At 38.3% G+C, this 116,785-nt stretch overlaps 3 protein-coding genes across 7 annotated transcripts; 2 read left to right on the top strand and 1 right to left on the bottom strand.

Moving 5' to 3' along the window:
- The first annotated feature begins 8,110 nt into the window (after window positions 1-8,110).
- On the top strand, window positions 8,111-22,895 carry ACAT1 (acetyl-CoA acetyltransferase 1). 2 transcript variants are annotated; one of them, XM_032190111.1, is made up of 12 exons: window positions 8,111-8,193; window positions 9,928-9,975; window positions 12,082-12,199; window positions 13,025-13,120; window positions 14,130-14,230; window positions 16,628-16,771; window positions 18,584-18,734; window positions 19,293-19,388; window positions 19,897-20,010; window positions 20,410-20,474; window positions 21,047-21,204; window positions 22,529-22,895. In XM_032190111.1, the coding sequence occupies exons 1-12, from the start codon at window positions 8,137-8,139 to the stop codon at window positions 22,647-22,649; spliced, it is 1,269 nt and encodes a 422-aa protein (XP_032046002.1). In that variant the 5' UTR covers window positions 8,111-8,136; the 3' UTR covers window positions 22,650-22,895. The 2 variants fall into 2 exon arrangements, with proteins under 2 accessions (XP_032046002.1, XP_032045993.1); XM_032190102.1 differs by lacking the exon at window positions 8,111-8,193 and adding an exon at window positions 8,422-8,615.
- Window positions 22,896-23,224: 329 nt separating this feature from the next.
- Window positions 23,225-44,512, bottom strand: LOC116490681 (protein NPAT). Of its 2 annotated transcripts, none has more exons than XM_032190079.1 (18): window positions 44,367-44,512; window positions 41,487-41,605; window positions 39,836-39,896; window positions 38,533-38,605; window positions 38,020-38,060; window positions 36,688-36,918; window positions 36,105-36,189; window positions 34,821-34,953; window positions 34,137-34,228; window positions 33,966-34,053; window positions 33,580-33,676; window positions 33,093-33,218; window positions 30,646-32,340; window positions 28,727-28,842; window positions 28,529-28,637; window positions 27,405-27,462; window positions 25,541-26,690; window positions 23,225-24,754 (listed from the first exon to the last, which is right to left on the bottom strand). In XM_032190079.1, exons 1-18 carry the CDS (start codon window positions 44,401-44,403, stop codon window positions 24,677-24,679), a joined length of 4,389 nt encoding a protein of 1,462 aa, XP_032045970.1. In that variant the 5' UTR covers window positions 44,404-44,512; the 3' UTR covers window positions 23,225-24,676. The 2 variants fall into 2 exon arrangements, with proteins under 2 accessions (XP_032045970.1, XP_032045979.1); XM_032190088.1 differs by having other exon boundaries at window positions 36,105-36,186.
- Window positions 44,513-44,593: 81 nt separating this feature from the next.
- Window positions 44,594-113,903, top strand: ATM (ATM serine/threonine kinase). 3 transcript variants are annotated; one of them, XM_032190547.1, is made up of 63 exons: window positions 44,594-44,655; window positions 45,738-45,830; window positions 45,913-46,025; window positions 47,180-47,325; window positions 47,725-47,889; window positions 53,421-53,586; window positions 53,881-54,119; window positions 54,937-55,100; window positions 55,478-55,641; window positions 56,991-57,362; window positions 57,915-58,109; window positions 58,447-58,542; window positions 59,537-59,762; window positions 61,572-61,703; window positions 62,409-62,534; window positions 62,654-62,743; window positions 64,339-64,510; window positions 65,678-65,877; window positions 66,422-66,504; window positions 66,615-66,770; window positions 67,238-67,313; window positions 67,466-67,596; window positions 69,032-69,152; window positions 70,611-70,787; window positions 71,563-71,732; window positions 72,043-72,289; window positions 72,892-73,007; window positions 73,898-74,024; window positions 74,871-75,070; window positions 75,397-75,568; window positions 77,615-77,779; window positions 78,055-78,187; window positions 79,219-79,314; window positions 80,584-80,755; window positions 81,415-81,556; window positions 82,209-82,385; window positions 82,831-83,005; window positions 84,136-84,223; window positions 84,573-84,728; window positions 85,726-85,828; window positions 86,509-86,597; window positions 86,692-86,794; window positions 87,764-87,912; window positions 88,893-88,997; window positions 89,534-89,653; window positions 90,533-90,767; window positions 92,688-92,855; window positions 97,578-97,697; window positions 98,680-98,894; window positions 99,420-99,627; window positions 100,549-100,662; window positions 101,055-101,213; window positions 102,556-102,694; window positions 103,069-103,151; window positions 104,474-104,614; window positions 105,557-105,673; window positions 106,424-106,573; window positions 107,669-107,834; window positions 109,086-109,172; window positions 109,259-109,373; window positions 111,448-111,511; window positions 112,186-112,322; window positions 112,446-113,903. In XM_032190547.1, the coding sequence occupies exons 2-63, from the start codon at window positions 45,759-45,761 to the stop codon at window positions 112,624-112,626; spliced, it is 9,186 nt and encodes a 3,061-aa protein (XP_032046438.1). In that variant the 5' UTR covers window positions 44,594-44,655; window positions 45,738-45,758; the 3' UTR covers window positions 112,627-113,903. The 3 variants fall into 3 exon arrangements, with proteins under 3 accessions (XP_032046438.1, XP_032046429.1, XP_032046446.1); XM_032190538.1 differs by having other exon boundaries at window positions 112,443-113,903; XM_032190555.1 differs by lacking the exons at window positions 44,594-44,655; window positions 45,738-45,830; window positions 45,913-46,025; ... (3 more) ...; window positions 53,881-54,119; window positions 54,937-55,100 and having other exon boundaries at window positions 55,526-55,588; window positions 112,443-113,902.
- Window positions 113,904-116,785: the final 2,882 nt, after the last annotated feature.

The raw sequence follows: 116,785 nt of genomic DNA, 5'->3' as shown, positions 1-116,785 counted from the left end.
TTGACTGGTTTTGTTCCTTGAAAGTCAAGGCCTTTATATAAAAAACAAACCCTCTGCTTTTTATTTTGAAACTGGCAGGATGGGAAATACAATTCTAGTGAAAATGGCAAAAAAATAAGGAAAAATACCTTGTTTCGCGTATGCAGAGAGAGTGCCAAATACACATCAGGATCTTCAACTTTGTAATGTTACCTCTTCTATTTTCAATCATCTTAAGTAGTTGTTTGGCAATGCCTGCCTCTCTGCTACTCTGAAATGTCCCAGCATGTACTGGACTTGTAATTTATAAGAATCACTGGAGCAGAGTGCCTGTCTTGGGACAAAAGGTAAGTTGAGCTTTACTCAGTTATGTATGAATATTCTTATACAAATTGCAAGTGTGCAATTTATTTTTTTTTACCAGTTCAAGTACAACATCTAAAGGTCTTGTCTTCTCTGATGGTTGAAAGGGGGTAGAGGATATAATTTAGTCAAAAAGGAAAGCCTTCTAATAAGATAGAGGAAGAGATTTATTTAACATGGTTGCAGTAAAGGATAAAATAAGAGTGGTTTGAAAGTGAACTCACTACAAGAATGGCTGTTTGCCCCCTTAAAGAGGCTGCGTGCTGTTAGTAGTGGAAATGCCAATGGGACTGCCTGAGAACAGTGTGTACTTGGACATCTGTTTGCCTAAGAAGTTTGCAGTAGTGAGGGTTTCATGAACAAGAAGAGATGGGGAGAAATCAAGACCTGGTAAATTGCAATTGATTGAAATGCCACCGCTTATGTTACATGTTTTTACCGATACTCCCAAGTAGATGCTGTTTAAAAATACTGCATCTCTTATGTTCCCCTGTGGTGTTGCTATTGAGAATCAGAAGCAAGTGGTGCTCTGTGTAGTTAACCACTTAAACTCTTGGAATATTAGAAAACGAAATTCTAATAAAAACCTTGTGCTGCAAGACTTTCAGTATTTGTAACTTAAATTACAAGTAATAAACGCTCACTTGGGATTGTTGGAGGGAAACTGGCAACCCAGAGCCCTAAAGCATGACAGTCTGAGCACGTTCTTTTCAACATAAGGAACTCCAGCCCTTAACCGTTGAAGAACAGGTATGAAATTGTCACACAGAAGGAGCTGCAAAGGGGATAATGCTAAATCAGAAGCCATTGATTAAGATTTGGTAGGCTCCATCTCAGATACAACTGTTCAGGAAGGCAGAGAGTATGCAGAAAGCAACAGGTTGCTGAAAGCTAATGAGCTACATCTTCCCTCAACTAATAAATACGGAATAGTATAACCTAAATGCTATCTATATACTTCTCAACTCCTGGAATGTGGAAATACAATTGGTAATGTGCCTATGACATGGTCATTTTTCTTCAAATATATACCGAAGATGGATGTCGGGTTTTTTTTATTAAATCTGAGAATCACACCAGCAAATTTGTTAAAGATGCAGAATCTCATTTAGCATCCTTCATCAGGTCACGTTCACCAATATGCACTTAAAACTAGGATCACCTGGGGCACAGGGAGATACCTGGGGTAAACTGTTCTTTGGGGAGGGCAGAGTTCAGATCTCAATGAAAATGAACTATTCTTCACTTGCAATATGGCAACAACGCACTTTTAAGGCTGCAGTTTTTAGCTATGAATATACATGTCCAAAGACCTTGCTTAAAGAGGTGCTGCATCTGAAAAACATGTTGCCACACACACTGCCACGGTGAATAGCTACGGGAAAAAAAAATCTGTTGTAGGAGAGGGGGGAAAAATCACTCTTAATGGGTTTAATTAAAAAATACTGTTAACACTTTCTCTGTCCCAACAACGTGATGAGTATCTCAGTTTCAATTCTGAAGTCTTCCATTTTCCTCTTTCCACAGTTGGTGTCCCTAGCTCCTATTTTTGTTCATCTTTCATTTGTTCTGACTGTAATGCAATTACATTTCCAAGAGAAAATGTGACTTTCTTGTTTTCACCTTTTTAAACTTGATATAAGTGTTCTGAATGTTCACATGTTGCATTGATTTGCATTGGGATGCCATTGTCCTGTAAAGTGCAAATTTTAAAAATACAATTGGCAAAAAGATTTGATAGTTTTACAGAAAGATTTGCTATCTTAAACTCAAACTGTTTTCTATTTTCATCTAAATGACTGGGATGCTATCTTTGTAATTCTTTGAGGTCATATTTGTGAAATAAACAATACATGAAAGCTTTCCTGTCATATACACTATATGTAGTCTGGAGTGTTGAGCAAACTTGAGTTCCTGAGTTGTAATATCTATCTACGTATGGTATTTACAATTTTGAATGTGTGCCACTACCAAGATAATAATGCTGTACAATTTTGAATGGTGGTAGTTTCTGTATGGCAGTCCAGCTGAACTATTTTGATGTACTGCTTAATTTTTGAATTTTATTTTTTAAGTTGTATAATTTATTTTCTTGCAAAATAAAAAATGTAATATAAAAGACTACTCCTTTTAGCAAGATATTTTGGTCTCTTTCCCCTGCAAAATTTTTTAAGTCTAGTTCGGATACTGCTCCTGAAAAATAGCGTTGTATGAAATGAATCAGATTGCAAGTCCCAAAGTCTTGATCGGAGTAAAATTAAAATTTAAAACAACAAAAAATGGGGGGGGGGAGGGGCTAAAGACTTGGTTCCTTTCTTGTTGTGATTTTCAAGTACTTGAGGATATGCATAGAGTTATTTCAGTTTTCCAAATTCTATTTCGAGGTGAGCTGTAAGTCTTGCAATTCACATTTATCAACACCTGCCCTGCCAAAAGGGGCTTGGGGTGCCTGACTTTAGGGCATTTTTAAAACTGGTTATGTCTCTGTGTAAGTTGCTGGGATGTAATTGGATTGCCGAATATTTTGGTTCTTGGGTCTCTGCAGTTACTTTCTGAGATGCTCATTTTAAGTTACTGCTGTCGTTGCCAGATCTGTGGGACCAGCAGGTGCCCGATTCTGCACGAAGCAAACAGGTGGGGGAACCGCTGGTTGCCCACGGGAGTGCTTTTACTGCAATGGCTTTTCTTCTCCAATCGTCTTTGTCTTCTAATGGGAATTTTTTTTCTTACGTTTCAACTCCTTTTTTCTTTAAGTGAACCAGTTAAACGTAATGTTTTGTGCTTTCTGGTGTATGCAAATACCAGAATTATTTGTATGGAGTAAGTAGTAGTTCTGAGTGACCAAGCGCACAGGGTAATTTTCCGGCTGGCAGTTTGTGTAGGTAGAGCTTTCATAGCATGTTGCCATTATTCCTAAATTTTTTTTTTTCTTCACTCTTAGGGCAAAATGTCGCCTTTCACAACAGTGGTCTTCCAGGTGAAGTCATTCTCTAGAAATAAGCCAATTATCACAGCAGTTGCTTGGCTGAATCAGCTCCTACCAGTTTACATTGATCACAGCGTAGCCAGAATCAGAGGCTTAACTATGAAAGGTTTTAAACCTGCTTCATTCTCCTACTGAACTAAGAGTGGGGCTTTCTTTCTGTCTTTGCTTTACCTGTAAACATCACTTTGAACAATACACAGGTGTGGTCTCTGCATTTCATTTTCAGTTGTTTTAGTGATGGAGATCCACTGTGTAACTTCAGCTGGATACCGTGCACCGCATCCCACGAGTGATCTGAAACCTGTAAGAGAGAAGGGCTGGTGGCGTGTTGTCTGCTGGTCTGGGGCATTGTCACAGCAAATCTCACCTCCCAAGCGAAGGGAAAGGGCACATTGGTCATTTTCGGTCATCTAGAAGACTGAAAAGTGACAAAGAGCAGCTGTAAAATCAGTGTATTGTAGATGCTATTGGTGAGAAGTGATGGTAAAAGAATTAAAGAAGGGAATGCACTATTGTTTTTTCTGTACGCTTTTCCCATTTTTAAGTCTGTGGTTTAACGTGATGTGTGTACAGCTCAGGCTTTGCTATCTGTTGGTTTCTACCACTAAAGACATGAAGGAAATAGGCACACCTGCAGGTTTTGTAGCAAGTAGTGGGAGGAACTTGGATCAAGGTAGGTACTGTGTGGGAGTTATTGCACCAAGCAGGTGCTAGATGCCTGTAAGCCCCTCTGGCCCCGATGCTGTTCAGCCAGAATTTTGGGGGGCACTAGGGCGTGGAAGAGCCGCTGTCCATGGCATGTCACCAGTCACTGCAGCCAGACTCATGCCAGGGGCCTTGCACGCTGCCAGAAGCTTTTGACAGGCTTCCACACCAAGCAGGAGCAAGGAAGGCTGATAGTCATGGAAATGGGGAAGCGAGGACTTGGGAAGAACTCAGGTGTGGATGTGACTGAGGTTTCCAAAAGCAGAGTGGCAGAGAGTAGGGCAAAACTATTTTCAGAGTCCTGTAGCATCAGCACTGTCAGCTATCTGATAAAAATCAGCATGCTTTAAAACGCTACACCAGGACTTGCTGCCTACATCCCCAGCTCGCCCTGGAAACAGGCTGGGTAAATTCATGTGTAAGAAGTCCATAAACAAAGCTCTTCTCGATTTTTTTTTTTTTTTTTGAAATATGAATTATCCTAAAAAAAAAAAATAAATCTGAGGAAGCAACAGCTGCAAGGGGGAGGGAGGAGAACAATGAAGAGGGAGATCCCAGGACCAAAACTGTAAAATGCTGGGGAGCAGCCTTGTCAGTGCCCACCATCCCCTGAAGGCATCTCTGTGGCTTCTGCCTTGTGGAAAGAGATGTGCCACAGCCAAAAGCATTTCTTCCCTCCTCCCCCTGCGGCGTCCTCCTCTGCTGCTGTGTGCGGCCACCATCCCATAACTTGGCATGAGGTCAGGGTGCAGCTGCTGTAAATAAACTCTCCGTTTATTTACCTTCCCACTTCCTAGGGGAAAGTGCACCCTGCTGCATCCCCAGGTACACGTGTGCATGAGGGAATGCTGGCTTAGATGCATTTTCGGTTTGCCTCATTAAAAGAGTTCTTGCTGTATTTTTTGATGCTTGAGTAGGAGCTTTGTATCCTGGAATATGTACTCTGGAGATGAGAGGTTTCTTTTTCCTTTACTGAGCTTCTCTATCTGCTAGTTCTTCTGCAGCTTAAGGATAACCTGAATAAATATTACTTCAAGAACACCTGTCCTCTTGTTGGAAACTTAAAAATGCAAAGCAATAAATTAATTTCAATACAGTGCTACGTTGTATGTTCCAAATACCCATAGAGCTAACACTTATATCACTGAAAAGTGATAAACTACCCTGTGGGCCAGGGATGTGATACTTTGTATGTTTGATTGTCACATTCCAGCCATGTCCTAAGCAGAATACCATGGTGCATCAAAGAGGTGCTTGTCCACGTCTCAGTTAATCTGGGAAGCTGCAGGCCTGTGTTGTGCTGTGCCTCGGGTGCAGCTTGGCCTCCTGGCCTGGCCTGTGCTGCACATTCCCCTTGGCTATAGGATAAGTTCATCTGCCTGATTGTGATGAAGGAACCTGTAGGAGCTCCCACACGGACTGGCAATTACACCACCTCATGTTCTTGTTATCTTAAAGGGAAGCAGCATGCTCTCCTGAGAATCCTTTTGTTTGACTGGAGAAGTGGTGTCTAGAACAGTTTTATTCTTTGACAATCCTGTAAGAGCTCTGAAGACTTGGGGGACCCTCTCCATGATGGGATCTGGTACCTGCCCCACCTCCCTGGTGTCCCATCCCAGTGCCTAACCACCCCTCCCATGAAGAAATCCTTCCTGGCTTCTAATCTAAGCCTCCTCTGGTGCGGTTTGAGCCTTTTCGCTTGTGTCCTACTGCTTTAATCAATATGTTTGGGAGTCCAAACACCTTTCCAGCTGGGGTGATGTGAACACTGGCCCCAGTGCATGACGTTTGGCACAGTTGGCAGGATCCCAGTGAGCTCTGGCAAAGGGAGAGTGAGGAACAGACTGGGTGGCCGGCTGGCACACAGCCACAGCACTCGGCCAGGGTGACCTCCCTGTGGAGTTGGGAAAATGAGATGGAATTACCAGGATGCCTCACCTCAGCTGAAATAGTCTCAAAAAAAACAACAGGGAAAAAAACTCAGCAAGATTTGCATTGTGCTTGGTTGTTACCAAGATGCTTGAAATGAATATGCCACTGTTTTACTGTGAGGCAAGAAGTGTGAGAGCTGCAAATACAGCAGCTCAGAGGCAGCCGGGGCTGGTGTGCCTGGTGTTGAGGTGTGCAGGGCAGGAGGGAAATCTGAGACACCAGGGGGTGTGTGGTGGGAGGGAGGTCTGCAGGACTTCACGCTCAGGAGTAGGCAGAGGAGTCAGATGGTGGGATGTGGTGACAGCATTGTTAATCCTTTCGGGATTAACGAAGCATACATGTAGAGGACCCCAGGGGCATCACAGCACACTGTCAATGTGCTCAGTTACATGGAGTCACAAAACTCTACAGAAATAAACCAGCAAAGGCTGTGAGAGCAGTTATAGTGAGCATGGGAGCTTGGAGGAAACAGCACCCATTCGAATCCTCCTGAATTAGTGTGTTTGGGTGCTGTCTTGCAAAACCCTGTGGCTGCCCAGGGGCTGAGAGCACTGGATCTTCTGTGGAAATACCTCTCCCTGTGAACGGGGCTGCAGGAAGCCTTAAAACTAGAGGATCCCTTGCCCTTTCATTAGGACAGTGATGCGGTATATTGAAAAGCATAGCTGAGGCTGGTTTGTATTTACTGGAACTACGCACACAGTGAAGCATGTGTTCTCCAAATTTTGTAAGCACTGACAGGGAAGCTGTCACCCAGGGCATGCAAACCCATGTGTAAGGCAAGTGTCCCCCTTGCTTTGAAAGGACCACAAACATCCCTGCAAAGAGCTGCACTTGGAAAAGAGGGCAGAGGTATTACTATACTAGTGGGGCAGCATTGTTGGGCTGGAAAGGAGGCCTAAAGCACGTGCGCTGCAGGGAAAGGCTCCTCAGAAAGAGCAGTTCCTGGCACACCCAGGGAAGAGATGGATGGCAACCTAGCCCCTTACTTGCAGGGTTTGTATAAAGAAGCAAAGGGTTAAAGGCCAAGGGATGCTGAAGCTGTGCCTCTTTTACTTGCCCCCCAGGCTGCCTGGCTGGCAGCAGGGCTTGGGAAGGTGTCATCCCTCTCTGTTGTAATAACAGGAGACAATTTCTGGGGCTGTTGCCCCTGTGTCTGCTTTGTAACGCACTGCAGCTGCTGTAATAAGCAACAGGGTATAGCATTTTAGATGACAAGTCAGAGGTAACCCTAATTTGTGGAAACCTGTCCTGGTTCCTCCAGAATAAATTAATAAATATTCAAATGGGGAAGGGGAGGCAGTTTGGTTCGTAAAGAAACTATATGTGTCCTGGTGTGCAAAAATAGGTTAACAGCTATTGTATGCAGGTGTCCTTCCTCAGGCTGCAGGAGCTTCTGTCACCCCGTCAGGCCAGGCAGAGGCAAGCACCAGGCAAGGTGCTGTCACCCTGCTGCGTGCCTTCTTTGCTGCAGCTGTTGGTAAGTCATAGGATCAGTGCTCCTTTTCCTGGGAAGCCCTTCAAGTTCAAGGGTACCCACACAGGCACATGATTTCTCACGGGATTGTGCCTCGGTGCTTGGAGGACTGCAGTTTATGCCCAAGGTGCAAAGCTGTCCCGCTGCATGGGTGCCATCCTGCTGCCTGGGCTTACTGAGTGAGGGAGGTGGGGGCACAGGGTGTCATGGGAGATAAAGCACAGTGGAAAATATGACAATCCAGCATTCTAAAATTGACATGGTCAGGTGATGAATTTAACGGGTTGCCCAGGGAGGTGGTGGCGTCACCGTCCCTGGGGGTGCTCAAGGAGAGGTTGGATGTGGTGCCTGGGGACATGGTTTGGTGGGTGATGGTGGTGGTAGGGGGATGGTTGGACCAGATGATCTTGGAGGGCTTTTCCGACCTTAACGACTCTGTGATTTATTTCTATGGGGGCAAAGCCAGGTCCCCACAGCATCAGAGCCTCATGGGGACGGGCGGTGCCCACAGCGCCTCCCCCCTCAGCAGACCCCCTCAGCCCCCTGAGGCGGGGCGAGGGCAGGGCTGACATGGCACCGCGCCCAGCCAATAGCAGGGCCGATCGCGGTCCCGCCTCCGCCGCGCGGACCAATGGGGAGGCGGGAGGGGGAGCGGGGCGGTGCTGTCCGTGAAGGTGACGGGGCCGGCGGCAAAATGGCGGGCGCGGCGGGGCTGGGCCGGCGGCGCGCGGCGGTGGCCGGGCTGCTGAGGGTGAGGCGCGGGGCGGGGGGGCGGCGGGAGGGGAGGGGGGGTGCGCTGCGCGGCTCCGTCCTGTCACAGCTCCAGCACCGCTGTGTGGCCCCGGGGGCTCAGCCAAGGTCATGGCTGTGCCTGAGGAGGAGGAGGAGAAAGAGGAGAAATAGAAGGAGGAGGAGAAAAAGGGAGGAGGAGGGAGGGAGGAGGTGAGGTAGGGGCAGGGGGAGGCAGCCGGGTGTGGCCGCGCTGTGAGGGGCGCTGTGAGGAGCTGTGAGGCAGCTCCCCGCCGCCCGGGAAGTCTGGTTTTGTTCTTATTATTATTTTAAATAACAAGCCTTTTGTTGGCACGGAGTATGGCCGCGGCTGGCAGGAGGCGGCTGCAGCGCTGTCTCCTTCCCTTGCAGTGCGCCGCAAAGGCGGGGGCCGGGCGGGATCTGGTGAGCGCCGGGATCCAGTGCGGGGCCGTGCAGGGGGGATCCTGCCGGCACACGCGGTGATCTGGTGGGGGGGTCCAGGAGGGATCGTGGGAGCGCGGGTGAACGTGGTGCTGTGAGGGGTTTGGTGCCAGCGAAGCCTTCACAGCCCGTGCTGGAGCCCGCTGCGGATGGAGGGGGCTTTGGGAGGAATTTTGTTCAAAATTCTGTATTGGAAACCCCAGCCTGAGCTGGGAGGGGGGAAAATAATGTAAAAACAATTGGAAAAAGGGCTTTTGTTAGTTGGAGCTTGTCAGGTGGAGAGAGAAACAGGCCGTGCTTTGAGCTGTCAGCGCAGTACAGCGGGCGTTGCTTGCTCGTGGATGGTGCCTCTGTGGTGTCTGGGGGTGGCTTTTACTTTTAATTAGCAGTCCTTCAGCTCTCATCCAGCGGTCAGAGTGCCTTCGGTGTGCTGGAATATCATCTGAGTAAATGGCTCGACCTCTTTGCGTTTTAAACGTCTGGTTTCGGCTGGAAGATGGCTCCCAGCATTTGCAGTAACACCTGCGGGTGTATCTCTGCCCATAGCACTGCTGCTCACATGGAGCTCCCTGCCCGTGGGTCATTATGTCCAGCTGTGGTTTCTGTCCTTTCCTTGGTTTCATTGGCATCTCTTGTAGCATTTTGAGCTTGTTATTCCCATTTTGCGCATGAAATGCCAATGAAACGATGCTGTAGGTGTAAACTGCCACCATTTAAAAAGCAGTGAATTTAATGAAAGCAGTGGATGAACTGAAGTCCAGAGAAGCAGACAGACTGTTGCTGTATTGCTGTAGACAGACTAATGCTTCTCAAGATGGGTAGCTCCCTGGCTGTCGGACTGCTTGTAAGTGTACATAGCCAGGCACTGGGACGGGTTGCCCAGGGAGGTGGTGGAGTCACCGTCCCTGGGGGTGTTCAAGGAGAGGTTGGACGTGGTGCTTGGGGACATGGTTTGGTGGGTGACATTGGTGGTAGGTTGGTGGCTGGACCAGATGATCTTGGAGGTCTCTTCCAACCTTAATGAGTCTATAACAGATTTGCCAAAAATAAAATGCTTTTTGTTTTTGAAAGAGTATCTGATTATTTTTTTCAGAAGATATTTTTATCATAGATGTTATGGTGAGACTTTGTATTAGATGATATATAAAAAAGGCTTTTTTTTTTTTTTTTTGTGTGTTTTAATAGTCTTTGCTTCTAAGAGTACTTTTTGGGGAAAAATACTTCTGTGGAAATGGTACTTTACTGAAATGTGTTGGCTTTGTTCATATGAAATTACGAGGTCTTTATTTTTCAGGCTTTGAAGTATACAAGCCGTGGCTATGCATCACAGCGTACTTTAAATGTAAGTATAAAGTACCATCTGAGCACAGTAAATCCCTGCTATATTTGCTTCTTAACCTCTGAAGTTCAGAAAGTTATCACAAGAAACCTGCATTGTTGACAGTGTGTCTCTTGCCCAAGTCACGTTACTGCAAAAATTGGAATAAAGGTCAAATTTCCCAGTTTTTTTTTTGCTTTGCTGACTGTTAGTGTGGGACAGAACTGGTTAGAATTGCATCAGGTAACTTAAATTTAATGTAGCTTTCTACCATTTGTTGGAGAATACAGATGATGTCAATACAGATGATGCTTTTTGAAATGATTTGTATGCTATTCCCCCTCCTTTGCTGTTGTAATGTGAACGATTAATACATTAACAATTAACATTATTATCACTTAAGTCAGTCATGGCTCCAAAGAAGGAGATACAGAAACAGACCAAATATAACTTGTCCTTTTTTTTTCTGGTTTAAATATTTTCTAGTGTTTTGTTTCTTTGCTTGTCCCTGAATAAAGAAGTCAAGGTGAGACCCTGTGAAGTTTGACCAAACTTCCATTTAAACCAGCACAGTTGGAGTTTTTGCTGATTCTTGTCAGTAGCTGTCCAGGATAACCAGAGATCAGAAACGTGCATCTTTGTGGTGCCAGGTCATCGTGCTGCCCTCCCAGGGTTAGCAGGTAGTCACGCTGATGTAACATCAAAGCCAAGAGGCAAAATAAAATAAATCTGTTTCAAGAGACTACGAAGCATGGACTGAATGTCATACCATGTCTTAAACCACTGATTACACATAAGCAGATCTTTAATCTGATGGAGTTTTAGCAAAGCCTGGTAGGTTTCTTGCTCTTCCAAGGCCCAAGGTGTTACTTCACTAAGCGTGGGGTTAATGTTCATATAACTGCAGTGGAATCGGGAGGGAAGCTCCAGTTATGACAATACTGTCTGTGGGGTACAGACCCTGTCAGTACACTGCTGTTAAATCCCTGGCATTTGGTAGGACACTTTTGTGCATCCGTGCAGTGAGTTGACCAAAGGAGGATTGCAGTGAGGAGTTGACCAAATGGAGGTTGCTTAAGCAGGGTCACCTAGAGCGTGTTTCCCAGGACAGTTTCCAGGTGGCTTCTGAGGATCCCCAAGGAGGAGACCCCACAGCCTCTCTGGGCAGCCTGCGCCAGGGCTCCGTCACCCGCCCAGCACAGCAGTGCTGCCTGGTGCTCAGAGGGAGCCTCCTGGGTGCCCGGCTGTGCCCATGGCCTCCTGTCCTGGCACTGGGTACCACTGAGCAGAGCCTGGCTCCGGCCTCTCTGCACCCTCCCGTCAGGGATTTAGGGACACGGATGAGATCCCCCTGAGGCTCCTCTTCTCCAGGCTGAGCAGCCCCAGCTCTCCCAGCCTCCCCTCACAGCTCCATTGCCTTCATCGTCCTGGTGGCCCTGCCTTGGGCTCTCTCCAGGTCCCTCTGGTACTGGGGAGCCCAGAACTGGACCCAGCACTCCAGGTGCGGCCCCACCAGTGCTGAATAAAGGGGATGAATCACTTCCCTTGACCTGCTGGCAACACTTTAGTTTATGCAGCCCAGGTTGTCCTCAGCCTTCTTAGCAGCAAGGGCACATTGTTGCCTCAAGTTCAAGCTGGTGTCCACCAGGATCCCCAGGCCCTTCTGTGCTGGGATGCATCACTCCTGAGCTGGGAGGAGGGGATCCTGGAATATTACCCAGCTCTCTTGGCCCCCTCTTCCCTCCAGGGCCCTGGGACTCTTTTGGGTATCGCCCACCCCAGGGCAGAGCTCAGTGCATTCCAGCTGTCCTCCCGTATAAAGGATAACCCCACACCTCAGCCTCCCATCCTGTGTCCCTTCACTGCAGTGCTCCAGCCATCAGAGCCACCCTGCCCCAACTCTGTCCTCCCACAACACTGTGGCCCTGCAGCTGTGCCCAGATCCACAGTTCCTTGTACATTTGTTATTCCTCGTGCTGCATGCATTCAGAAAGATAATTCTGGTGCTGTGAGCTACTTGCAGGATAAAAGGGAAGCTGTGACACGAATAAAGTGAACAAATTTAAAACGTTGATGTGTGTGTGCACGTGTAACGATGCTCTGACTTGTACTCTGTGCTTTTCCTCTTAGGAAGTGGTGATAGCGAGCGCTGCAAGGACACCAATTGGCTCTTTCCAAGGATCTCTCTCATCACTGCCAGCCACCAAACTGGGATCCATTGCAATTAAAGGAGCAATTGACAGAGCTGGTAAATATAATTTATATTTTTTTTTCATGAGAAAACATCAGACAGCTCTGAATGTTGTCAGTCTGGGTCTTTTGGTTTTAAGTTGCTTTTTAAACAGGTGGCTCTGGTGTCTTGTTTTGTTTTGTTTTTACTTCTAGCACTTTTATGTCTTTATCCACAAATGGTATTTAAATAAACCTGCTTCAGTCTGAATTAAATGCTGTTTCTAAGAGCAGAATATGATTTAGGAATATCTGTGCTAATCCAAATCCCACTGAACAAGCTAGTTGTCTGGCTGTAGTTCTGTGACACCCCTAAGCTACTTGCTGCTGAAACCAGGGCTCCGTCCTTGTCCTCTCCATTTCTTGACATGGGTACTCACACTTGTCTGACACCCCTTTGAGCCTTTTCATAGACTTTTAAATCAGGCAAAAAGTCACTTTGGAGAAGAGGAGGGTTAATTTTCTACAGATTTGGCTTCTTGAAATAGCAAATTACAAGAACTTTACACCAGGGCTGTTGCAAGAGAAGCAGTGGAAGAGCAGGCCCCTCCTGTCTGGTGGCAGCTGGCTGTTAGCTTGGCTTGCAGGCGTTATACCAACAAACCCATTTATTTGGACATAATTCTGGGAGGTAGAAAGCTTTGTGGGTCTGGGATCCCCAGTTCCTCACGTCCCATGAATGTGGGGATCCAGATCTGGAAGGCACCAGACCTGGAGTGCTTTCAGCACACAGGTTGGACGCGGCATGGGAAACTTTACTATGGGAAACTGTAATGGGAAGGCTCACAAAAGGGAATCACAGCTTTTGTGAGAAGAATCTCAAATCAGGAGTTTTGTTTTATAGGTATCCCCGTGGAAGAAGTGAAAGAAGTGTACATGGGGAATGTCTTGCAGGCTGGGCAAGGACAAGCTCCGGCAAGACAAGCAGTCCTGGGCGCAGGTACGCAGTGTCCTGACGGGGCTCAGGGTGGTCTCACCTCTCTGCAGAGAGCTGCTGGCGAACTGGAGGGGTTGGAGCCCTCAGCTAAGGCGGGGTCTGGATCTGAGCCCAGCCCTTCAGCAAGACAGGCTGCACGTGCTGCTCTTCCCATGGGGGGAAAGGCTCTGTGTTGTAGCCATGTAAGTGAGCTGAAAGTGCCAGTGCTCAGGAATCAGTTTTTGCATGACTACATTGACTACAGCACAAATTTCTTCTCCCTTTTGCTGTAGGGCTGGCTTTCCATGCCTTAGTATGGTTCTAAAAAAAAATGTATGGGTCCAGGCAGAACTGGGTGCTTCCTTGTCTCTGTCCCTGTACGTGTTTGAAAGAGAAGGAACCCCCCCCTACCAGGGGCAAAGGGATGGATATGGCTCTTTTCTCTCCCCTGGCCAGTTTCCCCACCTCATCGCTGGCATGGAGGTGACGTGCTGGTAGCGGAGCTGTAGGACAGAGGCAGCCATGCAGGGCTTTGGAGCCCAGCTGCACGAAAGAGAATGCAAGGCTGTTGTCCTGAACACTCAGTAGCAGTAATAACAGCTCAGTAACTGTGGGTGACACCTAATAAATTTGGTCGTGTTCAGTACTGCATAGGTTGAGAGTTCCTGTACTGCTGGGATAATTTCTTGTAGGATTTAGCAACTGGCAGCAGCTTGTTCGTGGCTTCTTAGTTGTGTGCTTCTTAGAGTCAGGGGTCAGGCTGTGAGGAGGAGGAATAGTGCTGTTCTCTGATCTGCTGCTGCCTGAATCCTCACTTGCTTCCTCTCATCACCTGAGTCTGTTGCCTGAAGGAGAGAAGTGACAGAAGTCTCCAAGGACAGTAATCAGGGGTGAAGGTGGGCAGGCCAAATAATGCCAGCTGGATACCCTGGGGTTACATAAAAACTAGTCCCATATGAAATCTTGTTGAAACACCAACACAGAGGTAGTCTACCCTTAAATAATAGCTGTTTGTGTAACTTACTTGACTTAGGTCTGCCCATCTGCACTCCTACTACAACTGTCAATAAGGTCTGTGCTTCAGGAATGAAATCAATCATGATGGCAGCACAAAGCCTGATGTGTGGGAGTCAGGTATGTGAATTTTGGTGCTGTTTTATGGAAAAAACACACAACTGATGTTGTAGATCCCGTCCTGCTGATGGCTGGGGTCCTTGATTTGGGGCTGTGTTTTGACTTGCAATAATGGAGCTAATGAGCGAGGTTTTATTTAGGTCATGCAACCTTAATGTTATAGTTAGTCAAATATGTTTTGGTTTAAGTCAGGGAAAAAAAAAAAGTTTTGTAGTTAGGGAACTGTCAGATTAATTTTTAGAGCTGAGCAAGTAGGGTAGATTTTGGTTTATGGTATTTACACTTCTTCCCTATTGTACCTCCCCTCCAAAATAAATAAATAAATAAAGGAGTTTCAAGCTTTCTGATTTGAAAATTCAAGATTTTTTTCCCTAAATTTAGATTTTGTTGAAAGAGATTTCATCTTGCGTTTCAGATCCCTTTACCACTTAAATGAATTAAATATATATATTAAAACAGTGTTGTTTTGAAGTACATTAAAGATGTTTCAGGCTTTTTATTGCTACCAGAGAAGCTGAAACTACTGTTGCTGAACAGCATTTTCATTGAAGAGCTTGTTGGAGGGGAATTACTCATCTCTGCCAATTGTATTCTAAGATTTTCTGTATGAATAGGAAAAATTCTATCCTTGAATGGAAGGATGAGACAATGCACCATTTTCACCAAGCTGCTAAATGCTCGGCAGCAAAGAATAATTCAGAAGTGTGAATTAGAAACAGTTTTGCTTTTAATTCCATATCTAAAACATTTGACAACATCCTTTCTCTAAAGTGCAGATACTGTGAGTTCAACATGTATTTTTGGCTTACAAAATAAATGGCTCATAAGTGAGAAATATACTTTCCTCTGTATACACTATCCCCCACGTGAAAATAGCATTTTTTAAGCTGGGCAGCTGCATGCTGCTTTGGGCTCGCTGTGCAGGGAGCGGCACTTCACCCAGTGCCTGCTGAACTCGGTGGAAGTCCTCCCGCTGGACTTTGAATCGGGTCCAGCTGTGGAAACAGCCACGTTTTGGATTTAGTAACGTGCCTCCAGCGAGTTCACTGCAGTGGGCACGGATGTGGTTGGTTTGACAGCCGCAGGCCGTGCGCTCTGAAGGGAGCTGGGCTTGGAGCTGAGCTAGGCACTGCTCTGCCGCCAGCCCAAGCAAAAGCAGACCCGCTGCCCAGTTAGTGCTCTCAGAGCTATAAATAATGCCTTTTTTTTTTTTTTTTGGGGGGGGGGGTTGTTTTTCTTGGCTGCAGACTGCAAGGTATCTGTGGTGGGAACCAGGGATAGATCCCAGAGGCTTGAGTCAGCGCGCATTTAGCATTGTACAAACAACTGCTTTAACGCCAAGTCTTTCACGTGATGGAGTGAAGTGCACACGACTCCCGTTCCTCTGCTCTATTGCTGCTCCCGTACCTCAGCTGCCTTTCCCACTTCCCTGCCTTTCCATTTGTCTGCAGCCTCCTTTGTTTTCTTTATTACTCCATGCTGCTGTTCTGTATAGAGTTTATAATCTGTGCTGAACCAAACCATTATTTTTGTCTCAATTGTGAGACCTAATTATTACTCTTTTGATATAAAATATCTTTTCTAGTTATATTAACAGCAATACTGAATTCTCAAAGACTAATGCTACATTTTTTGGGTGTATTTCTTGCAATTATTTGTATCTTAAAAGTGCCATTAATCACAGCTGAGAGTCTGTTCTTCACATGCTGAGGTGCCAGGGCTTTTACGGGTTGTAGCCTGATGGAGAGCAGATATGCGTATGGCCCTCATAGCTGTTTGTATTTGTTCTGTCTCAGTTCAGCTTGGAAAATAAACTGATTTATCAACACCCACAATGATTCAGCTTAATTCAAGTTCAGTGATCTTTATTTTTTAAAGTCACTTTTTTTTTTTTCTGGAATTTCAGATGAAAAAACCTGAAGTCATCTCTTTTTAGGTAGTGAGGTGTAACAATATTACGTAAAACTGCAGGTACTTCTAAACTTCTCTTGATTGATCTCTTAGATTCTGGCTGCTGCTTGTTCCATAGGGAGCTGCTAACGAAGAGCAAAAATGAGAAATTTAGAGGAGAAAGAAACTGTTTAAAGTAAAGCTTACAATCTGATCTTGGAAGCTTTTGGAGTAAAAGTGCAAGAGACCAACGTGGCTCTTGCAGCTTTCCAAAATTACATTCCAGGTAAAAGTCCAGCTGCTCTGTCAGCACAGATTAGCTCTCTTCAGCTGTTGTCCCTGCTGTTTGCCTTCAAAATGCATAAGGTTTTTTTTTCCCTTTTTCTCTAAGACTCCTCAGAAATACAAAGTGTCCACTCTTAAGCTTTTCTTAGTATCTGTTCCCAGAAGAAGTCGTGTAGAACACGCTGCATTATTAATAATTTGATTTGTGTTTTGTTTGAGCAGGATGTAATGGTTGCTGGTGGAATGGAGAGCATGTCTAACGTTCCCTATACGATGAGCAGAGGAGCAACACCGTACGGAGGAGTAAAGCTGGAAGATCTGATAGTAAAAGATGGACTCACAGATGTCTATAACCATATCCATATGGTAAATATTCCTGCAGAATTCTGAATTATCCACCATACACCTCATGCTGCTTTGAAGACGTTTATTATTAGGCTGCTTCATGTAGCAGACCTAGAAATGAGGAACACTGAGGGAGGAAAATGTTTTCCATTTCCAGGCTTCCTGCAGTAACTGTGATGGAGAGACTACACAGAAGGTCAAAACAGAGTAGAAAATTGTGTTAATGTTTATTTGTCTCTCACTGAAGCCTGAACAGCCTAGAACAGGGATTGAAAAAACCAACCACCCCACAATTTCTGCCACTGCTTTCTCTCTTGGTGTAGGAGAGAGCAGACGAGTTACTTGTGTTTGGGGGTAACCACTTCTTATGGCTTGGTGGGCTCTCATGTTTGCTTTCCCTCCCCCCATGTACATACCTCCTATCTTCTGTTAGAAGCTTGGAGTCAGCTGATGCACTTGGCTCATCGGCACGATAACTTACATCAGACAAACAGCTGCAAACTGGGGATGGGTGTGGAAAAAATCTGATGTGAAGATAGCGAAGAGCAAGCATCAGGAAAGAACATTTTGAAAGGAGAGGAACTATTTTCAGTGTACCAACATTTCTGAACCTTGCCTCTAATAATTCAGTTGTAGGGTGTTATTTACTGCCAAGTTAGTGTTCTTGCTACTATCCCTGAAAACATCTCATGAAGAATGTTCTGCAGTCTTTAGCTGTTCCATGTCCTTGGTACAGACCTCACTGCTTTTGCTTTGTTGGTTTTGCAGTAACGTGCATGCTGCTTAGGCTATTGGTTGAAAACCAGTCATGAATTTCAGCTAAAATGGTTTTTGACCATGAGGATTTTTTTCTATAGGAATGCAAACACTGACTTCGCTAGTTCCTGGTGGGCAGGGGGAAACCTCTGGGAGCTTGGTGTAATACACAAAGTTTTAATAGATTGGGACACTATTTCAGGAATGTGTGTTTTTATTATAGGAGCTGTAGGTTGCTTGGAGAATCTTAACGGTCTGTGAGAGAATATACAGGAGGGACCATCCGATGGCTTTAGGAACTCACCCGTGTCTGTGTTCTGGCAGTACGCCAAGTTGCTGGTGCTGTGAACACTTCACGTGTGTAAACTGTGCAGAAGTGAACTTGCTTGCTTAAGGAACTGGGGAGCTAGTACTAGAGGGTTTTGTGGTGATTCTCTGAGTTTTCTACAGAAATGAGAGGCAGAACAAAATCTCATTCAGAAGAAATCTTTCAGGTTGACTGAATGAGTATCCTTTTTATTTATTTATTTTTAAATTTTGTTCCCAGGTATTGGGACAATGTTGATAACAAATAAGGATTACATAATTTTGATGGATTAATCTATATATGATTTGATTATTTCATTCTAATTATTTCATTCCAGTTATTAGACAAAAAGTATTCAGGCAGGTATTTGTTGACCCATTCCTGTAACCTTTGGAATAGACCAGCCAGCAGTGGCATGGAAATGCTAGGAAGATGATGCAAACACACTGCTCTGTGGCTGAGTAGTGTTCTTCAGTCTCTGAAGAAGTCTGCCTAAGCACTTTAAAACTTGCTCTACATGCAGTTCTTTAATTTACTCAAAAGCCTTGTAAGGAATGTTCCTTCCCAGCTGGATAATCTGGATCCAGAGAACAGGTGCTAAATCTGAAGTTCACACTTCAAAGGCAGAAGCTTCTGGTTGATCATGATTGTAGAAATGAACACCAAATATTAGCCATGTTCAATTCTGAAAAACTGCTGTCTTTTTTATTTAAGTTTCTAGTTCACTTCTCCAGAAATACCAAACGTAACATGTCTGATTTTTCTCCAAGGGCAACTGTGCTGAGAATACTGCGAAGAAGTTCACCATTTCACGAGAGGAACAAGACACTTATGCCATAGGCTCTTACACAAGGAGCAAAACAGCCTGGGATTCGGGAATACTCAAAAATGAAATAGTTCCTGTCACTGTTTCAAAAAAAGGTATTATGGAAAGGTGTGATAAAATGAGTTGTTTCTTATTGAAAGCCGTAATGTCCGTATTTAGTACAAATGATGCTGCTTAAATATGCAGATCTCAGGATCGTACAAACCCCTACAAGTGTATCTATATCTGTACTTTTGCTTCAGAATAGCTAAGAGTTTTCTGCTATGCAGACTGTCTGGTGACCAGCAGTCAATCACCTGTAATGTGTTTTTATTTTACTTTTTTCTCTGTTACCATAATTTTTTTCATATCTTGGATGACTATGTATTGAATTTAGCTAGAACAGCTTGATGACACGTACTAATTTCCCTGTAAATCACCTTAAAAATATGTTTTGTCCCTTTCATTCACCCATCAAGGAGTATAAATGGATTTGCTGTGAATAAATGGGATTGAGAAATATATATTTTTTTCATTTTCAAACACTTTTGAGATGCATAAATTAGTTACATTTTTTCAACTAAAATGAATTGTTTAAATAAGGCAGCATTTAATTGAAGAATGTGTTAAAAATGGACTGTATTACAAAAAACTCCACTGAATTTGAATTTCAGGAAAGCCGGATACAGAAGTGACAGAAGACGAAGAATATAAACGTGTGGATTTTAGTAAAGTTCCAAAGCTGAAAGCTGTTTTCCAAAAAGAGAATGGTAAATATTGTTAAATCAACTGCTTAATTGTTTACCAGGTACACAGATTCTTTGTTAGAGTGAAGGGTACTGCTCACAAGAGCTCGATTGCACTTACAGCGAGCCATTAACTTTTAAATGCCTGCGAAGGAAATATCCTACCAAGAAATTCAAACCTTGTTTTCACACCAGTATAAGCTGGCCTGAGTGAAAAGAAGTGGTCCAAGAGCCTGTAGAACAGTGAGAACCTGAAGTTGATGTTCACTCGCAGCCATGTCCGAACTGGAATCCTGCATTAATGCTGGCAGTGCTGCTGGTGTGGAAGGCATGACGTGAACTGCCATTTAGATAAACCCTATGAATACATGGGGCTGTATTTGTTCAATCAAACTCATCTGAAAAAAACAAAACCAAGACTAACGAAAAATTGGTAGTTAACTCAGTGCAGTAGCTATTACCAAGGGCCTGGGCGATGTACCTGGGCTGTGCCATTTTCCCCTGTGTTTAAACAACACGTTACCTTTTCTAGGAACGGTTACAGCTGCTAACGCCAGCACTCTGAATGACGGAGCAGCTGCCCTGGTTCTGATGACTACAGAGGCAGCCAAGAGACTGAAAGTTAAACCTCTGGCACGGATAGTTGGTGAGTTTTTTCTTATCTTTTGACTACAGCACTGGAAAATATCCTTCTAGCATATTTATACTTTGACTGAGAATCCTGTTTGTCCTGTCACAGGACAGAAAAGATGAGGCCTCAGGCATATGGCTCTATCTTCTTAATACAGTCCTTGATATCTTAAGTGTCATACCAGCAAGCTGTTAGTCCTAAACAGTTTTCTATGTGGAATAACATCAAACATCTGCAAAAAAATGTTACTAAGCAACTCATTTGAGACATTACACTTCAGGTATATCTATTTTCAGGGACCATCATATTCAGAATTCTGCCTTGACTGGGATTGCTGTTTGCACAAATGAAAATTGTATATGCTAAAAATAAAAGGTGTTTAAACATCTTTTTTGACTTTTTTTTTGTGTACAGCTTTTGCAGATGCTGCTGTTGATCCTATTGACTTTCCTATTGCACCTGCATATGCTGTTCCAAAGGTAGGAATCAAACTGCTCGTTTTCTGAAAGACAGCAGAATTCCTCAGTGCTGGATGGTTGGTTGAAACCTTGGTGTATCTTCCTGTAATTACCACTGAAATTATGATTTCTTCATAAATACAAACTACAGGTGTTTTTCAGAGGATCAAGGATGTACATCTTTAAAGTCACAAACTTAGAATTTATCTTGGAAAAGAATATTGCTTTCTACTGCTTTCACCAACTTTGGCCTTGTTTACACTTCTGCAATTAAGCAGCTGGTGTGGCTAAAAGGCAAAATAAATATGGTTATACAGGTATAGACTAGTTCAGAACAAAACTATTGGCAGCTGTATGGCAGTACTGTCTGACTTTAAATGTACTTCGTGTATCAGTGGTCTTTGTATAAATGTGAGGAAAACATGTTCCTGCCATAGAATACTCTCCATTTCTTCCTTTGCAAAAACTAAACTTGTGCTCCAGTACCTCAGTTTTGCTTTTTTCCATCTGAAAATAGACCTAATTAGTTCTGTAAAGTACTTTTAGCTTCCTATTTTTTTCACAGAAATAATTATTCTGATAAATATTTCTAGATTCTAAGTGAGACAGGCCTGAAAAAAGAAGACATTGCAATGTGGGAAATCAATGAAGCCTTCAGTGTCGTGGTGCTGGCCAACATTAAAATGCTGGGCATCGATCCACAAAAAGTAAACATTAATGGAGGTGCTGTCTCTCTCGGGCATCCAATAGGGTATGTAAAAGAAGCATTGGTTTTTGTTTTGCATTGTTTTTTATTCTTCACGGAGGCACTGCCTTCTACATGCTGCTAACATACTCGATTTTATTCTCAAATTTAATGCAAGTAGGAAGAGCTATAAGAAATTTAACAGCAAGTGCATGTGTACTTGCATTAATACAGGTGTTAGGTGTCAGGGTACTTTGAAAAGAGTATGATCACAGTTTTGTTTTCACAAGTAGCTACCACCTTTTATAAAAGCTTGCTTGTTACCACAGCTATCCAGGTTTACGAAGCTTTGAAAAAAATCACTGCTAACATGAGAAAATAAACAGTAATACTTAATCAACCAGTTAAGCTAGTGAAATGTACAGATAAAGTTATGAAAATAGCCTAAGGACTTTTAAGTACAGGGACTTGAATTTCCTTGTATCAGCAAAGTGAAATTCCTAGTCTTGTCCCAAGTATTCCCTGCAGGGAAGCCAAACGTTGTCCATCACCTAATGCAGCAGATGGGGATAGCCTGAGGGATGTCCGTGGGGCTTTTGTGTGCTCTGAAGTTCCTTCACCTGCCCGAATTCCCTGCTGGGTTCTCCAGGAGCTGTAATTTACTCAGGACGCAAGTATATCTCATTAGGCCTCCTTAAGGGTGGTGAGGCTGCAAGCTCCAGGGCTGTGAGGACAAATCCATGTCAGATCTGCTCGCTACACGTAGGTGAGAAGGAGCCACGCTGTACAGCTGGAAGCAGTTGGAGTACTTCATGGTTCAGAAGTTTGCCTTCACTAGATCTTTGCCAGCATAATCTGTCAAGATATGCTGATGTCTCCTGTAGAATAGCAGCTTCCTCTGATAAGGGAATAGGAATTTTTGTCTTAAAACACAATTTCTACAGCCTGATGACAGCATTTACATGTCTTAACTTGGTATGAGCTGGATGACTGTACTGTACTGCATTATAGCAAGTTGTAACCAAAGAAACTGAAATGAATCATTAGTATTGTGTTTTTTTTATAGTAGAGACTTAACTTTACTTTCTTCGAAAGATCTTTTACTGGCAGAGATGCTATGTAATACATGGAACACCTAGAGGCGACTTCCTTTTTCAGAAGAAACGTGGAGGTTCTGTTTGTGCACATGCAGAAATCTTTCTGCTCGTTAATACTGTAGCTAAAGAAAAACAGCCCACACTGCTTCTAGATGTAGGTTTGTTCTTTTTGTTGGTTTTATGTTCTTAGTTTTGTTTCTTTCCAATGAATCAGTTCTATATATTCTGCCAATGATCTTGTTTGAGCCAAATTTCCTTCAACCTAAGGTGTGTATATTCTTTCTTTTAATCAGAATGTCCGGAGCGAGAATTGTTGTTCACATGGCCCACGCCTTGAAACAAGGACAGTATGGGCTGGCAGGAATCTGCAACGGCGGAGGTGGTGCTTCTGCCATACTCATTGAGAAGTTGTAGGCCCACACAGCTGCTGGAAACAAAGCCTTAACCATGCTGACGTGAGTGATGAGCAGCACCTGTTACATCCCACCTCTGAGTGGTGGAATTCCTTAATGGCTGTTGTAAAATTTCTAAAACATCACCAATACAGACAATGGGGCTTTTGTAACTTTGACTTAATGCAAGTTTTTATACAGTACAAGAAAAAAAATAAGAAATCATGACGATGTATCAAGACCTGACAATAAAGAATGTCTATGTCAACTGTGCTCCTGTCACTTCCTTCTCAAATGCCACTGAAACTGACTTCTCTGGGTAGGTCATGTAATGCTGCTAGTAGAACAACTACCTTCTTAGAGTCCAGTTGCTTAATTTGCTATTTTAAAGTTATTAATTCAAGCCTGCTTAGCACACAGCTTTTACAAGAGATAAACGCTTAGACACTTCAAAGTTCTTTCAGCTGGGGTTTAAGATACCTGCTTTCTTATTTTGCCATTAATTTCATCAGGAAGTCCTCTTTATCAGATGCTTGAAGAGGTAGCAAATGAGCAATGGTGTTTAAATGCTACAAATTAATAAAAATCAACCTTCATCCACTTTTTTTTAATCTATTCTTAAAAAAAACATTCACCCAAATTACAGCAGCTTGGGTGCTGAAAAAGCTTTTTTTTTGCTTGCTTGCTCTAGCCCCTGCCAATTGCTGCTGTTACAGCTGAGTGTTTAATACTGATGCCCTTGTTTTCAGAAATGACTGGGTTATGGCAACACAACACTTCTATACAGTATCCCCAAAGTTGCTTAGCTGATGTAAAACCATTAAACAAGACACACTTTTTATTAAAACAAAAATATTTATTCAAGCTGTAAATGCTATGCAGTATTCAGTTATTGGATGGGTTTAATATAAACATCTACTGCATAATACTGGTTCCTTAGGAATCCTTGTATACTGTCTGAAACATTGCCCTGTTGCTGTACAGAACTCTTGTAAGAGAACTTGCGTTGTTTAAGAACTCGACAACTGGAGAACAATGGAAGAAACACCAGTAAAGGAAATTCTGCAGTACTGGAGCAAGGCTTAGTGGGATTGTTTTCTCCCATGCTAATTCATACTGAAAATGTAGCTCGAACATCTCTTTATTTGAACAATCTGTATAATAGCTATCAGGAGGTCTATGTTCAACAGAAGGATGCAAGTTTTACTGTGATTAAAAGCATAATAACAAATGCTTTCTTAACAACAGAAGTGACGGATGAAAGAACTTGTGTTTGCAGTAGAACACTTTGAAATCCTTGTCCAGCTGCAGCTGAACTGTGCATACTGGAAGTACTTTGAAAATAGCTTTTGCATTCAAAATACATCCTACAAATACTTTAAACATGTGGACTATACAAATGAAAATCTTATCTCAAAGACTGGTTGGGAAAAGCTTGATGAGATTAGAAATGCTTTTGGGTGGCTTTTTTTTGGCCTCACATTTAGCTACTGGTGTTTTTGTTAACTCATTTTGTTAACTCATTCAAAGCCTTACAACCGGGGTTTGACAGTTCCAAGAACGGAGTTTTAGTACCAGCCAGTTTTAGCTGAAAAGTAAGTTACTGTAGGATTCAACAAGACAATGGAAATTGGCCAAGTCAACTGTCAGGTCTCAGAACAGCAAATTCCAAACAGCGCCTTCAAATCCACAGCCTTTTTGTAAATTGACCGAGCAATTCATGTGGTGAACAGAGAACGCAGCAGAACACAGACAACACGGTGTAACAGGAAACATACAACCTTTCTTACATTACATTTATACAAATTTACAACTTTGCAAGTTAAATGGCTCTGTAATTATGCAAGTGCTTTTTCAAAAATAAACATATACCAACGCAATATTTACACTTAGCAACCTGCTTCAGAAAGAGCATGATTTTGCTATAAAGTGAAACTTCAGTGCACTGGAAGTGCAACTCACCCTTTAGAATTACATGTAAGTTCTCATGCAAATCCTCAGCATAACAATACCTAGCTTTATCTGGTCACAGTTCACCTTGCCTTTTTTTCATTCATCGTAATGCAAAGATAACAAGAACTTGTCCACATCCATTCCTGCTGGGAAAGAATTCGGTAGCTTCTTTTTCTGTAGGAGAGGAAAAGAAGAGCTGTGTTAAATGCTAAGAACCTGGGCACACTGAACCCATCTGTGAGCCTTCCTTTTTCCTCATCCTTCCACGTACTTTGTAGAAATAACCATACAAAGCTCACTCAGAAACCAGGCGGTGAGCTGTGTAAACACTCGTGTGCCCCTGGTGTAACAAGTGCCTGACTGCGGGCCAGGAGTGACTGCAGTTCTCAGCTTGGGCAGCAACCCACCCCGGCTTCTGACAGGCCTGCCTCCTCTGGCTCTTGTAATGCACACAGCACGGGTGAGCGAACATTCTGCATTTGTTACTTCCATATGTAACCTTCTCTTGTCTCACTGCACCTCTGCTATTTACCACTCAATCAAATCCCCGAGACAAAGGCAAGGTTCCGTGCTACGAGGACTGGGAACACACAAAATGCGGGTTCACAGTCCTGGTGGGGAGTGAGGATGCAAGAACAGCCTGGAGTTTAGTAAGGCCTAGGTTGAGTTTGGTCTGATTTCCAACTTCAATCTAGAAACTTTGAATTTCTAAACTCTAACTTCAATCTTTTATGAGAATTCATTTAATTTTCATAGACGTGCAATGCGAGTTAGTTACATGTATCTGCAGGTACACTAAGCTTAAGAAAACTGTTAGTTCAGAACGGGCTTGAGGCAAAGTTAGTAACTGACAAGCATAAACAGGGTATCAGGGACTAGGACTAGCACCTCTGAACCACTATAAATTAGATATATGTCTAACATATTTAAAACTTTAAATCAGATAATGCCTGTACTTGCCTTTATTTTCTTCTTCTTTGACGGTGTGGGAGAGCTTTGAAGGTCTTTTCTGTTTGCAGAACGAGAATTCCTCTCGCCCTCACTCAAGTCCTCCAGTTTCCTCTTCTTGACCGTGCTCCTTAAGGACCTGAACTGCTGCGTGTTGTCCTTCAGAGGGGTGGCGGCGCTAGTCCTTGCGATGGCAGCCCGCGACAGGATCATCAGCGTGTGCGCAGCCATGCTGACGCTGTTCTCGCTGCCCGTTTCGCTGGCGGGGCTGCAGGCGGGCAGGTCCGGCGTGGCGGGAGGGACCATGATCCGAGGGGTCGCGCTGTCCTCGTTGAAGCGCCGACAGGTCGGCGTCCTCACGCTGTCTGCAGGGTCATCCGCGTGCCTGTCCCCAACTCCGGACGGCGTACGGGGCACTGGCAACTCTCCGTTTTCAACCGCCTTACTCGTAGGGCTGTGCCACTGGATGTCCTGCAACATCTCCACGCACTGCTTAGTGAACGGGCTTGGCAGGCAGAGGCCCTGGCTGGCAGCTTTAGCTGCTTCTCGCTTCGGCTCCTTCGAGGACAGAGCAGCGGGCGCCGCAGGTTTGCTGTTCCCGTTTGAGAGCGACCCTTGCTTTTTGTTCAGGTCCTGCACCGCAGCGACCGTCTTCTCGTTCCACAGGCTGACGCTCTGCTGACCGTTCGAGAGTTTGGCCGGGTCCTGGTTCTTCTGCTTCTCATCAGCATCTCTCCGCAGTTCGTTTTCTTTATTTGCTGTGGTCTTATGGAAGGGATCTAAGGGGAGCCCCGCAGCTACCACCTTCCGCTCGGGCTGCGGATCCTTTGCGGACGTGCTTCTGTTGCTTACTTCTGGCTTACACAGAATTCTCGGCAGCGTCTTATCCTTCTCTCGCTTTGCAGCCTGTGCTTTAGCCGAGGACGGTGCAGAGTCAACAGCAAGCAGGGTGTTTTCACTTCGTTCTTTTTGGGGCAAACTTTTAGCAGTCTGAACCTGGGTGTTCCCTCCTGGAGTCGGTGGGACGGTATCAAAGCAAAGCACTCTCCTGTGACTTTCTTGTCTTGAATTGGAGCTTGTGCTCTCTACCGGTACCGCAAGCAAGTTCTCCTCCACCTTCCTTCCTAGTTCTGCGGGGATAAGCTTGTCTGGGTTTCCCGTCCTGAAAGTGAGATGAAAATACCTCAGCAACACACTTGTTCCTACTGCACGAGCTCATTTCAGCTGGCTAGAAGTTGACCCCAAAATCTGTTTAAAGCCCTCCCCATTCTGTAAATAAACATAAATACAGGGCTTGGTCTCCACCTGACAACAGCCCCAGTAGAGTGGAAAAGTCACCAGATGTCAAAAGGAAGATTCTTCTGCTGTGCCAGCTCACACCACTGCTGTGTTTGTGCCCTCTTCCTGGCTTATTCTGCATTCCCAAAAAAGGCTTATGCTTATTTAGGTGTGTGAATAATTCTTTCCCATGAAAACATAAACACTAATAGCTTATAAAAGGAAAAGCCATACTGGGATGGTAACTTTGGGATCTCTGGCATGGTCCAGAAGGTGTGAGTGGTAGTAGTTTGATTTATTTCTATGAAATTTGAGATAGGACAAACGACAGAGCAGAAATGACAAACTACATTTCTTTGCAAGAAACATTTTCCTCCCTCTGCTATGCAAATCATGTCTGGAGATTGGTTACGATTAACAGGAAGCTGAATTATCAAAACATTATGTCAAATCTTTTGCTTTTGTGGCTTTCCTAAAAGCACTAATTTCCATATGCATGCATTTCACGTGTATGCCTGGGTTTGTGTATTTTTAATAAGCTGACTTACTAGTGCACGGCAGGAAAAAGAAGCAGGTTTGAAAACCGAGTGCTACTCACCGCTGCGTTCGAGAACTCGTATGGTTCAAAGTCTCCGATACACTTGCTACCAGTTTTCCTGGAACAGATAAAGCATTAGTAAACTTCAATGTTTGGAGATCATCTCGCAGTTGGTACAATTTACATTTCACCCGACAGAATCAATAAAAACACAGCAACAACACTGCAACTTTGTCATAATTTTAACGTTTACAGATACCTAGCTCAGCAAAGGTATTACCAACTAAGTATAAACGAGAAGCTTGCTGTCTACACCTGGGTAACAGACAGGCCTGGCAAGACAAAAACAGTTAAACTGCACTTACAAATGCAGAGCCAACATTTCCAAGCAGAAGGGAAGTAACTACAGGGAACTCTAAGTTATCCATCAGCGAACCTAAATGCAGCCTCACTACGCCATCCTAGTTTTTTTCTTAATTTGTGACTTCATTCTGTCTTCATTTTTTTATCCCTAAGCCCATCCTTTTTAACAAGAGGTAGATGGGCTAATATGCAGGGTGTCCTTTTAACTCAATTGATTTTTTATTTTAAAGTATTTTTCTTACCCTCCTCCCAATACTAAGAAATAATTTTAACTCTAGTCTTGTTTAAATCTGCTATTAATGAAGGAATGTTTCAATGAAATGAATATGCAGAAGTGTACACCTGAAACCAGAAAGAGAAAACGGGCAGCAGAATGCAGTTTTGGTAACAGATACGCAACACAGCTATTAAATTTTTTTCCTTAATAATTGGTTAAAATTGTTGCTCTTCTAATGAAGTCCATATTTATCTGTGTCTTGGTTTCAATAGCAGCAGTAGGCTTTACTTATAACCCAGGAGATAAAAAAGAATCAGAAATATAAAGAAAACTGTTGGTCTTAAACTGCAATAGAGTCTTTAAACATTAAATTTCCAAAGTAGGCTTGTTCCAGATTTGGGATCAATCTAATATGCTGGGAGTTCTTCTTTGTAAATGCAGCAGATATAACTACTGCTCACAGGAATGGGCCTCTCTTAAAGTCATCCCAGCAGACCCTGGGCAGAGAAGTGTTGGCATTTACAAAAATGTAATCAGTCAGAACAGACACATCTTTGGAAACCTAACTTTTCTTCTGCCCTTCTCAAGAACACAAGGTGAGTACCTGTGTTGGTCTTGTTTCTTGCTCCAGGAATCTTCTGTGATTTGGGAGGGATGGGAAGTTTGGGGATGCTTCTGTTGCACACCGGATTAGCGACAGGCATATGCAGAACCTTAGAAGAATCAAAATATTCCATTATGATTCACCAAAAGGCTTCAGCTTTAATTTTGAAGACACAAAGATTCCTTTATGACACAGTACCTGGCGGGCAGGGGCTGAGAAAGCATTTCCATTTTGTCCTACCACCGAGAGAGGAATCATTCCCACCATGCCTTGCAGAACGGGCTGCACTGGGGATGCAATTATGATGGCAGAACCTAAAAAACATCAAAGTATTAACACCGTACAGAAACTAAAATATTTGTGAAGGTGACAAGAAAGCAAAAAGAAAAGTTTTAAAACAGGATTTCCTAAAAGTTATATGGTTACACCTGTAGCAAGAAAAGCTCTGTCTTTTCAGAAGAAAAATCATTGCTGTTAATGTATATTACTACCAGAAAACAGGTTGTGGACAAGTTATTTCTAGTTTCAACTGAATTCTTCAATTAAACTCTGGTTTTCTTTGTAAGAAATGGTTCAAAATTCAGCTTGAAGTATAACACATCTATGTTAAGGCTTGAACTTTGAATTAAAGTAACTTACAAAAAGCAGAAAAACTAACATTGAATAGTTTGTTTTGCTGCTTAACAAAAGGAAACTATTATTTGCATCCTGTTGCATACAATTACCATGCTCACAAGTTGTTAGCAGCATTTTTTCCCTTCTGTTGTACCCACAACACCTTCCCTGTACGAGCACACACAAGCTGGGGAAGGCTAGTTTGGTCTGCATGTACGTATCTGATGTTTATTCTGCCTGGTAAGAGGTGTTACATGTGGCGCACGAAGACTGGAGTTAATTAGTGGTTTAAGATCATTTAATAAAGCCCAGCAAGACTTATTTGGGCTATTTAACCTCAAGTTCCTATTTAAATCATGATTAAAATAGTTCTTTTAAATCAGTTCTGCTAGTAAGTTGTGTTTCCAGCTGCCAGACATATGGGAATTATAAAAAGTGAAAGAAAAATTTATTCCACGGTTCTTTGCTTGCATGAGCATTACCAGGAAAAAAATAAAGTAAAATGCAGAAGAATTAAAAAACTTATTTCTCTCTATGAAAAACAACAAACAACAACTAAATACAACTAATAGCTGCATTAAGAAGCCCTAATGATTTGAAACGCCAGCAATCTTAAGACCCTGCACACCGATCAACACGTTGAACCGATCTCTGACCACAAGAAGTGACTATGCACAGAAATAACTGGGACAAGTTTTCAGTTTTGGAAAAAAATAATAATGTGAATGTGCTGATTGTAACTAGTTTATGGTTAGCTTAACATTTTTAAAAGCATTTTAAAAACGTTAAGTAATGTAGCAATATAAACGCCCACACCAAGAAAAAAAATTGATTATGGAAAGAAATAATGTTATACTTCTATTTATATTACTTATATTCATAATTTAATCTACTTATATATATACTATATATAATATATATTTATTATACATTATGCTTATAATAATTATTTATTTTATTTTTTTATTTATTTATACTCCCATTTACATTTATTTGTCTAAATACACTTCCAGGGTAAATTAGGCCTTTGGAAAAATGAAACAATATAAAACAAGGCAGTAATTTTAGAAGGACTATCTTCATCTAGCCAGTTACCTAAGGTAAACATGGATATCCCTAACATTCTACTTATAGCAACCATCTTATTAAAACAAATAAAAAGCCTGCTTTATTTAGCAAGTTAAGGCAAAGTTAGCAGAAAAAAAAACCACAAGCATCTTATCTAGTGCAAGCCAAGGTACCCCTCCTAAATTTAGCACTGCTAAATTTACATGATTTAAACTTCTGAAATGTGAGGATGATTTTTTTCAAAGCAGCATAGCCAATGACACTGCCTTATCTTTATTTCGTTTTTAGTAGCAATTAACATACAACATACTAGTTTCAAGGGGCAGATAGAGCAGTCTTTAAAAATTCAGTTTACTTCTAATTCACTTACAAAAAAGAGAACCAAAATGCTACATAGAGAACACGCTTCCAGTTGTTTTTACTAACGAACTTACCTTGTGGGAAATTTGGGGAGACGGTCTGGTTTGCTGCAAAGGTGCTGCTGGATCTGGGAGGAGTCCGTAACTGCTGTACTGCTGCTGGAGCTTGGGCAGCAAGAGGCATGGAATTGCCAGGCAGTACAACCACGTTTGATGGTGTTACAGCTGTGCCCAAGGTAGCTGGATCAGTCACACAGGTGGCAATATAAAGGTTGTTGGAATTGCCAAACGCTGTGCTTGTTGCTGGCATCAACTGTATAAATCCCCCTTCCTTGGAAAGATTACTTGTACCTGCAACTGAAAAAACCGTGCAGTCCTCACTCGGAGTGCTAACGGAGGTGGCCACGGGATCCTTCGGTCTGAGCACGAGAAGATTCTGCTCCGCCAAAGCCGAGTCCACACCTTTTTCTGGGTCCTCTGAAGTGAGGCATTTGGGCAGGCCTGTAGTTTTGGTTGGGGATTTGGCCGGGGAAGACAGTATGATGGTTGGCAAGTTTTCTCCTGTGATGCTGGAAACAGCATTATTTAACTCCGTGTCTGAAGAAATAAAGGGATCATCGCTGATGATGATCTTCAGGGACATGATATTGGAAGGATCAACATCCATTGGTTGGCTACTGGAAGATACACCACTTACACTTTTGGCTTCAGTACCCGACTCATCTGTTGAGGAAGCCGTTTCTGGGAGAGGAGAGTGGCATATTTCTGATGTAGTAAGGTTATTTTCAGTGGATACTACAGGAATTTCTGTACATGCCTCAGCACCAGGAGAGAAATATATATTATCAGCATCTACTTTTGTAGAAGACGAAGGCTCCTGCATTTCCACTTGTGCTCCCTCTGAGCTTGAGGGTCCTGAAGGGAGGTTAAAATCCTTCTTAGGATTATCGAGCGCATGCTGATCACTCGAGTATGGTTTGTTAGAAGTGTCAACAACTTCAAGCTGCAACTCCGTTTTGGCAAGATCTGGAATTTTCACTGCAGATCTTGCAGCACAGTCTGACTGCATACTCTGCTCCTGCTGATTGGCATGGTGGCTGGAGTTCTCCTGTAAAATACCAGGCAGTGGAGCTGTCTCGTTTGTTACAGGCTGTTCTTTTCCTGCATCTGCTGACGGGCCAGAAATTGATGCATTATTTTTTCTCAGCAGTACACTGTGACCAGGGCTTCCATCAGAAGGGCTTTTAGTAAGTGTTTTTTCGGATATTGACGTATCTGGTGATAAGCAACATTTACTTCCAGACTGCATTCTGTTTTCACTGGCTGTAGAACCTTCTTCCAATGAAATCAAAGAAATCTGCGAACTACCAGAATGAACGTATTCTAAATTAGGACTATTTTGTACACTATGACTTAGTGTGCCCTTTCCAATTTCCATAGGTTTTTCACTTTCAGAAACTAGTGCAGGCGACTCTTTTTTATCATAAGCATCTCCACAGTGTTCGTTACACTCACTGTCAGGAATCTGCCTCTTGTCAGGCTCAGTCAAAACAGGCACAGAGTCAAAAGCAATTTCAAGCTCGCCAATATGTTCAGGGGTAACAGTTTTAAGTACATCAGCCTGCTTCCTTGGTCTACAACTTCCATGCAATTGTTCACTGGTTGCATTTTTCTTCGCTGTATCATCATCATTAATGGTGTTCTTCAAGGCACATGACGCTTCTTCTAACTGAAAACCTTTACAGGATAGTGCTTCTCTAGAATTATCACCTGAAAAACAGAGACTATGTTGGTTTCATATTTATTACAACAGATGATCCTTTTACAGGGTTTTAGAATTGATTACTCACTTCAACGGAAAGATGTGTCACACAAAACTAAGTAGGTATAATGCTGCTCAACCTTACTTTTGAGCCAAGTGAAAAATATATGAAACATACAGAAAGATTACACAGATTGGGCAACCTGGTAATTCATTTTGAGCATAAATAATAAGCACATACATAGTAAGTAAATGGCTCAGGTCATTAAATCAGATTTCCAGAAGCTCAAAGAACATCTCAGGATAGAGCCAAAAGGTTTTTATTTCTAAACATACCTTTTGTCCAGAGTATGACTATTTGGGGGATTAATTAACCAACAGATTTCAGAAAAGAGAGAAAATAGTTATATGGCTAGACAAAAAAACATTATCTTTGTATTTATGTGCTCCACAGTGAGAATTGCAATGTCTCTCTTCTGAATGAGAAAACAATTTTACAGATATTCTGATTTCATTTAGGAGCTTAACCACTTGTAAGTACACTGATGGTCTGCTGTTAAATTCAATAGCCTGAAACTTTCTACCAGACCAGGTACACGTGTATGTCCATGCAATGTAAACATTACCACTGAAAATATAAAGATTTTGAAATGTACAATCAGATTGTCTGAAAATACTCTCATAATGAAAAATGAACAGACTAAAAGAGACTGTAGGGGAAACGAGGGGAAAAAACAAGAACAGACAAACCTATACTTACTAGTTTCTTCTGTTCCTAAAGAACTTTCAAGTGTTTCCAGGTTATCCTCATCCACCAGGATTGTATTTTCTACCCCACTCTGACCAGAAATACCAGCAGGTAAATTCTTGTTTACCTTGTTCTTCCCTATTTTAAAAATGATGCATGAAGAATGATTAGGAGTGTCATTTTACACACATGTAATTATTGCATTTTAAATGAAGCACATAGATTTCAAATTCAAGAAATGCCATCCTAAACTCAAAGGAAAACATTTTTCTGAGTTCATTACAAATCCACCAATAGCATAGAAACTTCCTTCAATTTTATGTGAGGATATCCCTGATAAAACAAATAGAAAAAAAATTACAGTAGAATAGAAAAAACAAGTACGGACTATCTACCTTTATACCAGAAGAGTCTAAGTAACAGGAATAACACACTAAGCCAGCACAAAACCAGAATTTCAGCTACATGAAACCGTACGATTGAGAATAATACAGCCTACCATAATCAAACAAGTCAAAGAGTGCCTGAAAAGCTGGATCTGATTCTGTCTGTTCCAGAATGTCCTGTATAGCCTCTTCTGACATATGAATTTCACCCTGAGAAAAGACAAGACAGAGAGAACTGTTAGACAATTAAAAACCAGATACCTCTATTTCATAAACATACAACTGGCTTGAACTCTCCTTAGGCAAGGGAAGTTGTGGGGTAGCCCCTCAGGCAGAATTTATCCTTTAAATGGGCTTAGCTGTGTTTCAAAGTGTGAGAGGGAGAAGAGGAAGGCAATCTGATACTAGACAGTAGGCAGAAGTTCAGCATAGTCCCTGTAACTGTTCATTCTCATATGGCTCGTCTTCAAAAATTGTGAATAGGGCAATCCACACCTACCTGAAGTCCAAGAATTTCATCAATTGACGTCTCTTGTTCTGCTGGGCCACTGTCTGTCTGTTTGGGTGCCTGAGTGACATTGCCATCACTGGAACACAGCCATTGTTAGTTCAGAACTCCAAAATAAATCAAATGAATGTACATATGAAGGTTAGAGGTCCTTTTTATTACCTGCCCAGGATTTTGTTGATGTTCTCAGCTAGCTTCTCCTGAAGAGATTTGTTGCTCAGGATCTTTTCTCTGGCATTTTCAATAACCAGTTGCTGGAACACAGAGTTTTAAAGCTGTCAGGTTTCACTCTTATTATTACCAGAAATTGAATTTCCAACTTACTTGTAAAATCAATCAACTCAACACACAGAACACTCTTTGAAACAGCAGACAGCGATAACAAACTATTTTAACCATTTCTTGTGTTACTAGTACAAACTCCTCCTCTTTCTGAAGGAACTGACTGACTTCTGCCCGTTTCATCTTTACACTCCACCAGGACAGCCGATCTATGACTGCATGACACTTCTATGAGAAGCATCACAAAACATTCCTCTTCTTCTGCTCTCCTCAAGTACAGCAAGTCTTATTGTGGTTTCTGGTTTTCATTTTCTAAATAAATACTGCATTCTGACAGCTTAGAGGTGTCTTAGCAAAGCCAGTAAGTCAAGGAAAAAAAACTCTACCTACCCATGCCACAATCACTAGCTCAGCACACAGAGCTGGTTCAAATATAAAACAATGACTTATTTAACTTCTAAAGTTAACTGCTATAATACTGATGATAAATGACACATAAAAGACTAGTTCTCCTTTCTGAAATCAGTTCTTAAATGTAAATACCTTCCATAAGCATATACTCACTGGGAAGTTACCATCTATAAATTCTTCAAGTGGCTCACTTTCTTTTTCTGTTACTACTTCATCGGGGTCTTGAGAAGTTCTACTTGCTGAAAGAGGCCCAGAGGTCGTGATAGTTTTCCTCTTCTGAGATTCACTGAAACATTCCAAGACATTTATGGCATGTTTTGTGAGAATATAACGAACAACAGAGCTAACAGTCACTAAATCAAGTATCTCTCTTCCTTATTAGCAAATCAAAGATTTTAATCAACATAAAATTAACTACATATTGGAAATACAATAAAGCCCTATGCTTGCTTCAACATGTTGTATGTATATATTGTGTCTGAATTCATAAAGGTTACAAGCAAACACACAAAAATCGTGGATAAACAGCACAATGGCAAATTGCATTTCATGCCCACTGGTCAGTATTTTTTCCCTCCAGTACGCACTACTTTAACTGGTGGCACAAGTTCTAATTTACTGGCACTTAAGAAAAATACTTTGGCGTCACCACTGAAAGTAGTGAGGTACAGCTGTTGTCAAAAAGGCAACCAAATGTTAGTTTGCATAAGCATTTAATGGCAAATATGAAACGTAATTATTTTTTTTTTTATATGAGACCTGTGTGAGTGTATATGAGTGTAGACTATTTCGAAACCATCAATCAACATCAGCACTAAATCACATATAAAGAATTAGAACAGGAATCAAGAGGATACTGAAAAGGTAACAATGAGTAAGGATTTGGAAAACTGATAAGCAACTGACAACCCTGATAAGAGTGGGATTTAGGATAAAGACAACAAAAGGAACAGAACACAAAGCACATTTCTCCCTTCATTAAAAGGACACTTGAATCAAAGAGCAAAAAAAAAAAAAAAAGCACGAACAATGTAAGAACAGTGTTTTACACTGCTTTTAGCATGATTATTAAAAAAATTACTGAACTTTTGTAGCCAATAGTTTTTCTAAGTACAGACCAAACATACATTTACAATATTTAGAATTTTCATAATTGGTAAGGATATTTTGGAGGGAGTACTAAGTCTCAGTCTTCATGTTTATTTGTCTATCTCAGAAACTAAACCAATGTAAAGATCAGCTATACGCAAGGAGCACAGGAAGCCTCGCACCAGTCTAGGATTAAGTTCTTAGACTTGACTTTCCTTGGTGAAACACCAGACACTGGCCACTGTCTTAAATTTGGTCTTAAATCTGAAAGAATTCACCACCTGGAAAAAATTACACTAAGGATTACAACACTGCCTAATCTCTAAGTCATCCAGAAGAGCTGCTTACCTTTTCCGTCTTCCTGGAGAAAGCAAATTTGAATGGAGCTTTCGTTCCTGTGTTGTTGGAACTTGAATGTGTATGAAATCTCCTGCTTTATAAGGGAAGAAAACAACCATGATGCCAGTATTTCTTCCCGCGACATTCTTAAGGCACTAAAGAAATCTACATATAATATATTATGTTCCAGGGAACTCCTGGGAGTTCATCGAAAATGATTTGGTATTATCATGAAAATGAGGCACTACTTTTAAACACATCCTGAGAAGAATCACATCCTCTCTGCTAAAACAAGTGTTTTGGGGGAGAGTGATTACTCATAATACAACAACGACAAATTGATGCACTTTTGATCTCTGAACCTGCATCAGTAAGCAAGGATGCAAGAGCCACTTCTCTTTTGGGCACTTCTTTTATTTTAATCTCTTGAACTATTTTGGAGAGCCAGGAAACAAAGCAGGAATTTTCTAAAACTTTTTTCAGTGGAAGATGATTAGCCTCAGTTCTAGAAAAATTTCACCTACATCCATAGACTTTTCACACAAAAACAAAAACACACATTTTAGAGAAAAAAAAAAAGAGTGCAACTTACTGTTGATTTTGTTTTCTTGGGTTTGTGACTGGTGTACAAGCAACGTATTCAGTCTTGCCTGTGATATATTCTGATTTATTGCTGGCCTGTGAATAACTTGAGGAGGTACAACAGAAGAGGAATTCTGTGGCACTGACTGATGGGCTACGGATAACAATCCTGGATTTGGAGGGGCTGATTGCTGAAGCATCCTCTGTCTTTTCATTTCTACTATTCCACTTCTAGTACGTGCTGGAGAAAGTAAAGACAAGATGAAAACACATGATAAATGATCTTAAAAAGGCTGTTGAATTCCAAGAATTAGTCCTTGAATATAGTAATTTTAGACCTAATTACAGACGCTTCATCGGAACTTTTCTGTGCATCAACAACTAGTTTATGAAACTTAACAAGTAAGCAATATGTGCCTTTGTCTCCTGTGTTACAGGTTTGAGATAAAATAATTCACGAAGTACAGACAAATTACACAAGCATGGTTACAATTTCTGTCACTGCTTAAATATTTAGAAGAGTAAATCATGCCAAAATGACATTTTCCTACATAATATTCAACTCACTTAACTGACCTTAACTGAAATAGTTAAGCCAATAGATGTCTGCATTTATCAGACCAAATCTCACAAGTTTAAATAAGAGCATGCTGCCCAACCCAGTGAACCTCAGATCCAAAAGCAATCACTACCTATATCTCACATTCTCTTTTCCCATACTGGTTACTCAGCCATACTACACAGAGAAAACATATTTTCAAGTTAAATAACTTTGCCCTTTTAACTGTTCATTTGGCAGTTTTTGTATTGAAAGAAACAATTCTAGATAGAGCAAGTATCTTTTTTGTTACAAAGAACACTATATTCATATTTTATTTAGGCATATATTTGTATGTATATAACAAATTTTAAATTTGCCATTCATTTTTATATTCACCTTCTACAGAATTGAAACTGCATCATAAGGCGTTATGGTTGTTTTCAGTTCCTCTGTGAACCACAATTTAAATCAACAGCTGCAGCACTGAAGCAGCAGTTTTCAGACTTTTTAACCGTGTAAATTTCTAAGAAGTTTTCAGCAGAGAAAAGAATGCTATACAGCGAATTTAAGCCCCTTGCAAAAGGCTCGTTTTTTCTGATTTCCCTTTCCTGACCATCACAGTAATCCATGGACTGTACTGGCGACAGCAGACATGTTGAAAAAACACTGCATTAGAGATTGGGCAATATTTTAAGGGTAAAGATGAGTTATTGACTGCTGCAGCATTCCCTCATTCTTCACCAAAACAGATCATTCAAACATAAAGCCTACTAATCCCATGCAATTGGTTCAGTTACTTACTCCTTTGATTAGCAGAAAATCCTGTGGAATTCTGCATGCTCCTATAAAATAAAACAGGCGATATAAATAAAAGAAGCACAATGAAAGCACTCAACTGCATGTTGTGATGGTATCAAGCAGTTAATGTCAGTCTGGTCCCAGTCAAGCATTTTTTCAGAGAGCTTCAATCTACTAGTGTTTATTTTTATTATTTTAAACAATGGTCACAAATTCTTCAAATGACACTTACTGATGTGTTTTTGATCAAGTAACCACAATGGTATCGGATTCTATATGACTCATAGCATATTGCTTTATGGCAGGAAGGCCACGTATAAAACCGTACTAATGCCCTCCTTATCCGCTGTCTTGAAACATACACACAATTACCAACTCTCACATACCTCCTATCTCTCACCATCTTTCAGAGGCAATAAATATCAAAACCATTCTCGTACAATAAGGAGAGTTGATCAACACAGGACCTCAATCTTACAGTACATTTTACTTTTTTTGGTTTCAAAATTTTATTACCTGATCTGAGAAAGTGTGTAATCTAGTTTTTTCCACAAAGATGACATCATCGCTGGAACTTCATTTGTTGTTTCTAAAGCAAAAGATAAAAAACAAAAACAAGCAAGCAACAACAATGAAAAAACACAAACCAAACAAAAAAAAACCAACACACTTTTTAAGTGTCTAAAACAGGTAACACACTCAGAAGTAAAATCACAATCAAAATAATAATAATAATGGTGTGATTCAGACATCATCTAGCTTTAGGTATCTTCTTGCCTTCTCAATATTCTGGTAATTAGAGAGCTCTCCTAATTTAACAAAATTAATTTGACATGATCATACACTCATCATGGATATACTTCTCAGTTTCAGAAGCCTTAATGAAACTGAGGAAAGTGTTTCAAAATGGTAATCCTCAATGGAATCTGCATGTGGTTTTAGTATCTGGACAAACACATGCTAACCTAACTTTCTAACTCAATTCTGAAAATGGGATTTATATTCTGAATTCACTTATGTGATTTTGAAAATTGTAACTTCACACATGGCCCTTTAAAAGTAAAGGTTTCTTTTAAGATGTCACCCAAACGAGTAAAAACACTTGGTACTTCTGACATACATAACGTTGAAGTATAAATGTATGGAAGTAAGCACATTCATTTAAGTGTTTTTCAAGGTGCCAAGTGCAAATGATTGTAAAGAAAGTGTGTTTGTGTCTTAATTGCCATTTCTATTAAACACGGTTTGAAAGGAAAAACACACTTGAAAGAAATGCAAACATGCTACTTCTTAAATTAGTCTTGAATCTAAGCACTGCTAAAATCTAATCACACAACATATCAAAAATTTTAAGATTAGGCAACAGAAGCTCAATAGCCATTTAAAAAAATTGAATAGAAAAAGTTCTCTCTCTTTAATATTCAAATATAAAAAAGTTACTATGAATTCATTTTAATCAGTTTTAAAAACAAGACAAGAAGCATTTAACCCCATAGGATTCTTCCGCATTATTTATCTCATAATAAACTGTTCAACTTTACAAACATAAGCTTCCATATTCTGCATACTTCATTATATTTCTGTGCTTTATTCAAATTTGAAGTGAGAATACTTAGGCTTGAAACTGCAGAGAAAGATAATTTGCTCACACGATGCTGTTCTAATTGGTAATCTGCATAACAGGGAAACCTTGAACTTCAAGCATAGATGGGGGTCGCTCAAAGTCCAAATCTAGGTGGAGATACTACCCTTTTCCTCAAGGACTTTCACAACAAATAAACACAAAGAATTTTAAAAGAATCTCACCCTGAAGACTTACCTTTTGTTTTCATGGCTACATATTCATTCAGAATAGTTGTCAAGTTTTTTCCACACAAGGACTGGAAAAAAAAAAATACAGATCTTAGAATCTGCACCTATACTTGTACTTCAACTGCTGCATCACATTATATTCAGGTAGTTCTTCAGAAGACTATACCATGCTGACCCTCAACACAGGAACTATGCTCTCAGCTGGTACTGAGTTGTCCCAAACTAGGCAGAGAGCAATCTGTGGAGCAAAATGCCATTGCAAACACAAAATTTGCAGCAGATGGTATTATTGCACAACGAAGGTAGAGCAGTCAGACCTGCATACCCTCAGGTCATCCTTGTTATTACAGAATAAAGACACAAGCAGATGATGAAGAAGAGCTCTGACAGATTAATGAGTAGGTACCACACTGGAACACTTCACATTACGACGCAAATGTGAAAAGAACTTCTGCCTCAAGTAAAATTCTTAACAGTCACACTGAAATAACTTTTGTATCGTATTTACTTATTCTGTTACTTTAAGTGAAATTAAGAGAATAAAGATTTTCATGTTATCACTGTCATTTGCTGTACCTTCTTGTCTTGTTTGCTAGAGGAAATTCTATAGTGCAAGAAAAAACCAAATCCCTTTATTGCAAGTATTTTGAGCTCCAGTGAAGCTTTTTTCTTAGACACTATTGTATTACCACTTTCCTATGAAAAACAAGAAAAATCTTTCCACTGACAACAATAATAGTAATAAAACAAACAAACAAACAAAAACACCTGCATAATGTCTTTCTATTTACCAATGTTTTCCTTCCTAACTCTTGCTGGCCATAGGTTTGTCTCCACTCCATCCCACCACAGTACAGTTGACCAAACATTTGTAAATGAAACAGGTTCAGAAGTCTGTTTTGAACAGACACATTAAGACCTCAAACAGCAGAAACAACATTCCACACATTTTGAATATTGCGGATAAAACACCAGACCACAAAATAACTGGTATATTATTAGAATGAAATGGAAAACAGGAAAACATACAACCATTAAAGGCTGATATGCAAAACCCACAATTTGCATGCTATATTAAAAATCTCATTTTATATACATTAAAAATACGAACTATCTAGTCACCCTACAGCTAAATGCACAGATCTACATATATAGCTACCCACTGTATTTAGATTCCTCCCCAAAGTTCCACATTTCACCTGGGACAAAACAGATGATACCGAGCAAAGAGGACCATAAAAAAAAAAACATCCGTCAACAAAATTTGGTGCTCTCAGATAAAACTGAGGTAGCTTGCTTAAATTAGTATTTACATGAAATGGCACATTACTGGCTGCTGTATCTAGGATAAGAAAGCAATCTTCAGTAAATAACAAGAGCAGCCCTGAAATGAGTAAAACCCTCACAACACCCTTATATCAATCAATCCTCAAAGCTGCAAAGAAGATTCGATATAAAATGTCAAACACAATTTGCGTATTTTACACTTAAAAAGGAGAAAACAAGTAACTGCTGATACCGTGGGATGCCAAAAAATAGAATGAACGATCATTATTTTAAATGGCATTCAAGAACCAATTGTCACATTGAAAAATGTCAATATTCTTCTCCACAGATGTAGGATAATTTAAGTTGCTGCTCTGCAAATAAGAACTTACCAGCAAGCAGGCTGGAATAAACCCATCCTCTGTACAGTGCTCTGCGTATTCTTTCAAATCCGAGCTTTCTAAAATAAATTCACGGCAGGTAGCTAGAAGTTTTTCCTGTTGTAAATACCCTGCAACAAATCAGATTAAAAAAAATGTTCTATTTCATTCATTATCTCTGTTCAGTAGGTATCAAAGCATTAAAATAACCAGTTGCGTGCTGAAATAATTTGGTAAGGATCTATATGTTGGACAAGGAAAGTAGAGTTAGTACAGTAGAGTGTGTATCTCATAAAATACTCTTTTAATAGTTATAACAAGAAAGGACAAAAACCATTATTGACACTAAACCATATTGACAAATACTCAAGACTGGAAAGGGGGCACTATTAACAATTTTGGATTCTTGGCTTAACAGGCTGGCAGATTAAACATTCAATGGGCTGAGCACCCACCCCAGTTTCGTAATTAAAAGGAATTATACATTACTTTATTAATAAAATGCAGTGCTATATAAAAATAACTCTGCACCCACCTTCCTATTTCAAAACAGGTAAAATACGCAGTCGTTACAGTTGTATTTCATTTTTTTCAAATAATTGCATTGTATGAAAATTAACCAAAAAAAAAAAAAAAAAAAAGGCTTTTACCCCTCAATTACAATAATTTACACTTTGAATAGATGCACTAGCTGCCATTGGAACAGTATACATCCCAGGACTTAATGCTAACAGGAAGAATACTGAAAAAATAATTACTTTTCCAAAATTACAATCCTTGGCAAATATGTTTGGTTTCAATCAAGCTTTTTGAGTCTGCTTTAATCTTCACACACTCTATGCACTAAAAGATAGAAATAGCTTTATCTGAATGATGGATTCTAGAACAAAGACCCACAAAGAAAATGTCTTTTCTTTCTTGTCTGTAGCAGAACTGAACATGAAATGTTCGAAAGAGTTGTTAAAATATGGAACTCGTTATGCAATGCTGAATATGTGTATTTATGTAGAATCCCCAATTGGTCTGCCTCAGTCCAAGAATGCCTACCGAAAAGTGCTGCCTGTAGTTTGTATGAAGACACAGTATCTTTTGGAAGATCCAAGTATAGAAGGAAAAAAACATCCCACTTAAGACATAAAGCTCTTGTCCGCGTTTCCAACAAATAAGCAAACTTTAAAAGCAGTCTGGGAATAACCACCATGAGTTTAATCATGATATGTGAGCTGGCCTACCTGGCAAAAAAAGGTGTTTGGACCTGCAGAAATGGAAGGGCTGTCCAATTTCATTTTTCAAACCCATTTTGCTAGAAAACTCTCAAACTTGCTAAAAGCTGTAAGCACATTTGGGGGAAATACAGTTATCTGCCAGCCTCATTCAAACCCACTAAACCATGAGGACAAGGTATTAGGTCAGAAGGAGCTTTGATCTGTGCTGGTCTGGCTGTTCTTACAATCAAACTCCACTGGACAATTACATAAAAAGTTGCATTTGTTCTTTCTCAAACCTACTGCTACTACACTACACAAGGGATGACAGCCGCATACACCAACATCCTACAAAATAAGGCCTTCCGGACTTTAAAAAATGTCTGTATCAATTTTTTTCTGGGCATCTGAGCTTAAATGCTTACGTGCTTTTACCATTCTGTAACATCACACAGCCTTCAACACTGCCAAAACCAAATTAAAGGCACAAAAGGCTGAGTACATTCTGAACTAGGAATGAGTCAATATTTTGTTCCATCTCAAGAAACATAAACACACGTCTAACCCATAGTACTATTTCTCTCTCAGGTTAATTAGAAAAAAATAGTTTTCTTCTGCATTTTTCTCTGGGTGATCTCTTCTTATCAATTTAGTTTTGTTTCCTAACCCAATATTCACCACCCTTCACAGCAACAGAAAGCCTTGGCTAGAGAAAATCATAACTAAGATGGAAGAACTGTGCTGGAAGTTTGTTTGCGCTCACAACCCAGGGATGCCTCATGGACGAGGAATCCCTGTTAGAGGACAGAAATAACTACGGGGTACGTCCTGTTCTACAACTTCGGCTGCTCAGAAGCTTTCTGGGCACGATGCACGCAGCATGGCACAGCAGGCACGGGATGGGATGGGATGGGATGGACCGTCCCTAAGACGTGACATTGCCCAGATTTGCTACCGAGTATGTTTGTGGGCCTCTGTCAAGCCTGTGAGATAAGGTGTTTGCCCAGGCACCTGTAACTCAACCAATTTGTGATAGGAAAGTTCAGTGACAGATCTTTATTGGGTAATTTGAATTCTTCGTTTACAATGCAGGGAGTTTATAAAAAACCTCTGTGAGTTCACCACCACAAGGCATCTCTTACTAGCCTCAGTTCTCAACACACTGGGCAGCATTTATAATAAACAGAGCCATGGGAACACTGCAGAAAAGACTCAGCTTTAATGGGTTTAGATAGGAAAAACGCTGGACACCTGGATACAAGACGGGACAATGCAGACACTAAGAAATCCTAGCGACCCGTGCCAACAGGTGCTCACAGCTTATCTACCTCATACTACAGTGGTGTAGTTTTTGGATTTATGCCTGTTTGCTCCCACTTTGCCATTACCCAGACACCCCAAGCCATGAGGTCCTTTAAAAAACACCCACGTCCTGACACCCTTACTGTAAGGCTTCCCAAACACCAACCGGGCTGAGCGCTGCCTCCCCAGCCACCAGCACCGTGTGGGGGAGGAATAAACCCCCCCTCAATTCCCTGTTGGTTCCCCAAACCTCCCCCAGCGGGGACACAGCGGGAGCCACCGCCCCCTCCCCAGCCTGAGGGGTACCCGCCCGGTCCCCCCGAGCCCCCCGACGACGCCCCCGGCCCCGGGCGGGCGCCCCCTCCCTCCGCCCTCCCGCACTCACCCAGCACCAGCCGGGCCACGTCGGACGGCAGCAGCATGGCCCGAGGAGGAGGAGGAGGAGGAGGAGGAGGAGGAGAAGGAGGAGGAGAAAGGCTCGGATCCCCTGGGGGGGGGCTCAGTACGGCTCGGAGGAGGGCAAGGCGCCGAAACTCCCCCGTCCCCAGCGCCGCGCCCGGCCCTTTCCGCCGGAACCCGCCGCCCTCCTGCATCCGCTTCCAGCTCCGCCCCGCTCCTCGTTTCGCTCCGGTTTCGCTCCGGATCCGCTCCGCGGCCGTTGCTGCCTGCTGGAGGTGGGCGCCCAGCCCTGGTGGGGGCTGTGAGGGGCAGGGGGGAGCTGCTGGGGGTGAGGGGGGGCAGGTGGCTCGGCCCCCTCAGGGCCCCGCAACGTGCGCGCCCTCAGCCGCCCTGCACCGCGGGGGCACGAACGCGTTGTGAGGCTTTAAAGTCCTGCCTTGGTTTCTGGTGAATGCCCAGGGGGATGGATGCGGGCTAAGGCAGCAGGTCTTCAAAGTTTTAATTGCCTTGTCTGTCTAAATGGGTGTTTCTGTGCTCTCAGCTCAGGAGGCAGTGAGCGGGGTGCCCGTTCCCAGCGGCTGGGGGTGGCTCAGCGGGTCTGCCTGGCGCTTACAGGCAGAGCTTCTCTGTATCTGGCCTCAAGTGGTAAAAAGGAGAAGTATGGAAGCTGTATTCAGTGCCATTTTCGTGATCAGCATAATCTTCCAAAAAAGAGAAATGAAAGATTTAGCTAATTTCTATCTCTGGTGAAGGAAATAAGGCATAGTTTTAATCAGTCCCTGAAGCAGAAAGTCGTTTCCCCAAACATGTTTTTGTGTACTCAAACGTCCTTTGGCAGGGTGAGACCTACAGGACTACCTGATATGGTGGTGTGTACCCATAGAAATAGAGTATATTCAAGAGGAAGAGACTTTTCGCAGTGCTCCTGTCTCTGGGCATCTGGTTAAGAGTGCTTTTGGTAATGGCCAACTGCTGAAAATGAGCAATTTGTCTGATTGTCTTCAGCTGTGTTATTCTATTACCCTTGATAGTTCACTCAGTATTGTCTGACCAGCTCCGCTCTGCTGTCACTCACAGAAACAAAATAGGTCAGAGTGGTGTGAAGGGGGCCTCTGCTCTTATTATCTAGGATGGTTTGCTGTGGGAATAGCCTCCATTCTTGACATCAGATTTTCTACTTCAGTCTCATGACCAGTAGGACTGACCCAGAGATAAATCACATTGTTAGTGAAGTAACACTGTAATTGTGTTTGAACATTGAATTTTCAATAGATCGTGTTCCCACTTTTTGAACTGGTTGGCTTGGCTTTGTATTAAATAAAATAATTACTGTTTTATCCCTTTCTTTTGATTGCAGACACAAATGTTAAGCTGAACCATGAGTTTAGCATTGCATGATCTGCTTAAGTGCTGTCATCGCCTTGAAAATGAGAGAGCTACAGAGCGAAGGGTAACAAGTTTTCTTCTGGTGTGTGTGCCTAAAGCAATGAAGGGAACCATTAATAATTCCTCTTCTTGAAATAAATTTTCAGAATGAAATCGAAAATTTCAAGCGACTCCTCCGTGATCCTGGAACAGTTCTCCAGCTGGACCAGAATTCTGATTCTGGGCAAGGAAACCAACTCAACTGGAATGCTGTGTTTAGGTAGTTTCCTTTTCCTGTCCAGATCAAAGTTCTCTTGCATGGAACATCGTTATTTTGTTCATCAGACTTATATTAATACTTCTGCAGATTGATTCAGATTTCTTTTTGGTTTGTAAACAAGAAATGACTAATGTTAGTCTCTCTCACAAGGAGCTAAAGTTAAATTAGCCAAAAATTCATAAAGTGGTTCAGTGCAACACATACCAGACGCAGACAGTGCTGTAGATCTAACCACTAGGAAACTAATCATTAATTAGGTAGTTGATTTTTCATACAAAAATAGTAGTTACTTTTGTTTACTGAAATTCTCTGTGTCTGATTTTCAGTGTATAGTTTGTGTGTAGATTGGAGATAGCTCATCAGAATTGTTTGTGTTACTTAATTCTTCAAAACACAATGGAAGGGCTGTGGCTTTTCAGTTAAAGAAGTTGTGCTGTGAGGTTTGTAGAGGCCCATGTTGGAAATAGTCTGCTTTAGGTATAATACAAGGAAAGACTGAGTGGGATTGTGGTAAGTTCTTAGAGCAGTTGAGCCCAATGTTAATTTCATGTTAAAAGTACATCTAAAGTATTAGTTTTCATAAGCTGATGTCTAGGCAGCTTTCCAGCGTGTTTTTTAGTTGGACAATATTTGAATAGTTCTCATTTCTTAGATGTTCCACTAATAGTGTGAGAAGTATTTGACAATTTTTTTATGTTGCTTTTGGGATGACCAGTAACATAAGAGAATACAAAACTGGACTTTCAACTAAATACAAGTAGTAGGACAGAAATTCTACAATAATTGGCAGTAACAAAATGAGCGAAAAGTTTATTCATGCTGTATTTTAATTGCAAATGATAGAGAACTAGGACTTGAAGGGACTATTATTATTTTGTGGTATAATTTTGTATCATAAATAAAAACTTGGTATTGCATTTTTTCTAATGAAAAATGTTGTATGTAATATCATGCAAAGATAATAAGAAAGTTTGGTTCCTATTCATGTTGCTTTTGAGTTATCTTAAAAAAATAAGCCAGTTTTTGTTGTTTTTAGTTTTTAATAATTAGAAATGTGAAAAGGTTAAGAGCCAATGTTCTGGCTTAAAACATCTACCTGTTTTATTAGTCATAAATGTGCAGATCTTTCATTGGTATCTCTTATATTTTTGAAGTGTCTTGAAGAAATATTTCAAGAAAGAAATGGAAAATCTCAGACTGACAAAACCAAATGCATCTGCTTCAACCCAAAGTGCCAGACAGAAGAGGATGCAAGAGATTGGCAGCCTGGTCAAATATTTCATCAGACATGCTAATAGAAGTCAGTAATAAATGGTTGTATAAAATTATTGTTTTGTTTTGATGCCTTACCTTAAACTTCAAATTCCTTCCCTGAAATGAGTTGCCAGGGTGAGATCCATATTGGTTGCTTCCAGACATTTATAATTCAAATATCTTCATGTGAGTTAGTCCTTTGTGTCTCTGTCCTTGTTCATGATTAGTGGTACCTTTTTCTGATTATTCAGTGTGCTTATAACTGGTGTATCTTCTCTCATGCATAATTTCATTCTTAGAAGCAGTTTAAGTGGATGTTCTCTAACAGAATGGTTTCTGAACTGTAGTTTTAAGTAAACACAGAAATGTTCATTTTACAAGCAATTCATTCCATGTTTATTTGGCACACTCTGGATTAATTAAAGTCTACCGTTTTTTCCCATAGGAGGACCCAGACTGGAATGCCAGGAACTTCTGAATTATGTCTTTCAAATTATAAAAGATCCAACAAGTTGTGCTGCTTATGGCTCTGACTGTAGTAGTATACTCCTAAAAGACATCCTCTCAGTAAGGAAGTACTGGTGTGAGATACACCAGCATCAGTGGTCAGGTAACATTTTCAAGCCTTCTTAGAAATGTCTTTTACTGGTATGGAAGTATGTTTAGGGGCATTCTAATTGTTTGATGCTTTTCCTGCAATGCCATGTTGTATGAAGTCCTACACAAACCTTTATTAAATTTAGTGTCAGCACTGAAGGCTTGCGGTTGAAATATACAGAGCAGCAAAGGTTAGGAATTGATTTATTTCTGCTTACTGTTTGTGTATTGCTTGCTGAAACATGCACTTATAAAAATGGAGTTATGTGCAAGTTCTCTACAGGGTTTAATATGTATAATGATTTTATTATGTATAAAGAATCCATGGAACATGAGTACAGGAAATAGCCTCTGTAACACTGATGTTGGTGTGCAGTTGTTTACTAGTTACTAGGTACTGGCTAGTATCATTTTGGAATATTTAATGTACTAATGTCAGATTTTATTATTTGAGTTTTGTTGGCTCATGGAAGTCTAAAAAAGCATTGATTCACTGTTGTTAGGGAAAAGAAGGGAGTAGAAATTTTACAGTTTAGTTTGTTGAATGTTGCATGTGTAATTCTGGAGAAAGTGTAGAAGTGAAGCATAGAACTTTGCATTATTTGTATGGTGTAGTGTTTTAGAGGTAGTTGTTTTCTGAAAAGTGTTTTCTGAGAAAATGCTCTGCTCTGTAGCTTAAATAGTTGCTTAACTCCAGGATGGAAATAAATTTGCAGAGGACTCAGAGAGGAGTCTTGTAATAGTGGGAGTCAAAATGGAGGCCAAAAATTTTGTGTAAGGTTGGCAAAGCTACGAGGCTGAACTGTACCAGTATGGTATGGGAGATGCGATAAGAAAATTGGAGAGACTGAGGGTGGGATCAGAGAAGCTAAAGAAGATGGTAGCATTTGGCTGTAGAGGTAGAACTGGAAATTGGAGGTCGGAGTGGAAGCTTGAAATGTTTGCGGGAGCTTCCTGAGGCTAGAAGCCAGTGAGGTGGGGGGAAAAGACAAAGGGGGCTGCCAACCCGCAGGTAAGAACTGGGAGCTTTGGTAAGATTGAGAATAGGCAGATAGGGAATGGGACAAGAAGTCAAGGGTGTTGGAGGCAGATATTGAAGAAGACAAAGAAAGGAAATGGAAGGGTTTGTACAGGTTGCATGAGGAGCCTGTGGAAATTGTTGTGTAGCAGTTAGGTAGCTTAGGAACACGTGAGCTGAGTCTATCGGAATATGGCCAGAAGCTCCTAAGGGAGGGGCACAATGGAATGCAGTCACTGAAGTGAGGCAGGACGGAAGGCCATAAATCTAGGGGAGGTTAAATCTGTTATATGAAGCAAGTTGCTTTATTAGAGGAAGAATATATGAGCTTTATAAAGGTTATTGTAACCTTTGCTAGTGATTCCAACTTAATGCTTGTTTATAAAATCTCGGAGTACAATTGATAAGTTTGTTTTCTGTTGATAAAATCAGTGATGTGGTACAGGAGTTGATGATTTGAATGGAATAGAATAGTTCAGTTGGAAGGGACCATCAGAGACCATCAAGTCCAACTGCTTGGCCACTTCAGGACTAACCAAAAGTTAAAGGGTATTCATGAGGGCATTGTCCATTTGACGCTTGAACATTGACAGGTATGGGGCATCAGCCATCTCTCTAGGAAGCCTGTGTTTGACCACCCTCACCATAATTTTTTTTTTTCCTAGTGCCTAATCTGACCCTCCCCAGCATAGCTTTGTGCTGTTCTCACATGTCCTGTCAGCAGTTACCAGGGAGAAGACGCCAACACCTCCCTCTGTGCTTCCCTCCTCAGGATTAGAACATAGATTCCAGCTGTTGCTCCAAAGCAGTTAGATTTGGCAAGCAAATACCTACTTCATGAGACCTTTATCTTTTGAAAGTTCTGAGCTTCTTGATGTAGATAATCATCTTCTTAAAAATTATGAGGAGCTCTCACATTGGTGTATATTGTCTGCATTGTCAAAGGACTCACCAAACTCCAGTAGAAGCAGTATTTCAGCAGAAGCTGAATGCAGCCTTACTAAAGGAAACCAGAAGACCCACGAGGTGCTCATGGGGCTGTGCACCCCATGCATCTTGGGCACTGGCTTGTTAATGAGTGGATATTTTAGAGACCCATGAGGACATCAATGGGCATTTGATATTATCACTCTAGAAATGACTCTGCAAACTTACTGAGGGTGCACTCAATTCCCTCATCCAAGTTATCAATAAAGATATTAAAAAGGATGGGCCCCAACACTGACCCCTGGGGAGCACCACCGGTGACCGGTCGCCAGCTGGATTTCACTGCGTTTACCACCACTCTCTGGGCTTGGCTATCCAGACAGTTTTTAACCCAGTAAAGCGTGTATCTGTCCAAGCTGTGGGCTGCCAGCTTCTCCAGGAGAATACTATGGGAGACCGTGTCAAAGACCTTGTTGAAATCTAGGTAGACTACGTCAGCAGCCTTTCCCTCATCCACCTAAGGACCTGGCACTGAGGTCAGGCTGACAGGCCTGTAATTCCCCGGGTCCTCCTTACAACCCTTCTTATAGATGGGCATCACATTAGCAAGTCTCCAGTCATGCAGGACCTCTCTGGATGACCATGACTGGTGAGAGATGATGGAAAGCAGCCCAGCAATCACATCTGCCAAGCTCCCTCTGCACCCTTGGGTGGATCCCATCTGGCCCCATGGATTTGATAGTGATAGTCCAGGTGGAGCAGCAGGTCTCTAACTGTTTCCACCTGAACTGTGAGGGGTTCTTCTGCTCCTCATCCCATACTTCCAGGTTGTGAGGATGAGCACCGTGAGGATAAGTGGTGGATAAGAGTGGGAAGAGGAGATGGAGGACAGCATGAAATCTGTGTTTGAAAGGATCATGAAGGGTATTGACTCACTTAGATGAGGCCTGATGGGGGCTTGGGAACATGAAAATCTAGAGAGGTGGCAGAAACAGAAGTTCCATTATGAAAAGACACTAGACAATGCTCTTTAGAAGTGACTCATGTGCAGCCTATTGGACTTGGAGAAAAAAGCTGAGTCAAGCAGTGAGGAGGACTGCAACTCCTCCAATGACTTGTGTGGAGGACTGGTTCACAAAGTGTCTATCCTATAAGTAGAGCTAGAAGGATGGTGCGTGACAGCGGGGTTTAGAGATGATTTTTACAGTTTAGGCTTTTGTCTCTCCATGAATGGAGGTGGTGTGCCTGCTTGTTTAGTTTGGTCATGTTAATAAAATTTTGTTAATGGTAGTTTTCAGTAGACCCTGATGGCCTCCAGAAGACAGATTGTATCACTGGCTGCTATACTTCTCCCTTTCCTATATTCAGATCTTGATTTTTAAAAAATCATATGTGGTATTTGTCTTCTTACCTTTTCATCTCTGTGTACATTATGGCTGTATTTGCTTTCCCAGGGAATCACAGAAGCAGTGAATAGTATTTGTAGTCCAACCTTCTTGAAGCAAGCTCAGCTATGAGATCAGCTGGTGCTGTGGAATCAATTTTTTTTTATGCTTTTTGTTGACTAGCTTGTTTTGCTGCATGTCTTACTCTTCAGATTCTTGGCTTTGTGTAAATCTGTCTGCTTTCCTTCAGTGTGTGTTCTTTGAGGCGAGGTCAGCAGGGAGCACAAAGAGTTGCTATGAATAGAGTTCAACCAGAAAGTGCTCTGTGGGTGTGACAGCAGGAGTGGTTTTCCAACCTGAAGAAGTTCCAGTACAGAAATCCCCCCCGGTTAGGGAGCTTTGGGCTATTGTGGCCTTGAGCTGCCGTGCAATTGGCAATTGTGTAGGACTCCCAGTTTTGAGAGTGTTGGAAATGCTGGCTTCAAGTTTCTTGCTGAGGGTCCATCATCTCGCAGTGAGATCACTGATGCCCATTCCATTTCCACCCTTTATGTAGAAGAGACACAGTTAAATCAGGAGTCAGCACTGTAGTCTCCAGCTTAAAGGTTTGTGACCCAGTAATGTAGGGCTATGAGGCAACCCTGACTCCCATGATGCAGTCACCTGAGCGCTGCAAATGGCCCTATGCCTGCTTGGGAAGAATGTGTTGGTATTCCTTTTGAATAAGAGGCCAGAGTTATGAAAGACCTGGTGAAGGTGGCATTTTGAGCTCCTGGAGGAGACTGCCAAGATGTCCGTAAGTCTACCAAGGCACAACAGTGAAACAGTAGCCCTTGCAATTTATTTGTAGCTGTCCTGAGCTGGCTCATCCACAGTTCAGGAATCTGAGATCAAAACTCTGGATGAAGTCATTGATATCAGCCCTTCACAGAGCATTCAAGAGCATTCATATTTTGAATACCTCAGAGGCCTTGATCTTGACTCTGTCTGTCAAGAGCTCACTCACCTTAAACTGATGAACTACTCACCCGTAGAGTTGAATTTTGTTAGGCTCATCCAGGTGATAGTCAGTCTAGTGAACAGAACTACAGGCTCCTGAAGTTCATTCAAGCATGGTGAAAGTATGGGGCCAGTTCTTGACAGAAGGCCCCAGTGGTTCCCCTTCCATTGGGAAGTTCAGTGGTAACTGGTCATTCTGAATCCCAAGGACTATAAGAACTCAGAGCATGACTGTGAACTAAGTAGTCATAGTGGCTGGGATTCCCAAAAGATCATTCTGCCTATGTATTTTCTTAGAGAAAAGGCCTGAGAGAGGTGGATGTACCTTCATTCAAAGTGTCCTCCCAGCACAGCTGCTAAAGTCGTAGGTCTGAGTCAGTATTTCTTCCTGGTGTGGATGTTTGCATTGGCTACTGTCCATCCAAGGACTGAGGGACAGTATCACGTCACTTGTAGATGGCATAAAGCAAACAGTAATAAGGCTTTTGTATCTGTCACGTTAAACTCATGATGATGGTGGATCAGTAATGTGCTACTCTGATACTCATGATGCTCATGGAAGGATGGTGTGGTAATTCTTAAATGGGCCTTGAGATAAGAAAGCAAAAATCTGTGGAAGGGACCTTTCCTTCAGAAAAAAAAATTAAATGAATGCAAAGTATGGATGTGTGGCTTTGGGGCCTGGAGTAAACTATCTGAACTGCTTCTGAAGGAAATATGGTGAGTCTTGGTACCAATTGCTCTGATCCGTTGACCTGTTCCTGCTGCACCAAATTCTCTGTTAATGTATTTGTAGCTGTAAATTGCTTCTGAGTACTTTTATTGTGTATTCCACAGCAAATGGAGCCCACTGCGCTATAAGCAGTCAATGTAGAGTGGAAGGAGTTGAATCTAGAAGTAGTTGTGAAAGTTGGCCATGTGGCTGTAGCCACTTTGCTCTGTGTAACACAAAACAGATTTTATCCCAGCTCAGAATGAGTATAACTTTACTTCTAGTGCCGACAAGACCCCATATATTTTCTGTCTTTTTTGTCTTGCTGATTAACTTTAGTGGATAATGACATACAGCTGAATTCAGAAAGGTGGTTTATGTATATTTAATGTAATATTTTGCTTCCAGCATTTTTAAAGTAATCTTCTTAAATATATGTCTGTATAATTATGTATTTATAACATCTCTACGCTATTACATATACTTTCAAAATACATTTGCAGATCTGCTGATGCTGTATGGACAATTTTACCTTACGCCTTCTGGGAAGATGAATAGAGTCTTGGTGGCTAGGATAATTCACACACTAATGAGGGGATATTGCTTCCAAACTGATGAGTTGAAATATGATATGTTTAACTTCTTTTCAAGAGCAATGCAGTGTGCAAGGTATGTTGCAAGTGTTCCTTTTTTATGTTAATACCTGCTTTTATAGATAATAACTATTTAAAGTATTCTGGATTAAACTCGTGTAGTAGCAGGTAATCCTCTTTAGGCGTATTTCATCGTTCTGTCTTTGAACGCTTTTAATAAATTCTTTATTAACAACTTCTGCACTTAATATTATATATGCAAATAATATTCAGATTATAGTTACATGCTAGTATTTACTTTTAAATAATTCATGTGAAAAGAAATATGATTATTTGTTCTGGAAGTTTGAGTCTTTGGTTTATATTGCAGGCAAGACAGAAATATTGCGGGCCTGGATCATATTATTGCAGCAATGAATATCTTCTTCAATACATTTGCTGTTAACTGTCGCAAGCGGATTTGTAAAATTGGAGAAGAAATTTTGCCTACAGTGCTTTATATATGGACTCAGTATAGACCAAAAGATTCCTTGAAGGAATCAATAATTGAGTTATTTCGTCTCCAAGTTCATATGCATCATCCAAAGGGTGCAAAATCTCAGGAAAAAGGTACTATTGAAAGCTCCCTGTTTTATTTCTAGCACTGTATAGCTCAAATTATTGTGCTAATTTTCTGAATTTTGTTACCGAGTCTTGGAAATACTGATGGAAATGATGATTACTTGCCAGTAGTTTTATTTTATAGATCTACACGGAAAATAAGTTTGCAAATTGTGTGCATTACAATTTCAATTTGTGTGCACTGTGTGCAAATTGTATGCATTAATTGTATTAAGTCCTGTAAAGTTTGGTTGTTGTTATCCTAAAGTTATTACTAAATCAAAGCACAAAGTCTTTGTCAAAGGGAATAGTAGTTCAGATTGAATTTAGATTGCCATGTGTATCATATAATCATGAGTGTTAGGAAATGATTGCAGTCTGACTTACTGTATAATACTGGCCAGAAAACATCACTCAGTAATTTCTGTTTGCCTGTCATGGCCCGGTTTGGTTATAGCATCATTATTTTTTAAAAAAGATGGCTATTTTTGACTTTGGCTACAAATGGCAAAGAGTTTACAATTAGTCAATACAATGGCTTACCCACAGCATTTCACTGTAGTCTTTTTAGTTAGATAAAGAACTGAATATTTCAAAATTCTTCCCTATGCTTATTATATACTATGATTAAGTTGTCTTTTAAGTTTTTTCACTCTTTTACTTCATTCATTCTCCATTATAAGACTTATTCTGCAGGCCTGCATTTGTTGTTAAGTTTTGTGTGCTCTGCTCTGATTTTTGCTATATTTTGTATTGTCTAAGTTGGTTTATATATTGTATGAAGTGAGTGGCGCGTGTTATCTTTTAATTTTTCTTGCATGTACAGGTGCATATGACTCCAAAAAATGGCAAAGTATCTTACATAACCTATATGATTTGCTGGTGAATGAAATAAATCTCATAGGCAGTAGAGGAAAGTATTCTTCAGGCTCACGAACTATTGCTGTGAAGGAAAATTTGATTGGATTAATGGCTGATATTTGTCATCAGGTAACATTTTTACCTGAATATAAATTTGATGTATATACTTATGGTATAGTACATTTCGCTTTTTAAGCTGATACGGCTTTAACATTTCCTCAAAATCATTTACTGAAGTATTAGTTCCTTTTGTCTGTGTTCTGTTGTTAGTTTTTAGTTTTTGTGCAGGTTAGAATATTTGGACTTCTAAGTTACGCTATTTTTCACTAGTATTCCATATTAGAATGGAAGCATAAGTTCTTTTGTAGTAAGAAATGGTAACTAATGCCACTTACTGGCTCTTAAGAGGCTTTAAACAGTAAAAATGTATCAGTTAAGTTTGACATTTCAGTTTTCCTGTAAATACTTCTCTTTATTTTCTTACTTTCTAATTTCTCTTCATGAAGGTATTTACAGAGGACACAAAAGCTCTGGAAATTACCCAGTCGTATACGGTTTCACAGTCCAGTGATGAACCAGTACCAAGCAAGCGCAGGAGGATTGAACTAGACTGGGAGGTAATTCGGGAAAACCTGCAAAGATCGCAGAAGGATTTTGATGTCATACCTTGGTAATAACATCTTTACATGAACCAAATACCACTACAGACATCTTAATGTGTTAAATTATTTTCCTGAATACACTGTGCTTTCAAATTAGGTGTCTGAAGGTGCTGTAATTACATATCTAAGCAGTAAGCTTAGATTCTCACAGCATTTGGAAAGTAGTGAGTGGTATCTTGCTTTAAAAATTTGATACCTTTGATTTCCTGAGAAATAACAAATGGGGTCTGGTAGATTGTGTTGCAGTGTGTAACATTTTACAGCCTCTTATTTTTTATCTGTCTTTTGTGCTAGATATTACCAGTCGTCATGTAGGTGAATGTGTCATCCAGCTCTTGAGTATTAGGAAATGAAGTTGAGGTTTACTGCTGCCTTAAGCTGGCTGGGTCACGGAACAGCAACTGTTAACAGTTTGGCTGTTCTGAACTAGTTCTCGCAATTTGCCTTAATACCTTGCCTAAAAGCTGTTGAAGTGCAAGGCCTGGCATCTTAGCTTGGACACCAATGAAGGTGAATTTTTGTTGACATTAGGGACTTCTGAACAGGAGGTGCGGGTTCATAATCTTCCACTGGCTGCCCCAGGAGAAGGAATCTGTAACAGAAAGTAGAGAGAGATTTTTCTAGGACTTGCCAACTGTAGGCTCAAGAATGTCGACTTTTAGCTTCAGTAGATTACACTAAATGATTTTGCAGTTACCGTTCCTCCCTTTTTTACTTTTGGAAATTGCTGTACAGGGTACTAGAATAGTGTAGCTGCTAGTGAATTGGGTTGTGAGCAGGGGCACGGTGTGTGTGTTTAATGCTCACTCTTGAGACAAGGTGACTGTTTAGGACCTGACTGAGAAGTTAGCCCACTGTTCTGAGGAGAGGTAGCAGTCTCCAAGAAGTACTATGAGCACTATAGAGTTGCATCCATTGCTATGAGCAAAACCCTTTCAAAATTCACCATTCCCAGCTTAACTTTTTCTTCATTTGATGAATCTTAATTTTCATATCTGTTGAAGTGTTGTCATTTTTATGTAGTTTCTTCCTGGAAGTCACTTCCTGAGTCAGAGTGTGTAACAAGCTAGTCTAGCGAAAGGACAAAAATAATTTTTGTCTGATTTTTTTTTTTTCATGGTCAGAAGCTAATGAAGTCAGCTTGTAAGAAACTTCTAGTGATAGTGAGGCTACACTGGCAGACTTCCCAAGTAAAAAAGTAGAACTAGTGAATCTTTTAACATTTGATAATAAACAAATCAGCTGAATACTAGAAAATATAAGTGAGAAATGGCAATCAGAGAATACAGCGTTTATTAACTTTTGAAGACACATTTATGTATGCTTCATATTGATTGCTTCACGTTGTGTTTTTAAGGTTACAGATTACAACTCGATTAATATCAAAGTATCCCATGAGTCTTCCCAACTGTGAACTACCTCCCTTACTCAACATACTTCACCAGTTACTGCCTCAGCAGCGATGTGGAGAAAGGACCCCTTATGTGCTGAAGTGTCTTAAAGAGGTAGCTTTGTGTCAAAGCCAGAAAACTGATTTGAAAAGCACCTACAAGTTAGAGCTCAAGAGAACCTGGGCAAAAGTTTGGTCTCTTACCATTCGTAGCGTAAGTTTTCAGCAAATTGAAGTGGAGAGCTTTGGGTTACTTGGAGCTATGATTCAAGGAAACCTTGTTGTAACAGATAAAGAACTCTGGAAGATATTTTCAGGACCTCCATTGAAACCTTCAAGGTAAAACGGGAAGCAAAGATATTATTTCATGTCTGATTCACATTGCATTTTACTGTGTAACCAAAACCACTGCATTATTCAAAGTATTATTATTGTTGTTTTTGTGTCTGCATTTCTAGTTAAGAACTAGCCACATCTGTGTTTTAAGCACTTGAAACTGATGTAAATATGTGCCTAAGTGTAAAAGCAGAGGTGGAAGAAGAGAGGCAAGCATCTTCAAATGTTAAATGTGACTAAAAATATAAAATCTGACTGAAAGAGATGTGGTTGATTTTTTTTGAAGTTAAAAAGTAGGATTTCTTCTAAATATATATTTGATTCTGAAATCAGTGTCCGGAAACAGTCTTTAAAATAAACAGGAAACATCTGTATTAGCAAAAATACGGCTTTTAAAAATGCAGGTTCAAGTAAAGGAGTTTTCTAGTATGTATGCTATTAAGTTGTTTGTGCATTTGATGCCCCCCAAGAGTGCAAAAATACTGACTTTGCTCTTTCAAATACCCATTTGTTTTTTTCTCATAAATGTCCTCTGTTCCTTTTTTTTTATCATAGTTCTGCAGTATATTGTTTAGCATTACTGATGTCTGCCTATTCAGTGCCAGAAAATTTGGACATAGGAATGGATCAGAGTAATTGTGAAAGAAATCTGGTTTCTGCATTAAAGGAGGCAATAATGAAATGGGTACTGTCCTGCTGTTTGGAGGAAGAAATGGAAGAATGTGTGAAGTTGCCTCCTGTGCTCTGCAGGTAGAGTCTTCATGGCATAATTTTATATGTAAACTTGCCCTGTAATGCAGAAGACTGTCCAGGGGAAAGTGGATTTGCAGACCTGTATGATGGTAATGCTTTGGTAGAGGTAGGTTTTGTAAGCTTACTGTAGGATATCACTTTTGGAGACATAGTTTAGTCATCTACCCAGAGCATAATACATACAGGAAGTATGTTAGAAATCTTAAGTGAAAATTTAAGCCACTTTGAAGGTACACAGTGAATCTTATCAGTGTTTGTGCACACTACAGGAAACCCAAGAGCATGTCTGATCAAAAGAAAAAACAAAATAATTTTCTTTTTTTTTTTTTTTCAGTGATTTTCCTCATCTTATGATACAAAAAATTCTTGTGAGCCTTACAATGAAGAACAGTAAAGCTGCTATGATTTTTTTCCAAAATGATGCTAAGTGGTATGTTTTTAAATCAATCATAATAAATAGTTATGCTTATATTTGCTATTTTATCAAGCAGAGACAATGAAATGCATAAATGTTCCTTGAGCTCTTTTGCATCTTTCTGTACAACATCTTCAATACCCCATAAAAATAAGAGTTTTTGCAATTTGTTAAGATGCTTCAAGCAGATGTTGAAATATCACCAGATGTTGCTGACAGAGTCAAAGATTCATGTACTGAACAAAATATCTTAGGAAGAATAAGTTTCTCAAGCAATACAGCTAAATATTTGTCTCTTTACATACAAATACATTAGATAATTTTAACTCCATAATATATTTTTCAAATAAATTGTAACTTTATACAAATATCTATTCATGCTTGTTAACATTAACTTCCATTCTAAAGGAAGCATATATTTTAGGATTTTTCATGAAGATCAGAGAAAATCTGTAAAGATTAGGTGATTAATTTCTGTGTCCTCACGCTACTCAGTATTTGTGGCCCAGCTACATGTTACTTGAGTCTCTTGGAGTAATTCTAAGAATGCTGTTGCATCTTTCACTGATGCATATATTCAAGCTCCTGGACTATATCCAGCTTGCTCTTAATGAAATTAAAGTGTGTATAACTTCTTGTAATGAAAGATAAAACCATTAGTTCCAGGCTTCTTTTGAATTTATGCTTCAGTTGTGTGAAGCAGATTGATGTCAGCTATCTCAACACAAACCAGTTGCTGGTACGTGAGCTGCAATAGAACTTATGATGCCTATACAGGCTTTATTTTTCCTTGTAGTTTCTTCAGACAGAGCTGAAATGGTAAGTATCCATTCCACAGTGAAAGTCACCTCAGAAATAAAAGATTAACCAGTTTCATTAACTTTTTAACAGAAGTTAAAATTTAAAATTTTAAAATTTTATTTTGCCTCTTTTTTTTAACATTTAAATAATAGTGTAAAAGACTTGTGTTCATGGGCTGCTAAAGTAAAATCAATGTCTCTTGTTCAAGTGTGCAGCACTTCCAAGGAAAAGAGGAAAGCGATTTTTCTGATGTGGAAGAGCTTTATCTACAGACAACATTTGATGAAATGGATATTTTCACTAACTTTGCAGTAAACGTTGCAGATAAAAATGTGACTGGTTCAAGACTTGCCATCAACCAAAATCTTAGGGAAACACTGGAGCACTGCCTTTCGACAATGTCAGAAAAGCTTTTAAGCAGCTATGCTCCTGAGGTAATTTAGAAATTACTGTTTCATCCTTATAACTGTGTTCCTAAACAATATATTTTCAACGAAAAATATATAGAGAATATGTAGAGAAAATATGTAGAGATTTTCATTTCTTTCGTTTCTAAAAATGAACTGCAAACATTTTAAAAACTGTTTTCAGTAATATGAAACAGAGAGCTCTGTGCTTTTGTACATCATTGGCAAACTGTAATTTCCTTAGGTACATGTATGTGGGAAACTACTTACTAGCTGTGTAGAAGTGGAAGTATGTGTGAAGTTGCCACATAGATCTTTGTTATGCTACTTTTTGAGATGTTTGCTTCAACTTCTGTGCCCCTGTAATGCTTTAAGCTCTTGCCAGTTTTCAACCAAGATTGAGGCACAGAGGTCTCACATAGGTTTTGTAAAAAGAGGCAGCAGTATAAAGGCAGAGAAAGCTGCAAATACAGGCTGTATTAACAAGAACACAGCCAGTGCTTAAGGCAAATGATTATCCTCCTCTTTTTGGTGCCCTCTAACTGTGTCTAGAATGCTGCATCCAGTTTTGGGCCTCCCAGGTCAAGACAGTGAAGGCCACTGAGGTGATTAAGGGCTAAAGCCCTTAAAAAGTAGCTCTTAAAGAATAAGGGCTAAAGACCTGTAAGCAGACACGGAGGGAGCTGGGTTTGTTCAGCCTGGAGCAGAGATGGCTCTGGGGGGACCTAACAGGCTTTGAGGGAGCCTCCCAGTGCCTATAAAGTTATCTGGAAGACAGCCCGGCTCATCACAGTGGTGCATTGCAGGAGGGCCAGGGACAGCAGGCATAAACTGAAACAACAAATTAACACTGATGCAAGGAAAGTTTTATAGCTTGAGGACAGTCAAGCAGTGCCACAGCTTGCCCAGGGAGATTGTGTAGTTTTCATCCTTGAAAAGTTGATGAAGACAAAAGCAGCAGGCTTTTTAAGTTTCCAGTTCCATTGACAGGCTAGCTTTGATTTTGATACAGTGCTGTGCTTCCTTGGCAATTTGTCGTTAAGGTCCTATAATATTTGGTGAGACAAAAGAGGGAGTGTTACGGTTTGAAACAAGATACGTCAATTAGGCACTGTAAAACCTCTTCCTGGTTTTGCATATGTAAACAGTGTGTATGCATGAGTTTCTCCATCTTTTTGTAGATACATGTTTTTAAACAACGTGGTAGCAAATCCTCTTTGGTCTCTTTCCCAGAGAAAGTAAAAATATTTATCTGCTCTTTCTTCTCCTTTGATCCAAAGAAGTTAGACAGGTAAACAGGGGTCTCCAGAATGTTCCTGCAGTAGATTTGCGGGCATTCACAACCCTACGTGCCATTTGTTTGTTGAAATTTGTTGCTGCTAAGAAGAAACATAAATTTACTAAGATAGCAAGAGGCAGTGGTAGGAATGTGTTGTAGTCCATGTCTAGGCTCATACTACTGCTTGTCCCGGTGTGGTGGTTTTACTCAGCTGGGCAGCTCAGCTCCACCACAACTGTTCTCATTCTCCTTCCTTACGCTGAGGAGAGCTGAAATTATTACTGTGGTGGAACCTAAAGGACAGGGAGAATTTAAACTGTTGTGAAGGAGGGAGGCGTAAGGGCCACGGGAGATGCGGAGAATATTATAACATGGAGAGCCAAAAAGACTTGATAGGGAGCTAAGACAAATGCAAGATGCAGAACACTAGAATGCAAAGCTTCATTCATGCTGACAAAATATGTATATACAAGTGTTGAGAAGAGACTAAAGAATTTGTATTTTGCTGAAAAAAATCATATTAAACCACTGGTGCTTATACTGTGTGTTTAATTTAGTCTAAGCTTGTTGCTGCAGAACATCTTGTTCGATGTGTCAGTCTCTCAGTTGGTGTTCTCGGCTGCTATTGCTACACTGGTTTATTTACAGAAGAGGATGCCTGTAAATCAGAGTTGTTCCAGAAAGCTAAGGTAAGCAGCAATGCATTTGCAAACAACTTAAAGTAGATTATTAAATATAAAATCATTTTAAAAACTCTATTCATATTAACACACCTTCAGACCATGAATATTTCCCCTGATTTATGCTTAAAAAAAAAAAAAAAGGCAGAGAGGTTTAAATATGTTACTGCTGCTGAAAAAGTCAATGAATTCTGTCAATATACCAATATAGCAAATTTACAGATTCTAAATACTGGTGTGTTTCTCTATCACCCCTTTTAGAAAGATAAAATAATCAAGGATTTTTGAGCAAAAGGACCATTTGGGATAAAAATTCCTTTCATTTATAGTCTTTCATGCAGAATTTTTTTAATATGGGCTAAGCCAGTATGAAGACAGCTATTGTTGTTTTTATTGTTGTGTGAGGTGCTTTTGCACTTAAATATGGAATCCCGAAACTTTGCATTATGGACAGATACCATATTTTCCTTTCATGATGAAAATGTCAGTGTTTCAGGCAAGTCTGTGCCATTTACTTGTTGCTTCTGGAGCAGAATGTTTGGGGAAAAAAAAGGAAAAAAAATGTGCCCAAACTCGCTGATGCACACTGTAAATATCAAAGCTGTATGAATCAGAATGTATGAATGATAATTATGTCCTTTTGTCTGTGTGTGTGCTGTGCATTTGCCAACATATAAAGGAATTTAACTGAACTATTTGTTGTATTTTTATTAGTCTCTCATTCATTATGCCGGAGAAAGCATTTCTAACTCAAGAAAGAAACTAAATGAAGATGCCCAGATCAACTCACTGAGGACTTTGATAATGCAGTGTACAAAATGCTTATGCAATTGTACCAAGGTAAAGCTTATAAAGTAATTTTTGTTTCTTTCCTCATTAATGAGATCACAAAGTTGGATATCACGTGTCATACGTGAAAAAAATGAATTAACCTATCTGTACATCTTACTTTCTTACAGAACAGTGCTAATAAGATGCTGTCTAATTTATTCCTGCATTTGTTAACATCAAAATTTATGAATGATCTTGTAGATATTTGCAAAAATCTGGTAAGTACATTCCCTATGTTTCTGAATGCAGAAATGGTATATTTCTTATGGTATAATAGTTTGGAGGCAAACAAAATAAGACACTTATTTCTATTTAACATTTGTATATTTTGAACACAGGCATAGGGGAAAAATGAGGACAAGTAGATAATATTTGATCAATATTAGCATGCCTGTGATTCAAAGATCGAAGCCGAAATTCCTTTAAGTGGTATATTCTTTATTGCAGCGCTGGATGCACGGGGGATCTCTCCACCTATCGTGCATACCCAAAGCAAAAAGCAGTCTTGAATTTATACAAGCAATCTATTAATATTCTACAAGCACCTATACATATGCATTACCTATCCCCGCCTTCCCTCACTTCTCATGCTAATTAGCCTTTTGGCACCTTGCGCCTGCGTAGAGCCTTCCAAGAATTGTGGGCAGGGGTCTTTGGGACGTGGGCAGGGGTCTTTGGGAGGAAGACCCCGAGTCTTCCTCACAGTGTACTTTTCACCTTTGGTCAGGAATCTGCTGAATTGGCAGGTTTCTTAATTGCAAGAGCTGGTTGTTGCTAATTCTTCCGTTTGTTGTATCTTTATAATGAATTCCAATGTCCGGTTTTGAGATTTATAGTCCTTACGTTTGTTTCTCTGTCCGTCTGCTGCTTCCTTATCATGAGTTTCAGTGTCTTGTTTCGAGATATACAGTCCATGTCTGGGGATTGTCCTTGCCTCCCCAATGCCTCCCCAATACCTCCTTAATCACCTGTTCATATTAAAAAACAATGCTATTTTTGGAAATTTTTTATATTATTTAATATTGTTAAATAATATATAGATTTTATGCCATAGAATTTCTATAACACGACATCTAACTTTAATGCATGTGGAAATGTTAAGAACTTTTTTTTTGTTTGTTTGTTTGTTGGGTTTATGTGTCTTAAAAAACACTGTAGAGATGTTTTTTTGTAGGTGTTAAATGTTTGAGCTGTAACTGGCTCTCTTCTCTTTTACAAAAGTAATCTTATTTTTATTTTTTTGCAAAAGTAATCTTATCTTTTACAAAAGTAATAGGATGGCACATCACTGGGTTTACTACAACTTTTGAAACTTCTCATTTTGGCAGATTGTGCTGTAGTCAGGTCTAGGTAGGCAAAATCCTTTTTTTTTTTTTTTTTTTTCAGGTTAGGAGAACCTGAGGAATTTACCTTCTGTTAGCTTCTCATCTAGTAGGGAAAACAGTAATTACTGTGCTCTCAAAAAGGCCGTACGCTGCCTTTTCATTTCTGTGTAATTATGAAGTATGGTGGGAAGTTTGGTGTCTTCCAGAGAATTATTTTTCAACTACTAACAATGTCCTTGGCACCGTAAAACACAAAAACGTGTCTGTCTCAGGAAGCTTATGTCTTGAAGAGAATAGTTCAAATACAATTCACATGTTTAGAAGACAGTTTTATCATGAAGAGTGAAATGCATCGCTTCAGTGTAGCCCTTATTTTCTTCACCTGTTCGAGTTGACTGGAAAACTGTAGTGTCTTTCCTCGTTCTATGCTTATGTGTTTTCTCCTGTCATTAAAAGCCAACTTTAAAAGAATATTGTGTTTTTGTCAGATGACATTTACTGGAAAACCAAGTGACTTAGGAGAAATGGATGTAGTGGGGCATGATCCTGAGGAGAGTATAATGGAAGCAGATAACCAGGTATCTGATAATCTATTTGACGGTCATTCAGTGACTGACGTCAGCGGTACAAATGAATCTGGTGACATGCAAAATGTAACAGGTAAGCTTTCTCTCTGTCCAAAACTATTTGTGAAAGATTAAGACCCCGCTCTCCTGCCTTGTTTTTACAAATTGTTCTTTCCTTGAATGACAGTTAGGTATCATGTTGTTCTGTTTTTAGTCAGGTAATAGTTGAACCAGGTACATTCTAAACAATTTTTGTACTTCATTAGTGTTTTAAAGATATTAATCAAGTACTCTAACTCATCTGGAAATGAGAAGTTTATTTTTTATTTTACAAATAGTGAAATGCAGGAATCTAGTTAACTTGCTCAAAGTCAGAAGTTTTGGAAAAGAAGAGAAGGTGTGTCTGTAGACTACCTGTCTCTGTCATTAGGTTGTGCTTCATTTTCTTAAAAGTAGTCCTTTTTCATTTCTTTTGCTGATCAGTAATTCTTGGCAAGGTCAGCTTTCTTGTATCAAAAGTAGGAGGAGGAACATGAATTTGTATGTTCTTAGGACAGGTGTTTATTGCTGTTAAGACCTATAAGTACTGATGTTCTCTTTCATTTTAATTTGTTTCTTAAAATGATGCGTATTTTAGTGTCTAATCAGGACTGTGGTTTCTGTTTTGTTATTGGAAAGGAAATCATGGTGTTATACTACTGCAACAAAGAGCTGGTCTGTTTTCTCCATCATGCTGAATAAATGTGTTTAGAAATATCTTCTCCAGCCATCCAATAAATGGTTCTAAAGTTTGGGATTGCAGAAAGTTACTCTAAATGTGGCAGAGCTCTAAATGTGACAGGAAATGACATTTGTAACTATTTCTTTTAGGTTATAATTGAAATTTGGATGAGGACATTAATATAGTGGTAATTGTCATAATTTCACTGTTGGGGAAGCTTTGAATCTGTAGTTTAAAATACATCCTAAGTATGTGAACAGCACAAAAAAAATGGTTCTGTTGTGTTCATTGTACTTTGACGGGAGAATAATCCATCTGTATGAGCACATAACATTGAAAGCATCTGTTTTAAAGAGGGCCTTTTTAGATGTAGGAAGCATTCAAGAAACTACTTACTGTTGCAGTATCTGCTCAATAACAAATAAAGGTTTCCAGTACTCTGTCTATTGTAAGAACTTAGTTTTGTAAAGACATAAAATGTTATAAGGCTTTTTTGTTGTACTTGGAGAGGCATTTCTTATATGTGAACCTTATTTTCAGGTGCTGTGAGTCCATTAGCTGAAGAACAGTTGACAAAGCAGGATTTACTCCTTCTTGAAATTTTGAGGTTCTTATGTATTTGTGCAACTACAGTCCAAACTCGCACAGTGAGCTTCCGAGCCTCTGATATACGGAGGAAGCTGTTGATGTTAACTGATAGGAGCGTCTTTGACAGTGCTAAGCCATTGCATCTGCACACGGTGAGTGTGAGATTATTTTACAGAAGACTCACCTCTGTTCCAGTACTGTTTTTAAAATTGTGAATTTTTAGTGCCCTTTCTCTTGTCATCAGTCCTCTGAGAAGATCAGAAAAAAGGTACTTCTGATGTTTTGAAGTGTGCTGGGGTAGACGGGGAAGGAGCAGTTGGAATTTGTTGTAAATTAGAAAATAAACAGCTGAGAAGTATAAACGTCTTGCCTTTATCATTAATTATTTGTTAAATACCTAAAAATGGTCTCTGTCATAGAATAGGATCTGTATTTTAGTTTACAAAGGAAATATTTTTGGTTGCAAAACACAAAAATTTCATAAGCAATGTTACTGTGACAGTGTGCATAAAAAGATGGTAGGATTCTAACACGTAAGAGCTGACATTAGGTATCCTTACTGCATGATGACATTCTATGTGGCAGTTACTGAAAATGTCTTCTAGTTTTTCTTGTAGTCTACTTACTTTCTTAAGAATTATTTTCCATTTTGGTTCTTTTTTTTTTTTTTTTTTTTTTTTTTGTTGTGTTCCCCAGTACTTGGTCCTTTTGAAGGAGCTTCCTACTGAAGAAAACCTCTTGCCTGAAGATGAAGTTCTTATGCTTCTTAAACCTCTTTTGTAAGAGAGAAACTATTTTAGCATTATTAGAGCTATTTTAGTTCAACAGCTACAGGATTTGAGAACTGCTTAGTGGTTCAAGATTTTTTTTTTCTTTCTTTGTTTCACAGTGCTGTGTGTTCCTTCTACCGTCGAGACCAAGATGTTTGTAAAGTAATTTTAAACAACTTGCTGCCTATAGCAGTAAGTTTGGGCCAGTCCAGCGCACATGCAGAAGAGACAGGGGATGCTCAAGGGCAATTTTTGGCAATTATTGAAGCCTTTTGGTATGTTTTATCTATTTAATGCAGAAGTCTGTTTGCTGGGCATAAGATTTTTAACTTCGTTATCCACGTGATGACTGTGTGTCTTGCTATTGGTATCCCATGAGTCCAAGTGCTTTCCCTTTATCCAGCATTTAACTTTCTAGATTTCTATGTCATATTTGTATCAAAGTGTTTTTACAGTCCTTAAGATGATAGTGTTATAGAAATAAACACTACACATTTGTATATTAACAAAGATTTTACTCTCAACTGGATAAGCATCACAAGTACTGGATAACAAATGATAACTTGAGCAATCAAAAATAAATATTACTTATTATTGTAGATTACCAGGAAAATCATGAAATCCTGCCAAATTTACCTGTTAAGCACAAAAGAATGAACTGCAAGCAGCAGAAACTAACTTGTTAGAATTTTCTCAAAATAGTTGGCAACTTTTTCATTTATTCAAATGTTCCATATTTCAGGAAGCTATCTCAAGGAAAGAGATGCACGGCACCAGTAAGAGTAGCGCTTTTAAACTGCATGAAAGCCCTGCTTGAGGTAATCCCATTTTTATTTAAATTCATTAGCATATTACATATATACTTACGATGTGCTTGAAAACAGTTTCTAAAGATTTTTGTGCATACATCAGTAAGTATATCACTGTAAGTATTCTGTATATTTTAAACCTCAATATTCATTTTTTTCAGGCTGATCCTTATTCCAAGTGGGCTATCCTTAATTTAAAAGATGGAGATCTTCCTGTGTGTGATGCTTTCCCACGTTTTCTCGCCGATAGTCACCATCAAGTTTGCATTCTTGCTGCAAAGTCGATTACCAGGTGATGATGTAGATATTTTTTCTGTTTATAAGAATAACAGTAATTTTCACTTTAACTGGGTCTTACTTCTGCTACTGTATACCTGCTGTTTCTAGTAGTTCTGGGGCATTGATCTTGAGGGAATATAAAAGCCTATGAAGTATTCTGTGTATATATATGTGTGTGTGTGTATATATATATAAATATATGTGTATATATATATATATAATTATGTACATATATATAAACTGCGTATAATTGTAATTTTTGCATTAGATGCATTATGCAAAACTTGAATATGAAATAGTTGTTTATCCTCTAGAAATAAGTTGGTCACATTGTGTAGCGTGGAAACTATTTTAAAGGATCTTGTATATTTGAATACCATGTACAGTTCTTTCTCCATTTCTCAAAAAAAATAATATAATGGAACTGGAGTAGGAGTGGAGAAGGGATGTTCAAAAGTAAGGAACACTTTACACACATCAGTTGTTTGCATAAATTGTAGCCCTTCAGCATAAAAAGAATTGAATTGCAGGAGATATTATATTACAAAATCTGGAGTGGAATAAAATGAAGATTATTAGTCTTTTCCAGTTTCAAGACTACGGTACATCAATTGAAGCTAACATGTTCAAGATTCTAAAAAAATATGGTTTACTTCATACAATATTCAATTATGATGATTATTATCCTACTATGTTCAACTGTCTAGATGCCCAAAGTTTACAGGGGCTCAAGAAGTGACTGGACAAATTCATGAAAGAGAAAAACATTGAAGGATACTAAATATAGTCACCACTTCTAACTCATAATCTGCCTAGGTCTCCAGTGGTCAAATATTAGGATGTTTTCAAGGGTGTTATTCTACATACAAAGCAAACATATGGTGACCTTTCTTAGGTATCTGTTGTTGGTCACTTAGAAATAGCTAGAGTGATATTTGGTCCAATCCACTATGATGTTCCAGTTTTTGTAGCAGAGTGAGTTGTGCCTTTATCTGAATATATATATATATATTTAATATGTATAATATATGTATATACATTATATGTAAACACATATATCTATATATATTGTATACTATGTGTGTGTGTGTATATGTAAATATATATATATATGTATTTGAGAAACTCTTTATACATGTACATTTGTTTAGTAAATGTATTCCCAACATATTTCATGAGGCGGAATGTTCCGTTGTGACAACTAGTTGAAGTTTAGATTCCTGCACTGGCAGAGATTGGGAAACTTTCATTTCAGTTTTTAGCCCCAGCAGATAATCTTCCTGTTACTGAAAAAAGTTTGAGGGAGAGGAAGGAAGGACTGCTATATACAAGAAAATGAAGAAGAAAATTAGAGTGTATAGAAAAGCAGAATCTTATTATTTGCTTTGCACAATATGCACCAATTCTGTAGACTAAGTGTTATGCTAATAATTATTCTTTTTTTGAAGTTTGTTTCAAGATGTGAAACAGAAAGATTCTTCTGGATTGTCAAAACCTCTTCCCTTGAAGCTCCAGCAAAAGGCTTTTGAGAATGCCTATCTCAGAGTTCAGGAAGGAATGAGCAATCTGGTAACAACATCTAATCATTAGTTTTGCCAAATTTTCAGGTTGTGAATATGATGACTTTTGAAATAAGTGTGTTTAGCTTTCCAAGAATATTAATTCTTCATGGTTTCTGGTAATCTGAGGTGGTGGAACAACGTGGTAATCCTTTATACGTTCAGTCAGTCTGTTTTGTCCACGTTAAAAATCTGTCAGCTTTTTCAGTGTATGCTTTGGACTGTATAATGCTACTTGTTGCAGATTTTACTACTGTAACATTTAAGAATCAAAGGAAAATGGAACCGTACTATTCTAAACAATATATAAATAGTGAATAGGTGGCAAGGTAAATTTAAATTATGTACTTTTACAGTTCTGTTTTTATACTACATATTTTGGTAAGGTAATGTTTCCAGTGGTATTAGGGTACTGATTTCCACAAAATTAAAATTTGCTTAAAATATAAAATATTCAGATGAAAATTCAAGTAAAAGAAAAGTATTTTTTTTTTAATAGCAGTAACTGGAAATGTAGTGGTGTATATTACTGCAGAATTTCTTTAACTATTAATATTTCTATTAGTGTCTCATTTTTCCCTCTTCCTTGCTACCATGCCTAGTCATCCATACTTTCCATAATATTTTTTGTTGGTCTATCATATTTCCACCTGCTGTCTCTATTTGTTGTGTTTTCTCTCTTTGTTGCACTGGGTTGCTGTCCTGTAGCTTGGGCTTGCTGTTGAGGCCTCATCCCTGTGATCTCGTTCCATCTGTTGCCTACAGACTTCTGTTGCTCCAGCTCTTCGTTGTTTCATCTATTTTCTCTGTTGCCCCAGCTCTCTGCTCTGTCACCTCTCCTTGCTGTCATCTCTCATTAGCTTCTGTCCTTGGTTCAGTTTCGTGTTACTTTTATTCAGTATTTGTCACTAGTCAACACTGTGCATTAGGAAAGGAAGAACTGTATTTGAATCACAAGGTGGCTCTTGCATGTATGCTTTAGTGGTTTGTGCTTTTCTCCTCACATGGTAATACATATGTTATTATTAGGAAATTAATAAAAAATAATAATTAAAAAAAAAAAAAAACTTGAGGAAAATCCTGCTGCTGTGTCTGCTTTAGAGGCAGTAAATTTTGCAAAGGAGCAAGAGGAGACTTGTTAGTGTCTCAGTTATTTGTTTGCTAAGTGTGTTGCCTTTGTTTGAGTTGCTAATACTACATGTGAACTAAAGTATATGAGATGCAAGCTTGTATGCTAACATGCTGGAGGCAGTAAATTCTGGTTGAGAGGTGGAGCAGACAGCTGGGGGATTTAATTTTTAAGCAACCAAAGCAGTATTTTCAGAAGTGTTTGTATCAGCACCCTTTGTTCTAATTTATTAATTTAGTTCTTCAGATATTTGATTGTTTTAACAATCAATTTGTTTTAACAGCATTAGATTATTTTAACAGAATTTTTATGTAAGGTCTTCATTATTTCTTCCTGCAGGTTAGTGACGGTGCAAGTTCTGAAGATCTCTTGGATAAGCAGTGTAACAGAAAAGCAGTTTTGCTGATGCTTGTAACCATGGTTCTGTGCTGCAGTCCTGTATGCGAAAAGCAAGCTTTGTTTGCTATTTGCCAGTCTGTGAAAGAGAATGGGTTAGAACTTCACCTTGTGAAAAAGGCAAGTAAAAAAATCTGGTTTATATTTAGGTTATAAATGAAGCAAAGCAAATTTGTAATGGTGCAAAATGCTTTTGTCAATTTTGAAAGTTGTTTTTTTTTTTTTAATGCAATGCATGGCTAATGTGAGACTTAAATATCTGAATGAGTTTGTAATTAAATCTAATAATCTGTATAATGTTAACACAGAAGTAATGATATCATAAAAAGCAATTTTAACAGTATATCCTGTACCTTAAAAGCACAGATCTAAAACACAAATAGATTTTTGAACATTAAAGATTTCAGAACTCATTAAAAATTCTTTCTATCCTCTAAAAGTAAGTTGAATTTTCCAATGTGGAAAATATGTAAAGTAAATGCAGTGTATTGGAAGATGGTATGTGTCTTGATGAACTTTTATGTTGCTGTTCATAAGGGTGTACTGAAATAATTGCTGTTCGTACTACAGTCTATCATGCTGGTCATTTTTTTGATGTGTGTGGTCTCTCATTTTTATCATTTTCTACTCAATGTCTCTTGTTCTATGTGCAGTCTTTACCCAGCAAAATATATACCAGTTTGTCCTTTCTTTGCATGCTACCTCTTCCAAGGCAGGTATAGTTCTTGATTGCCTTCTTAGAAGAAACAGAAATTAAAAAAAAAGCTTGTGCTAAGTAGGAACTGAATTACATGAATAAGTGTTAAAAGGGTAGGGGGGTGGACAAGTAGTACTTTCACTATGCCATTGTATCATGTATTGTTTGTGCTACTTTATAATCTTATTTAATGCACAGGTTTTGAAAAAAGTATCTGACATTTTTGGCTATAAAAGTATAGAAGACTTCATGACATCACATTTGGATTATTTGGTGGTGGAGTGGCTGAAAATAAATGACAGGGGATACAACCTATCTGCCTTCCCTTATGTACTTCTGAACTATACTAGCCTTGAGGAATTCTACAGGTAAGTTTGCTATATGAAAGCAGTTTATCTAGATTTATTTACAATTATGACACAAGGTTTCAAATATCTAAATGTAGTTACGCATCAAGATTTTACTGTAGGAAGAAGTATTGAGAGCTTTTCTAATGTATTAGCATCTTCTATACTATAGTTATGCTGCAAAGACTTTGTGTGTAGCAGTAGCTAGACAATAATTATAGGCTTAGTTATAGAGGAATCTAGTGGAGGAATGGTATTTGCTATATTATGCTTGAGAGTTTTTCAAAAATGCATTTCAAGGACATTCTGGAAATGTATTTACTACGTGTAGGTCTTGTTACAAAGTTTTGGTTCCACACCTGGTCATTAGAAGTCAATTTGAAGATGTGAAATCACTGGCCAACAAGATTGAAAAAGACTGGAGGCAGGTTTTGGCAGACTGTTTTCCAAAGATACTTGTGAACATCCTCCCATATTTTGCCTATCAAAGCCACGGAAAGAGTGAAGTAGCACAGCAAAGAGATACAGCTTCTAAAGTGTACGACATGCTTAAGGATGAAGACTGCTTAGGGAAACAGGTATCAGTTTTAAATGCATAAATTGAGTTGTATGACGTGAAGGAAACTCCTATATATATATTTTGTAAAAATACAAATAATTCATGTTTATAGATACGAGATTATTGTTGTAATACAGCCAAGCTAGCTGAATTTGTATCCCAGATTTTTCAAGTAATTGGGGTTCAATAGTATCCTTCAGGCAGACAGTATCTGAAGTATAATTTATTTCAGAACGTGATAAAAAGAAGTTTAATTATACAAGCCTGAGTTCCCCTGTTACATATCTCTTTATGTAAGTCATGTTTTTCTCCTAAAATATTTTTAATACTTCCTGAAGGCTCTCCTTCTTCCCCAGAGGCAGACTGTATACAGAACAAGTAGTAAGAATTAATCTTACTTTTATTTTTTTTCCAAATGCAAGGGCAGCAATTCTTCTGCCTGTGACTGTCATAGGTAAGACCTAACCAGGTGTAATTTCTGAATAAATTGTATGTCTTGACTAATTCAACAAATAGAGAATCCAGACAAGAAAAGATGGGTTTTCACAGAAGGAAAAAAAAAAAGTTTAAATTATTTTAGCTAATTTTTTTCTTACTAAAATACTATTTTTCTTCTTCTAGGAAATCGACAATTTATCTCATAATAATTTATCAGAAATTGTGGTTGAACTGTTGATGACCTTACATGAGCCACCTAATGAGGAGGCAGAAGGGTCTCATCTCAGTAAATACAGAGGGTAGGTATTTGTAGATTTTAAAAAATTTGTAGTTTTTTTTTTTAATGTATTTCTATAACATTATATATGAGTGTATTTGTATAACACTGTGTATTAAAATGTGCCCTTCAGGCATAAGAAGAGATAACTTTGAAACTGAGAATTAGTGGACTTTATTTTCATTAGTGATGATACCTTATGTGCATCCTTTCTAAATAGTTATTCCGTGATATCAGGAAAGGGGAATCTCTCTACAATATGTCAGTTAATGGAAAGAATGAATAGGTGGGCAAGATAATTCCATTGTATGTTAATAAGCTCTGGACTATGGCAATGTTGGATTAGATCAATTTAAACTAGGATGGAAAGCCACCCTGTAAAATTTTACTTGCAGTAAAATTAGCCAGGTTTTAATGACTAATTTCAAGTCATTCTTTCAAAGGTCTGTAAATACTTATAAGTCAGAAGTGAAAGTAAACCTTTTCTTAGCAGTTCCTGTAGTGGCTGCTCTTGTACTTGGTAAGAAAATTGCTTAAACAATGTCAAATTAACTAATTCCTGGCTAATAGAAATATTTGAATGCTAAAAATAGTTTCATTTTCATTTTTAGATTTTCCTCCAAGGTACCTTATATTAGACATATTTTTTTTTAGCAATATGGTCTTTCAAAAAAAGAATAAAAGAGTGTTAAAGAGAAATGAGACCTTGAAAACTGCCTTAAAGGTGCAACAGAGTTAAGAATAAAAAGTGTGTCACTCTGCTTGGTGTTTTGAGAGCTTCTCACTTACTGAAAGTAGAAAGGATTTCCTAGGACTTTTCCTTCTATTCCATGAGACATATGTCATTTAACACATGGGGTTTGATTCTTGGGGAAAAAAAAAACAAACACCACCTCTTATTTTTTCATTCAGGGAACTGGATCCTTCACCTAATCCTCCTCATTTTCCGTCTTACGTGATTAAGGCAACCTTGGACTATATTAGCAGCTGTCATAAAAGCAAATTAAAAAGTCTCATAGCCGTTCTTACTAAAAGCCCTGTAAGTATGTAAAGTATGTAATAATGACTTTTTTTTTTCCTTTAGAATATAAAATTCATTTTATGGGTACATCTAAGTTTAGTTAGACATTTTCATCATGTATATTTGAGGAAGAAATACAAACTTAAACACATTTCTCTTTTTTTGCCTTGTGAAAAGGAAGAAGTCCTAAGTTCTGGGATATGGTAACCTCACAAAAATTCCAGGGCTTAGAGTATAATTGCATAATGCATATCCAGTAATGTATAAATGGAATTATATTAAAGGCTGGGGAAATGTCTGTATACCAGATACAATTTAGATGTAATTTATTTATTTGGCAGATGTCTGAAAAACATTCTAAAGTAATTATGTTTGGACAGTTTTTTTCTAATTACTGTCTACAATTCAAATATTAAAGTTAGCTTCCCTTAATGACAGTGTAAAATTCTTTAGTCTGTCATATTTTCAAACACTTGATTTTCTGTTGTTAATAGCAAATAGGAAGGTGTATAAAATGATGCAGCATAAACATATTCCTGTTTTCTAACATAATTCCTTAGAAACTTATCTTTACAAAGATAATGCTATTTTATTGCATATGTTGTGAAGAACACAGCTTACTTTGCCCATCCATAATGACTCTAAAAATAAGAAGAAAAAAAAACTTCATGAAGCATGTTTGTCTAAAACTTCTAAGCGTCAAAGTTAGTACTGCCAGCCAGTGGAATAAATTCTTTAAATCTTTTTAACGTCTTTGTCCATATAGATATGTCTCCCTATTGCTTAGCTTTTTTTCTTGATATAAAGTATATATCTGTTGGCATTATGAATGATCTTTTTACTCATAGTTCTATTTATTTTTAGGATTCATTCCAGAAAATTCTTCTAGCCCTTTGTAAACATGCATCAGATACAAACAATGTCTACAAGAGACACAGAGTTCTTATAATTTATCATTTCTTTGTTACTCTGTTACTTAAAGAGATAAAAGATGGTTTAGGAGGAGCATGGGCTTTTGTCCTCCGTGATGTAATTTATACCCTGATACACCACATCAACAGCAGGTAAATATGACAATTACGTCATGGGTGTCAATAATCCGAAAGCCTTTTTATTTTTTTATTTTGTTCCCTTTTGGAAATATATTCTTCTGTATGCTTTTTACTTGTTTTTTAAAGTGTTTCAGTCAATTTGTGTGTTTTTCAGTTCTCCTTTATCTCCTGAGCTAAATCCTTAGAGCCTTGATAATTTTTGTTTAGAATCAAATTTTCCAATAAAGATTCTTCATATTCCTCTTTTTCCTCTATTCTTCCCTGTTATATAATAGCTTAATACTTGAGACAATGGCAATTTGTATTTAATTAATTTAATTTTTTGTTTCCTGTGGCAGACCTGTTATCAGAGACATATCCGTGCGCAGCTTCTCACTGTGTTGTGATCTTCTTCATCATGTTTGCCACACAGCAGTTACATGTTGCAATGATGCTTTAGGGAGCCACCTCCACGTTATTGTAGGAACACTAATACCTCTTGCTGTGGACCAACCTAAGATTCAGCAACAGGTAGTTCTGAGTTGCAGTTGTTTGTATTTATTCCTTGTCTGTTAGCTTTTAAGTTTATGTTCACTTCATAAAAGGAATTCTTAAATTAGTGTTCAATTTCAGTTCATTTTTTCTGTGCTTTGTAAGTACACAAAGCAATAACATCATAATGTTATTTGGCATGTAACTCTATACCTATAATTGTTTAGATAAAAATGTCTACTTTTGGTGTTTCTGTGTTCTGTATTTGTAATGCCCATGGCTTTAAGCAATGATGGAGATGTATTCCATCATAATTGCTGAGGTTACTCTATCACTTACTTTCTAATTCTCTGTTTACTTAACCTATTAAACAGTTACCTTTTTTAGTTCTTAAAGAGCTTTAATGCTGTCCTTATGCCTTTCATGTCTTCTTTGAATTTCTGTGTCGGTTTCAGTCAGATATGAAAGATGTATAAAACCTTCAAGGTAAGTTTCAGAAAAAATGTTCTCAGTAGAGAAGAGACACCAAACCAGTGGTACCAGTAAAGAAAAAGAAAGACAGAACATAGCTATATGTAAACTGCTGGTGATGGCAAGTTGGTTACAAGAGATCAAGCAGCCAAGCAGTAGCCTACAAAGCGCTCACCTAGCCATGGCCACACTGCTTCTTGCCTTGTGGAAAATTACGCAGGAAATACAATGGAGACCTTTGGAGGGGGAAGCTGTTTAGAAGACAAAGAAGAAATAGGTGCAGAGAATAGATGTCAGTGGTTCAGCTGTTAATCAATTAAAACGATACTAAAAGTATATTTAGCACTTCATCCTTAACAAAGAAATGAAGCAGTTTCTGTTGTGTGACAAGCTTCGTTTTCCTTCTGGTGATAACTTGTATGTGGGGTCTGCTGGGGATGGAAATACAGTTAGATTCAGAGACTTCTAATCTCTAGCTGAAGGTGAGAAATGAGTATGCTTCTTGCACTTGAGTCCTCACACTTGCCTTCTAACTTACTCTGGTGACATTTTACCATATGTTGGTTGTGGTTGCAGTGTAGCAAGCGGTATGTTGACCTCTTAATGCTTCCAATTCAACTGTAGAGCTACACTGGTTCAGCTGATAATTACCCAGCAACCTTTTTCCCAGCCCAGTGGTCACCAACCTGACGTTTTATAATATCTCTGTGCAAATAATTTTACATGCACAGCTGTGAAAGCAACATGTCAGGGCATCCCTGGGCAGAAACAAAGTGGGGAGGACAGAAATTTCTCCAAATTCAAACTGCTGTCATATATGAAATCTTCTGATGTTTCCTGCAGAGACGTCCTTCCTCTAGTGATGAATTTTCAGTTTCTTCTATTTATTTTCCTTCCAGCATTGAATGGAAACTAGTCAATAATTTTCAAATAAATACAAGTGTCCAAACAAAAACCTCATCACTTAGATTGTAGATCTTCAAAGCTGCCTGTATTGAGTATCCAGTTGCATTCATTAGTTAGTAAGTAAAGCACAAAAGAAAAACGTTTCCTCAAAGAAAATGTGTTATCCCTTATGCAAGCATTTATTTAAATTGTAAACCTGCTATGAAACAAATTCTGCCAGAGTTAAGAGGTTTGGACAGTAAATCATTATTTTAGTCGCTTGTTGGGATTTCAAATTACTGACACTAGACAGTAGAAATTAAAAATTAGTAGATAAAATAGAAATAGTAGAAATTTTAAAAGTCCCAGTAACATCAAAAGGCCTGCTTGGGTGTAGTGTGTTGCTAAATCATACTCAATATTGTATTGCCCAATACATGAAATGAGCTTTATCAAAAGACAGGATAAAACTGTAGGTTGTGATAATACACACTTTGTTATCAGTTAGGAAAGAGGCAGTAGCAAAAACTCCTTTTTAGAGTATGCCTGTGATTTTCCTATGCCTCTGAAAATTTTACAAGTTCTAATATTGTAAATGAATTATCTTTCCAAGTTTTTTATAGAGTTCTCAGTTTATTGAAACTAAGAGAAATGCAGACTTTATAACCTAAAGAAATACATCTCCAAAGTGTTTCTCTTTTTTACTTTTCATTTACTTTTTATGCTCAGGTCCTAGGCTTATTGAAGTATCTGGTGATAGACAATAAGGATAATGAAAATCTGTACCATGCAATCAAGCGCTTAGATCCTTTTCCTGAATATTCCGCTTTTAAAGATTTGCGAACAACTCAGCAGAAGATAAAATACAGTAAAGGACCATATTCTCTTTTGGAGGTAATTACATTTTAAATTATATCTCATGGTGTAGTGGTTTTTGCAATAAAACTTTTAAAAGCAAAATAGTTTTGGAACTATATGTGTAATTGAGAAAGATTTAAATTAGATGTGAATCGTTTTTATTGCCAGTTTCAGAAATTGAGGTATTCCTAGGTCTCCATTCTTATTTTGCATCTCTTAATCTCCACGTTGTGGACTGCTGTGTACCACTTCTTTACTTGAAGCCTTTATTTGTGTGTAACCTGTGCTTAATACAATCTGTTGTTTTGCAGGAAATGAATCACTTTCTCTCAGTTAGTGCTTGTGATTCACTGCCCTTAACAAGACTTGAAGGACTGTATGATTTACGCAAACAGTTGGAACGATATAAAGATCAGATGAAGGATCTCCTGAAGACTTTCCAGGGTACAGACATCTGATTATGTGTTTTATTTCATCTGTATCTGGTTTTCAATGTGTAACAGTATAACCCTATTCTAATTTGACATCAAATTTTGTGTCCTCGTTTTTGGTATGTTTAGTAATGTAACCTTATTGCAATTTCACATGCAGAGTAGAATGGCATGTATTATTGATACAAAATCTGAAATATCTCCTGCAGAGCCTGTTATAAATATTCTATGAAGTGTTATATGACAGACAGGGTAAAATGCCCATATAGTTCTTGGAGTGGGGCATACATTATTGTGAATGATGAGGATAATGTGTAAGTATATTGTTATATGGCTGCTTAATGAGTTTTCTTGTATATGAGTTTCCCTGCTCCTTTACAATTACATTTAAGTAGCTTCATTACCAAAACTAGATTTTAGAAAGGCCTAATATGTTAGAAAATAAATCTCACAAAAGTTTGAAAATAATATAATTTAGTTTAGTTGAACCTTACCATATCACAATGTTCTGCTTTAGCTCCCAGTCCAAACCTAGTTCCTTCCTATTTTGGATTTCAGATGTTTCTAACAAGGCCATTTCATTTTTCTCCTCTACGTCAAATCTGCATCTGCTTGTTTTACTGAATGAGTGGAATATAAAAAAAGATGATGTAATTTTCTTTAGATAAACGAAGAGTAAAATTCGAGGAAGCACAGTCGTCTGTCCTAAGGCCCTAAGTGCATTATGTCCACGTCTTGAATATCATTTACAGTTTCAGTCTCAAAGTTCTGCTTGAAAATAAGGGTATTTGTAAAAGGCCAGCAAGTTTGTGTGGGAAAACATCAGAGTAGAACTTGAACAATCTAGACCTTGTAAGCTTGGAAAAGGATTGAGTAGGAACAGAGATCTGTGAACTGCTGAATGGTGTGAGGAAGCTGAGTAGGGAGCAGCTATTATCACTTTTATCACAGTATGAGAACAGATGAAGTTCTGTGGCAGGACTTATAGAAAAAGAGAAATTACGTTTTAATGTGTTTTGTTTTGTTTTTCTTTGTGAATGATAGAAAAACCAGAAGATTCTGTAATAGTGAAACTGGTGGTGAGCTTACTGCAGCTGTCCAAGAAGGCATTTAATCATGCAGGTGAAAAAGCAGTGCTGGGTAAGTTAATGAGTCTCACAGATCACCTAGGGCTGTCATTGCAAACGAAGATCTGAAACTATGGCTGTTCTGTGTTACTTCCCAATGCTGTTTTGCCTTTGCTGCTAGAGGTAACCATCATTAGAATGGTTAGAATGAATCTTCTTTTCAGTCACTGCATATAACAATTTAGACTAATATTGTAAATTTAAATCAGTTTAGACCCTAGTCTCTTTTATACTCATGAAGACACCTGCCATTACATGGGTCACTTAAGTAGGTTGAAAAATAGTAAGAAAAATGGAAGAGAATTTACCTGAAAATTTGAAAGGCATATTTTAGTGGAAATCAAAATAATTATTGTCCATCTTAAAGCCTCTCGTGTATTATTAAATTTATTCTCACCATTTATGCTGAACACCTGATTGTTGTTTAGTCCAATGTACCAATGTCAAAATACAAATCTGCTTTTCCCCAAGTGGGAATTCCTTCCATGAAGGTGATGTTTACTGAGATTAGATGTCTAAAACAGCTAGATACACAAATCATGAGAACATTTGCCTTAATATATATATGTCTAAAGTACTAATAACCGATTATTGCAATTGCAGCTCACATTGACTTCAGTATGATACAACACTCTGCAGCACCTCTGCAAGCTGTATGTTTCAGCCCTTTCTGCATTGTGTTTCTTTAGATGATGTGTTAAACTTAATCCAAAACACAACCTGAGTATCTTCAGTTTGCTCTGGTTGTTAAAAGCAATATTGTAGAAGATGGAAATGTTATCAAGCGTGGCAAGTAGAAAGGAAAAAACAGGGAAATAAATATTGATTCCTTTCTAATGAAAATTAATATCCCCCTCTTTTAGAAACTATGTTCAAAGTCAAGGTCATTTTTTTCCTTGTATGTAGTCTTGTGTTTTAGGGAATGAAAAAATGATTTCCCTTAGTGGCTGTGATTCTGACCTTTTGCACTTACCTGATATGGATACAAGCAAAAATAAAATCTGTGTCTGATTTAATCTGCAAAATCCAGAGCAATATACATTTTGAGAAAACTGAATTAGAAAGCATAACTGTATTATTTATGAGGATTAAGCTGTGAAACACGCATGTGATTTTAATCATAAAGCTCCTGAAGTGATTATTTATAAAAGTTTGCAGCTTTTAACCTCATAATAATGAGCTCATAACAATGGTTTGTACTAATTGACTAGTCACAGCATTTTTTTTAGGGTCAAACCTTGTTTTAATGTGTGTAAAAATATAAAATTACTTTCATTTGCAGAGGCTGTTGGAAGTTGCTTGGGAGAAATAGGTCCCATGGATTTTTCTACCATAGCTCTTCGGCATGCTGAAAACGCACTGGATTCTAAAGCAGCAGACTTACTTGAAGATAAAAAGCTTCAGTGGGTCTTTATAATGTTAACTCAAATAAATACTGCTTTAACAGATAATTCGTGAGTATATTTATTTATTTAATTTATTCAGTCCAAAGTTTAATAGGGGCTGTTAAGCTGTATGTTGCTGATATCTGAGTAACACCTCTGAAAGTGCATTTGGTTCATACCTGTTAACACACAACCATGTGATTCCTCAAGGCTTAGATTACTTATCCAGTCAAGCTGGAAATTGTCTAATTAAACTTGAGCCAGAGAATCTCTTCTGTGCTGTAGAGGATAGCGATGTTGTAGAGTAAATACTGAGGCTTTGCTTTATAACAAGGTATGGGATGGTGTATTTTCAGGTTGCAGACGAGAAATTTCTTCTCAGAGTAGTTACACATTGGAACAGGTTGCCCAGGGAAGTGGGGGAGTCACCATCCCTGGGGTGTTCAAGGAAAGGTTGGACATGGTGCTTTGGGACAGTGTTTAGTGGGTGACATTGGTGGCAAGGTAATAGTTGGACCAGATGATTTTGAAGGTCTTAAGGTCCAACCTTAATGATTCTATGCTTCTATTCTATGATTCTATGATCCTAGTCATGAATTTTTTTTGATGTGATGCACACGTTGTTAGATTATGGAATTCATTGCCTTGTGTGTTTATAAAGGTGATTTTGAAAATAAAATAGCTGAATGAAGTTATTAATAATGACATTCTATATGTTGTTCTTTCAGTATTGATGTTAGAGCTGCTGCTGTTTCATGTTTGAAAAACATATTAGCCACCAAGTCTGGCACTGAATTTTGGGAAGTTTATAAAAAAAGAGGTGATCCCATGTTAATCTATCTACAGCCTTTCAGAATGTCTAGGAAAAAGGTACTTCTTCTAATATAGCTTATTTACACGATATGAGGGGTAGGGAAAGCATAGAAATAAAAAAAAAAAAAAAAAAAAAAAAAGTAAATTTGAAAACATTTTTGAGATCATCTTTGGTGAATCCAAGGGTTGACCTTTTCATCTGTCTTATTGCAGATGTTGTTGCTTTTGTACATCTGTTTTTCCTTTCTGTTTCAGTATCTGGGGCTTCTTCAGATAGGAAATTACCAATGTGATGTTAGAAAGCTATGTGCTTTCATTACTATACTGATCATTTCTGTTTGCCTGCATAGAAATCTAATGCATTCTTTCTCAGGATTCCATCATTTGATGCAAAAACCTTGTGGAAAATAAGTCAGAAAAAAGGTTACGTAATTAACCATAAATCAGATATTTCCTGATTTTCAAACTTTTAATGTGAAACCTAAATGTGCTGTCTAATGTGGCCTTGTTGATGTTACTTGTAAAGTTTTAATATTAATACTTTCAGATTTCCTTGTAAAACTTTATATTTACATGAACAAAGTTGATCTTTTCAATCAGTTCATGCACAGTCAGTATTGTTTTAATATGTTTTAATCTGTGGAGATCGCAGTATGTTTTTTAAATGCTGCGTTTGTTTATATTTGCAATATATGTTTTTCTCTTCTAGTTTTTTGAACTACCAACTAACAATTCAGAGGCTTCTTTAGAAACTTTGGATGACGCAAACCTGTGGCTTCCTCTGGGAGAAAGTCACGAGACCTGGATCAAGAGCCTGACCCGTTCAATACTGGACAGTGGAGGTGTAAAAAATGAAGTTCTCCAGTTAATGAAGCCACTGTGTGAGGTGAGCTGAGTTATACACAGACTTCTGTGGGCTATGATGCACAAAATTATATGATTACTCAGGTTGATAACAAATAGTAATTTCTGCTGTTAAGTTACTACTTAACAGTAAATTAAGTACTTTGTAGTCAAGATACTGCACATAAAATACATTTTTGAATACAAGATTTGAGAGAGAATTGCAATCAGTTGAAGTATGTGTGACTAAACTGAATACTAGTATAGCTATATTGAGCGTTATATATTTTTGTATGTTACACGTTCATTCTTAAATGTTTGTTTTGAATAGTTTTCAGGTTTGTGTCTAAATTGATACATTTTAGTTCTTAGTTTTGTTGTACAGTAAGACAGTAGAATAGCTGTTAGGCTTTTTGAGTTTATTATAACCTGAGAAAGAAGGGCTTTTGGTTCTTTTTCTTAGCAGCTGTTCCCTAACTGCATTCTAGGTGAAAACAGACTTGTGTCAAACCTTGCTTCCATACCTGATTCACGATGTCCTTCTTCATGATTCAAATGAATCTTGGCGAAATCTTCTGTCAGCTCATGTCCAGAAGTTTTTTACAGCCTGTTGCAGATTTGTCTCTTCTAGTAGATCAGCTACACCTCCAAGTTCTGATTCAGGTAATGTCACAGTATTTTTCTTTCAGTGAGAAGAGGGATCCTGGTTGTGAGAAGACTCTTCTGACTTCAAATACATGATGTGTACTTGTAGGTAGATAGAATTTGAGAAACTTCTGTCCAGTTGTTTGGTCAGTGGAGGTATCTGTCATTTTGAAGCTTATCATTGAAAGGACACAAGTGGTTTCTTCTGTATATCTCCTTTTATTATTCGCAACTGGATAATGTTTCTTACTTGCTGAATTCAGATGTGTTGCAGTGTTGTATGCTGCAAGACTAAAACTTGGACTGTCTCTTAAAATCGCAAACAGGCAGTTAAGTTTCTTCCTTACTTAAAAGTGAATAAAGGCATTTTCACCTAGATTTTCCCTTTGGAAAAAAAGATTAACCCTTGCTTGAACATCTGTCCAATGTTGATGATGGTCTCCCTATACATTAAAGAGACTTGTTCCATTCCAGTAGAATGAAAGGAGGCTGTAATCCAAAATAACTGTAGCTGAGTTTGAGTAAATGCAATAAGTTCCATTCAAAAGAAAGTACTGCTTTGGAGTAGACAGAGAGCTATTGGACCTTCTTTTAGCCTGAGGATAAATGTTTGAATTGCTTTGTCTGGCTGGAATGTACCTTCTAATCCAGCAGACTGGTGTCCTTTCAGATTACATTGTGATTGGAGTGAGCAGAAATTTACGTAAAAAGATCTCTGTTATTATACAGCGGGAGTAGTCTAATATGACTGAACTCAATTCCAGGAGCTGAAATTGTATATTTATCTTATTTGTGCATGGCCCTTAACACAAATACAATAACTTCAGATTAATATATATATATTTTGTGCAGTAGCTACTCTGCCATATCTTCCATACCTTCTGAGACTTACTTCTTCAATAACAAATCAGCAAAGGAATCAGTCTGTATAATGTCTTGTAGCCTCTTTACAGGCAAGTCATACAAGCTTTGGGTTGCTGAAGAGGTAAGTTCTACAAACTTGCAGTTAGTTCAGGGACTAATGATAGAGGTCTCTTCAAGCATTGTGCTTCTATGCAATGGATCTTACTGAAGCAATAAATGCAATATAAAGGACACTGTTATGACCCAAGTTCATTATTTTCTCTTTTTTGAAATATACATCCTAGAGCAAGAAAACCAGGTTTTCAGAAGTCTGGATAAAGTGTCTCGACGAACCATGCTTGCTGTTGTTAATTACTTAAGAAGGCAAAAGAGGTGAATTATGGCTTTCCAAAATGTTGCTTAACTTTAATTTTGACTGTTTTAAGGTCTGTTGATGTTCTAGATTAAAAAAGAAAAATCGGATAGAGAACATTGCTTAAAAGAATAAAGATCTAGTAGTAACCTTACATTTATTATAGAATAATATGGCTAGCTTTAAATGATAATAACTATGCTGAAAGAGTTTTCTGAAAACTTCTTGCATGATAAACTTCTTATGGTATGGGGTTGGGACTTGGGGACTAAGGTAGATTCAGTCTTTGGAAGGCTTTATAGTTGAGTTGGATTTATTTTGTTTAATGTTAAGTCTGTTACAAAAGTATTAAAGTCTCTATTTAATCAGATCTGTTTCAGGTACAGTTTTTGATGACAGTTTCTGGCTAGATCTGAATTATCTTGAAGTTGCTGTAGCAGCACAGTCATGTGCTGCTCACTTCACAGCCTTGCTCTATGCAGAAATCTACGCAGACAAGATAAATATAGACAAACAGCAAGAAAGGTACAAGGCTTGAAGATTTCAGTTTCTTGACATTCCTAGTAAAATGGATCATGTTTTATGTTTCCCAGTAGTATTTTGTTGTGTAAAAAGCTATGGAAACTTCAGAATAAATGCTCAGGCATGTGTACTGACCTTGAAAATACTCTTAGTCCTTCAAAGTGATCCCAACCTTCCTAGTTTGCTAGCTATGTCACATTTGAAATTGTGGCATTTTAATTACTAACCAGAAAGTGTTCTGTGTGTGTGTGTTCTGGAGGAAATTAGATCAAGCTAATGCTTCTGGATACCAAGAAGTATTTAATCTCACTTTCCAAATGGAACGCTTTTCAGATTTTATTTCAGGAAATTAATAGTTTACTACTGGTCAAATTATGTCCAAAAGTGAAACAAGGGGGAAAGAAACCACAGACCCTTGACCAGAATTGTATGGTTTTAATTTTCATAATGTCATAATTTCTAGTGTATAACTGATCCTCTGCTGATCTGTGTAGAGGGAACTTTCTTATATAATGCACAATTACCTTTATCTTCTAGTCTAACAAGATCCAAATATGGAACTAATTTACTAGCTTTGGTTTTGCAACAAATAACTCTAGTCAGTGAACATAAAACAAAAGTATGGTTGTAAGCATAGATATTACATAGTTATTGTTTCACAGAAGAGAGCATTCTTGCTTCAGGAATTCACAAAAACACATTAGCAATTTGATTTAATAAAAATTAAACATTACAGTTGTTCCTTCCTCTCCTCCCCCAAAAACAAAACAAAAACAAGCCACAAAGCATTGATGTTGAAATCCCTTGATATGGATATTCTTGGTTCTACTTTGCCATTCTGGTAAATGCCATTCTGCCATTTTGAGTAACCTGGGAATGTGACAGGCTCAATTTTGTGTTTGGTATATGTACCCCTTAATTCTAAAGTGTTTTTTCAGCACTACTTTAATTATTTGTGTGAAATTTCATTTAACTTTACTGGTTCAAACATTTCTTGTAGGTCTTTTAAAAAAGCTAAAAGTTTGACATTTGAAGATGAAAGTCAAAGAACAGCTATTACTATCCTGAGTGAAAAAAGTAAAGAAACTGGCATAAGCTTACAGGTATATATGTTTATGTGCTTAATAATCTGCAAACCTTCTTATATAATCACAATTAACAGTAGGTCTCATCTGAGCTGAAGGCTGTATTTGAAAGTCCTACCTATGCTCTAATTCGAAGTGAACTCAGTGGCCTTGACAGACAAGTTAAATCAAGTATTAGTTCATATAAAACACTAACTGACAGGTAAACTTTCACTCACAGCAAAACAGACTGTTTCCCAAGCAAATCGACCTTATGGTGGTAACCAGTAAAGTAGTTTTTTTTGTTGTTGTTTTGTCAGAGGGAATAGCTTATTTTAAAAAATAGTAAGTAAGCTGGTGTAGAAAGTTATAATAATCACAACCATAGTAGCATGGTATCTACAAGTCTTATATAATACATAAAATCTTATTCAATAGCCTTGTCTAAGTTAGTTCTTTCCTTAGTTCATTGTTCGAGAGCTGCATTTTTTTTTTAATATCGTAGCAGAGAAATTAGGTGGTCCTGAAGAGTTTTGCTACACTATGGAATTTTTCTTTCTGTGGTGATAACAGGTTCAGATATCACATATAGGAAAATTAAGCAATGATAACAATGTTAATGGAAGGGACCTTTATTTATAAATTTACATCATATGTATAAAACTCACTCGAACTAGTTCAAAGAGAGGTAATTCTTTGTTTTGTGGTCTTTGTTCTAGGATCTTCTCATGGACATCTATAAAAGCATTGGAGAGCCTGACAGTCTCTATGGCTGTGGTGGAGGAAGAATGTTACAGCCATTAGCACGGTATAACGCATTAATGGTCTTATGTTCTATAAATAATTGATTTCATTTCCTAGCAAGGAACTTAAATTGAAAACTTCTCCTTAACTTACAATAGGATAAGAACATATGAGCACGAAGCAGTATGGGAGAAGGCTCTTCTAACATATGACCTTGAGGCAACCCTCTCTCCATCTACTTGCCACGCAGGGATAATAGAGGTAATTTTATTTTATAATAGGAAATGAATGTAGGAATTGATATCCATTGTACTGTATAAAGTTATTCATATTAAAACTAAAATTGTTTTAGGACAAAGAAATCTCTTCAGTTATCAAGTTCAGTCCTCTCTCATTATAGGTAGCCAAACCGCATGATACAAGACAAATCAGCATTTGTCTGAAAACACCAAGGCTTACTGTCCTTTTGTCACTCACCCATTTTTCCATATCTTGGATCATGAATTTTGTGAAATATTTAAAAATGTTTTTCATTTTATACAAATTTTGGATAGCTCCTAAAATGATGAGATATAAAAAGTAATACAACTGGTTATTTTTATCATCTCATTATTTAAACATCTACATTACAGTAACTGTGTTACTGAAACTTGTATTTCTTATGAAATCAATACATAGAATTGATGTTGTCTTATTTTAATGTCTTAAAATATGTTGCTTTTTTACCCTTTTTTTGCTTTTTTATGATACTTATTTAATTAGTTTTACTGTTAGACATAATGGCTGCACGTGTAACCGGGATAAGCGATCACAATTAAAAAGTTATGGTCTTTGAATGGATAGAAATTAAAAAGTTGTAGGAAACTTTTTCAAATCTCCACTAGGAAAAATAGTTCCTTAGGAAGTAAAACCAGTTTTGGCTTACTGCTCACGAATGGTGGAATGGAGAAATGTCAGCAGATAGTTCATTTTGAACACATCATAGAAATTTTGTTTCCAGGAATGTCAGCCACAGTAGCAATGAAATAATCTTCCAAGGTGATTGCTATTAGTAGTGTGATTTAATAGTTATCTTATTAGAAGTTTTTTTGTGCTGTGTTTAGAAATACTTTTGGTTCTATCTTTCTTGCAAAGGTTTCTTTGTCACCAAAGGCAAAACAAATACTTTTAAAAAACAATTCAGTTTATCAAAGGAGGAAAAGCAACTTTCAGTAATTTTGTTAATTACAGGCTTTGCAGAATTTTGGGCTTTGCCACACTCTTTCCATGTATCTAAATGGACTGAAACATGAAAACACTGAGTGGTGTGCAGAACTACAGGAAATACAATACCAGGCAGCGTGGAGGAATACGCAATGGGACCAAATCTCTTCTGTCAAGTAAATCAATTTATTTTTTTCATAGTTCTGTAAGTGAAAGGCAACTGTTTCAGTTCCAAGAAAAAAAAAAAAAAGACATTAGAATATCATTTCTGCGGTGCAAGTCACCTACTTTATTTTAGTCATTGAATTGAAAATCCATTGTTTTCACTTGGACCTATTTTGTTTGCACATCACTTTGTTATCCTCAATAACTATGCAGTTGATTCTTCTTTTTGTTTGCTCGTAACTATCTCTTAATGCTCTTCCTAAGTGAAATTTTACACTTTTTACTCATATAGTAAATGTGTCTTAATTATATATGAGGGATGGATACTTTTTAATGTTTAATGCATAAACAAATGGGAAGGATAATAGTAAGCCATGAGAGGTCTTCAAAAACTGAATTAGAAGACAGCAGTGTTGATTCATGGCTACTGCACTGTAAGAAGCAATCTCTTCCTTTGTGTCATGTTCTATACCTAGCATTAGTTATTTCATACGACTGGTCAGGATATAACCACAGAATGGCTGAGGTTGGAAGGAACCTCTGGGGGCCATCTGGTCCAATCTCTGCTCAAGCAGAGACTCCTACAGCAGGTTGCCCAGGCATGTTCAGGCAGCTTTTGAGTATCTCCAAGGAGATACATCCCATATCTTTCAGCGTAATGCCATGAGAATTGTTAGGATTAACTTTTAATTGTGATGTTGGTTTTGTCTTATTATATAACTGTATACATATACTCCAGCACTCCAAACATTTTGACAATTATTGTTTTTTCTTTGTTTTAAAAGAACAGATTGTGTTTATAAAATACTAAATTACTTTGAAATGTAAAGGGTTACTTTGTAATTTTTTATCACGTGAAACAGCAGTTCATCCAGCCACGGAAAAATGTACTGGCAAAATATTCATCATAAAGCTAAAATTGAATGCTTTGCAGAGAAATACAGTTTCCTTTTCATTTTTAAGTTATTTTTGTTTTATTTTTTTCTTTAAGAGATGAGACGGAAGGATTGGGGTACCACAAGTCATTGTATGATGCTCTTCAGTCTTTACGAGATAAGGAATTCTCTGCTTTTTATGACATTCTTAAAGATGCAAGGTAAAAAACAAACAAACAAACAAAACAGCTGTGTCAACATTCTGCCCTTACAGAAAGGGGCAGGGGTAAGGCAGAGGGGGAAGGAGAGATGGTAGTCACAAGTTACATAAAAAAACACTTGGGGTGGTTCTGTGGGCTTAAATGAAGATTCATTCATAGAATAAAATCAGTTCTTCTGGTCTGCAACTTAAATTCTAGTTGTTGTTTTTTTTAACATGAATTTATCTTTTGTGCATATACAATTTGCGTGTTAATTGAGATTCATTTCTAGTATGCATTTTTTACTTCCTCTGAAATGGATTTGAATGCTTACTTGTCTTTTTCAAGTCAGTTATAACACGTGCCTTGGAGTTTATAAATATGTTTATCATGTTTTCACTTATTGACAAATTTAATTTTTTGAACTTCAATGGTATTACAAAATAATTCCAGACAGAATGGATTTGCTGTTTAATTTCTTCTCACTGTGGAAATTGTTATGGATATTTGTAATTCTTTGTGGATACTGGAAAAAAAAATCTCTGTTAAATCCATAGGGTGAATGAAGTGGAAGAGCTATGCAGAGGCAGTCTCGAGTCTGTGTATTCTTTATATCCAACTCTTTGCAGACTACAGCTAATTGGAGAGTTGGAAAATATAGGTCCGGTATTTTCCAGGTATTTGTTACGCATTGTTTTGTCCTGCTTTTTCAGTTTTCTGTATGTTTGATAATCAAGTCTAGCACACAAATAAAACGACTTCATCAAATTTTATTCCTGGGCATCTCATATTCCATCTTAAAAACTGTATAGATTTTATCTTTAGGACAGGAAGACAAATCCAGATCCTCTTTATTTCCAGACTGGATTTATTCCTGGTCTAGTTTTAATTACTTGATACTATGTCAATATTGTATTTTAAGTAATTGCTTTCTTTCCTTTGTTTTGAGTTCCCTGGTGCACCCCAAGGCTGCAACCATATCTCTTAGCCTTTGGTTTGCTAAAATGACTAAGTCAACCTCCACTAGTTTCCTTTCTGACACTGTTTTCTATTTCCTTGATCATCCCCATGGTTCTATTGAATGTTATTTCAATTTGAATCACTTTTGTAGTGGACCAGTATTACCATCAGTGTTCTAGCTGAATTCTTAACATTGCTTTTTAATAGTGCTATTAACATTGCCTTTTTCTGCCATAGTTGTATCAGCTTGATAACTTACAGTCATTCTACAGACATCTGACCTTATGAACCTTTGGTATTTACAGTTAATGAACTGTCTAAGAAAGTCATACATACAATGGCAACCTATATGGCACAGTTTTTAATTTATTCTTAGTTTGATCTGTATTTAACTTATAGAACAAAATAAGAATCCTTTTGATGATTTTTAATGCTTAATCAAGAATGTTTACAGCAGGGTTTTAGGGTCTCTTTCTTGTCTTAGAACTGTAGATTGTAAACTACCTCTGTACTTTACTGTTCTTACTCATCTTGCGTTTCACAAATATTTAGCAGGAATTGATAACAGATCTTTTCCATTTTGGTAATAACTGCAGATCTTCTACTACTCAACAACTGAATGATATTTATTTGAAATGGCAGAGACAGTCCTGTCTTCTCAAGGATAGTGACTTCCGTTTCCAGGAACCCATCATGGCTCTGCGCACTGTAATTTTGGAGATCTTGCTTGAAAAGGAGGGTGAAAATACTAAAAGAGAATGTATTAAAGACATCCTTACCAAGCATTTAGTGGAGCTCTCTAAATTGTCAAGAACTGCTAATAATACACAGGTAACAAATTCCAGGAAAGATCAGTGATGGATGCTTAGGTTTTTAGTGTATCAAATAACTTGATTTTTCAACAGTACTGAAGTTTAGCTGTATTGTAAGTTTATTCAATGAATCAATTTTTTGGAGACTTAAAATATGTAGAACTTACTCATTAATTGTATTTATTGTCATGTTTTCTATTTTTTTCTCATAGTTATAAGCCAGTCTCTGAAGCAGATAACACTAAGATGAAATTGTTTACAGAAGAATGCTCTTATAGCTCTATTAGTTCATTTTAGTACAGTTTTATATATCCAGCTTTCACTTGCATCATGTTGTTCTAGTGTCCCCGATTAAAGCTGCAGAAAGAACTCTGTTGCATCTGTATATTGAGTGTTGTTTTTGAGGATTTATATCCCCAAGGCACCATTGCATTGCGTTAAATATCTCTCTGTGAATGACTTAATGGGATTTGCAGTAACAGTGGTTTCTGCAGCTGCTAATGCTGAAAAATCCATTTAAGATCCAGAGTCAACCTTGGCTCATTCTTGCTAGTGTGTCTACAAGTAGTAACACATCAAGAATTTATAGAGCAACAATATCCTCCAAGAACCTTTGAATGAAGTAATTCCAGATAAATATATAACTTGGAAATGTGTTCAACACTTCAAATACGTGAAAGTACATTAAAATTTGATTTCAGGAAGTTTCCAACTCTCTTTGTGCATAATGGTGTCATCAGTAGAAAGTTGCCTTTGATTTCATAAACTGAGAGGTTTACTCAGTGCCTCTGGAATTATCTGGGAATTATTCTTAATAATTTTTTTTATCTCATGCCTGCCCATTTGGGATGGCATCAGCCATCAACACAGTGCTGATGACTGGCCTGTAAGAGCCTAAACAGAAGTTCCTATTTTTTCACTTAGGTTTTCAATTCCAGAAAAAAGATTAAAATTGAGGTGCTATATTTGGGGAAGATTAAAAGGTTCTGGAAGATCAAGCCAGTGTGTTTCTGGAAACACTATAATTCCAGCCTTTTCAGTGTTGTAGGGCATGGATAACTTTTGGAACATACTTCTGGACCTTACCAGTCTTTTAAACCATGTGATGATAACTCTTGCCTTTTGGTATGCCACTAGCTGGCAGAATTAAGTGTCTGAATGTACGAAAGTTTTGGAGGAAGCATTCTTCACAATTAATGGTTTTTCTTTGTCTTTGTTGACACTACTATCCATTAGGAGGAGTAGAGTGCCATATGGAATCATCACACTGACCACTAATTGAAGTACTCAAACTTAAATTTTCATTTACAAGCATTCTTACATTTTAATTATTTACCTTATGTAAAATGCTTATTTAAAAGTTTGAATGATGTGGTTGTTAGTTGCACGGCTTGTGAAAATACGTTAGCCTCAATCTTCGACGTGGTTAAAAATAGTTTGGTCTTCTTGCTATCGTGTAGTGATGCTTGATTACTGAATAATAAGGATGTTATTTCACCAGTAGTATGAGTAAAGAGGTAGATATATAAACAGATTAATATATGATGGTCACATTTTTTGCATTATTTTTCTTAGGTCTCTTTCAACATAATAATTGTGTATTTATCATTTTAGCTTAGTGATTATTTCAGCAGATATTGGTTGTAGAGTTTCTGTACCTTATATTTCCAAATAATCTAAAATGTTAAATGTTAATAGTTCATTTTGGGGTTTGTGAAGTTCAATTCCATATTCTCTTTTTGTTGCAAGTCGGGATTGTCTGCAAATTTGTAGAATGATGACTTCATCTCTTTCTTCAAAATACATTCCTACCATTAGATAGAATGTGCTGCACATGTAGAGCAAATTAAGATGGAGTTTAAAAACAAAATTTGCTTTAAGATCCATGTATTTGACTTAAAGAATTGTTGATGATCATGTATTATTTTTTCTATTTCAGCTTCCAGAAAGAGCTATGTTTCAGATCAAACAATATAATACAAAGCAATATGAAGTTTGTGAATGGCAACTAGAAGAAGCTCAGGTTTTCTGGGCTAAAAAGGAAGAGAGTCTTGCACTGAATATTCTTAAAGGACTGATAAAAAAATTAGATGCTGATTGGTTTCAGGTATGTGCTATATAGTGTGTTAATTTATGGCAATTAAATTATTGAAAATTGTATTGCCTCTTTCTGAAGCATTTCCTTGAAACTGTAATAGTGTACATGTTTCTGTTACAGGAAGAGTTGTGTAAAGGATTTTATCTCTTGTCTTTATTGTGCAAAAAAAATATATATATGTGTGTGTGTATATATATATAAAGAAGACACTAATGATACATTTTATGGTAAAGAAACACTCCTCCATTGCAGGCATTTCCCTTACGTCTGTAGGGAATCTCTGTGAAAAGGTGGGAGTATGATTTGGGACTTCTGTTTCAGTGGGAGCAAAGCTGTACTGCAAACTATACAGAAATTCCAGGCAGGTTTTTGGCTGATGAACTTTAACTACTGTACCTTAGACTTCTTGAACTAATCCAGTATCAAGGAACATAGATGTGATCTGGGGCACTGTTTCACATCTTTGAATCCTTCCCCGTTTACAAGCACCCCTGGGCTTTTTATTTTTAACTTGTACCTCTGAAAATGGAATCTTACCTCAAACACGGAAGTGTTTTCTCATCAAACTTGACTTCACCAAGTGCCTCTGGATCTTCGTTATTTTAGATCCCTTCGACAGCTTCCTGAAAAATCATACCACTTGATGTGAAGCAAAGACTACATGCATATCTCCAGTTCAGAATACAAGGATTTAAACAAAAAAATCCCTCTCTCTTGTCTCAGCAATGAACAATAGGAAGTTCCTAAGAAAACTTGTAAAGAATAGTTGAGTTCAATAGCCAGAGTACTCCTCCAGACTAATTTGTAGCACAAGAACTTCCAGAACCAGATGTAGTTTCTTTGTGTATAATTCTTTCCTTTTTTTTTTTTTTTTTTTTTTTACCGTAAATTTGTCCAGTCACAGAGTTTGTGGAAGTTTTTAATATCCAAGTGTTGTGGTTTAACCCAGCAGGCAGCTCAGCACCACACAGCTGCTCACTCTCTCTCCCCCCAGGTGGGATGGGGGAGAGAATCAGAAAGGGAAAAGGGGGTTGAGATAGAGACAGATTACCAGGTAAAGCAAAAGCCATGTCACTCCAAACGTACCTCCCTCTCCTCCTTCTTTATCCCTGCTGTTACTGCTGAGCATGATGCCACATGGCATGGGATGTCCCTTTGGCCAGTCTGGGCCAGCTCCTGGCTGTGTCCCCTCCCAGCTCCCTGTGCACCCCCTGGTACCTCGCTGGCAGGGCAGCACCAGGAGCTGAGCAGTCCTTGTCTCTGTGTGAGAGCTGCTCTGCAACAACTGAAAACATAAATGTGTTATCACACTGTTTCATCAAAAATCCAAACACACAGCATCATACAAACCTCTGTAAAGAAAATGGATTATCCCAACCAAAAACATGACACCAAAAAAACTCTGTGACAAGGAATTCCACAGCTCAATGCTCATTGTCTTAAGAGCTGCTTGCTTTTGTTCATTTTGAACCCCCATCTTCATTTGGGGATAGTTCTGATCTTTGAAAAAACAATAACCACATATTCCCTGTCATCATTCTCCATAGCGAGGTAACACTTTATAGTTTTGTTTCTAGACAGGAATAACCATCTCACAGTCACTGCTGTATGTAAGCCATGTATACGTTCTCTGCCTGCCCTCTTCATGCATCATTTAACATTTATTTTTTGCTGGTAGCTTCATCTGCTTTTTTCATTCAATTTATTTTCTTGTATTACCTGTCATAAGTTTTTCAGTCTTTTTATCACCTTGAATACCTCAACATCATCACCGGATTTTGTTTACTATGCATTGCCTTCCCCACACTATTGTCTTTTGAACAGCACAGATCACTGGGTCTTTGGAGCATTTTCAGGGGTGACTAATGACCCTTTAAAAAGTGTCCCACTTATTTCTCTTTCTGCTGCCTATCTTACTTTTTTGCCCCTCCAGGAACCATGCTTTTTGTTTCTTGAGGCTTTGTTTCTTCAGGAGCTTTTTGCTGAGGAGCCATGTCACACAACTGCTGGAATCTCTTGGAGTAGACTGGTATCAGACAGTTATTCCTTATCCCTGTGCTTGTTGACTTCTTCTGGAAGTCCATTTGAGCTGGGAAATGGAATGCATCCGAGGATGCTAAGACAGCTGTTATTTCAGAGCCACTCTTATATCACCTCTGAATGATCATGGAAATCAGGGGAAATTCTGATGACACCAAGAGGCAATGACATCCATATTCAGAAAAGGCAAAAAGCAAGGTCTGAGAAGCTACAGAGCAGGCAACCTCATTTCGATCCCTAGGAAAATTCCAGAACAGGTCTTTAGGGAAGTTATTTCCATGCACATGAAGGACAAGAAAGTGATTGGGAAAAGCGAGCACAGATATACTAGGGATAATGAGGCTTGACTAACCTGATCGTCTTCTGTGATGAAACAGTTTGCCCAGCAGATACAGGACAAGCTGTGGATGTCGTCTGTCTTGATTTGAGCAAGGCATTTGCAACAGTCTCCCACAACATTGTCCTTGACAAGCTGGTACGATACAAACTGGGTCGATAAGACCACAAGACAGGTGGAAAACTGGCTAGACAGCTGAGCTCAGAGGGTGGTCATTGATGATGCAAAGGCAGCCTGGTAGCCAGAAAGAAGCAAGTTTTCCCCAGGGTTTGCTACAGGCTCTGATACTATCTTTATGACAGAGATTTATGTGACAGGACTGAATTCCTTCACCAAGTTTGCATATAACAGCAAACTGGAAGGAAAAGTGACTGGTGAGTCAGACCTCAGTAGTCTGGAAGATGGTACCAACAGAAGTTGCATGAGATAAGTCCTTCACTTGGGACTGAATAACCTCAAGCAGTGGTACAGGTAGGGGTCTGACTGGCTGCGGTGTAGATTCGCCAAAAAAGGACCTGGTGGTCCCAATGCTAGAATAAATTGACGTTGTGCCCCTGTGGCAATACGGGTGAACCGTGTCCTGGGCTGCATCACCAAGAGATTAGCCAGTAGGTTAAGAAATGTGTTTGATTATTCTGCTTGGCACTTCTTAGCCCACACCTGAAGTGCAGTGTCCAGTTTTAGTCCACCCATCAACAGAGGCACTGAGAAATTGGAGACATCCAACAAAGGGCTATGAAGGTTATTAGAGGAGCGGGGAGCTTGGCACAGGAATAAATATTTTAAGGACTGGTTTTATTCAGCCTTGGGAAGGCTCAGGGGGCAGATCTAATCACAATCTTCCAATACGTAAAAAGGGGTTGTAAAGAAGATGGAGGTAGCTACTTACAAGTGCACAGATGCACAGCGAAAGAGCAAGAGACAATGGGCACAAGTTATTTCAAGAGAAATGCCATCTGGATACAGGAAAAAAAAATTCTACCACTATCACAGTAACACATTTCCCAGACAAATGGTGAAATCTTCCGTGCTGGAATTCGATAGTTCAAGGCTGAGTTTAGGAGAGTCCTAAAAACTTAATCTAAAGCCCTGTTTTCAACAGAAGGTTGGGTCTGGTATCTCTCCAGAGGTTCCTTTCAGCATCAACTTTTCTGTCATTCCTTGGTTTACTTTTACAAAAGCTGTTCTGGCTTTTCTTTATATTCATCTATCAATTCTTTTTGTGTTGTTGTTGTAAAAACAACTCCTCATAGTAATAATAATTTCTAATAATGTTTTAAAATGCTTTCATAGTATTTGTTTAGTTGTCTTCATATTGTTGTGTTTTTTGTTTTTTGTTTTTTGTTTTGACAGTCTGTTTTGTGTATTTTTTCTGTTTGATAAAACTTCGTTTTGCACACTGATGTGGTAGAAGTGTCTTCATCTTCCTTACCTTCCTGTTTAGCCATGATAGCTTTCTTAGAATATTTTTTTTTTCTTAGAGTATTTTTGGAAGGTAGTAGACATTCACTTTGAATCTCTATACATTATGAAGGAATATCACACTTCAGAAGATTGGAGTGTTTAGGGCAAAGTTCTACACATATCAGGACAAAATCAAGAGTTGCTTATCCGCTTTTCATTTATGTGATTGTTTCATATATTGGTTGATAAAGGCTTCAAAAACATAGTTTGAATCTCACCTTCCAGTGTTACGTTTACATTGTCTACATAAGGAGGTTTTGTGTTTTTGCAGTCTATGATATTCATCAGCATTTCACAGTCAGTGTTGCCATCGTGATCAGGTGGTCTTTAATACATACCCTGTACTAAAAGTATTTTGGAAATTTGTCCTGCTGTAGAATTCAAGCTGAGCTTCCAGTCTGGAGGCAAGTCCACTGCAAATCTACTCCATCATCTTCTCAGAGCACTTTTAACCAAGTTTCCATGGAGAAGTCTGTCTGAAAAATGTGATGATCACACAGTTATCACAATACCTGAATGTTCCCTACAGCGTGCACTATGGTACTTAGGATTAAATAGGGATGTTAGAAATAACATTTCTGGAAACACGCTCTGAATTTACTTTATTTTTATTAAAACTTGTTATTTTTTATTGTGTTTTTAATTGTTCAAACTGTCAGGTATTTTAAAATAGGCACTCTCCTTTAGTCTCATAGAGAAAGTAATTTAAGGTCATTGCCTACTGTTTATGTAGATAGTAAATGACGTTGTAGATGCATTACATGTAACAGGCCTAAGTGATTAAATTATGCTTAGAAGTAAAAAGTTTTATAAGTAGCCTACCTACTATGTTCAAGGTATTTTCATTTGCTGCCTTGCTCTTATTTTTCCAAAAATTTTCTTTCTTAAAGGTGGAGAACAATCCTCATCTGAAATTGATGTATACAGAGTGTCTGAGGCTATGTGGAACCTGGTTAGCAGAAACGTGCTTGGAAAACCCTACAGTCATCATGCGGAAATACTTAGAAAAGGTGAGTCTAGTCTTTGAAATGCACAGCCTTTGAGATAATGCAGTATTAAAATGTCAAGTGAATTTTACAATGTAGCCGCCTTTTTTTTTTTGTGGGTTGAAAATACAGATTCTTATAGAAAATACAAGTTTCGCATATTATTATATAACACTATAATATGACTACTATTCCTGTTTTCCTTTTTCCTTCCACCCTATCCCCATCTTTACACATTCAGGATAGATCACTGACTCCTTTGTGTTTACAGTACAGGGATTGACAGGCATTTACAGTCTCATTCCAGGGGCTGGAAGGTCTTACAGTAATGTTGTAAAGTACTATAATTTTTTTTTGTAAATAATCTTAGCCACAGTAGAAACATTTTTATTAATATTTGTCTGCTCTGCATTTCTTTCTTTCTAATTTATGAAACTATACATAGTTGCCTTTCTCTGTTACTCTCTACACGGTTCCTCTGATGATTTGAATCAGTGACTTGCATATGCAATTTCCTTCTCTTTTTGGCACTATCTTTGTTTTTTTTCCTCTTCATCTTATGATGTAAGGTAAAACTAAGTTGCAAAGCTTCATGCGTACTTACTCCGAAAGACAGATAATTGTAGGAGATTCCCGTATAGTTGTTAAAGCTGTTTCATGTATGATATTTGACTGTTTGCACTGAAAAACACCGCAAAAATTAAATTCACTTAAAAAAATACTCAGTTTTATTATATATATATATATACACTATATTTCATATATGTATAAATTTCATATATATATATATATATATATGAAATATATATATATTTCATTAGAGGCAACCTTAACTATTCTGAACAAACAAGTGTCCCTGCTTGAGCATGGATTTGGACAAGATGACCTCAAGGGGTCACTTCCATTCTGATATTCTGTGATTATTAATAGCATTTGGTCAGGTATTATGCAGTAGTCACTATTCACCTGATTATCAGGCTTTTTATTATTGTAACTTCCCTTTTAGGCTGTGGAAATTGCTGCAAGTCACAGTGGAGACAGTGATGAGATGAAGAATGGAAAGATGAAGGCTTTCCTGTCTTTGGCTCGTTTCTCAGATAATCAGTACCAGCGAATTGAGAATTACATGAAATCCTCAGAGTTTGAAAACAAGCAAGCATTATTGAAGAAGGCCAAGGAGGAGGTTGGCCTCCTGAGAGAGCACAGAGTTGAGAGAAATAGGTGAGTGTTCAGACGGAGGTAGTTACTGTGGAGCCGTTAAAGGCTTTGTCTTTACTAACTCTGTCTGGCTGGGCAAGTGGTACAGCATGGGTCACACCTCTACAACTGAATTTTTACTTCTTTTCATAAAACAGTGCCTGAGCCCATAATGCTTGTTGCATAGTTTCTTTCTTAACTGGGCTTGGACATCATCTTGGAGAATCGCTAGATGATGTGGGCCAAAACTAAGGAGCTTTGCAACAACTGAACAGTATGGATGATTTCATCAAGACTGAGATTTTATCATTAGAAAGGAAAAAGACACTGACTGAAGATTTACTTAGAGTGGTGGATTTGCGTTGGACATGCCCCAAAAGAATAGCTCCTGCAGTTTTGTTTTGTAGATGTTTATTTTACTGGGCTTGTTAATACACAAGTTTAAAGAGAAAAAAAAAAAGGTTAAATTGCAAAGCAACAGAATTTGGACAGCCTAGTCCATTCATTGAGAAATAATGTGTTGTTTAAAAATAATGTCTGTTCACATAGATATACAGTGAAGGTTCAGCGAGAGCTTGATCTGGATGAATGTGCCATACATGCCCTAACTGAGGATCGTAAAAATTTCTTGTGTAAAGCAGTGGAGAACTATATCAGCTGTTTGCTAAGTGGAGAAGAACACGACATGTGGATCTTCCGACTCTGTTCCCTGTGGCTTGAAAATTCTGGAGTTGATAGAGTCAATGAAATGATGAAGGTATGTTTGCTGCTTTTTTTTTTCCTTATTATACTTTTACATTCAATTATCCACATCCTCTTCCTCCTCCTGTTTGTAAAGGATGAATTATAGTGCTGTGATGTACACTTTCTTGTATAGCTCCTTACCATTTCCATCAAAACTTTCCTTTTTCAGTCATTGCTCATAAGTTAGTTGCTCATCAGTAACGCTCTAATTCTCACTGCATTTTAATTTAATGTCAATGTAATTTAGCAAGTCGGTAAGATTTAATATACCTCATGATCTTTCACCGTTGTTACCTTGTTCTTTACATACCTTGAATGCTGCCCATATCCTTCTATGTCCTTTAGTATGTTATTCTAGATATATTCTATATACTTGTGGGTGAAAGGATGTACTGTTAGACTATCTGTAGAACATAGCAACCATGGACCAGAAAGGTTCTCATTCTGAGGTTGGTTCGTTCATTTCTGCAGTGATGTGGGATATCTGTCAATTCTTGCATGAATGATATGTATTTATAACAGAGATCTGTGTAATTTGCAATTGCTTCATTTTGTGTTAACTTTGTATTAACTTTCAAGAGTAGAAAGTGTTCCTTTACTCATGTTTTTAACACGCAGTTGTTTATTGTCTTAAAAACAAGGTTGTAATTTTTTTTATTAGGACTGTTTCTTGCCACAGTGAATCTAGAAATGTGGGCATTCTGAATTAACGTATCTAAGCTCTGCTCTAGTAGAATAGCAAATAGTACTTTCCTCATGAAGGACATTCAAGAGGCAGGAACCAAGATGATGTGATACTCACTTGATCACTCAGCAATAGTTACCCTGATAAAAAAAAAAAAGCAAAATCAAAATTTCTAACCTGGTATTTTATGATTACAGTCTTTGTTTTGGTGTTTAATGCAGCTTTCTTGCTGAATTTTCTCTACTACAGAAAAATGCAGAGAAAATCCCTTCATACAAATTTTTGCCTCTGATGTACCAACTGGCTGCTCGAATGGGAACCAAGATGATGGGTGGACTAGGATTTCATGAAGTTCTGAATAATGTAATTTATGCTTTTTTTGTACCTAAAGATACCTTGATTGGCTTAATGGTGCATACTCCTAAATAATATGTATCTTTCTTTATGCAGCTGTAGCACAATGAGTTATGGAGGTGGTGATGCAAAATCAATATTGTGGGTGGAGGGAGAGAGAGAATTGGGGAATTCTCATTGCTACTTTGTTGTTTTTGTTGTTGTATAAGAATAGTCTTATGCAGGTATAGAAATGTACCTTGAATGTATTACAATTCTGGAGGTAATGTCTAAGTGATATTACGACTCTTTATTTCTTATAAAGAGCCTTAGTAGCTCAAAAAAAATAATTTTGTTAGTTAAGTCATTTTATTTCTTCTGTATAATTTTCAATAATGGGATCTTTTTCTTTTCCTTGACAGCTGATGTCTAGAATTTCACTGGATCATCCGCATCATTCTTTGTTTATAATATTGGCTTTGGCAAATGCTAACAAAGATGATCTTCTGACAAAACCAGACTCGATAAGAAGAAATAAGTTAATTAAAACTGCACCAAAAGAAATCTCCCAGCTTGATGTGGTAACTATAAAAACTTATATTTCTATTCAGTTTTGTAATAAATATTTACTTACTTATTTCAAGGGCTGTTTTAGTGTAGAATTCAGCAGCAGAAAGAGTGGAAAGAAAGAAGTACTTTGTGACAAAAAGCTTTCTTTTGTGTGTGAATTGATAATTACTGTTGAAATTGTGTTTTACTGAGGCTAAACAAAACATAACGAACATTTTCTGCAACAAATACCCCCAATTATTGCATAGAATTTTGTGGTGAATGTCCTTGATGAATCATTCTCTAAAAGGCACTTCAGTTGCAGTAAGTGTTTGACTACGTTTATTGCTTATTGTTAAAAGTAGATACTGAGCATCTTTCTGCTTTAAGTGGTAACATCTGTTCTAGGTATTTAGCCTGGCGCAGTATACCTTTTGTTCCTTTGTATGACTTTAATTTGTTAAAAGCCATGATGAAGTGTAGTACTGACCTGCAGTTTCATGTTAATGTTGTCACTGTTTAATTTTTGTTGGAACCTGCCCATGGAATCGTCTCGTATCTGGATTTATGTCCTTTTTCTGCCCCATCATTATAGTCCTGGCATGGTTGTTACCATGGTCTCCTGTTTCCTTCTGGAGAGGAACCACAGTTTCCCATGTCATCTTCTTGTCACCAATGCACCTATAGAAGCCTTTCTTGTTGCCCTTGATGTCCCTGGCCAAATTTAATTCTAACAGGGCTTTGGCTTTTCTAACCCAATCCCTGGCTGCTCAGACAATGTCTCTGTATCCCTCCCAGGCTCTGTCCTTGCTTCCACTCTCCATAGGCCTTCTTTTTCTGTTTGAGTTTGCCCAGAAGCTCCTTGTTCATCCATGCAGGCCTCCTGGCGTTTTTGCCCAACTTCCTCTGTGTTAGGATGCATCACTCCTGAGCTGGGAGGGAGGGGATCCTTGAATATTAACCAACTTTCGTAGGCCCCTCTTCCCTCCAGGCCTCTTTCCCCATGGTACTCTACCAAGCAGATCCCTGAAGAGGGCAGAATCTGCTCTCCTGAAATCCAGGGTAGAGAGCTTGCTGTGCTCCCTCCTTGCTGCTGCCCTCTGGATCCAATGGTGGTCTTTAAGGTCTCTTCCAACACAAACCATTCTATGATTCTAATTGTACTTAAATGACTGCATGTTACTATGCATCCTTAATCTTACAAGATGTAATTTGCAATTGATATTTTTATTTTATTTTATTTTATTTTATTTTATTTTATTTTATTTTATTTTATTTTATTTTATTTTATTTTATTTTATTTTATTTTATTTTATTTTATTTTATTTTATTTTATTTTATTTTATTTTATTTTATTTTATTTTATTTTTTTAGGACAGGATGGAGGCTGCTAGCAATATAATCAATATCATAAGAAAAAGGAGAGCTCGTATGGTTAGAGATATTGAATCCCTTTGTGATGCTTACATCATATTAGCAAATGTAGATGCTAGTCCGTGGAAATCTCAAAGAAGTAAGTCTTGAAAAAAAGATTTTCATTTTCAATAGTGAAGATATATATATATATTTTTAATATATATATATATATAAATATAAATATATATATATATTCTTGGATGAAAAAAATATATATGAAAGAGATACTGTGATAACATTGTGCCTTTTGATAAATGTAGTATTTAGTCTGGATTAAAAGCTGTAGTAGTTGCTTATACTGTAAGGACTTTGTGACTATGAAACTCCAGAAAACCCCAATTGTGTGTTGGTCATCTTCATTAGTTCAGAAGATGTATGCAGTAAGATTTTGTATCTCAGAAACTGTTTTTGTGACCTTCAATGTGTGTTCATAATTCTAACTGTAAAGCTATGAATTCTATTTAATTACAGAAGGAATAAGTATTCCTGCTGACCAGCCAATTACTAAACTGAAGAACCTGGAGGATGTTGTTGTCCCTACCATGGAAATTAAGGTGACTGAAGTTGAAATAGTTCTACATTATAGTATCAAATCTTAGATTCAGGTTTCTCTAATGACAGTCAGAGCATTTCTCTCTTCATCAGATTCCCATGTTCTTCACAGGCCAGCCTATCTGGGCTCTTTTTCCTGTGAGGCGGGAGATACAGGGTGAGATCCTTGCTTTTGGAAGGCCTTTAGAAATTTTTATAAGACCATGACCCCAAAGTATACGATAGCATCTTATCATATGAAGATGATTTTGCCCCTGTTAGCACTGGCTAGTCTTTCATCATTGAAAGGGGTGATGAGGCATCTAAACAACAGAGAGGATGTGGAAATCTGAATCTCTTACTTTATAGGTGCTAGCTCAGAGTTTTAAGGAGGCGTTTCATGTACGTAAAGCTGTGAAATTAAATAGATCTGCCTCTTCTGCTCTTCCCAGTTGGCCAGCTTGTGTGCGTTAGCTCAGTAATTTAGTAATGGTAAATGATCCATTCCCATTAGCATGAGCTTTTGATTGGATGGGTGCATTGGCACCCATTCTTATATGCCTGAATATGTGGGCATGCTTCCTCTACCTAGGAAACGTAGCTGTTTGAGGAGTGTGGAGCTGTATTTTGGGCCAGCTGCCTAAAATGTAAGTGTTTGAAGCTGAGCTTCCATTGAAGTGCCGCTGGCTATCTCTGTACAGCTGAATAGAACAGCCCAATGGAATATTTTATGCTGTTTAACTTCAGAGGTCAGAAATTGCCACCCATGCTAAATAGCACTTGTTTGTACGGCTCCTCTTGGTCTTGGGTATTGCTCCTTGTTAAGATACAATTGTTATTGTCTTTGCTTCTCTTCTTCCCCTGTACAATTTATCTAAAACAGTAGGAGGTCTGTAGTATAAACAACTCAAATGGAATTTCCTTACAGCTAATTTAGTAGGGTTACTTTGTGGCATGGGGATATCCAGGATGGTTTAAGATACAGATCATACAGATTTGGGCAGTTTTAGAATAGTAGATTGGGTCCATTTGTAGGCTAGTGTAAATCTGATGTCCGCTGACCATACACAAATATTTTTTGGGAGAATGCTAGTTGGCATGGGCTGGAATTGAGTCCCAGGTTGTTTGGAAGCGGCAGGTCCCCTCCACCAAGGGGGCAGACAAGCAGGAATCAAACTCATTCCTTTGCTCAGCATATCTTTGTAAATTTTATGGTTATTATCCTTGTAGATGACAGAACGTTTATATTAATACTTAGAATATAGTTTCCAAACAAATCATTAATGCTTTCTCTGGGGCAAATGGAGATCATATTTCTATTAATTTTAAACTAATATAATTTCAGGTGGATCCCACTGGAAAATATGAAAATTTGGTGACAATAAAGTCTTTTAAGCCAGAATTTCACTTAGCAGGAGGCCTGAATCTGCCTAAAATAATAGACTGTATAGGATCAGATGGTAAAGAAAGGAGGCAGCTGGTTAAGGTAGGTTCTGTCTGTTGTAGGGGCATCTCAGAGATTTGGAATGTTGGAATTTTTAAGTTCTCATCTCAGTTTTCTCTGGTATCACTCGTGTACTATATGCAAAATTTTCACAGTTCGGTGTCAGTTTTCTCTGTTTAGGGAACAGAGAATGAAAATGCATTTTCCTTTAATAAAGGAAATCACAAAGTATCTCATAATTAATGTTATTGTAAATATTTTCAACAATATGCAGTAGCTTACCTGACAATTACCAGACCTGCTGAGTTGTGTGGTCATGTGACAAGTGACCTGCAGCAAATAAAAGCCATCAGCATTTTCTGTAAAATACCTCCGTTTTTCTTTTTTTCCCTATAGAAAAATCATTATGATTCAGTGACAATTGAATACATGCACGTAGACACAAATCTCTAAACAAAAAAATTTCATTAAACTCAGTTCGTTACATTCTGTCTGTCCCTTCTGGCCTTGTAAACATTCATCAGCTGCTCTAAGAGTTCTGATTTGCTGTTAAGTATGGGGTAGTTTTGAAAGTCTTAAAGGGAAGCCTTTAAGATGTACAATCCTTAATCAGAATTGCAGTACCAACTGATGCTGCTTCAGCTGTGTGCTGGATTGCTAAATACGGTAAATGAAACACCTTTTTAAAAAAAGGTACCTTAAGGAATGTAGATTCATTGAAACCTTAATTGAATAACATTTGTGAAAAAAGAGAAGAAAAAAGTGATAAGTTAACGATAATACTGCTTAAACAACTGCGTACTATTAGAAAACCAAATATAGATGAAAACCAATTGTTAATTACATTTTATTGCAGTTGATTATTGTGGAAAAGTAATTTGTGTTTTGTGGATTTATTTTTTCTGTATATTATAAAGTTGCAAAACAAGAAGTTGTATGCTGAAAAAAAGTTCTCTTTAACTGCTTTTTCTATTTATGCTACAGGGACGTGACGATCTGAGACAAGATGCTGTTATGCAACAGGTTTTCCAGATGTGTAATACATTGCTCCAGCAAAACACTGAAACACGAAAGAGAAAATTAGCTATCCGAAGATACAAGGTAACCCTGAACAGATGCTGAAAGTGGAGGAATTAATACTAATGATACTGATAAAGCATATTTTCCTATTCTCCTCTTCTTAATCTAAAGACAATTTCAAAGTATATTTATTTATGTGTTGTTAAAAGTGTTGCTGTGATGGCGACCTGAGTAAGTGCTCTAAAAGTATAAGTTCTTGTCCTTGACAAGTGAGATTTGTGTGTTCTGGAATCTCTAAAGGAAAATATGTGAACTGCTAGCATAGTCTAAGACACAGTTTGATTCACATTCTTAAAATAGTTTTCAATGAAGATGCATGTTTGTACGTGTATAAAAATGAATGAGAGCAGGGAGGAAGAAAATGAGGGGTTATGTTATGAGATAAAGAGACTTCTATAAGAAAAAAAATTAAGGAAACAGGCAGTAGCTATTTCCCTGAGGTCTGGACATTGTTCATTCTCAAGGAGAGTTCTGTCTTCTAGAATACTGATACAAACAAGCAAACTGAATAGACTAAGATGTAATGAAGTATGTAGTGGAAGGTCCTCTGGGCTAAAAAAAAAAAATAAATTGCAAGAATATACTAGAAGAACCTTGAGTTTATGTTATATATGCATAGCCATACATTAAAATCATATATTTTGGCCAGCTCTGTGGTTTGATTTTGTGTCTTTTTAAACAAACGCAAATATCCGCTGAGGATCTGCAGTATGTATTTGTAGCTCTGTGTGTGTCTCCCTCTCCCATGCAGCACTGGTTTTGTTTTCACAGGTAGTTCCCCTTTCTCAGAAAAGTGGCGTTCTGGAGTGGTGCTCAGGAACAACTCCCCTTGGGGAGTTTCTTGTGAATATCGAGGAGGGAGCTCACAAGAGATACAGGCCTAAAGATTACTCAAGTTATCAGTGCCAGAAGATAATGATGGTGAGACAAAATAATTAAAGAAAAATATCTAGCTCATATTCTGCTACACAGAAAAGGTTTCTTTAAGTATATAAGGTTATACTTTTAGTATATAACAATGGTATTAATATGTCTTCAGACTAATCTGAATGCAGCCTGGGAAGAGTCTTTACAACACAAAAATAGCGGAATGAATGTTTGTTGTAGGAAAGATTTGAATACAGTTAAATCTCCAGGAAATCTGTGAAATGTTTTCTAGAATATAAATACATCAGAATACCAGAACGATTGTTACAGAGACCCAACAGATTCAGTGTAAAGTTATCTTAGAAAATTACTTTATACATGTAATTTATTCATGTTTCTCATTGCATTGAAAAATAATTTTATTTTCCTGAGTAAGCCAAAATGCTAAATATTAATCCTTGGGAAAAAAATGGGTTTAGAATCCAGCTGAGATGAACGCATGGTCTTAACTGCCATAAGACAGTGTGAAGAGGTCTGGCTCTTGTGTGCTGACAGCCATGCACAGAAAGAAAAAAAAACAAAAACAAAAAACAAAAAACACTAAAGACTAAAAGGAAGACTAAATAATGCCCACTACCATATGAAAAGGACAGTAAATAGACTCAGCAGTCACTGCAGACAGTTTTACCTGTTGCTTTACATAGACACGAGGTGCAAGAAATTAATTTCTTTTAAATCTGTATAGAATTAACAGGATAAAAGTGTGCTTAATTGTGACTTTGTACAGCTTTTGCATTTGAATGAATGAGTGAGAATGACTTTCTCACAATTGTGTGAAGCCATCAGAAAAGCAACAGAAGAGAGTGCGGGGGAAGTATGTCCCAACAAGATGCATTTACCCATATATATAAAATATGTGCAGCCACTGAACCAAAGGAATGGGATGTGTTTTTCACATGTAGCCCATGAGTTGTGTATGAAAATATAGTCGTTTAGTAAAACAGACAAAAAGGTGCATTAATGATTGCTTTAAAAAATGCAGTTCATAGCTGAGAGAAACAAGTGAGAACAGCATTTGGGGAAGGGGAAGAGCTGTATTTCTTTCCAAAACAGTCAGTCACAGGGGAAACATTTCATATGTATTTAAAGGATGCACAGAAGAAACATTCTGAAGAGAAATACAACATCTTCATGAAGGTCTGTGAGAATTTTCAACCCGTGTTTCGTTATTTCTGCATGGAAAAATTCCTGGATCCAGCTGTGTGGTTTGAAAAACGGTTGGCATACACTCGCAGTGTGGCTACTTCTTCTATAGGTATTGTATTGAACTATGAACATGGCTTTTTAAATTATGTAAAAAAAGAATTTATGCCATTTCAGATGTAATGGCTTTTCAGATTTTGACACTTGTCAGAAAATGGTGGGGGGTGAACAAAAAATTTCATCAAGAGCACCAGCACTGTTTTTGTAATTAAAATTTCTGACCCCCCATCCCCTTTTTCTGCAGTAGAAACACAAAATGAAATTGTTTCTTTATTTTCTGTATATGTGGTTCGTATATTTAGGTTCTGGTAGTTTTTACCTAACTAATTCTGTTACTGTGCTTTAAGATTTTTTTCATTGCATCTGTAGTCTCAAATGTAGTAACTGATTTGAAAGGCTTAATCTTTTACTTTCCATTTGCTGGCATCATTAGGCATGGCCAAAATGGTTATTTAAGCTTTGGCATTTTTCTTTGATTTTTCTATTTCAATTAATAAGGGTATGCACACAGATTCTGGACTTCTTCTGGATGACTCAGTTTCATATCGTGTCTCTGGAAGATATTTGATAGTATATTGTACCCATTACAGTAGACTGTATCTTATATGTTAGCATATTGTTTATACACTCCCTTTTTGCTGAAAAATTAAGTAAATCTACAGTCTAGCAGAATTCAGATGAAAGAATTTTATAGGAAATATTAATCCATGTCCATTAGATAGGAAAAAAAAAGCATCAAGGTTTCATGTGAAGGCTTTCTGAATGTGAGGACAGTAAAGCACTGAAGTAGGCTTACAGGAAAGATCTTATAATTTGGAGATTTTTAAAACCAAATTAGACAGGAATCACTTAGGAAAAATTTAGTGGTAGAGCTGCCCTGACTGAATCATGGTTATATGACACTGTGGGTTAAAAGGTTTTCTTAGAAATAGTAATAATAAGAAACCCCTCACTTTACTGTGTACTTTTTATCTTTTTTTTTTTTTTAATTCAAAATTGTAAAATTGTTTGTTTAACCTATCTACAGAGAGAAGTGGGCAAGAAGTCTGTGAAATAGATAATAACCTTACGCATCTGTATCAGAACTGCCATTTTGCAATTGCGTTCAGTCAACCTTTTTTTTAATTTGTGGAATGACATTTGCTCTTTACTGGAGTAACACATTCACATGGGGGAAGAAATAGTCTCACTTTAAATTTGTTTACTTGTGTTAAACTGATTTGAATAATCTTCTGTTTGTTAAGTGATCCCTGTTTCTTATGGCATGTAAATAATGGTTTCAGAACTTTCCTTTTTCTTTTAGTCGGCTACATACTTGGACTTGGAGACAGACATGTTCATAACATCCTGATAGATGAACAAACTGCAGAACTAGTGCATATAGATTTGGGTAAGTGGGACAGAAAAGACAGCTTTCGTTTTTATTTACTTGAACTGTTGTTGTTTTTTTTAAACGTGTATTATTTTTTCATTTAGGAGTTGCTTTTGAGCAAGGTAAAATCCTTCCCACACCAGAGACTGTTCCATTTAGATTAACCAGGGATATTGTGGACGGAATGGGTATTACTGGAGTGGAAGGAGTCTTCAGAAGGTAAGTGATCCCATACGGCATAGGGGTAAGGAGGCAGCAGTGTATTTATGGCATTATGGGTTGTTTTATGTTATCTGGGCACCACAGTATAAAAAGGACATGAAACTGTTGGAGAGTGTGCAGAGGAGGGCTGTGAAGATGGTGAAAGGCCTGGAGGGGAAGACGTACGAGGAACGGCTGAGGTCACTGGGCCTGTTCAGCCTGGAGAAGAGGAGGCTGAGGGGAGACCTCATCACAGTCTACAACTTCCTTGTAAGGGGGTGTCGAGAGGCAGGAGACCTTTTCTCCATTAACACTAGTGACAGGACCCGCGGGAACAGGGTTAAGCTGAGGCAGGGGAAATTTAGGCTGGACGTCAGGAGGGGGTTCTTCACAGAGAGGGTGGTTGCACACTGGAACAGGCTCCCCAGGGAAGTGGTCACTGCACCGAGCCTGTCTGAATTTAAGAAGAGATTGGACTGTGCACTTAGTCACATGGTCTGAGCTTTTGGGTAGACCTGTGCGGTGTCAAGAGTTGGACTTGATGATCCTTAAGGGTCCCTTCCAACTCAGGATATTCTATGATTCTATGATTCTATGTTAAGTAGTCTCAGTGCTTGAGGGGAGACTTAATTTCTGTTGATAATATCCAAAACTAAATGCTGACCTCTAAATCATGCACTGTTATTCATGTAACCAGATAAACATTCCATTATTGTTACTTAGTGTCTCATATTCTTCACTAAATAATGGGTTAATGTCACCCTCTTGTGAATCTCAGGGTTGGCTCAGTGCTTCTAAAGGCTCCACAACTAAATTTCATCCCTCAATTTACACTGCTAGGGTTTGTTTTCTTCAGATCTATGATCCTTTAAAACTGTACTATATATCCAAGCCATGAAGTTCCTTTAAATTGTTTTGTTCTCTTATTTCTGTTCATTTTTATTTTGTTTTTTAAGTAATTTGTTGTCTGTTTCCTCTTTTGATTCATATTTTTGGTATCGCTTTGCAAGTGCAAAATATAAATCTCACAACAGATTTGAGCTGCAAGACAGAAAACTACCCAAAGGGATGAGTTTCTGTTAACTCCCATCTTATTTCATGCTAACGACCCAAGAGGGCCCCAAAAAGCAGGTCATTTCTCTCACTGGGGGCTTTCATTATATTAATGCTTGCAAACCCTAAATTTCATGTCTTTCAAAAACATGTAACGTAAGCATTGTCTTTGTAAGGTAGCATTTAATAAGTCCTACTGTACATTTGTACTGTGAAGGAACAATCACTGCCACTTCTATTCTAACCATGATGCTCTCAAATTCACTGTTTCTTGTTATTTCTGAGACTTTTGTCCCATGATACAGAAAAAAGTAAATTGTTTGGCTCTGGCAGAAGGAAATACAGTTTCTGGTGCAGATTTTGTTTCTGCCTTAGCCATACTGATCTGTAAGTAACAGAACAGGTGTAAGTGTACAAACAAGGCATCTCAAGATTGGGTGTGAACAGTCAGTTAACTTGTAGTGTATGTTCTGATCCTGAAGTAGGTAAGGAGGCCGACTCTTTCCCTGAAGAGTATCTGTCTCATAAGGAAAGTTTCTTATGACTTTCAGACGCCCAGTTCAGTGGGGAGTGAGTGTAAATAGCAACATCTACATCTAAAGCTGTTGGAGAGATTTCAGAAGTAGCTTAATGTCTTTGGCCACTGAATCTCCTTGTTCCATATGAAGGTAGCCTGCCAAGATTCTCTGATGTCTTGCAGAGCACCTCTGGCACGCACATTTTCACCCAGCCAAGCAGTACTGCCATTGTGGCATACCACAGCAATCGGTGGTGGCTCGGTGCTTAATTCTTAATAGAAACAGTTCAGACAGTGAAACAGGTAATCTCTTTCCCACAGGGAGTTAATCAGTTCTGTATATATTCTCCTTATGGTCTTAAAGTTCTCAATTTCTTCATTTTCTCTAAAATGGAAACAGACAGGTTACTCGTATGTTAGAAATTAGCCTTGAATAAGGATACAAATACCCATTTCCAAAATGATGAAAATACAATTTAATTTACTCCAAATAATCTAAAAATGCGGTAAAATATTTTCTAGATGCTGTGAGAAAACAATGGCTGTTATGAGAAATTCTCAAGAAGCTTTGCTGACCATTGTAGAGGTAACTATTTTATCATTCTTTCCGATAGCAAGCTGCCACAATATCATCAATTTCTGGTCTTTGTACACATTACTATACTATGTAAATTTATATTTATGGCTTGTCTTTTAATTATTTTTTTTTTTAATTTTCATTTAGTAGCATTGATCAGATTTGTCAATTCATGTAATCTTCAGTAAGATCAAGACCAGTCTGTACTTTCTATGGGAACTATTTGTTTCAGGCATACACACTTCTCCCTGTTGAGTAACTAAAATATTTCTGGCTATCTTCTAGCTGCAAAGCATCATTCCTAGCATGAGTAGTGCCAGGTGAATTAAATCCTCTTTGTTTAAGTCACAAAGAAGTGAATTAAACTTCAGCATTTGCTATGCTTTAAAAATAAATCATATGTGTCTGGAAGTTTATTAAAAATGATCTCTTCATTGCTGTGAATGTCAAAACTGAGTCAAGTATGCAGAACACACACACCTGCAAATGATCAGATGTTCTTTCATCATTACTCTGTTTACTAAGCATTTTAGCCCAATTCTATTGGATTTTCAAAAAAAAAAAAAAAAAAAGTTTAATCTGGTTAGCATGAACATCACCAACTGACCATTGCTCTTCCTGTTAGGTCACTGAGCTAGCTGTAATTAACAGTTAAATTAAATAGATGTTTGTTTACTGTGTAGGTGCTGCTGTATGATCCCCTCTTTGACTGGACCATGAACCCCTTGAAAGCTTTGTATTTGCAGCAGAGACCAGAGGATGAGGCTGACATGAGCTCCACACTCGGTGCTGATCCCCAAGAATGTAAAAGAAAAGCCAGGTGAAAAATTTATGTATTTTTTATTGTCTCTTGCTGTGTTTTACCTTTTTATTACCAAAATTGCTCGTTCTGGTCAGGATCATACCTAGTGCCATTGTTTTTCTGTCTTTATTCTGCCAGCAGCGATGACCAGAGTTTTAACAAAGTGGCTGAACGCGTCCTGATGAGACTTCAGGAGAAGCTGAAAGGCGTTGAAGAAGGAACAGTGCTCAGCGTGGGAGGACAGGTGAACCTCCTCATCCAGCAGGCCATGGACCCTAAAAACCTGAGCCAACTCTTTCCTGGATGGAAACCCTGGGTGTGACTTGAGAGGTTCTAGGATTCTAGTATATATTTCTAAGCAGCAAGTGTCTAAACATTTCAAGTTTGTATTTTCCAATGAAACATTGGATCAGGTCAACTCTAAAGGTTTATACCTATTAGTATTAGGTGGATGCTTTGGGAGTTCGTTTTTTTTTCTCGAGAACCTGTTACCAAGAAAGCATTCTTTTTTTCCCTCCACGTATGTTCACCATACAGTATAAAACAGCCAGTGCTGTGACGTTCCTTGTGACTTGCAAGGGCTTTGCTCAGGCACACTGGATGCAGTGTTCTTTAAGCCTGAGATTCATTTCCTTTGTCTGTCTGTTAAATATTTAGTCTGGATTATGATAATCCAGTATGGTGACATGGCTGGTCTGAAAACCAGGAGTCATGAAACAGCCAAAGTGCATTTCAGAAGGGAGGGGGCATCCTTTAAAGATAATGCTTTAATGACACTTGCCAAAAGTGTAAAAGAAAACAAGAGAACTTCATGTTTAAAGACTTGAAAGTTGTTTATTTTTTTTTATCTTTGTTAAATGGACAATTTTTTATAGAGATAAGGTCATTGAGTCAAATGTAATACTGCTGTTTTTTCATGTTGAAATTATGATTGTACCTAATTTCATAGCATTTCTTTAATACTATGAAACAAAAAAAAAAAAGATCATAGTTTTTGTAACTCTAACTTCTGTGACTGACTGTACAGTGAAGTGTAGTATACGAGTTAACCCCTCTGAAGTAAACAGTCATTCTGTATCTGGAATACCTTTCAGAAACATTAAAGTTTTATTTTGGGCACACATACACACACAAAAAAAGATTCTGAATGTATACATTTTTACAGAAGGCATTGCTCATTTTGAAATAAAAATAATGGAAAGAATAGTCTGTGAATATTGATCATAGAAGAATCCCATCAAATAAGTGTCATTGGTATATTTAATAAATCTTTCTGAATCATCTTTGTAAAAATATGAATAAAAATTGGGACACTCTCACATTATCCTAGTTTATGCATTTTTGCAGCGGTGTAAGCGAGGAAGTTCTGGTCTCATTAACATTTCACTGTTTTTTATTTTATTCTCACAATTTTGATGCTGCTTCTTTGTTTTATATGTTATTGTCAACATAGCAAGATGTATCTTTTGTATTTTGTTTCCATCAAGTTGGCATAAATTTCTGTTTATGTTCAGAACCAAGTGTGTGTCCTGTTTTTTCTGTGACAAATAACTCCCATGCAGGAATACAGTGATGTGTTCTCTGAAAATTAAACTTATGTGACAAGCTGGAAAGGACTGAACAAAAAACACTTGAAGAGTTTATACTTTTAAGCATGGATTAAAAAAATACAATACTGTTACTGATTTTTTCCTCATACGTTTTATAGTGGAAATTCTATGGGCTTTTTTGTTTGTTTTCCGTATTAAAGCTCTAGCTATTCATACCAATGAATGTTGCATAAAAGCATTTGTCAGATGCTGTCCTTCCCTCATAAGTTACAGATGCTCCACTTGAAAAGGAACACTTTCATCTTGCTGAGCTGCAATTTAGCTTTGTTATTTAAAATAAGCATTGAAACCATTAATATTAATACAGGTGTCTAAGGAAAGTGTAACGTCAGAGGAAATAATTAAATTAATTATTCCTCTGCAGTGCTCTTAACTTGGTACTTAGTGTCTAGATTTTGAATGCCCTTATATTTGCAATTGTTCAAGGTGAAAGAAATGCAAATAAAAATGCAGGGTAAATATGGTAAATGTAATTGAAACCTGCTTACATTCTTTGTAAGCTCCTGTAGCAGTCACCACCTAGCTGACAAACTTGTAAGCAGTTCGAATGATTAACAAATCCTGGAGTCTCCAAATCATTGTCAAAATGAAGGAGTTACAACACTTAATTATGAGATCTGAGTTCAACTAATCTAATGTTCTTGAGCGAATTGCCAAGTTATCTGCGCAAAGCCTCATGGAGTCAAACAATAGCCATCAAAGGCTGTGCTTTCTAACTATTTCTGTTCCAATGATTCCTTATTTTTTAAACATCAAAATTAGAAAGTGAATAGTTGTCAAAAATGCATCACCTATAGGTACGTGCTTTGCTTGTATAAAAATAGGAAACGGTAAGCCTGGGAGGAAATGGTGTTTAATTCTCAACAATGGCTGTGTCAGAAATGCTACTTCTGAAGATAAGGTGGATGAGTGTTTGAGAGTCTGATATACATTTACTACATTAGCAAACTACAAATACATGAAGACAAGTTAAGTTGCCTGTTGATAGTTGGTTTGTTTGTTTGCCTTGGAATTTGTTTTAGTAAATTGAAACCCATTTCGAAAAGATAATTTCTAAGGAAAATGAGCCCATGATCTGACATGAAGAGTTTTTAACAGTTTTTGTTTTGTAGACAGCAACATCTTTGTTTAAAATTAGCTGTTTGTGATGTAACTTCTGTTGGACAAATGTCCTCAAGGGTGTGAACTGTAAGTGTACCACTGTGTTAGCAGGTAAATCAATCTGAGCAGTATACCCTGACTGAACCTCTCTGTCAGCAAAATGGTCACTTGGTGAGATGCATCCTTTTTAGATAAAACAAGGATTTGTGAGTGAAGATCTGAAAACATCCATTGTTCTTACAGATGAAAACAAATGAAAATAATTTTTCCAGTAACTGTGAATTAATTAGGTTGCTACTCTGTGCTACTATGAAATTCTGAGTTCATAGTATGTATTCACTGGTGCTATTTTTTGAGTACACTAAAATGTTAGGCTTTGTATTTTTCAGGGAATAATTCACTTTTACACGTTACTCCTACTTTTTCAAGTAGTGTTACTCCATACCTGCACCGTGTGGTAATGCTTCGGCGATAAAGAGTCGATAGAGATACGTTTTGTAAACAGGTGGTTCCAAAATCTGCTTAGTTGCATGACGGGTGAATGATGGTGCAATAATTTTTTACTGCTGCTTTCATCCCTGTGAACTTAATTCGAGTGTTGTCTCGTGTAATGTATACAAAGCCTGAAACAGATCTGAGAGACCCTACCTAATAGTAGCACTTAAGGGTGACACTGAAACATTAGCATTAAATAAAATCGTCCGTTTCAGCAAGGAGGTTGAAGAGTGGCTCCCTGGGAGAGCGAAACCACAGTGAGAAAGCTGGGAGCTAACCGGGTGAGGGAGGGTTTAGCTCCTCTTCCCTTCACACTTCAAAATCTTACCTGTATCCTGATGGTATGAGAAGGCTAATGTGGTCTTCACATAGTGCACGTTTCATCATCTGTCCTGTATGTTAACGCTGTGAAGCACGCCTGTACTTGAGCATTCTGAGCTGCATAGGGAATGATGTCAGTGATAACTTTACAGGCACACACAGCTTCGGGTTTCCCCTCTGCCTCTTCCTTTCCCCACCCCTGTACATGTGCCCAAAAAAAAGTGTGGTGCAAAGTGATTTCGCCCTTTCATGCCCTGGAGAGTTCCCTTCTCAGCATCGTAGCTGTTCTTCCCCCAACGTGTGTTGGGTTTACGTGGCAAGGCTTTGGTCTGCATTTTCTGACTGTGCCTGCAGGTCAAGTCCAAGGATGGCTCTGGCTCCCTGTCGGTGTCTCTTCTGGGTACCGCATGCACTTCTTGCCTTAGGTCACAGGGGTTTTGTACAAGGGTTTGGGTCAGTTCATTAAATAGCACTGTTGCAGAACAAACAGCCAGCAGTTGTTTCAGGATGTTCTGAATACCGTACTGCATGGCCAGGTTGTAACACGAGGTTATCTGGGGGTGTTTGAGGACATAAAGCCTGTTGGGAGGAGCCGAACCTCCAGCAGTGCTATCTGCCGTCTCTTTTGGACATTGTTCCTGGAATGAACTGCCTTCCAGACCAAGGCGGAGAGTTGCTCAGAGAGAGCTAGCTGGTGCTGTCCAAAGGCCAGCCCAGAAATTGAATTATTAAGCACTTGGGAGAATTGGGGATCCAACTTGCTTCATATGTGGCAGGCTTCCTATCCCCTTTTGTATTCAGCGTTATAGACAGACCTTAGTTAGAGCCAAATTCAAGACGAATTACACAGCTCTTCCAGGCTGAGAACTAATTGTTCAGAAAGTTGCTGTCCTTAGGACCTCTTCTTCCCTAAATGAGTACTGACTGCAGCAAAAATAAATAAATAAATAAACA

Source organism: Aythya fuligula, chromosome 1, assembly GCF_009819795.1.
Source record: "Aythya fuligula isolate bAytFul2 chromosome 1, bAytFul2.pri, whole genome shotgun sequence".
In the NCBI taxonomy this organism is placed as follows: domain Eukaryota; kingdom Metazoa; phylum Chordata; class Aves; order Anseriformes; family Anatidae; genus Aythya; species Aythya fuligula.
The sequence above is the reverse complement of the archived record's forward strand: the minus strand, read 5'-3'. Positions and strand labels throughout refer to the sequence as shown.

Excerpts from the sequence above, each read along its gene's own strand:
- LOC116490681 (XM_032190079.1), bottom strand. The coding sequence starts at position 44,403 with ATGCTGCTGCCGTCCGACGTGGCCCGGCTGGTGCTGG. Across the intron at positions 39,897-41,486 it reads TTATTCCAGCCTGCTTGCTG|TCCTTGTGTGGAAAAAACTT; the intron begins GTAAGTTCTTAT and ends TTTTTTTTCCAG. Across the intron at positions 32,341-33,092 it reads TTTAGGAACAGAAGAAACTA|GTGATAATTCTAGAGAAGCA; the intron begins GTAAGTATAGGT and ends TCTGTTTTTCAG.
- ATM (XM_032190538.1), top strand. The coding sequence starts at position 45,759 with ATGAGTTTAGCATTGCATGATCTGCTTAAGTGCTGTCATCGCCTTGAA. Across the intron at positions 62,535-62,653 it reads GCTTATGCAATTGTACCAAG|AACAGTGCTAATAAGATGCT; the intron begins GTAAAGCTTATA and ends ACTTTCTTACAG. Across the intron at positions 98,895-99,419 it reads CACAGAGTTGAGAGAAATAG|ATATACAGTGAAGGTTCAGC; the intron begins GTGAGTGTTCAG and ends CTGTTCACATAG.
- ACAT1 (XM_032190102.1), top strand. The coding sequence starts at position 8,532 with ATGGCCGCGGCTGGCAGGAGGCGGCTGCAGCGCTGTCTCCTTCCCTTG. Across the intron at positions 9,976-12,081 it reads CATCACAGCGTACTTTAAAT|GAAGTGGTGATAGCGAGCGC; the intron begins GTAAGTATAAAG and ends TTTTCCTCTTAG. Across the intron at positions 21,205-22,528 it reads TCTCTCGGGCATCCAATAGG|AATGTCCGGAGCGAGAATTG; the intron begins GTATGTAAAAGA and ends TCTTTTAATCAG.